This window comes from Homalodisca vitripennis, chromosome 7, assembly GCF_021130785.1.
Source record: "Homalodisca vitripennis isolate AUS2020 chromosome 7, UT_GWSS_2.1, whole genome shotgun sequence".
Lineage (NCBI taxonomy): Eukaryota > Metazoa > Arthropoda > Insecta > Hemiptera > Cicadellidae > Homalodisca > Homalodisca vitripennis.
In genome coordinates, this window is record NC_060213.1 from 27,759,015 (window position 1) to 27,903,193 (window position 144,179).

At 34.1% G+C, this 144,179-nt stretch overlaps 3 protein-coding genes across 4 annotated transcripts; 1 reads left to right on the forward strand and 2 right to left on the reverse strand.

Moving 5' to 3' along the window:
• Window positions 1-3,825: 3,825 nt before the first annotated feature.
• Window positions 3,826-17,898, reverse strand: LOC124365761 (exocyst complex component 7). Its single transcript, XM_046821764.1, has 2 exons — window positions 17,662-17,898; window positions 3,826-6,433 (listed from the first exon to the last, which is right to left on the reverse strand). Exon 2 carries the CDS (start codon window positions 6,424-6,426, stop codon window positions 4,333-4,335), a length of 2,094 nt encoding a protein of 697 aa, XP_046677720.1. The 5' UTR covers window positions 6,427-6,433; window positions 17,662-17,898; the 3' UTR covers window positions 3,826-4,332.
• Window positions 17,899-25,428: 7,530 nt separating this feature from the next.
• Window positions 25,429-55,576, forward strand: LOC124365762 (G kinase-anchoring protein 1-like). Of its 2 annotated transcripts, XM_046821765.1 has the most exons (8): window positions 25,429-25,964; window positions 29,628-29,732; window positions 32,085-32,291; window positions 40,298-40,453; window positions 44,136-44,301; window positions 47,131-47,285; window positions 51,496-51,578; window positions 54,189-55,576. In XM_046821765.1, the coding sequence occupies exons 1-7, from the start codon at window positions 25,779-25,781 to the stop codon at window positions 51,553-51,555; spliced, it is 1,035 nt and encodes a 344-aa protein (XP_046677721.1). In that variant the 5' UTR covers window positions 25,429-25,778; the 3' UTR covers window positions 51,556-51,578; window positions 54,189-55,576. The 2 variants fall into 2 exon arrangements, with proteins under 2 accessions (XP_046677721.1, XP_046677722.1); XM_046821766.1 differs by lacking the exon at window positions 51,496-51,578 and having other exon boundaries at window positions 25,430-25,964.
• A 6,269-nt stretch (window positions 55,577-61,845) lies between these two features.
• LOC124365763 (probable ATP-dependent RNA helicase DHX34) lies at window positions 61,846-110,578 on the reverse strand. The gene is made up of 20 exons (XM_046821767.1): window positions 110,394-110,578; window positions 108,016-108,373; window positions 107,588-107,855; window positions 98,226-98,344; window positions 97,967-98,133; window positions 96,576-96,779; window positions 95,742-95,874; window positions 94,708-94,856; window positions 89,991-90,195; window positions 88,765-88,979; window positions 87,361-87,555; window positions 85,069-85,257; window positions 83,539-83,784; window positions 81,310-81,426; window positions 78,757-78,923; window positions 77,079-77,189; window positions 67,230-67,351; window positions 66,195-66,426; window positions 62,335-62,456; window positions 61,846-62,088 (listed from the first exon to the last, which is right to left on the reverse strand). The coding sequence occupies exons 2-20, from the start codon at window positions 108,350-108,352 to the stop codon at window positions 61,958-61,960; spliced, it is 3,429 nt and encodes a 1,142-aa protein (XP_046677723.1). The 5' UTR covers window positions 108,353-108,373; window positions 110,394-110,578; the 3' UTR covers window positions 61,846-61,957.
• Window positions 110,579-144,179: the final 33,601 nt, after the last annotated feature.

The following is a 144,179-nucleotide window of genomic DNA, read 5'->3' on the forward strand; positions in this document are numbered from 1 at the left end:
GCTGTTCCATTCCTTGGCGAAGTTACACATACAAAGAGGAGTTTCTCCCTTTGAAGTTACTTTACGTAGATAAATTACAGGAATTTACAAAATCATAATTTTAATACTTCATACCACAGACATCATAATCCACAAAATATTTAAGCGGTACTCCCAATGCTTTGTCTGTGAAGTAACACAGCCTATAGAGTAGAAAAACCAAACAAAAACGCAGCACAGCCCACTTACACACTCGTCTCAAGGCCTATTACAAACAAATACAAAAGAAGTATTAGGAAAGCTATTAGAAATCTTTGTCAGAAAATGAAGACAATTGAAAATTTGGGTACCTGTCAATTCTTTAGTGTGCCAGGATTAACAGAGAAAATTAAAAGAGTAGGCAGAACATTAGAACTGATTGTAGACCTCAAAACGCTGCAAAAACCAAACCAAAACAAAAAGAATGGTACAATGGCCTGAAAATTTGTGTTTATTGTATAAGATTTGAATTAATAGGGGAGAAAACCAGGGATTGTTACTTGTCAATAGGAACATCAGCAGACTTACCTTGAAATTTATTTTCTAGGGTCCACTGATTGATAAAAACACATAAAAGTACACATTTTATTTAGTGTACTATCGTGTTCTTTCAATCAGTGGACCCTAGAAGATAGTTTTCAAGGTAAGTCTGCTGATATTTGTATCAACTAGTAACAATGTTTACAATATGTTCTTGTGTTAGGGAATGTATAGAGAGACAAAAAGATCACTAAATGTAAGGATTAAAGAACATAAAGACAATGTGGAAAAGTTGAAAATTGTTCGCCATTGCTACTCTTAAAATTCATTGAGAATTTCTGACCACTCTGTGATTCCAAAATGCATACAGTTTAGGAGGCAATTTGGAGATACTAATATGCACCATTAACCACATAAAGTGGGATAAAACAGATGTAACATAAAGAGAATTTTTGAAACAATCTAATTGAGACTTCTGTACTTAGAATTAGCAAATCAACCACTTAGGCTACCAATATTTAAAAAAATTAAGCCGAAAATCTAAAAAAATGATGATATTCAAAGAAATCCGAAACAATAACCTCATAATATGGTTTAACGTATTGGTACACTGTCATAAAACTGCTTTATGTGGTGTTTGACGTCCAATATAACATGTTACTCACGAGTTATATGGTTCTTCAAATTATTTTGACTAAGTTGTTTTGTTAGAGATGAAACAAGTGTTGTATTTTGTTTTGTTTTGCTGAATATTGTCAGCTTTATAAGCTTCTGTCAGCTGACTGCAGTTATGACGGGGTAAACATCACTAAGACTTGTTTCATATTTGTTGGTGTCTTACATTTGTGGAATTCATTGTACTTTAGTAAAGTTTTTGAGGCTGTGATATTTTTATTGATGAATTACTTGAGCTGAAGCTAAAATGAAGATGTGTTACCAGATGACGTGACTTACTTAATTAAATAAAAATATTGATATAACATCCTTTAAGTGATGATCAAATGTTGAGAAATTGTTATCATTTGATTTAAATGTAAATAAGTGTATTAATTTAAATTTGGTGTTACATTTCATTAAAAATATCACTTCTCAAATTGTGGGAAAAATAACTATGTGAATCGATTGATAAATTTAGATTTTCGAGTATCTAGGAATTATTTTGGATTAAAACTGAACTGGCAAACACATATTACACTGGTGTAGTGTAAGTTAAAATCATCAACAAAATAGTATGTTTATTAAAGACATTTTTGCTCATCAACCAAACCTTTTTAAGAACTTCGTGTTAATTGACTAATGCAACATGGGTTAGTTTGCTGGGGTGAAACTTTTAAATTTTTAACAAACAAAAGAGTAAGTTCATTTCCCCTCTTTTCAGAATAAAAAAACTGTTTACTTATTACAAAATACATATTGTTAGTGTGTTTACAATTTTTTAATTATTTCATGCATGCAGTGGTATAAAAGTACAATTAATCTTTTTTTATAGAACAAGAAGTATTGACCATAAACTTTCAAAGATTCTGAAAGTCAACTAATAATTTTTTAAGCATTCTTTTGTATACAATGGGCCAAAAGAAATCTATCATAAGCCACACTAGTTTTGTTGGAGATCAAAATGGGAGGGTATGAAGTGTTATAAACATGATATTATATTTTTCACAGATCATATTTTCTAGCTTGACACATTTTCAACAAACCGTTGGATATGTTCATAAAAATGTTAAATCAGCATCACTAACCAAATATAGAACCTGAAATGATGACAGCCTCTTTATCTAGTTGTCTGATGGTGATAAAATTATTATTTATGAGCAGTTTTAAGTGTATCAAGTTAGGAAAATATTGTTTCATATTTTAACCCTTTTTATACCCTCCTATTTCAACCTCCACCAAAACTAGCGAAACTGAAACAAAATCTTTGTAGGAAAAATTTCTCTTATCGATTTCAAGAAAAATCAGTCCACAATCTTAATGTAAATTGGCTCTCAGATTCTTAATTTGATGATGCCCTGCTGCTTCGGGACATATATTCCACATGAACCCTAATTGGTTATTCCAAATCTAATTTAAGGTGCTTTGCAGTGATAGGAAAAAATCCCACCGTTGCAGACTACTCTGGGTGTCTGCCCCATGACTTGTTTCAAGGCACTTCCCAAAAAAGAACATCATCTACCATTCTGAAATGAACAGCAAAATGTATGTTGACATCATTGAAGTTAGTCTTGGTCATTTGATTAACCTTGACAATCTATTTTGTCTCACTGCTTCAGAACGGGATTTTTAAAAAGTTAAATAAATTATTTAAAGTTTTTTTTAAACATTCTGTATATAATGCACCAGAGTTTTATTATATCCTACGCATCCCTTGTGATTGATTTGTAAGTATATCAGGTTTTGGAATATTTGCCATCTTATATAGTAGATTCTACACATATGCCTCACCTGAAAATATACTTTATTCTTACTAAAGAACTGATGAAAGGATGGATATTTAACTATGACAAATTCATTTTATACTGCAGTCATTTTCGGGTTCTATAGTGCGTTAACAGTGCAATTATTGCTGTACAACATTCTAATCTCTATTGTGTTGCTTTCTATTCCTATTGAATGAGAAGGTAGTTCCACTGTTTTAAAAAAGTTGATCTACTGGTTTGCTCTTTTCTTCAATACTTGGAGAGGGATTGTAGAATCACCTCCCCTTCCCAAGGAACAGAAAGGGATATAAATGAAGATTGGCATGCCTAGAACAAAAGGTGGCAGTGCCTGTAACCCTATGATCACTACCAGAAGTTGAAAACGCATTCATCGTAACTGTAATGAATAGCCATAATTTCAGTAGGCCTATTGTTTTGAGTATAAAATTATTTAGTGCAGCAAAAGAAACCAATTGCAATTTTATCAAATTTCTGTATAGAACTCCAAAAGTTGGAATACATGGTTGGTTATTTATAACATCAAAGTCTTCTGGGTAAAATATTTTGACCTCCCCATGGAGAGCCATGTTCAGTTAACATATGTTATACCGAAACTGATGTTCTGCTGAGTTCTGATGTTTCGGTTTAACGTATGTTGACTGAAGATGAATCTCCATAGCAAGGTTGAAATATTTCAAGAAGATAATTATGCAAGCAATGTTTTGACACTGTGTGGATCAGAAGACTTAAATGTTTATGACATCGGCCTTGCAAGCCTATGAACCAAGAACTAAGTTTATGTCATGGATTTCAATAAAACAAAATTTTACTTTTTTAACAATTTGTTATAATTTTATAGGTTTTAAACAAATTCTAAATTACATTTGTATTTTGAATCCTTTGAGTAATTTTAAACTTCCAGTTTTTACAACAATACATGATATATGACAAATAAAATAATACACAAAATAAATAAATAGCAAAACCGTAAATGATACATTTATTTATAGTAAAATTATACAAGTAAGATAATGGAGAAACAGAACAAGTGTTATCTTGTTTTGCACAAATCAATATTTTTCACTGTGAAATGTTGATAGTATAATAACAGAAAACTGTTCAAAAGCTAAAATAAATGAACAAAATTACAAAAAAATCATGACTCAATGGATGGCTATGGTTTCATAAATGTTACATAATTATTTTTTTTACTTATAATACTTTAAAAAACATAATTTTATAAAAAAACTCTAATATTTATAACAATAAAAGTATCTATGTACAATAAATAATTCATCATCACAGACTACATCACTAAAACAGTAACAAAGAAAATAAAAGTGTCCTATGAAACTAAAAAGGTAATAGCACTACACTAATAATAATGATAAGGTTACAAAATAATTTTAGTATTTTATGCTGCAACGTCAAAGAAATGGTCAAGAAGCGCAGCAACTTGTTCTGGAGTATATTTTACATATTTTTCTGGGTTTTTAGTAAAATATAGTGTGGAGTATTTATCATAGAAGGCACTGTACTTAGGTAAAATATATTCCTTGTTATCACGTTTTAGACCTTCCCGTAATTCAACATCAGGAATAGAATAACCACGCTGTGTTCGAGATATTTCTTCCATTTCCTTATTGAAGCCACTAAATTTTTCTTTGATCGTGTTACGGTCTTTATCTCGGAGCTTCCCCGCAGTAACAACAACGTCATCGTTGTTAGTAATATAATTGAGAACTTTATTCCAACTTTGCTTGTACGCCTTTTTATGGGTCTGTATCATGTTGACATAGGTCTGTTCACAGTCTGATTCTGATATATTGACCAATTCCAACAGAGCAGAGCGTTGTAGAGCTTTCAACACATGATGACTGTTGTTGAGTCGAAACAATGCTTTTACACCCACATCTGTGTATGTGTCACTTTTGGTAACAAGGGTGAAGTTCAGTTGAGAAAGCACTTTCTTGATGTAAATGCCCAATAGAGCTTTATTTTTGTTTATTTTACTGTTGTTTGGAATTTGCATAAAAGCATTTGTGTATGCGGGGTCCTGTCCTAAAACACCTGCAATTGTATCCATATATTCTGTTAGTTGTTCTGTGAAAACAAGGACGTTGCTGGTCAACTCGTGCACGGTGCCATCTTTAGGAAGCCCAGAACTAGTGTCGCTACGCACATTTTCTATAAAGTCTTCTAAGGCTTTCGCACCAGTCATGTGTAGAGTGTTTAAAATGTTTGTGAACTGAGAACGAACATTGAAATCACACCCCTCAACTGTGCGTTCAAATTCAGGTCTCATATTTAGGAGTTGTTTCAAAATGGGGAACACTACCAGAACAGCACCAAAGTCATGACGAGCAATGCATCGTTTGGCTCGAGTCGCAATGTTCTGACCGTCCTGCACTATGGTATCTAGAGCTTCTTGTATGATGATTTGGAATACTTGGTGGTGATGCTGAAGAGGAATGATACCGGTCATCAGAGTGCGTTCGTGTTGCATCAGTCGTTGCAAAGCCATAACACAGACCAAGTAGTTTTCCATCTCCTGTTCATCTACAACATCTTCCCTTGCCTCTACTAGATGCAACGTAGCTCTACGAGCACCCAAAGTCAACCCTGTTGAGTGTTCCAGAGTCTGCGATGCTTTCAATAACATCTTGTTCGCTTTCTTTTCGAACACTTGCTTCATCCTCTTTCCTGGTGTCTCGTGTTTGGCTCCCTGTTGCTTCGGCCTGACCAGAGGTGACGCAACTACACCCTGTACACTTCCACCACTTCCTGAACGTTGCTGTTCTCTCAATTGATTCAAAGACTTCAGTAACACTGAAGCTCTTATTCGGGCGTATACGTTCATAAACTCGTCCCGACCTTGTGTCACCAGCCAGTCGGCCATCACTGTCAGCTGACTGCTTACCGCTTCCGGGAACTGCGACAGAGAACTTACTGAGGCATCATCTGCAGTCAATTCTTCATCGGTGGCGACCAAATCTAGAAGTGTAATTGGTGGTACAGGTCGACTGTGCTTCTGAAGTAATTCTTTAAACTCCCTGTTCAAAGCATCACCACCAGCACTAAAGAGTGAAGACACATTCTCTAGTTCAACGCTTTGTGGATTGTTTTTCTCAAAATAGTGCAGGGCTGTTTGAAGGCGTTGCATGGCAGACAAAAACTCATCAAGACCTGCCACGAAAGGTCCACTGCGAACAGTAACTTCCACTTCCTGAGCCACGCTGTAATAGCCGATGACATGGTCAAGCGCTGCTAATGTACGCTCTATGTTTTGTTGACTTCTTTGTAGGTTCCCTGTTTCATTGTAAACAGGGAGAATGGTTTCTTCTAAACGAGCGAGACGTTGCTCAAACAATGATAAGATTCCAGTAATGCCTTTGGTAAGATTGCTGCTGCGCTCCACATTTTCTTTCAACTCTTCAAGTTTTGCTGTTTCATTTTCTAACTTTGATTCGATTTCATATTTTCTTTCTGTTGGGTCATATGTTTTCATTTTAGAGCTGAAAAAATAATAACACTGTTAACATTTAGAACTTAATGGCATTTATATTTAAGATACTAATACAAAAGCATTCAAAGGAATACCATAGGCTATATGTTCCTGAAATTGGATACAATTGAACTCTCTATATAATGGCAGAGATTGAAGCCAGCAATAATCAATGCACAATATTATAATGAACATTTTAAGTGAATGGAGAAATGTTACTAGGTATCAATCGAGGCATTACAATTTTAAGTTGTTTCACTTCCACATCATCTCCTTTCAGGTTTCGTCCACAATTTTTTCTTAGCTTAAGAAAATTATACAATCTGAAACCCACAATAAATGTTTCACCATTAAAAACATCATTACTTTTTGGATTTAAATTTGTTTTGCATATTTTGATTGCTACTACTACGATTTACAAGCAGTCAGGAAATTAGGATTTCAGATTTTACATGTTACAAAAGGTACAACACTATGTTTCGAGGATTGAAATCTACCTTCTTCAAGTGTAAAAACCCTAAAACATAAAAAACCAAATAAACTTAGATTTTAGTACTTGAAACACAGTGTTATACTTTTTCTAACATACAACAATGGTAAATGTCAGAAATCCTACTATCCTCTCAAATCATCCTTTGTTAGTAACAAAATTTAAACTAAGCATCAGAAAATGTTAAGTGTATGATATGGCTAAAAAAATGGGAACAGTAAAAGCTGTTAATTATGTAAGTGCCCAGAAATTAATTTAGTTTGCTTCTTAAGAATTTGGATTTCTAATATGAAAATAAATATCACACTTTTTGAGACCTATTTTTACCCTTAGTGCAGTTTATAAAAGAAATATACGTGTAAGTAATGTTACAATTAATTGTACAAAATAGTGAAGTATTAAAAAAAATAAACGTCTTGAGAAGTATTAATTATTTTTGTCACAAAAACTACAAGTTATTTAACCAAGTTCTCAATATGCATTCTTTTACTTGGGATTCATAAGACTAATGGTGTATTTAATACTAGTTGCAAAACCTCTAATGGCACGCTTTTTTTAGTAGTTGTGAATATCATTAAAAAATTTGTAAAATATAATCTTAGACATAAAGTATGCAGTCTATATTTTTGATCAGTACATTACAGCCAGCATTTATAAGTAGTTATAAAAAAAATTCATTGGCATTTTTTGCATTCAAAATAAAGAAAAGTCAAAATCAAAATTTCCAAAGTAAAGCTTCGAAAAAAATTATTTTTATATTTCAAGATATACAAAAACTAACCACTTTTGAAAGCTAGTTCAGTTTTTAAAGTGAGCCTAAATGGCAAATCAAAGTTGTTATTTCAAGTTTATATGTTTTTACGATATCAATAGTCCAAGATCCGTAACACAGTTCTCCTTAGATAAAATGGTGCTACCAAGAATATAGTAAAGAATAAAAGAATAAAGAATAAAGAATAAAGAATAAAGAATTTTATTTTCTTAAATTTCAACAGTTAACAAAATGTACACTTTTATCTCAACATTTAATAATTCTCTTGTCAGGCTGACCATTATTTTATTACTTAACTTAGTAGTTTTGCATTGAAAACAGCCTTAACTATTACAATATACAGTATGTACATATTACAGTAGGTAAATATTGACACAAGAAGGAAATTTAAGAAAATCTAGGGCCTCTAAGGCAAGCCTGTTCAGAGGTTCCTTTACAGTACTTACAAAAAAACAATAGCACTCAGAAAAAATTATTTTTTAAGAAAATTGACAAAGATGGTCTCAAAAAAACAAACATGTTGTGCCTTAGCAAAAAAATTTTATCCACAGTTAACAAAATAAACAAATGCAACTTGCAACAAGAGAAAATAACAACACCTGACTTCCTGTACCACCATCCACAAGGAAGCAGAACATAGACTACAGATACATAATAAAAACAAAAATATTGACTTCACAACTATATTAACAATAATAAAAAAAAAAACATACAAATATTAACCATACATTACTGATAAACACTGATCATCTGAATAAGTAAGCTATTGTATAATATTAAACAAAAACTCAATATCTTCCAAATGAAAGAGCCATGATTTTAGTCTATTCAAAAAAATATTTTTGTTGTATGAATATTTAATATAATCAGGTAATTTTGGTTAAAAATCTTTGGTGCGATAAAATTATATGTTTATAGTGTAAAAAGATATTGTTGGCTTAGGTATTGTAAATTTATTTGCATTTCTTAATCTCAATTTATAGGTTATTTACATTGGCTGGAATATTTCCACTTCTTCTACAGTAAAAAAGTTTTAATACTTTGAATACATATAAATATCTCAGAGGAAAAATTTTATAGGTCTAAGAACAATGGACGAGAAGGTTCATATTTAGTTTTTTATTCGAGATTATTCTTACCAAATGCTTCTGCCGTAGATATATTGTGAGTTCAAGTAAGAAATATATGTATTGCCCCAAAATACTATTCCATACTCTATTCTGCTCTGCACCATTGAAAAATAAACTGTACGCAAAACTCTCTCTCACTACACATACTTTTTAAAAAATAGAAAAGCCTTAGGATTTTATTTATTTTACTATTTAATTTACTTATATGTATCTTCCAATTCATTTCACTATCAACATATACACCTAAATACTTTATTTCACTGGTTTTACCCAAAACAGAACATTTACTTTTTTTACAATGAATTTGTTGACTAATACAATCTGCACACCTATATAAAATCGGTACTACTGAAAAAATTTTACTTCTTTTTTTAAAGAAAAATTTATGTATTTTGTTTTTTTCAATGCTCAGTTGCATATGATTCACAGTGAACCACCACTGTATCGCATCAAGGTCACGACTCATTGCTACTCGTACTGAGTCCAAATCCTTGCTGGCATAGCACAAGGCAGTATCATCCGCAAAAGATGTTAAAGTACCATGAAAGCGAGCATTACAAAAATCATTTATATATATTATGAATAAAATAGCTCCAAGAACTGATCCTTGTGGTACACCATTTTTTAATTACAACCCATGTCACTACATACAGCATTAATTTTGACACATTGTTTTCTCTTCAGCAAGTAACTCTGAAACCAATCATATACAACTCCCCCGAATGCCACACCGATAAAGCTTTTCCAAAAGAATATTATGGTCAACTGTATCAAAGGCTTTTTTGATATCTAAAAATAGGCCACTAACATTTTTTTCCGTCATTAATTCCATCATAAACATTGGTCATAAAGTTTAATAAGGCATGTTCAGTGTTTTAGTCCCGGATCTAAATCCAAACTGTTTGGTACTAAAAAAATTTGTTTTACTTAAGAACTTCATAAGCTTATGCTTCATTACCTTCTCAATGTAAAAAAAAACAATAGAGTTTTTATCTCGACAGAATGTAAAGCTGACACACTTTTTCCTTAATCCTCATACAATTTGTGTAAATGTTCAATTTTCCGTATGCTGAGGAGAAGTCTATGGCAACTCCAAGCTATTTATGACACAAAAAACCTCGATATTATCCACTAATAGCAAGAACTTTGTCTCAATGGGATCAGAAATATCATTCAGGAAGATATTGAACAAAAAGGGGCCCATGTGGGATCCCTGAGGCTTTCCAGATTTCACATTAAAAGGTTTAGGGTACAGTATTAGCAAACTTGAATGTTATCTTCCTGACAAAAACGTATCCCTAGTAGTAAAATAGTACCCTAGTTATAGCTACATTAAATGTTCAATGTATGAAAACCAAACTAAATGTTCTGTCATTATTTATTGAGGACTTAGATCCTAATGTTTTATGTGTTACCGAGCACTGGCTGCGGGAATGTGAGTGTGAGCTATACAATAGACTCTGTAATTTAACGTTGGCTAACGTGTACTGCCGTCAAGCCTGCAAACATGGAGGTTCTGCAGTGTATGTACACTCCTCAGTTAACTACAAAGAAATAAATGTTCTACAATTTTGTGAAGAATTAACCCTGGAATTGGCGGCAGTGAAGCTCTTGGATAGCTCTGTTATCGTGATGTCAGTGTACCGTTCTCCGGATGGAAATTTCAATGACTTCTTAGAACGACTGGAGGACTGTTTGAGTTATCTCTCTCTTAGAAAAAAGAAGATTGTGGTCTGCGGAGATTTCAACATACATCTGGAAACCCCATCTACCGAGGAAAGACGCTTCACAAACTTACTACTTAGCCAAGGTCTATTTGTGGGAAATAGGCTCCCTACCAGAGGTCACTCTTGTCTCGACACTATGGCTACAAATATTGACTCATGGGACTATAATGTCTCAGTTGTAACCCCTATGGTCGCTGACCATGACGCGGTTGTGATGGACTTAAACTATCCGTGCTCAGCCACATTTAAAGGTAAAACTCCTCCTTCATGGCATGAAGACTACAATTTTATTAAAAGGACAGTCAAAGATGACCAGCTACCCCCCCCCCTGTTATCTTGGCAATTAGGACAACTGGACTGGAGGAGGGAAATGCCTGAATCTACTGTCCTGGAACCGGAATCCTGTTTCAATTCATTTTTCACCTCATTCATGTTTGAATTTGACAACCTCTTTCCAGCTAAAACACTTAGTGGAGTTAAGAGTAAAAGAACTAGGCCTACTGCCAAAATTGTGGACAAAACATGGTACACACCGGAATTGCGTCACCTTAACTCTCTTGTGATTGCAGTTCATGATCGCTACAAATCTGCCAAGTCAGTGGAAGAACAAATCAAACTCTACTCGACCTATCTCAGAACAAACAGACTCTACAGGTCGAAGGTTACTGACTCAAAAAGGGCCCACAATGTACATGTTCATTGAAAATTCCCCAAACCCCTGCAAGGCTGCTTGGGAAGTGGTTAACAACTCTAGATCTAAAAAGCCTAAAGTTGTCAGTTCTTTCGAGTCCAGACTCCTTTAACAACTTTTTTGTCGACACTGTAGAGGAAATTGTGTCAAGCATACCAGCTGGAGTACAGGACCCGTTAAATTTTAGAACTATAAATGCCGAGCATGGCCAGGGCCCTTGCCTAAGCCAATGGAAAGAGGTGACCCCATCAGAGGTGGTCAAAATTGTTAAAAACTTCAAAGCATCAAGTAGCCCTGACATCTATGGAGTGTCATGCAAGGTATTAAAGGCGGTGATTGATACTGTGGCGGTTCCTCTGTGTACAGCTTTATACAGCTGCCTTAGACAGGGTGTTTTTCCTGCCAAATTGAAAGTTGCAAGTACTGTGCCTATCTTTAAAAAGGGAAATGCAGAAGACATTGCAAACTACAGGCCTATCTCTGTCCTCCCGATAATGTCTAAGGTGCTAGAAACAATTCTAAAAACTCAATTGACAAATTTCTTTGAATCTCACCTTCTATTGGGAGATCACCAACATGGCTTCAGAAGAGACCGCTCTACCACCACTGCTCTTCTGTCTTTGTCTGCTGAAATTATCAGGGCCTTTGAGGATGGGGATTCGCTGGTCTTAACACTATGCGATGTGAGTAAGGCCTTCGACTGTGTGCCTCATAGAATCCTACTTGATAAGATGAAGAAGTATGGAATAAAGGAAATTGCTCTAAAGACCCTGGAAAACTAGTTGGAAAACAGACGCCAGATAGTCTCCGTCGGTGGCGTAACATCTAGCAGCAGGGAAATTATGCACGGCGTCCCACAGGGCTCCGTACTAGGACCATTGCTGTTCATCGTCCTAGTTAACGACCTCAGACTAAACGGCCAGGCATTACTTTTTGCCGATGATACCACACTGGTCTAAAGAGGAAGGTGCACGGATGAAATTCTCAGAGATGCCGAAGATCTATTGTCTGTGGCAAAAATGTGGTTTGCAGCAAACAAGCTTAAATTAAACGAAGATAAAACCCAGCAGATCTTGTGCACTTTGAAGCGGACAAACCCGGAAGATAATGTGGAGGCTGTTAAGCTACTTGGTTTTTGGCTTGATCCTAAGCTGGATTGGAATCAGCATATAACGCAAATCTGCACAAAGCTCTCCAGGGTAGTTTTCCTTCTCTGGAAACTCAAACATGTAATTACGGAGAAATACCTTGAAATTGTGTACCATGCACTTTTTCACAGCCACCTGTCCTACGGATTGCTTCTCTGGGGACATGCCCCTATTTGTGGTGAGGTATTGTTGCTCCAGAAGAAGGCTATGCGCACCCTAACATCTGCCAAACACCTGGACCACTGTTGTCCGATCTTCAGACAACTGGGAATTTTGACAGTATATGGGCAGTACGTTTTAAACTCGTTGTTGTACGTAAAGAATAACCAGCAGAATTTTACTCAAAGACAAAACGTTCACACTAAAACACCAGAGGAGCAAAAGCGTTGAATATCCCGAAATGTAGACTGTCAAAGTCCCAAAAGTGTTTCCCCGTAGCAGAATTGAAACTCTTTAACAGCCTACCTGAAGAGAAAAAAGCGTTGAACAGTTTAAAGTTCAGAAGTGAAATCTACAACAAATTAATAGAAAGGCCTCTCTATTCACTCACTGAGCTGGATGCGACGCCACTCTTCTAGTCCCACCTTCCGGGATCAACCAAACTGACGCAATCTATCTGGAATTCCAGTCATCGATGAAGACTTCAAGTATCAAGTATGAAGAGAACCATTTGAGGAAGCATCTATTAACGCCAAAATACTGACATTTTTTAAGAAGATAATATTTGATAAAGCCTTAGGCCTTCTTGGTAGTTCTTTGCAAAAACTGAAGATATGTAGCTTTCATAAAGCATGAGGTTTGTATGGATTATTATTCCATCAATCCATACTAAACAAACCTTCATACAAAACAACAGCCAGTTACAATTAGTAATATCATTTTGACAATTTTGATACAAAAAACTGTGTCTGCTTATCTTACTTTACCTATAACCAATGAATTAATCATTAAGTTATTTAATATCTTGATGCTCAGTCATGTGCAGTGACAAACAATACTGCTATCACAGAGGAAAGAATGATAAACAAAGATCACCAACAAAGAAACAATAGCCAAAATAATGAAACACAAGAAAAAATAATAGAAAACTTAAATTACACTTTTGTAACTGTTCTCCAAATTCAAATTCTGTATCATTGGGTTAAGGGTCGGCATAGCCAATCAAAATTTCAACATTATTAATGTATTCTGCTCATCATTCTAAACACAAATATATATATGGTTTTTGGGGGTGGAAATCTCAAATAACTTTGTTTTTTAATAATTGAAATGTAAATAAATTTGTGGTTATATTTGTGTACAGTGTTCTTGTTATCTGATTTTCAGTGTTATCTAATCCCGATATCTTATTTGACTGCTCTGCACAGTTTAGTTATGCACCATCTACCGGTCCATGCAGTCTCTTCAACAATAGTGTGTACTTCCATGCTGGAAGGCGTTGCCGCACTCATCGCTGATGGCTAAAGGCACTTGTGTTAGGCTGATATTTTTTTCTCAGGTCTAAATTAATAAAAACGCCTTTTATTTTGGTAAAATTCCCCTGATTTCAACATTATTGTAATTTAACGTATCCAAATAGCTGAACAATAACGTGATAATAGCTGAATTCGAAAGCAACCAATAGGTGGTTGACTTACGATCATAACAAGACTATGTGACGCCTGTAGAACAATGAAATATTACTCTGTACGAGAAAAGTAGTTCCACTTACAACTTTCTATAACTTCATTATTTGTTATTTCCACCTATTAAAACCTTATATTGCTTTTTTCAGGATTGTAGCAATAGGTTAATAATGCAAAACTCGAATTTTTCCGGATCGGCCGTTAACTACAATTACCTCAAATTCTCTGCTCTTTTTATTTGTATACGTTTATAACCCTGTTATCCCTGGCTACAGTATAATAAGCGGCCACAAACACAATCGTATTATGATTATTGATTTTAAATATCAAATACTACATTTGATCTATAGGAATTCATAAATAATCATCGCCGCCAGCTTTTATTTTTTAGACTAGTGATGTCATTACCAGTTGTTGCTAGTGACATCATTAGCAGCTGAAGCTGATGTCATTTCGTTTATGTAGGAGAAAGCTAATGACGACAATAACAATGGCAATGAATATGCAGAAGATATTGGCTCAAAATGTTTTTAGAACTGAGCAATGTTCTAAATGTTACAAGATAAGTTAATGACCTTGCTCCTTTAAATCCAAAATGAAAACTAGAATTAAAGGTGGAAAGCAAATAGTGTTTCCCTGCAAGAAAAGTAAGAACATACACAACGTATCTAAAAACGATCTTGAGAAGACTTGTTTTGAACATTCTAAATTTGGTATTGAGAATATAATGAAAAATCATGTACTACTTTAGTTGAAATCAAACAAACTATTACTTTTCTATTAATGAATGTACTTTTGACGGCATCAGTACCTGCAGAAATACCATTTCACATTGGCTAAAGTAATCGTAAGTACTTAGCTGCTCAAACATTGTTTAAATATAGTTTAGTTATTTTATGTTATCCAAAACAAGTACATTTATTTTACATAAAAAAAGTATAGCTTCACTATAATAAGATTTTAAAAGCCTAAAACAATTCAGTTCGACATTATCACTCAAAATTAGTTAAAAGTAAAATCATGTTTGGAAATAAATTCAAAACTACAATCATGTGTTTTGTTATTGAGAGACTCTGCAATCACGTTATCTACTAGACCGCTCGACTTTGACCTCTGTCTGAGGATGGGGAGGGGTTTGCGATAAGACAATTCCTTTTTTATATTGACGAAATATTGTTCTACGCTAATCTAGTAATCAGTAGAAGCAAAATGTCAAATAACGATACATTTCTCGGTGTGGTCGGTATAAACCCAAAGTACCAAATTTATATTATTATTTGTAAATTATATTAATATCTATACTATATTATATATAATATATTGAAAACTAGCAAAACCATACAGTTCTTTGAAATATCTATTACGTTATTTGTTCCAACAATTTGCTTTCAATCTTTTGTACGATCATGAATATCGATGATTCAAATCATTCGATAATCATAATCCGATTGTGTTGGTAGCCGCTTATTATACTGCAGCCTTATCCCCTTCTCTTACATCTGTTACCTATACTTAATTTCTTTTATCTCTTACCCAGAATCCAGTTTAACCCATTGGCCTTGTATCACGGAACGGTTCCGTGACAGCTAGTCTGGGCTCAAAATTTATATTACGGAACCGTTCCGTGACAAGTACAGCGCCATCTAAATAATTTTTTTAAACTCCTTTTTCAACCAAATGTTAGTATAAATTAGACTAATATTGTTGTAACACATACGAAAAACTGCAATACTACAATTAATTGAAATGTAAATGAATAATAAGTTACTATAAGAATATTAATGTACTACAAGAGAAACAAATCAATATTCTTGGAATTTGCAGTATTTAGAAAAAACATTTATTCTGACAAACTATGCATATATATATATATATACACATATTCTAATATTGCTAGGTAGAGAAATACATTTCAAATAAAATAAAAGCAACAATGGGGTATTTTATTTTATATTATTTGAGTACAAAAAATTTTTAATTAAAAAAATTCCAAAACTTTTTTAGTTTGTACAGCATTATTATTTTTAAATTATGACCAAATATATCACTATCTATTTATTATTAAAGCCCATTTCATGTTAATCCAAAAAGATATAAAATATAACCAAATAACCTGAAAATAAATTTGTTGCAAACATATAACAAAACTCTCAAGTTTTTAACATTTTTAATAGGATAACTCCAGTTGAGCTGATAGTAAAAATCGTACCAGTAAGATTAAAGGCCGGGGTGGCAAATCACGAATTTGACGTTACCAACGTATTCTGCTCACCCTCCTGAACAAAAAATATATATAGTACTAGGGGGTGCAAATGACAAATAACATGATTTTAGGGGGTATATTGATAAGTGGTTAAGTTCCTAATGTTTTAATGTTCAGTTTGTGTGCTGTGTCTGGATAATCTGTTTACTTGAATATTATCTGCGGCCGGGACTGATAGCATATCTGTTATCTGAGTTCTCCGGGGCAAGGGTCAGTTCTACACAAGATATCGTGTTCAGTAGGTCGGATTGAGTGAGTACGTTTACAATGATGAATCAACCATCCACTAGTTCAACCAACCCTAGTGAATTGTGTGTGTCGGAGTGTTTCGTAGGGCACGTAAAGAGTTTACGTTTTAACCGAAACGAAATTATCTCTTTTTTAATTGAACATAGAATTTTTTTAAAATGAGTGTATGTGTTCGTCGTGCGGTCGAGTCGTGTTTTTAAACCGGGAGACTTTGTTGTTTCGTTGTGATAGACCACTTTTTTGTTGCTGCTGCTCAGCTATATCTGCCAACACACTAATGGTAAGTGTTCTCTGTTAATATCCATCTATATATTTGAGTTTTTCATGATTTATTTAGTTTTTTAACTTTACATAATTGCCTTTGCATTACATTTCAATTTATATTTTTGATCAGCCCCTCTAGAATTTTATATTTTACTGATAGGTACTATCTCGAGGGATGTTTTTCTTTTATTGACATCAGCGCGGGGCAGCCGAAGCTCGCGCTGATGGCCGGAGGCACTCGTAATTAATTTTTTTCTCGAAATTAAGAAAAACATTATTAATTTTGATCAAAATTCTGCTCATTTCTGTATTATTTTTCATTTACGTTTGCAAAGATGGCGGCGCAACCGATGACGTCATCACGAGGTTCAATCATTGGCTACAAAAGGTCATGTGACGCTAGACGTGGATGTAGAACATGGAGATATTACTGAAAAGTTATTTAATTTTTCATTTTCTAGAACTTTGTTATTTCTCATTTCCACCCCATCAAACCTTATACTTTTTTTTCTATAGGATGATTCCAATAAGTTAATAACACAAAACTCTTATTTTTCCGCCCCGGCCGTTAATACGATAATTACCGTATAAATATGTATAAGCCAATGGGTTAGCTAGATTTAATAAACATTTTAAATATAAACCAAATATAAAATATGTTATCAATGTTTATGCGATATATGGCTTGTCAGTGACTAAAACATTGTTGTGTAAATGAAAGTAATATTCTATGACAGACAATTAATTATTGCAAGTAGTTTAAGGTTAACCACATTGTCAATCAAACTACATGGACACTTTATGTTTATTAGGTCATTAAAACTAGATTATTAGGTGTTGTCTACATGCAACTAAAAGTATTCTGTTTTATAAACATACCAAGTTTAATATAGGCCTACTAGTCAAATATTTGAACAAATGAAAAATAGATTGAAAATGTAACATTAAGATTTATTCAGCTTCATCGCCGCACATTTAAACTTAATTTTAATTTGACGAGAACAACTATAATAACAATTTAAAAAATGTTAACAATTATAAATATAATCCAACAGCAACAGATAAGTCAACTCTAAATCCCAACCCAATGTTTTTATACACTGACAAGTGAGTCAAGTGAAGTGACGTTTGATTATTTTTTTTCAATTAGTTGAACGCAGGCTTTATTTTTAAACTGCAAAGCCACGCGTATCGTTAATTTAAATTATATCGGTAGTCACAGTTTTTATTGTTACTTTTACTCCATAAATAATTAGTAAAATAAATGGTTGCTTCAGAACATTAAAATTTATAATCCTCATAAATTGTTACTAATTTCAAATCTTTAATTTTGCGTTTGTGCGACATTTCAAGATATGTTTACTTAGACGATGATTCTTTAGAAGAAGGGTTAGTAAATATGGCCATATTGCAAAATTTGTTTTCTTAAGAATTTTACAAATATTTTCATGTTTTTAACAGACTTGATGCATAGATTAAATATACGATCAATCGATTTATTTACACCACTCTTGCAATATTTAAAGTTAGAACTATCTAATAGTTTCATATGATGTAATCGCGGTGCGTTGCAAGTGTCTAACTCTTAACTTACACATAATAATATTATTGAATACAATAGTATATATAATTAAGGGTAATAGTAATGTTTCTGTGTAATATGCCTGTGCTTTTCTGTCTACTGCATCTAGTTTAAAATTCGGTTGCACTTTTGTACCATCAGCCTTTATTAGTTTTGTAAAATGTCTGAGTTTTACCTACTATATAAGTATCTTTTGTATTTATAATAACGTATACTCTTTCTGGACATTCATATTATCACAACATTGTTTAGCAATAATGTTTTCATTAACTTAGTTGCCTTTAATTTAATATCCATGTGTCTGTGCAACACTGTGACATTATGGGTTTTATATTGGTAGGGTTGAATAATTGATGAATTATATTGAAACGGAAAGCCTCCTATCTGTTTTACTTTCCAGATTCGGTCAGTATTAATCATATTTCATGCTTTTAATCATACTCTAGGGGTAGTTTTTTTAAAAGGAACCACGGGGTGGTATAAAATTACTAATTTTTTACGACTTCCTTTACAATAAAGAACTTACATTAATCAATAGGATTGGTATAAGTTCACAACAGCCTTAACCACTATCAAATTATACTACCTGAAGAAAACTCCATATAGACTGCTATTTAAATGTTTCTATAATATGTAATATATCTAATATATGTGCGATGAAAATGTACAGTAATTGTCAAAATCACAAATATTTTAAATTGTGGCCCTTGACTACATTGCTATACACTTTGTAATGTTATGGTAATAAAATATTTCAATTCGTACAGAAGAGTCTGTGTCTTTTCAAATGCAATTATTTCTTCATCAACCATAAAAAATAATTTTATTTTAAAGCAATTTTTTATATTATAACCGTTATATAAAACTTGTACCTTTATTAAAAGTATTTTTCTACAAATTAAAACTGTTAGATAAATTTGTCTTCCATACTAGTATGTGGTAGTGCAATAAATTTTACGTCTCATTTATCAATAAAAAAGTTCGTTAAATGAATTAAATTTATTAAATGGAGAGGAGGGTTTGAAATTTATAAACCCATCGAGTACGGTAAGCGTTAAACTTTTTAGGAAAGTATTTCCTTAGATTGGGTGGTTTAATTAGTGAGTTTCGAGGACTCATATAAAATAAGAATAGATTCATGGTACAGATTTTGTCACAGCCACTGAACTTTTCAGAACGGATATCGTATTTAAACTTCTACACAAAAAGTAATGGCCACTGTATAAAGTAGACAGAAAGTGCGATCTCTTACGTTGAAGAGTTTATACACACATTGCAAAAATCCTGACTACTATTTATTCAATGTAGGAGTATGTCAGATTACAAGCCGTGTTACAGGCATCGCTAAGTAATTAGAGATGAAGGACATGCATAGTCAATATTTAACTTGTACTATTCTGTGTGGAAGTTAAGTTCTCAATTGGATATCGAAACATCTTGAGAGCAGACAGACAGAAACGTTTGTACTACAAGTTTCCAGTCTCCTGAAGGGTAGGATCCAGTGACGCTCAACCAAACGAAAACGAGATACAATTGCCATAATTGTATTTGGCCATTCCAATATATAAATAAAGTTTGACAGAGAATTTATAGTAATTTTATTCACAAGATATCTCGGTGACAGTCACGATTCAGTTAATTTAATATAACAGTGCAGATATAAAATTTCATAAAACTGTTACATATTTGTGGTATAACTAATTGGAGACGCGAATAAATAAGTAAAGTATAAATAACCTAATATTGTGTTTTATATGTACACTATGGTAATTTTTGAAGTTATAGAGTAGTACATTCTGTAGAGTGATATGTCCGAGTTGGTGGCAGAACTAGCGGTATCAGTGTTTTTGTTTTTTTGAATTGTTGTTTTCTTCTTCTGTTCTCCAGTCCGACCGAAATTCGAGAAGAGTGATGGTCGATTACGAGATATTGATCTTTCCGATCTTTCAATTTTCGATATGCTAACATTTTCGAATAAATCCATTCGTTTTTCTGGACGAGCTGCTGCGGCTGCTACAAAATTCACAAATTATTGAAAATAAGCTGTTTGGTTTCAGAATCAGACGTGCTCACCTTATTTATAATAGAATACCCACTTTAATTTTGAAAAGAGCATATTCTATTTTCAAACATTTATACAATATTAAATTCTAAATAATCAATCAATTCAATTTACCGCATTTCCTTTCCAGGAAAACCAATCTTTTCAATCAATATTTTAATTACAAAGGACAGGCGAAATGTCAAAGTTAGATCATGTGTATCTATATACAAGATGTTTGAAAAGTCTGGGTACGGCTTAATATTTTACAAACCATAGCAGATGACATCTATAAACTTTGCACAGTGTCATATGGCTATGTAAACTATTTTTCTTTGCTATTACCATGACATGCCAACCACGGGGGGACGGCCCACAGAGGAAAACATAGAAATCTTAAATTAAAGCATGGGTTGAGTGATACCTCATTTGTAAGAGCTCACTTAGTAGAGTCGAATGCCGCAAACCGCATCTCAAAAGGTTTATCCAATCAGAAATGGCGGGTTGTTTTAGTACACATTGTGAAGTACATTATGCGCTGCCATTTCTGACTGGATCGACGTATTCTGATGCGGTAGGCGATGTGCACTGACTTTTTTTAATTAGCAAATTATGTCATAAATTTATAACACAATAAATAAAACTAAAATGAATTCGTCGTCTTTATGTTTATGAATTAACATAGTTACACACTAGCAATGCTATTTTATTTACTATGTGAAAACACAATCTTAGAACAAAGTACTTAATATTATTAATAATTTGCAACTAACCTTTTATTTACAATAAATGTTCAAATTGTTCTCCCGTTGCAGTTTGACAGTGATCTAGCCGGTTGAAGTAGCCATCCATAACATTGCGTTGTATTTCAGGAGGTATTTCTGCGGCTTCATGTAATATTCTTTGTCTTAAGTCGCTTATGTCATAAGGCTTGGTTTGATAAACTTTATTTTTTATATATCCCCAAAAGAAGTAATCTAAAGGTGACAGGTCTGGTGATCTAGCAGGCCATTCTATTTTTCCTCTCCGACCTATCCACCGTTCTGGAAATGTTTGGTCCAAAAGATCACGTACGTTTACCGCATAATGAGGGGGCGCTCCATCTTGTTGGAACCAAACAGAATCAAAATATAATCCCGAATTCCGGATAGCTGGATTAATTCTGTCAACCAACAAGTTGTGGTAAGTATCCCCATTTAGATTTCCATCAATAATCAAAGGACCGATTACACTGGATCCTATCATGCCTGACCAAACATTCACGTTTTGTGGATGTTGGGTGTGAGCTTCTCTCATCCAGTGAGGGTTTGTATCTGACCAGTACCGACAGTTATGTCGGTTGAGATTTCCATTTAACAAAACACTTGCTTCGTCTGAAAAAACAATGTTGTTAACAAAATTCGGGTCTGTATCTAACTTTTGCATCATTGTATTGCAGTATTCGATACGTCTATCAAAATCGTCCTCGGATAGTTCATGTACAAGATGTACCTTGTAAGGGTGGTAATTGTTGGAATTTAAAATTGTCCATATAGAATATGTACTAATGTTATACTTAGTAGCAAGATTCCTGGTAGTCGAATGTAGCTCTTCAATGACTGTTACAAGTACGTCGGTAGCCATGTTCTCATCAGTCGCTGTTTTAGGTCTGCCACTGCGATGAAGATCTTTTACAGTTGCATTTTCTTCGAAACGGCGGACGGTGGTGACAACACCATTTTTTTGAAATAGGTGGTCTGTTCGGAAATCTTTCATGAAATAAATCTGCTACGGTTTGGTAAGAGCGCTTGAGGTCACCATAGCCCCTCATAATGAGTTGATTAATTCTGTCAATGTCTGATAATTCCATTTCTCTTTCGGTATTAACTTGAAATTCAACAATTTTAAACTAGAAACAACTAACACTGTACGCGCACTCACAAAAAATCTGAAAGAACTGAGAACTGACAACGTGATTTCCCGTAACAGGAATTAATAGATGTAGGACTTTGTCTATTGTTGATAACAACCTGAAATGATAAGGAGGGAAAAACCCATGTCATTTTGTCTAACATTAGAAAGTGACAGAATCCATGAATGGAAACTTTTACAATATTAAACATCCAAGTTCCTCTTAAAAAATTAGTTTAAACATTTAAAAATGTTTTTATTTCTTCTCTTTTAAGCCTCAGCTTTAAGCTATGCTGGCTTCGATGTACACTGGTTTATTATTACACTGATGTTTATTTGCAAAGTACTCTAATCGTGTCTATGCCTGATTGGACCTCCCCGGGATTTGAACCCGTGATCTCTCAGTTAGAGAGTCGAGACTATATCCATTAGTCTACGGAGGAGGACTTAAAAATGTTAAAGTGAATAATATCAGTACTTTAAGTTCTACCATTGTTCTTTGTTGGTGAAATAGTTAACTTAACACTTAATTTTTGAATTACATTTTTTTGTTATATTTTATAAATACTAATCAGTGAAACTATTGGTTAGTAGAGTGAAACGCCGCCTACCGCATCAGAATACGTCGATCCAGTCAGAAATGGCAGCGCATAATGTACTTCACAATTTGTACCTAAAACAACCCGCCATTTCTGATTGGATAAACCTTTTGAGATGCGGTTTGCGACATTCGACTCTACTAAGTGGTAAATGGTATCACTCGACCCATGCTTTAATTTAAGATTTCCAGGTTTTCCTCTGTGCGCCGTCCCCCCATGGTTGGCATGTCATGGTAATAGCAAGGAAAAATAGTTTACATAGCCATATGACACTGTGCAAAGTTTATAGATGTTATCTGCTATGGTTTGTAAAATATTAAGCCGTACCCAGACTTTTCAAACACCTTGTATATAAAAATGAATGTTTATGTGTTTGTCCTTTATGGAATCGTAAACTATTTGACCGATCATTACGAAAATTTGTATGTGTATGTATTTTTCCACGAAGAAGGTTTCTACGCTATGTCTATTGATTTAACTCGCCTCCAGGTGTCGTTGCCAAAGATAATAGTTTTAAAAGCGCCTGCACATTATAAACTGCAATTACGAGACAGTTACGAATATTTAATAGCCAAACATTATTTGAAGGCGCTAAGTTATGATGTATTTTTGTCTTGAAGATAAAGTTCTGGTTGAACTTGAAGCTTGAGTGTTAGACCACTTTATAATAAAACACATGTACGTGTACAATGGCTATAAACATATTATACAGATTTTCTTGATCGTGGCAACAAAGCAAACTCTATATCGGCGTTGGAAATATAATTTACTTGAGCCAGAAGTGCACATACACGGGTAACGCTTACGAAAAGCGTGCGAAGCTGTGGGAAACAGCTACTTCTGAATAATAGAAGGTTTAGTTTTGAAACTATCAGTTTCATATTCGCAGTATAACTGAACATTTTTATAACTACTGGTGTTGGTACCACGTTTTAAATAATTTTAAAATATCTTGTAAAATACTGAATGTTATTATTTTAATAATAATTATGTTATCGTTTACGTAAAAATATCCCATTATTAATTCCTGAGCTACTAGTATTTATAACGCTCTTTAATCTATAAATAACCTGTTAAGACGTAGATTTTGCTTTTAAACCGTGTAAAGATATGGATTGATGCAATACAAACAACATAACATTTTTTGAAAAAACAACACGATCGACGCTTTTTCAGTATACTTTGGGTGGTCAAAACTAGATAGGGTCTCAACTACAAGGATTTAGGTGTTACCTTTTGTCCCGATCTCTCCTTCAATGAGTCTGTTCTTAATTTATGCAGCCGTGTACACAGGATGATGTGATTCATCACAAGGTCAACTCGAGGCGTGATGTACCCTGCTGTTAAAAAAACTCTTTTCATACTTTGTACGTCAATTACTGGAGTATGCTAGTCCTGTTTGGTCCCCCTACAAACTTGGTCTAATTAATATACTTGAAACTATATAAAGGAAGTTCTTAAGACTGATGGGATTGCGCCAGGGACTGCATTTTAGGGAAGTGTCACTTAATGTACTTCAGACCGAGCTTCTCCTATTGGATCTGCAAGTTAGGCATGAAATCGCCGATTTTTTTATTTCTTGCCAAATTGAAGAACTTGTGCTTCCAATGCTCCCCTCCAACGTGGATTTCCGTACTCCATCATGATTCGACCACTTGATATATTCGGCAGGCGTCACTACCTACGTAGTTATGACTTTCATGGTCCACTTTTGAGAATAATGAGCCTCTGGAACAGTTTCTGCCATACTATTTATTCAGTAGCGTAGCTACCTCTCCACTTATCGTACACCCCCGGTGTACACCCGGTGCGGAAGTTGGTGGTGTCATCCTTTCGAACGTAAAAAGCAATACATTTTATATAATAAAGGGCATGGATATACTATTTTTTTCTTTTTATTATCCATCACTATAGAATAATACACGTCAAACTATTCACACTAACCAAACGCAACACACTCCACGAAACAAATGAGTGCAACTGTAACGTCAAAAGTCGTGAGTATGGGACGGGGAATCCCCACTACAGCGTCAGGCTCTTTTGCGGAAAATCCCCGAATTATACATGGAGCTGAGCAAGTGCTCGTGGAGGAATCTCCGAAAAAGAAATTTTTGTGCTAGCGATTTATTTTTGTTTGTTTGTACATTGTTCTTAAAGTTGAGAGACTGGGTGGGTGTCACTCCAAAAAAGGTGACACCCGGTGCGGCCCGCCCCCCTTTACTACGCCACTGAATTTATTTCTTCAATGAAAGTCCATCAATAATTTAAAGAAGTGTACTGGCTGTCTCCCAATATGCTCCTACGGAAACATTTATATAAACTTTACTGTATATTATTATTGAATTGTTACAGAGTGTTATCCATTGTTACGTATTAATTTGTAGTTTATCATTTGTTATTTATTGTTTGTGTATGTATTGGTTTTGCCGTTGGACAGAAATAAAATAAAGTGTGCATTCGTTTCAACATTTCGAATGCAAATTGCCCTTTCGATATGAGTTCGAATGGTTTTGACAATCTATACGTTTCGGTTGTACTCTCTTGCAATCGCGCATCATTTGCCAAGACTTGAGTGTAGACTTGTCTGTCTGGAATTTGCATGAGTGTGTTATATTTACTTATTATTGCAAGTCAAAATATTTTAAGTTCCTAATGCAGTGAGTGCGGTGTAATTATATTGTCTTATTGAATAATTTAGTTACGGGATAAGAAATAGATCCAGAAAAAAATACTTAGGCTACAGATAACAATTTGAATTGGAACCTAGATTTTTATGACAGATTTGTCAATTATTGTAAGCAAGTAATAGTATCAACGAATTTCAAATATTTGGAAGTCTGTATAAATTTGTAGTTTTTGAGCATTCTTCAATTGAGGTATAATCATGGTAACGCCTTTGGCCTCGAGATTTGCTGTGTTGCCTATTGATGATGATGGAGACACATCAAAAAGGATAAAAGCTAAAAATCTAAATAAAAAGAAGGAAGAGCAGCCCAAAGCCCAGACTATCAGTAGTAAGAAACCAGAAGTAAAGAAGAAAAATACTGGCACTAAGAAAAAAACTGAACAGGTATATTGAAACTGTAATTATTAAGTTACCTTTCAGAAATGCTAGTGTTCGATGAAATTTCTATAGAGAAGCATATTTACTTGACACAATTTGTATTGCAGATTACTTTGTTTAGCCGAATGCTCTACAGCAGTCCTAGCTTATTTGGCGGAAACTATGAGGTTAGGTTTAGTGAATCTGTGATTTTTATACTGTAACAAACTCCACATGCCCTTAAGTGGAGGTTTTGAAGAGGTAGATCTTTCACCCTATCAAAGTTGAAGATTCCCTACTCCCAAAAAAAATACAATTTATCTTGATAGCTTAAACAATTTAGGATTAGTCATTATTTTATAAGTTCATCGATCAATGTGGTATTCAATGTTTTATTTTGCAAGTCCTAGCCTATCACACATAAAGTGATTTGAAAATATGCTCATAGTTGTTATCTTTACAATGACCTACCTATAAGTACATTTCTATGAAGAATTAGTGTGATTCTGAGCAAAATTTTAGCCTATATGCGAATAAGATTTATACTTAATAAATACACTTAAGTAGATTTAATACTTTTGAATAATATTTTATCCCAATTACTCCAACAATCAACACAACTCGGTGGAAATTGGATAATGTAAACTTTATGCACTAAGAGGGAAACTTTTTTGCTCTACATTAGGAGTTACAAAAGAGTGCAGTTGGCCTGACCAAAATAATGGACAGGCCCACGTGATGTTACCACTCAAAACGTCAAATGCCGTCCGATAGGGTGATGGACCATTACGACGTACAAATCTCAAACTAACACTGATTTGCATTGAAATCTTACCAGTGTAAAGGTAAAAGATCTGGTACTTTGGGATTATACCGACCACACCCAGACATGGATCGTTATTTGACATTTTGCTTCTACTGATTACTAGATTAGCGTAGAACAATATTTCGTCAATATAAAACAGGAATTGTCTTATCGCAAACCCCTCCCCACCCTCAGACAGAGGTCAAAGTCGAGCGGTCTAGTAGATAACGTGATTGCAGAGTCTCGCCGCCCGTTCAGCTGGTGCGTCGCTTTGTTGTACTTCCGTGTTTTACCTCTACATTTCTCCAAACACAAAAATTCAACAAAAACAAACATTACCAAACTAAAACTAAACTCTTTATTGAAAAAACACACAAAACTTGTTTTTATTCTTGATCTCATTCCGCCACCCAAAATGCGAGTGCCTCCGGCCATCAGTGCGGGCTTTGGCAGCACCTTCGGTGCCCCGCGCTGATGTCGACGAAAGAAAAACATCCCTCGAGATAGTACCTATTAGTTAAATATCAAATTCTAGAGGGGCTGATCAGAAATATAAATTGAATTGTAATGGAAAGGCAATTATGTACCGTGCAAATCATGTGATGCCGCGCCCTGCCCTAATCAGGATTATCGAGAAAGATAAGATAACAGCAACAACAATACCGATCACAATACCTGGAAATGCTTGTAATTTTGTAATTAAACAGTTTTTTTTACGTTCTATCATGTTTGTTTTTATAAATTTATATTTTTGTGTTCTTCATACTGGTGTGGTCGGTATAATCCCAAAGTACCAAAGACCTCACAAGAAAAAGGCATTTTTAACCGTGCTGTGTTCCTGGATTCGCAGTGACACCCGAGCACCAGGTTTAGTTGCATACTAAGACCCGGCAGTGCCGAGTATTTTCCCCATTTTTAGGATTTCTTGACATAACTTGTTATTTAAAGTTTAATAAGTAGATTAAACAATTAATAATGTTTACAAACTCCTTAATTAATGTCAATTCGTAAATTGCCACTATCACACAACTATCTACGAATAAACATCGGAAATCACCTTGTAAAATATCAGTGTAACCATTACTGAACTCGTGTACAATACAAAGCAGTGGCGTCCAAGCAGTTTGAGAAATGTCCATAAGATTGCACCACCAACTGGACAGCCATCTTCTAGACATTTCTAGCAAATAAATCACCAAGTAACACAAAATAACAGTTGATAAATACAACAAAAATTAAACAGCTGATAATATGACAATGATTGTAGGCTACTCGGGCGTGGTGTTTGTTGACAAAACTACAGTTGCACGGCATATCTCTGGCGTGGTGGATGCTCACAAAACTAGAGATGAACGATATATTTTGAGTGTGGCGGTTAAAAGATTAATGCTATGACAGTTTGATATATTATATTTTTATTACTTTTATAATTTAATAATGTTATTGCATTTAATACATGAGCACAAAAAACAAATCGTCCTAATTAATCAGGAATAGTTAGTCAGTGTACTTTTTTATTTACCATAGATAAAAAAATCTTTTCAGTTAAGATTAATTTGCCTATATTATACCAATTTTTGGATGATAATTAAAAATTTTATAGGTATTTAAAACTTAAATTTGTCATGATGTGTTTCTTAAATTGTTAAAAAGTTTAATCAAGAAAGTGATTTTGTATATTAATATTTACACACAAAACAGTTTAAGTTTATTAAAATTAGAAATTGTTTAGTGAATCCATGACAATGTCAACTTGAGTGGACATCTTGATGGACGAAAATAAACAAACAATGGAAGTCACAAGCTCCCTTGGTAGAATCAACAATGTGACTGTTTTTTGGGTTCCTGGTCATGAGGGAGTTTCTGGGAATGAAAGAGCTGATACCCTGGCCAACTTGGGCTCAGTGTCCAACATGATGGAGCCTCAACTATTCTATGGTATTTCTAAATGTGAATCCTTTGGGGCTGTCTCAAAGTGGGTTCACACTGAACATGAGAGAAGGTCGAGGCTGCATTCGTGTCTGAGAATGAGTTTCTTTTGAAAAATTTTCTTTCCTTAAGTAGATCGGTGTCTTCTCGGGTTGTGGGTCTAATTATGGGACATGGTCACCTAAAGAAGCATTTTCAAAGAGGATGCATTTTCTGGGATCCGGGAGGATTCTCTGCAGAATATGTGATGAGCAGGAGAAAACTGCTGAACACTTGCTCTTCGACTTTCCTGCAAAACCAAGGGAGCGCTACGCTATCTTTGGCAGTCTGGATAACATTGGGGAATTTCCCCAGGAGGACCTGATGGTTGTTTTCGGTGCTAAAACCGTAGACTGGTTGGGCTCATAGTATACTTCTGGAGTGCACAATAGGCCTTTTAAAATAAATGTAAAATTATAAAAGACATGATTTTGATGTTTCATTAGTGATTGTGTAATATGCTAAAATTAAAAACATTAATTCTGTAATCCACATTCTTTGGGAGTTTTGGCGTTCCATAAAATTACAGGATCCGCACTCAGTTACTCTAAAAATTGAGTAATTGTTTTAAGGAGATATTTTGTATTTCAAAAGGGTTTAAACAATACTCAATCTATGTCTGCTTGTTTGAATTTCAAAGAGTTTAATTCAGTGTACCAGTTTTGTTTTTTAATTTGTTCATATTTGGATGACATATTTTTAGTTGCTTTTGTTATCGAAGATAATAACTATATTAATTGATATTTATTTATACATTTTAAAAATTGCTGAAACTGTACAGGTAGCAATGTTTCTGCTCACCACAACAATTCTGTAAACCATATGAAAATCCAAGTGCGATCACAACATATTTTCAACACTAACAATTTTCCACTAAAAATGTGCAGTAATATCACAAACCTGTTTCCCTTTTCCAGCCAGCATCTGCTAAACAGAAGCCTGCCAAACCGAAAAACGATGGAAGCAAGAAGAAGCCAACGTCACAGGAACAATGGGAACAGTGGAAACTCAAAGATGCAGAGGTATGGTGATGAAAAGTATTCAGTCAATGTGGTTTCATGAAAGAATTTGATTTGTGAAAATGAAACTTCGCTAGTAGGTTGTAAGAAACTGCTTCGGCCACTCTTCTTTTCTCAAGAGTGAGCCATGCTTACATTATGAGGAGTTGATGGAGAATCTTAAGTATAAGCAGAGGTTAATCATCTCCTGTATAAGAGGGCTCAGTTCACTTGCTAGCCAAATGTCGTCTCTCATGTAAATAGTCTGAATTGACCAGTTATGAGTGTGAATGTTGAGTTAATTAAGCTCCAGTTATATTTTTCTTAATGCAGCATCTGGAATCTTGACACTGCCACAGACTTGACTGCTGGAATTTGGAGTCATGTTCATGTGAAGAGATAATAAAATGTTGTTGACAAAGAAACTTAAAATGAACTCTTTACTACCATAAATAGTGTAATCTAGGCAAATAGCTATTCTCATTTTCTCATCAGATTTAAAATTGACACTGACTGAAAGGAAGGTAAATTGGAGCGCTAAACTCAACTTTCACATTTAATCAACCCTTTCTAACATGCCTACATTATGTGTAGTTATGAGTAATTGTGCAGTATATTTATTCCTTGACAAATGTTACACTTTAGATGTTTGTCGTGGAACTTTTTGACTTATTTCTTAACATACTGTAGAACATTGTCCTGTTTTGCTTTTTATTTTTATTTTCCCGTACTTATTTTCATTCCTGAACGTGGTTAATAGTCATTATGAGCTTAGTATTGTTTGAACATGGGAGGTTTTAAGTTGTTACGTTACATGTACACATAGTTCTAAAAGCATGTCACTTTGTATTATTAAAGTCTTAACATTAAGAATGAAATAATTACTTCACAAATAGATACATAACAATGTAAAATATTATTTAATCGATCACCTTAGTAAAACCTTTAAAATGTGTTGCGGTAAATTATTTTACGTTATTTAGTGAGGCATGTTTCCAACCTTTATGACAGTACTAAAATCAATATTACAGTATAAAAAAATGACTTTTTTATTTAGTAAAAACCTAACATGTGCATTTTTGACTAGAAATTGCTCATAAACAATGTAATGAGCATGGAGTGGAATGTGCTCGTGAGAATCTTCGTCTGCGATATAGAAGCAAGACGATTAATATTTTCACGGACAGTCAGGCAGCGCTGATGGCGCTGGATTCTTGCGTGATCAAATCCAAACTGGTTTGGGATTGCTATCAGGCCGTTTCCTCCCTTGCCAGAATCAACAATGTAACCGTTTGTTGGGTTCCTGGTCATGAGGGGATTCTTGGAAACGAAAGAGCTGATGCTCTGGCCAACCAGGGCTCAGCGACAATTATGACGGGCCCTCAACCGTTCTGCGGTGTTCCAAGGTGTGAATCCTCTAGGGTTGTCTCAAAATGGATTCGCACGGAGCATGAGAGAAGGTGGAGGTTGCATCCGGGTTTGAGAGTGAGTAGAATGGTATTACAGTCACCTTCCTCCAAGGTGGCTTCGGACCTTCTCTCATTAAACAGATCAATGTCTTCTAAGGTCATTGGTCTCATTACGGGGCATGGTCACCTGAGGAAGCATCTTCACAGAGTCGGCATCCTTCAGGAGGATCCGCTCTGTGGAAGGTGTAATGAGCAGGAGGAGACTGCTGAGCACCTGCTCTTTGATTGCCCTGCAATAGCAAGAGAGCGGTATGCCATCTTTGGTAGTTTGGACAGGGGTGGTGAATTTTCCCAGGAGGACTTGATAGGTTGTTTTCGGCGGTTTGTTGAACTGCTGAAGTTGTAGACTGGTGGGCCTCATGGTGTGTTTCCGGGGTGCGCAAAAAGCTCTTGAGACTTAAGTGCATGGCAGTAGGCCGCCCCAAGGGGGGAAAAAAAGTTAAAGAATCATTTGTTGTTCATATGTTGCAGTTCATATGCAATAAAGGTTTGTATGAATGTAGCAGAGTTTTTAGCTTGGGTACTGTAATTTCCTGTTAAAAACCTCAAGGTAATAAATAATATATTGAGTGACTTTATGATGACACTGTGTATTTGATAGCTTATCCAGTGTTCGAAAACTTGTTCTCACAATTTCTCTGCAATACTGTTCAAAGTTTATTGTATTGATTCCTTTTTCTTGTCTTATAAAAATGTTTACATTAAAGATTGTCGCACATTCCACAAAAGAGGATTGGAAGCGTCACTGATGACTTTTTTTTATAACGGCACATAAAAGAATTTCATAGGAGTTATATTAATGTGAAGAGTTTAACTTTTTTAAGTTGAACAGGTAAACCAGTACCAAGCTTAAGTAATTGGTTGTGTAGTAAAGGTTAAAACTAAAAGTGGACTTGTTTTTGCTCAGTTTGTGGATGGACACTACGAAGACGACTTGCAACAAGCCATGCTTCTCTCGAAGTTGGACTATGAAGAAAAACAAGATTACTATGACCAGATTAAAAAATCCTCTGAAGAAGAAAAGAAAGGAAACACCAAGAAAAACAAAAAGTCGAACAAAGCTCAGCCCATGTCGCTCAGTCAATTTAACCAATTAAGTGATATGGAAAATCAGGTATTTATACTAGTCACATTTAAGGGTTGTAGTCCTGACACATTTTGATTACTACATGTCGTTGTAGTTTCAGTATCTTTGACCTGATAAAAATTTATCTTAACCCTTTCAGGGCCAGGACCAATAATATGAGATGTTGCAAAATTTTTTCACATCCCATATCCACTTGTGATTAGTCAAAAGTGCCAGGCTACAATTGGCGATTTTGCAGTCTCTTAGATTAAAATTTATAATTTTTCATACAAATTAGAGAATGACCTAAAAGTTGCAACAAATTACTCGTATAGATATATACTATCAACAAAAAAATATATAGATGTAGTTTTAAGTAATTTAAAATTTAAAAAAATAATGTTTTAATAGATTACATAAAAAACTTTTATTTTTTATTTTATTTTTTGCAAATAACTAAAAAAGGAAAAATAATTTTACTGTAGGAAGCTATTTTATTATATTGTACATTTAGAAAGGAACAACCATACAAAATTTTGTGTTATTTCTCTCATAAATAGATTTATGACACATTTTGTATAAATACGAATAATTGTACTTCGCAACATTTTATAAGCGTAAAAGCAACTTACTCTTACATTGCAAGAAACTTAAAGAAATATTCACATTATGGATGTACCGGTAGACAGATGATTGTAGGATCCATAAACAGTTTCAATACAAATAAAAACATTATTTACCAAGAAATATTTACACAATTTTATTTGAAATTTATTTACACTTTTTCTATTTACAAATATGCTACTTACAATTTCACTCCCGTGAGATCGCAAATTGTCAGTCATTGTAACTACTAAACACAATAGCTGAGCACGTAACAACTAAAACTACTAATATTTACAACCACAAAATAAAATAATGAAGAAGAATCCAGCATACAATAGTACAATTAATTACACTATAGCATAAAGAATTAACAACAATAGATCGAGTCAGCTGATAATGTCACGTAAAAATTACGAAATAAAAATGCATAGACCTCCAAAATAAAAATGATATTCATATTAATTACCTACAAATATACCAGGGAATAAAAAAGCATAAAACTTTAATCATTTGACATCGTATTTATTTAAGAAAACGACGAATATCAAGGAGACTATATATTCCTGCCTGGTGCTTTTAGCGTATGTCACCGACGGCAATATTTTGCCGCCTGGCACTTTTCAGATGCGATCTATGGCGGCAATATATTGCCGCCTGGCCCGGAAAGGGTTAAACTAGGAAATAATCTGCCCAGTACTCATGCCAACCCAGACTCGTTACACTTTCATCGCTTGTTCAAAATAAATTTTTGCATTGTCAGTTTTATTTTAACCCTCTAACTGATGACCGATGGCATACAGTTTATATTCATAATATTACTCATTAAAAGCTGATATCGATCCAAATGCTGTATGACATACAGCTGACGGATTATGCAGTTGGTGACGCGCTGCTCAGTCTTGACTATCTTTATTGATACTGTTGAAAGGTTATTATGTAGGCTAATTGTTTATAATATTTTATTGTTATGTTGTGATATGGGTGATCCTCGTTCCCATGTTATATATGTGAACTATTGGATGATAAAAATATTAGTTCTGTTAATGAAAGTGACATATCGGCAAATGAAGTGCATGATGATATTTCTTTGTCAGATTTGTTGTCAGGTAGTCTGGATGATTATAAACCGGTGGAATGTGAGTTTGTTGTGAAAATTTATAGTGACAGTGAAAACAATTTATCATTATCTGATATTCCTCTTGCTCAAAGAATTTATCAAACACCAATATGGTTGTGTACTGCCAAAAAAAGTAGTACATACTTTACGTTTTTATCAACAAACTTTTTCTTGTTGTAAATAAGTTTATATATGTTATAATCCTTTTGTTCACTACAAAATTGTGTATATTTTGTACATTTACAGTATCTTTTTTTTTGTTCTCTTAGGACAAGAAGTTTATAAGTTGCACTTAGTCCTGTAAGAACCTTTGCGCTGCTTCTGGAGTGACAGGATATTCAGGATGGGTAAGGTTAGGGAGTAGGGGCCGCCTCCTATTGAGATCCATGAGGAAGAATTAGGGCACTACATCTCAAAGTCATGTCACCCCGGAAGAAGGGTAGGCCAGCTCTGAACCAGCCCCTCCAGTCAAAGTAGGCAAGGGTCGGCACACCCTTGTTGAGGCTAACAAGAACCTCTGAGGTTAGGGAACAAACCCCACCAACTCCAACAGTCATCTCCCACAGTAGACTAGACCTATCAAATTGCCCATGAACCCCAGAATCTCGACATTTGCGGTTAGTGATGTGCCTCTCCTGGACATCCATAAGGTTGCCCACATTGAAGTGACACATCGGTTTTTGCTGTGCCCAGTGGTGGCTTCAACTGGAAGCTATAAACCAGCCAGAAGTGATCCCTACTGGGTTTAAACTTAAACAAAAATCAGTGTATCATTCTGGGAGATTCTTATTATCAGTCGGAGTGTTAATCTTATATCAAACCATTCTTAGTTACACAAGGGTTGTTACGAAACTACTGCAGAGACAACTTATTGCCAAACGAGTAGGGGTTGTGGCACTATCTAAGTGGCGCTGTGTGTTCATTGCGTATCTGGCAGTGTGTGAAGGTCGTTTTTAACAAGTGTTCAAAATGACTGCCGCAGTCAACTCTGGCACTGACTGTGACGTACATAGAGTCATTATATATCTTTTGGTAAAGAAACTGGAATTATGAACGTTTGTAATGGATTGTTTTCTGTGTATGGGGAAGACATTATGAGCTACACTGCAGTTAAAATTGGTACCAATTATTTTGTGAGGAATGAACTGATGTTCGTTCACGATGATAAGCGAAGTGACCGATGGTCTTGTCAAACAAATCAATTATAAGGTTAGGGAAAATCAAAGGTTCTCAATTTCAGATCTTTGAAAGTATTTTCCATGGGTATCAAAAACTTAAGTGTGTGAAATTGTGACTGAACATCTTAAATTTAGAGCCGATGGGTATCCAAAATCTTGACTAATGAGCTCAAAACAGAGGATAGGTCCAGCTCTAAACTTTCTTATCAGGTACCATCAGGAAGGTGTATACCTTAACCATACAGTCATCGGTGATGAAACATGGGCTTCTTACATCAATGTCAGACAATAAATTGAGTGGGATCACAGCGCATCGCCATCATCCGTTATGTACATAGGCTGCAAAATCGTATTTTATAAGTATTTTAAAGTATTACCTTGATAAGATAAGTGCTTAAATACAGTTGATAACTATGTTTGGAAAGAAGTGAGTTGTTATTTTTATATATACAGAATGGTAAAAAAGTCCCGGAACGGTTTAATATATTTTTTACCAATATAGATAAAGTAATGAGACTTGGTATATCAATAATAGCCATAAATGTCTAGTTTTTTAAGGTATTAAAACTTTTTTATCCCTTATGGGGGGACGGCCCACGAGGAGTTAGACAAAATTCTTAAATAGCAGCATAGGTCGAGTTTTATATCAAATTAAAGGTCTTAGTTAGTAGAACACATTGCCGCAAACCGGACCCTCAAAAGGTTCACTCTAACTGAAATGGCGGCGTTTTAAAGTTATTCGTCATTTATCCAAATAAGTCATTCTCTTACATTAAGATAACATTAATTTAATAATTAGAATTGAAAATTTAGTACTTATAGTTATAGAAAGTGTTCAAAATGTTGTCCAAGTTTCTCTTGGCAATAGCTCAATCTGTGGTAGAAGCCTTCAATAACTTTTTGAATCATCTCAGGAGGTATTTGATGAGTTTCCTCTGTTATGCGGTGAATTAGTTCTTCTGTGTTGGCAGGCTTAGTTAAAAAAAAACCCTTTGTTTTAAATAACCCCATAAAAAGAAATCAAGAGGATTTTAGATCAGGTGATCTAGGTGGCCACTCTATTGCTCCCCTACGTCCTATCAAACGATTGCGAAACTCTCTGTCAAGCAGCGCTCGTACTTGTAAAGCATAATGAGGTGGTGCACCATCCTGTTGAAACCATACTGTGTTATAACTTTGACCCAACACAGCACGTAAAGCCGTATAATGGTTTCTCTCAACATCAATTCATATGTCACCCCATTCAAATTTCCATTGATTATGAAAGGTCCAACAATATGATTGCCAACAATCCCAGCCCACACGTTAACTTTTTCAGGTTTCTGGGTATGGCTTTCCCTCATCCAGTGAGGATTGTCGTCGCTCCAATAACGACAGTTATGCCTACTTACATCGCCATGAAGTGTAAAGGTAGCTTCGTCTGAAAATACAACTTTTGCTAAGAAATTTCGATCTTGTACATATCTATTCATCATTGTCTCACAAAAATTCCACTCTTCTGTCAAAATCGTCTTCCGAAAGCTCCTGGACCAATCTGACCTTATACGGATAATAGTGGTTTTGTTTTAAAACGTTTAACACTGAAACATGGCTTATTCCGTGATTAGTTGCTGCAGTTCTTGTTGATGTGTTTGGCTCTTCGATGAAACTTTGTAATACTTCTATGGATGTATTTTCGTCAGTAGCAGATATAAGGTCTACCACTTCTTGGACGGTCTTTAACATTGCCGGTATCTAGAAATCGTTGGACTGTTCTACAGACGGTAGACTTTGATATTGGTGGCCGGTCCGGAAATGTGTCATTAAATAAATGCACAACTTCATCATATGATCGTACACGGTCACCATACCCCCCTCATCATAAGCAGGTTTATTCTCTCAGTCTCAGTCAGAGACATCCCTATCACAAGATTCACAACTAGTCACTGTTAACAATTAAATTAAACCCAATCTACACTTTACAAATCTTAACTTAAGATCTACTTTGTAACAATTCATGAGGAAAATTAAGTTTCCTGTCTAAACGCATTCTACCCTCAGAATGATAAGATACACAGTTAATGACTCTGCAGTTGGACTTTCAACAGGAATGTCAAAAACAACATTCACTGAATAGAAAGGATGTAAACACTAATGAGTTTTCAAGACCAATACACTATCCCGGAAATCCCATTGTTGCAATGAATGTTGCCAACACAGAAGAACTAATTCATCGCATCACAGATAAATGACGAATAAACTTTAAAACGCCGCCATTTCAGTTAGAGTGAACCTTTTGAGGTCCGGTTTGCGGCAATGTGTTCTACTAACTAAGACCTTTAATTTGATATAAAACTCGACCTATGCTGCTATTTAAGAATTTTGTCTGACTCCTCGTGGGCCGTCCCCCATAAGGGATAAAAAAGTTTTTAATACCTTAAAAAACTAGACATTTATGGCTATTATTGATATACCAAGTCTCATTACTTTATCTATATTGGTAAAAAATATATTAAACCGTTCCGGGACTTTTTTACCATTCTGTATGTATATATATTTCTTGTGTGCATGTGTATGTCACTGACCTCCTCCGAAATGACTGGACCGATTTTGACAAAATTTTGTGTGTGTGTTGAAGGGGATGCAAGAATGGTTTAGATTTACAACTCTGTCCAATTTAAATTGTCTACTTAATTAATGTTTTATTTATAAATCGTTGTTGATTTTGAAATGTTTTGCCTTCGATCCGGCAGACTGCGCTATGACACGTAATACAAAGTGAACTGATACTTGACAGCTGTTAATACTATCAGCTGAAGTTCATCAAAGAGGCAGAAATATTTGTTTACATTTAAAATTTAGAAAATTATTATTGTAAAGTGCTTGATCAGTAGTGTAATGCAGATTGCATAGAAAACGTTATTGCCTAATTTTAAATTTAGATTGCACCAATGATCAATAAACTATCTAATGCAATGAAAATACTATTAAACACTGTTATAAAAACCACCTCATTGTACTATTGTACATTGAATTTTTGCACATAAGGTAATCGAATTTAGTTAGATCGAAGGTAAATGAAAAGAGCCGAAAGAAGACACTTTATGATCGAAATTGGTTTTTGTTGATACATTTTCTTGATTGAAGCATAAGGCAAACTCCACAATAATATTGGAAATATCTTAGACAGAAAATTAATTTTAACAGACCGAATTTGATTCTTTATAACCTAATTAGTTTATAAAGATTCATCCATATAAATTAATTGTACTGAATAACTTATCAACACCTAGCAAAAACCACGAAAGATAGAGGCAGGAAATATGGTATATACCTTCATAATGTGCCCAAGAGGCTCACTAAGGAATGACTATCAATTATATCAGGAATGTTTAGAATGTGATAGAGAAAGAATATGTGAATATAGTGTACTGTTTTTCAACAGGAAATTGTGTGTGAAGCCGCGGGCAACTGCTAGTTATGTATATAATTAACAAGGTGTAAAAGATCACGTAATTTTTTTATTTATGAAAGCAACTTACTTTCTGAACGACTTGTAAATTTTGAGGACAACACAGAAAATATTGTCTTGTAGAAAGCAAAATATTGTTTTTGAGAGCAATGAATCTGTTTAATATTGCACATAAAAATTTCATATTCACTGCCCTTTTTTTTACAAAGAAATTAATACAGAACATACTAAATGGTTAATATTTCATGAGAAATAAGAGTCACTGGTTAGAATATTGTTTAGAAATTTTATGGAGAAGTTTGAAAATATAAAAAGAATGCAATTGTAAAGCATATAGATTTTTAGGTACAAGAAATTGATAATATAGACATGAAATCATGCTATTGGTAAATATAAAATAATATGGTATTTCACTAATTACCTGAAGACAAACTTCCCCTGAATTAAAAGTTTGTAGCCTCTCTCTTAACCGGTCATCACATTAACCAGTCTCAGTCTTACAAAACATTAACATCCTTGTACCGGCCACTTTTTAATAAGTTATAGATTTAATCGGTTGTGAACGCCGGAAACGAACGACGGCGACGTTTCAACTAATTTCATATAACTCATACAGACATATTGCAAAGTGAATGCTTTTACTTTATTCCTGTACAGTTATGAATTCTGTAGTATTCTGAAATTTAGCGTTCGGAAAATCGTACTCTTGAGTCTTACAGCACATTGGTTCTAGAGGATTGGTAGCTAGGGGGAGGGAGGCTATTGTGTTGGGAGTTAAATTCCATAGTATTATTTGATCAAAGTAAACTTTTGGTAGGTATTTTATTGTAGTTAATAGACAATAGGCAATAGACAATAGACAAGTTTCTTTATTGACATATTCTTAAAGAATAGTAATAATAGTATTTGATGTTGTTCACTTTACATCTATTTTCATGTATAAACAAGCGTTCGATGCATCTATGCAGACATCAAGTGCTTGGCACTAAACCAGACGATTGCTGATTGGTTTATGTCATATTTTGTGGATTTGTATAAAATCCTCTAAAGTGTTAAAATTACATATTTACGATATTACTTATAAGTAATACAAATATATACTTGTAAAACTACATTGCATAATATATTCTAGAGGTTATGACTTTTAGTTCTTAAAATATAGCTATTTTCCTTAAACTGTTGAACTTAATTTAAAAAAAACTTGGTATTTTTGGCTTACTTTTTGTAAATTTTTGTAAATTTGTAAATTTGGCTTACTTTTTATAAATGGTTTCCAGAACAGAAGCAGCGGACTGGCGGTGATGTACGTACATAAATATAGAAAATACTTAAATATATTTCAAGAACTTAGAAAATACTAACTGCAAGCACAATACTATTTACAAAACTACAACAATTTGTTAATTAAAATATCGAATCTGTAGTTTTTTAAACACAGAATGTGACAAAAACGTGTTTTAGCGGGCAGTAGTTTGCATACTGCCAATCAGTCGGCAATTAATTAGTGACACAGTGAATCTGGGCAGATTCAATTGCCAAATCTCATCACATCTCTATTAGCACCAGTATATTAGTCTTCACGCCCTTAATGTCACCACCCTTAAGCTAAATTGGATATATATATATATATATATAGTCTAAGCTGCTACATTGTGAAGAATGTTGTATGCCTTGCAGCATTGAAGAATTTTTATTGTTATAGATTGAAACAATAGAGAATGGTGGTGGTTCCGGTGATGCTGCTGCAATGGTCAATGGGAAACAAGAACCTGACCCTGAATTCTTTGAAAGAATTAAGACTGAAGCTAAAAAAGCCTTCCAATCAGAACAGGCTGAAGAAAAAAGAAAAGCACGAGAGGTGAGTTACTCTTTACATCACTCGTTGGTCATCCCTTTTTAATATTCAAACTAAAAAAATATATTTGAAAGATTTTACATTTAAAAGCCAATGTTACTTTTCAATTTTCATTGTCATCTATGGCAAAATTGTCACAGTTGCTAGAAATATTATAACAAGTTTCCGTCATATATCTAATAGTGCGTCCATGGCAAAATTATCAAAGTTGCTAGAAATATTATAACAAGTTTCCGTCACATATCTAATAGTGCGTCCATGGCAAAATTATCAAAGTTGCTAGAAATATTATAACAAGTCACATATCTAATTTCTTTAGCACATCTGATGCCATACAGCCATCTATGATGAAAAAAATCACAGTCGCTAGAATATAGTTACATGTGTATTTTAACCCTTTGAATGCCACAAGGCAAAAAATTTAGTACAAAAGAAATGCACTAGCAACTATATTGCAAGTCATATGCGAAAAATGCCAGGGAATAATAAGAAGTATTACCGGGCTTCAGGAAAAAGAATATATTTTTTTATTTTTCATACTATTTTTATGAAACAGGTATCAAAATGTTTGTAATAAATTGTATTACAATAAAATGTTACAAAACAAACGAAACAGCAGAAAATAATATTAGTTTTGGCATGTCAAAACCAAAAAATGTATAAAGCAATTTTTATTTTTTAGTTTTTATTTTTTTGACAAATTAATAAGAAACAATTTTAGTATGGGAAGAATTTTTTAAATATTCTTTATAACATTGTTAATGTGAAAAAAATGGTTAACTTTTTTATATAATTACTATAGTTACATAACAATGTTTGAAATTATGTACATAATAAAAAAATCATTTTTCAGTACTGGTAACACAACACTAAAACAAAAATAATTAATGCATTACTTACATTTATCCTTTGGTTGTAAAGTCCAATATCTAATATATGGTCTTCATATTTTCCAAAAAAATATGTACAACACACACACACACACACACACACACACGCACACGCACACGCACGCACATATATATACATATATATTATAATTATTAAGATAGGTAAAAAATTTAACTTTATTCAACTGGTATATTGCATTAAAATTTCTATAAGAAAATTATTTGAATAATTATGTTATTTGGATACTGTTACTTAGAAAAAAATCATCACGATAATTAATTAGTAAAATAACTAAAAGAACTAAAGTATCACTGTCACATTGAGAGCCTATGGTCGGGGAATTACGACTCACAAATCTCGGTTGGGTGTCTTGTTCTGGTGTGTAAGTAGGGTCTTCATCAGTGTCATCAAAAATATCGGACAATGAAAAGTTTGAATCGTTATCACTACCCGACAAATCACTCAGTAGTTGTCTGTGAACTTCACTTACGGTTAAGTGATCACAATCCATTTCTGAATGTCTATTATTAATAACACATGAAAAAACAGTCACAATAACTACTAAAACTTACACAGATATCAATTTAACAAAGCATTTTAGAGATCCTAACCCTCAAAACCATGTAAACACAACCATGTGACCGAACAGACTGTTATACCTGTACGTAGCGAGTTGTTTACGCGCCAACAATGCCCCGGTTGATCACCGCCAGCTGTTGTTGCTTCTATTATTCTGTGTTTTTTTTTATCTTCACTAATATAAAGTACTATGTGAACTATTATTTATCTATTGCAGGATAGTTAACAAATAAAACAATATTGGTTGTGAAAAGAATTCATGAAAAATAAAGCGTTAAAAATTACGATAACAGACGGCGACGACGGATCTTCACCTGGCACTTTTCGCACAGTTAGTCGGCGACGATCTATCGCACGCAAAGGATTAAAGAGTATATTTTGTTCTAGGTTGAGACTAGTAATTTTATAAATCTATTAAATGTAGAATTTTCTACTGGTGAGTTTTGTTATTAGCAGTTGTTTCAAAGTTGATCACAAGTATTGGGATAATGTTTTTAAAATTGTTATGGTATTAAATATAAGAAAACGACATATTATTTAGAAATAATGTAGAAGTTTATTACTGATATTGAAAGGAGTATGAGAACAGATGGGTCATCCATACTAATTTATGAATAATCAATTAACCCTTCCCACGCTGTTGGCGGATATATTAGAATGGTAGGCTTTGACCAAAACAACAAATACAGTTATATTTGATATTGTCTCTTGGAGGTTTTTAGTTCACAAAAGGCCTTCAAAATGCTTGGTGCACGCTCCATGCTTAACACGGTTGCCAAGGAAGTATTTATAAACAACCTTCACTCTGTGGCAGGGGTAGGGGAGCGCCCTTTGTCTAACGACCACCTGCTCGTCAGTTCTGCATCTCTTACAGAGCCATAAACAAACATATCCGTTGTGTGTATTACTGCATTCTTGGTTGTCACAAGTGCGAGTCTACTACGTATCTCGTTATTATTCTTCATCGTGTGGTAGTGTTGAATTAGTTTGAAATATTTATCTAGTTTTATGGTTTAATGTAATTAAACTTTTTTCTGTTTAAATATATTTTACAATGAAATTGAAATTTATTTGAAATAAACAGTTTTGTATATAGTTCTATTTTATTTTTATCAATAAATACGCTAATTTTAAGTAAAATGACCTGTTTTATACTTTTTTTTGCTTTTACCTTTTATAATTTAGTTATAATAAAAATTAGCTTTGAACTTAAAGAAACAAAATTTTGTACTTGTCTTGGTGTTATACGGAAGTTAACCCATTGCCATTCCTCCCATATCTGTCGGTGCTGGGTCCTGTTAGGCCAACAAATATTACACAGATTTTAGTGTTTTGGATAAATAACCGTACAAATAGTAAATATTAACATATTTACATAAAACTTTCACTAAATTGTTCAGATTTACACTGACTTTTATATAGACACCTTACAAATTATTTAAGAAAAAACTTGTTTTATTTTTAATAAACAATTTTACAATTATATATTTTGAAACATAAAATTTTAAAGCAAATTTTTTTTTCTACATTGAAAATTATTTATGCCCTTTAAAGACTAATTTATTTTATAAATTAAACATACTTTTATGCAAAAATAAGGCACAAATTTTAATTTTGCTATATCAAATATTTTTTAAACATGAAATAAAAATGTTTGTGATTTTTATAATATTCAGCCTACACATTGTTTAGTATACTAAAATTTACCACTCTTATTTACATGCCCTATATATAAAACATTATTAATCTCAATATACGTTTTTGACTCATTTTGAAACTCAAAATAAAACGAACGTAAACAATAATATAACCTTGTTAGCGTGAACTGGCAACTAGAGCTACTGAATTGCGACGTAGACGGCAACACAGCTGTCCACTGCTCTCAGCTGACCTCGGCTGTTGCATTGTTTATACTTTATTGTTCTCATCAATGACGTAATTTATTTCATTTACAAAACCTTTTTTTAATAGATAAAGTAATGTAGATTAACAGACAAACATTAATTTTTATGTTTTTGTTTGTATTAATAATATATATTGGATTTTATTAACGTATTACACAACTACGAGATAACTCGTAGTTGTAGGCCAATGGGTTAATGGATTCGTTAGTGATGTGCGAACGGTTGAAACAGCACAGTGTGACTGCAGTTATTAGCATTTTTACTTTGCAATGATTTCTTTACCTCTACTGACTCAGATTTGTTTGCTACAGCCACACATAGATGAGCTGATCTCGGTTGCCCAGTACCAAGACAGACTGGAGAAGTGTTATGAGGAAATCACAAGGTTAAAAGAAGAGAATTATAGATTGCAAGGAGAGGTGAACGAAGTCAAGACTAGAAGCAAGAAACTATGCCATATCCTGTTACAAGCAGAAAGTAAGTGGAGTGGTTACAATTAATCATTTACTATTTGTTTTAGTTTAGTGTAAGTAGGACTTTGGTGTGGTGAGTAGATTCTTTAGAGATTGGATGAAGTTAATTTTTACAGTAAATTTTGCGTATTTTAAGACTTAAATATTGGGAATCAGGGCTTCTGAACATCAGGGATCATAATTTTTCTAAGGGAAAATAATATGAAATCCTGATTGAGTTTTAGGGCCAGAATCGTGAGAAGATTCTGTCCAAACCTGATGGTTTTCCAGTTAGCATAGGAGTTGGTTATATCTCCTCAAACCTTCTCCATAATTTGAGGTGGATGTGGTGCTGATTAAGATATGCTAATGTGAGGATTCACTTGTGAGAATTGTTCTGAAAAGAGAGTCGTGCAACTGTTGTGGATGAAGACCAAATTCTGAACCTGAACTGTTTCCACCCACTTCTGTCTGTACATTCCTGACTCCATCCAGGGGTTTGTCCATCTGAATCATCTTGTTGCAATCCCTTTGCAGCAATGAATCCTGTTCAACGTTTGAAATTTAGTCTTAACCCATTGCGGATCAACGACGTGAGGGTGACGCGGAGCGAGGCGTGGACCAAAAGCACAATGACGTGACCCTCACGCGGATGACGTGGTACGGATGACTCATTTGTTTTGAACGCTTATCGCTGTTATAAGCCTCGGAGATATTTATAGTCAGTTTTCCTGGACTGGCTTCCTATCTTATCTCTGATACTCGTCCACAAATACTCCCCTCGTTATCGGTCAATAACGTTATTATTTGCGACAAATTGTTTGTCTGAGGCGTACAGTCGTGGCGTTCTATTTTCCTTTGCCTCGTGTGCGTGTACGTAAATAAAATGGGTGACAATTTACGATCATCTGAATTAGATAGACTATTATTAGAAAGTGGAAGTGATGAAAGTGATATCGATAGTGTTATTGAGGATGGAGACGGTTCTATCACGCGTATTTGTCCACGTTTTCATAATTACGCGGATACTAATGTTGACAGTGACGAGCGGGCTAGTGACCATGATTCAGATGTTCAGACTATTTCAGACATTGTTCCTGGGACACCACCGGATGTGGAAACTCTATTTCAACATCATTTCAATATCAATAAAAACGCTCAAAGTAGTGCTTCCGAGGATATTTATGAATATACTTCTAGTATAATATACTTGTCTAATATGATCTGTATAATGTTTATATAACATAAATAACAACATAAACAAACAAAACATGTATAATTAGCGAGCGCGCTAAGCAGGCAGGTAGGCGTGCAAACACTGCGGGTGCTGCGTTGCAATACGGATTAATTCGTACTCTAAGGCCCGCGCGCGCGCGCCGTTTTCACGATCCGCAATGGGTTAACCAGTCTAACCTGAGGCAGATAAATGCTAATACAAGATCTCGTGTTGTAGCTATGGATATCTTTTCTATTACTTACTTGGTCCAAATTAGTTCTAAGGCAAAGCAAAGCCTGCTGAAGAAACAAAGAAAATAAGGTAAAAAATGTAAGATGTGGGAAATTTTCTCTAAGACTATGAAACTTGTCTACTGCTGCCATGATTCTGATAGCTCTCTTTTGTATAATAAAAAAAACTTCTTTTGCATGGGAAGATGACCCTCAAGTGATTAATCCATAGCTTAAATGGCAATGGAAGAGGCCATAATATGCTTGTATGAGAGAAGCCTGTTCTAATTCACCACATAAACGTTTTATTGCAAATATACTTGAACCGAGTTTACTTTTAACTGTAATTACATGTTGGTGCCAGTTTAACATTGGATCAAAAGTTAAGCCTAAAAATTTAGAATACAGTTCTGCCTTTTGGACATTAGGAGCTTCTCTAAGACTAAATAACACAGTGGCTGTCGTATCTTTTATTTAAAATTCAGTTATTTGCAGAAAGCCAGTCCTCTATTACATTCTGGTTTAACTTACAGTCTTTTCAAAGCTGTTCATAATTTGTATTCCTAGCTATCATAGTGGTGTCATAAGCATAAAGAACAATATTAGCAGGAACATTTGCACTCAAATCATTGCCGCCACTAAAAACAATAAAGGTCCCAAAACAGAACCTTATGGCACTCCACAAGTTACAGGCTTACAGCAAGATACTTCTTTTCCTAAAACTACATACTGAAACCTATTTTGCAGATAAGAGCTAAATAAGGTTAAAGCTACTCCTTTAATATTGTAATGTTCTAATTTTTTTATTAGTATTTGATGAGACACTCGATTGAAAGCCTTGCTAAGATCACAGAATGTTAAGAATCTTATCAACCGAAGAAATAATACCATGTGTTGTAGCGAAACCTTTTCGGAAACCAAACTGCTCTTTGCAAAGTAAGCCTTTCATTTCTAGAAAATGCATTAACTGTTTACCAACAATTATTTCGAACACTTTCGATAAAACCGGAATAATAGCAACAGGTCTGTAATTTCCAATTTTCTCCTTTTTTATAAATAGGAAGGACTTTTGTTGTTTTTAAGACATCAGGAAATACGCCCAAGTTTAAACAGTTATTAATTAAAAATGTTAAAGGAGAAACAAAACAAGATACTGTTTCTTTCACAAAGACATTTGTCAATCCAAAGTGATCCATACATTTTTTAAGTGCTAATTGCCTTACTATATCTATAACATCACTTTCCGTTACATATTTAAAAATAAACTCACTAATATTGTCAGATACAGGTTTATCACTTAAATAATGTTTAATGTTATAATTATTTACATTTACACTTATACTATTACTAGCTGAATCTTTGGCAATGTTTATAAAGAAGTCATTAAGTAAAAAAGTGTACGTTTCAGTGAAAGACAAGGCCACCATACTCGTGGAAGTCCACGAGCTCCAGAGGGTCAAAAATGAGCTCTCCGACGAGGTGTCAAGTCTGGTCGCTCAGCTCGAACAAGAAAAGAGCAAAGTGAGAGCTTTAACAGGAGGTGACGCAAAAGCGAAAGACAAAGTGAGTAGAATTTCTATTAACATATTGTGGGCTGGTAGTTATTGGTCAACTACTTTACTTAAACTATTTCTTACGTACTGCACCAGCTGCATGTGCTACGATGAATCAGCTGGTTCACACGATTGTTATTTTATTCTCTCAATAACATGCCGTTTCTTATTTATTGAGTATTACAAGTAAGAATAATTGTATGTTTTAGTGTTTTTGTGAACATGTGTATTTATTCGTATCACCCATCATAATTTTTTTACAAATAAAAACTTTTAATGGATTCAAAGTGAACATTACAATTTTTTTATGTTATGCAATGGTGACTACATTCAGAATACATACATATATATATATATATATATATATATATATATATATATATATATATTATTTGTAGTGAATTACTTTACAATTAAAACAAATTGTTTTTAAAACATTGGCACTATATTTCGGTGAAAACCGTCTTCAGGTGCAAAAAATGTATAAAATATAAAAATATAAAAGAAAACAGTACAAACGAAAGTAAATAAACAGTGAATAAGTAATAACAATAAATACAGATGACATGAACTAAACAATTGTTCCATATGTTGATTTCAAATTTAGACGTTTTTGGCTAAGTTATCTGATGTTGAGTCCGTGTGGAATTTTGCTCTTTAAAACCAATTGGTGTGCTTGTTCTAATGTTCTGAGGTAAATTGGGTTTGAATTTGTATGTACTTGCCGAATAGGTTTGACTGAATATGTATTTTCGAAAGTTTCATTGTGATTTATACCATGAGTCACGACAGTTTTCTTTAAATCTTGGTGTTTTATAATCAAATCGGTGTCCTGTCATTCTTGTCCTCAAGGTATTTGTTGTTGAGCCAATATAATCTGCTGGACATTTTTTACATTGAATTTGGTAAATCACATTTTTAGATTCACAAGACAAGTTGCCGATGATAGGATATGTCTTGATAGGAAATATATATATAATTATTATTTTTAAGGAAAATGTCCCTTGAACATTTCTGAATAAATTTGTTTTATAATAATATAGTATCATTGTTTTATATTGTCCATATGATGATACAATAAATATAAGACAGAGTCTGAGGTACAAAGTCCACCACTAAGAGGAATTTGACCACCAGTTTCAGGGTTAAACAAGGATAAGATTTTGTCTAGATAGCAAGTCAGTATATATATGTTTTGTAATGTTTTTAAATGTTTAGAACATGTTGGGTTTTGTCAACTAGAAATCATAGCTCTTGTATTTTGCCTACTGTAATCTCGCCTGTGCTCAACCAAGCAGCAATTGATTATTATTAGTACGTTTTACTAGGCTATGACTATCGGTATTAATTTATGTTTTTTGTACATATTTATAACTGCAGAAATTCTTGATGAATACTAGACAGATTCACAGAAATCTGATTAAAAATGTTCCTATTATCCAAATTTATTCTTAAAAAATTCTAATATTTCACTTATATAATTAAATAAGGACGATTTTGTGTATACAATTTTAACTGAATTTTCATTTAATAAAATTTACTTTGGTTCCATTAAATTTAGCGGAATGACTGATGTTTTAAGATAGCGTTCACTCACTTATTACTGACAGAATGAGCGTACACCTAGTAATAAATCATTACCAGTGGTAACAGTTAATTTTATTGTTATACACTGTGTCCCAAAAGAAACCTGAACAACTTTATTGGATTGCAAATATTTTAATGACACACATATAACAGAATTTTTTAATTTACAGTAACATACATAATCTCCACATAAAATCTTGGGTATCACCTTTATTTGTGAAGTTCAACGTGGTTTCCATTGTTAGTAAAATGATCGTTAATTCGATAATCTAACTCTGCCCATACTTGATAACACATTTCATCATCATGAGTGCCACATTAATTATTATTGTCAATTCTTGAATTTTTATCAGTTTAGACTTGAAAATCTGATCTTTTACAAATCCCCAGAAAAAATATCACATGGTGTTAAGTCTGGGGACTGTAGAGACGAGAGATGTCGTTGCGCCCAATTCACTGACAAAGGATAGTGTTTTCAAGTGATTCTCTCACAATTTATTAAGTTCCAGTGCAGAGAGGCACCATTTTGTTGAAAATAACACAAGACTTTAGGCTTCCAGTTGAGGGTATGCTTAGTTTTATAGCATGTCTAATGTTACCATTAACACATTCACTGCGGATGACAAAATTACCGGCAACAGAAAATGCGGGAATTTTTTTGTTTTATACTTACCCAAAACGGAGTCAGGATAGCTGAAAGGGTTGTCCAAGGTATCCCGGAAGCTTCGTTGGCCGGAACGGGTGACGTCATGTCCGTGCCGAGTCTGCTCGTCATCCGCACCGGGTGCCGGTCCCCGTGTTGTATGTGCTCGCAGCACACTAGGTTTCGGCACAAACACTCGTGAATTACACGAATATAGTACATGAATGACACGTAGATAGTACATCAATTACACGTATTGGGGTGGGGTGGCCCACTGGGGGTGGGAGACTGTTCGAACTCGACTCATTGTCTTCGTCAGATGAAAAATTATCGTCAATAACATTATCGTCTTCCTTCATTATGAGTACGTACACTTACACAGTCAACAGACACTATAATCCAGTCACACAATATCGCAAAGCATACACAACAAACGAAAATGGTGAACCGGCGACGAATCGCACCAACTGACTCACTGAAACAGGCACACCTCGCTATGAGTGTTACAGTCTTCCCGGGTAACTGCTCAGCTCACACTGAGGCAATATGAAAGCAGCTGCCGTATGCAGAGCTCACTCGTCCACCGCCTGGCACGCCATTTTCGCATGACGAGCATGCTCGTCACCCGCAGTGAATGTGTTAATTGATTTTTTATTAAAGAAAAATGGGACATTAAATGTTTCATATGAATTACATTCAACTTGGGCTGTCTCGAACATGTTCCTGGATTTCTTTCAGTAACTCATTTGGGGTACCTGCACGTTATTTTTATTCACTTTTCCGCATACATGGAATGTGACCATCAGAAAACAGCACTACCTTCTATAGAAAGTTTCCATCAGTAAATAAACGAATCAAGCTCAGTAACCACAGTGTTTATGTTTAAGTTTGTCATCCGGGTTAATTTTTTGCAGAGACTGCATGATATAAAGTTTCATTTTCAAAATGGTCTTTAAAATTCTTTGAACACTGGATTTTTATAAATTTAACTCACATGATGCAGTGCGAATAGATTTTAGAGGACTTTGTAGAAATGATTATTACACATTCTCAATAACTTCATTTGACAGTTTAGGCTTACCATTGCCTCTTGAATATTCAGTGCTGCCAGCTAACCTGAATGAATGAATGAATGAATGTTTATTGTCATATTACATCTTACAAGATCCAGATACGCTGGTACGACAGATGACATAGTCAGAAATTTCCCTTTCTTCGGTCTCCCATCGTTAGTAGTAATAGATTTAACAAGAACAAGATTCCAGCTAAAGGTGGTATTACACCTGGTATTACAACCTTAACATGTAATACCAGACACAATCAGAATCAGAATCAGAAACATCTTTATTCATATTAATACACATGGTGTACATAAGAATGGTGTCAATCCAATATAATACTATAATAATAACATTATTAACATTAACATCATTGTTAACAATAGTAACAGGTCACAATTCATTATATAATACAATAGTTTCATACTAAAATTATTAAAATTACAAAATAATGAAAATTTAAAAATTAAAGTTAAAGAAAAAAAATGTAATAAAACTGTTTTTATCCATGTTTTCCACCATGGATTTCAAAAAATTCAGAAAACGAATACAGGGGAAGGTTCCGAAAACAAATGCTGTTCCTTCAAGGTGAATGTTGACCACAGCGTGTTTTAAATTTTTTGTTGCACTACAATATCTGAGTCTGTTTCAATGTACCATTCAACACATTGCGCTTTCTCTTGAGCATTCATAGCGGCTGCTTTATTTTAGGTTATATTATGAGTTTATGGATTTTGAGCAAACAGCAATAGAACAGTTAATATTTACATTAAAAGGAATTTTATAAATTTTAGTATAACATAATCATGCTTAAAACGATCAAAATTTAACTGTGCAGATTTTATTAAGATTTGAAGTTATTCAGTTTTTTTTTGGGACACATTGTATTTACATATTACAATAAAAGAGTACATTTTTATCTCACTTCACAGTTTCTGCACAAGAGGAGCGTACGTTTCAATGCGGCTTCTGAAACCACAAGAAGCAAATGATATTTGGAATCAATTGTGTATTGGTAATACAATTTTTTTGTTGCTTTTTGGTGGTAGAAAATGTTGCTGATAGGTTTAATGCTGGATGCGGAGGGTGGTAGGTACTGATTTATTATGGTGGTTTGGTTAATTTCTTGGTTGTGTGTTTGTCAATATCTGAGTAATTCCTTTTTGTACTGTTTAAATTTCAGTGCAAGGTAAATAACCAGTGAATTCATACAAGGACAGTGTTGCTAGAAAAAAACAGTGAGGCTGAAAAATTCACAATTTGATGTTCCCTTTCAATATACTGTCCTCTTTGGCCGTTTCACTGTTCCATGTACATTTTCCATTGTGCGTACCGATACTACAGATAATTTTCCGTAATTTTATTCAGTACTACTGTTACTTTCTCTTTTACTGCTGCAACAGTCTCAAATCTTATTTCTTTCAAAGCTGACTTGACTTTAGTGGAAAAAAAAAAAAAATCACAGAGGACCAAGTAAGGTGAGTAGAGTGGATGGTCTAATATGGGGATGCTGTGTTTGGCTAAAATCGTTGTGACTGCCAAAATATTGTTCTGGTGTAGGATCCATGACTTGCTTTTCCACAAATAATTTCAATTTCTCCATACACGCTTCTTTACATATGGTAGACAGGACGCTAATGTAGTGATGCTGATTCACTGTTTGCCCAATTAATGTGCACAATCCCCTTGATATAAAAAAAGACAATTATAATTGAATTTTGATTTTGCTGTTATGAGAATGATGAGACTTTTCAATGCAACAATTGACTTTTTGTTTGAGGTCATAAATAAAAAACCATGATTCATAGCAAGTAATGAGGTTTTCACTTAAGGTAGGGCAATTTTCAATGTTTTCTAGGATGTTAGAACGAATTCCTTCTGCTATGAGACAATTTGAAACCATATTGAACACATTTTGTTTAAGTTGGAACTTTCATGAAGAATCTGCCTTCCCTGTTAACTAACTCATACACTGCTCTGAAAGTTAAACGGAGATCTTGTCGAACAAGAAGACCGATTTTTTCAATGTTAGCAGATGGTCTGCAGTGCGTTTGTGACTTGTGATCATCTTTAAATTGTTCAAACCTCTCAAACACTTATGTTTGTGATAAATAATCATCACCGTACACTTGCTGTAACATTCAGCAACATATTATATTAACTTGCAGATATTCCAAGTTTGAAAAGAAATTTGATGTTCACTCTGTTCTTTTTGAATACGCAACACTTTTCCCGATGCAGGAACAAAACATAAACGGCTTACAATCAGCGCTACAGGTGAAGCAAGTATGGAAGCCAGAGGAAACTCAAGCAGCGGAGAGAAGAGAAGTCATGTGACTGGTCGTACTATAATCAATTGCATTCGTTCTGTGTTTACAATACTAATCCGGTTTTTTTCTACCCAAGCATCGTAACACTGATATTGCAAGTTATTGGTATCGTAATATTCATAACTGTAAAATGATAATATGTATGGCTCAAGCTATTGAAGAATTAGTACTCATTACTCAATTGATTCGCACCGTAATGCAGTATAAGTTGTTGGTATCATAATACTGATAAGCATTTCACATAATAATACTTAACATTATCATAATAAACATAGCACTATTAATTTTATATATAATCTTAACATATGACTATGGAATACACACTGCTAAATTGGTTAACCACTGCCATTTTGTCAAAAGCGTGAATTAATTTTTGCTGTAATGTTATCTCAACTCGTATGTCCAGCTGTACTGGCCAAGATATAATTCGTCCATAGCTCGTAAGACCAGCACCACTGGCCACTAAATATAGTGTTTATTTTCTAATATTCTCTTTGTTTTATAATGAATGGTGAGTGCTGAAACCTATCGAGCAGCTTTATTTTAAAGTAATTTTAAGTAAAGCATAAAGCAGTAAATTTTAAATTAGCCTATACTTCTTCTCTAAACATTGACTGTGCAAATAAGATGAACGACGTGTAGTGGTGGGCCTATACACTGAAGTGATAGAAACCTAGAGCATTTTATTAGAAAGTTTTATTCTGTAAAAAAAAATTAAAGACAGAAAAATGTGAAATAGTTCATGTCTGAGTAAAACATAACTGTAAAAGCCTACTTTATAATATTTTATTTAAATATCTTTGTTAACAATATACATATAAGAGTTAAATTTCCCAAATGTATGTTTATCTTTGTATTAAAAAATTCATTAAGAACAATTTAAAATCATTTTTCATTTCTTCTTTAACCATTTTAAATTACTATGCAAATAACGCGGAGGATATTGAAAAAGTAATTCCGATCTGGAGAGGCAGACATCAAATATGGCCGCCGAGCTGTCAATGAAAGTAGCGCGACCATCTTTAACTGGCCATACGAGTTGCGAGGACAAACTGTGGCAAAACTAACGCGAGCTGTCTGCAACCTTGGTGTGGCCAGTGCTGCTGGCCTTTCAAGCGCAAAGGGTTAAAGGATTGATACCAATTTTAATTGTATTGCCAAATAATAATGTTTTATTTGTAATATCTCATTCATTCCAGTGTATTATGTTGCATGGGTATCAAATGTATTAAGTAGAATTGTTTACAAAGTTTATATGGCTATGTATGAAGTAATTGTGAATGTTTATTTTCCAGAACAAAAAGCGAACAGACTCAAAGTGAAATATTTAGCCAAGTTGAAACAAAAGCCGCCAGGTTGAAATGCCTCCATTGAACTATCTATTGAAAACTCGTCACTGAGACTGACAGTCACAACGCTAGTGTGATTGATTAATTCCTAATTTTTATACAAAGTGCATAATGCTTTTAAGCTCCTTAATAACGAGTGGACCCTTGAATTTATTAAAAATGTTTGGATTTGTTAAAATAGTTTTTTTGTCAAGTGTCGTTTTGTGGTAAGTTATGTTTTTAAAGTTAAAGAACACAAGGAGATGGTGTTCTCCCGATGATGGTGTGTTTGTCAATAGTTCTGTTCTATGAATTAGATGGGGTGTGGAGACAGCAAAGGGATATTAGTTTAGTTCTTAACTCTCTTAATATTTGATCTTAAGTTTGTAAAAGATTTAGATTGTCTTTTTAATATTAACGACAATCTTAGACTCTTCTTTGTTTGTTGCAATTCGAAAAGAAACAATTCTCATAGAAGTCCAGTTTGTTTGTATGTGATAAAAAAAAACTATTATGATTATTTACCGCATTTATCAAATAAATCCCTAAGCTCATACAAAATTGGATGCGATGGGAAATAAAAAGGGCACTGCAGATCTAAATCCTTTTTTTACATCAACTCTTAAGTTTTGTTCAGTTTGATAACAATCAGATTAGATGTTTATGAGTAGCAATTATAACAATTAAAAAATTCTCTTGCTGCCGACAAGTAACAGAGTACAAAGTAGTTAGTGCATCTGCAATTGCACTTATTGATTCAATAATTATTAGCTTTTTTAATAGTTTTTAAGTATACAAAATTACAAATTTGTTTTTGTTTTCCAATAGCCCCTTCCTGTGTTAGTTCCAAATGGTTTTATATTTCAGGAGATCTATAGTACAGAACAGATTCAGGCAAGTTTGTAATTTTTAAGCCATTTTCATGTTGGATTGTTTACGAGTCAACACGAAAGGACCAATATTTTTTTGTTATATTTATGCCATTGTTGTGTATTTTCGAGGCAACATATTCTGTGTGAATGTAATTTTAATTTGCAGGAGTATTAAGTATGTTGTAAACAAAACAATGTACATTTAATTTTGTTTTGGCATTCTGCCATTCCTTATTCATTTTATATAATATGTAACTAAACTACTCTTTTATTTGTGTGTTAAAAACATTCAATTCCTCTTTATATTTAAAACAGAGTTATTTCAAGTATATATTGGATTGTTGGAGCTTTTTACTTTTGTTCTGGATCTAAGATAAGAGAGATACTGCCTATAGGGCAAAGTGATTGCATTTATATGACTTGTTATTTCTTTTTGTATGTTTATGAAAAAGTTTTTGTCCAATATATTTATATTTATTAAAATTGTGTCTTATTTCAATCCTTGACATTTTTAAATTGTTAAATTAATAATAGACATATGTACAATATATGACCATACAGTTGTTTCACTATTACATCCAAATGCTTTGACCAATATCAGAAATTCAATTTTTTGATTCCCATGAGCTGGTTTTTAATGTTCTGTGACTAACCAACTAAACTAAAAAGAATCCTACACTTCTATATACAACTACTATTCTCCAAAATATAAAGATATTGTAAACTTTTTCTTATTGTGTTCACATTGACGATGTATCAATATTACATTTGATAAAGATAAAAATACTAGTCAATTCATGATGTTAACATTTTTCTTATTGATGCACAATTTTATATTTTTACTGTGATTATTTTTCCTCACATTTTAATACTTTTTTTATAAATCTTGTTCAAATAACTTAAAATCTCCTATATTTTTTATATTTTCGAAACTTGTGAAAAATAAATGATATTGTAAACTAAACTAATGTTTGTGGGTTAGTAAAAAAATTTTTCCTGCACAAATCACAATATTTATTTTTTAAATTGATTTTTATTTAATTGTTTCCTAGTTTTTGCGGGTTAAAATATTTGGAAAATCATATAAATATCTATTTGAGGGGTTAAGATTTTTTGACAATTTAACCTGTTGAGGAGTACTGACGGCTCTAACCGTCAACCTACCTAGGGTCTATTAGAGTAGGCAAAATTATCATTAATATACTTGAGGGAGTGAAGAACACTTAATAGTTGTATTCATTCAAAATGTATTGAAATATTATAAAAGACCAAAAAATTCCTTATTTTCACAATCTAGGCGTTAAAACCGTACTTTTTTTAGCAAAGCATGATAATTTTTAAACACACAAATCCACAAACAGAGCACTCATAAGCAGTTTTTCTTTTTCTTGTATGCTCACCATAAGAAATAAGGGTTTTTGCTTGCTTGTACACTCAAGACAAGATCACTTTAGTCCAGATAATCATTAACTTTACCACAGTAATCACAAAACGGTCATATTCACTCCAGTACAATAACTAAAAATAGCCTAAAAAAGAGTTGGCGCAAAAAAATTACTGGAAAATTTGGCGGCAAAGCTGAGATTATATATTCTGTCGCTAGGAGGCAGCACCTTACAGCAATAATTATATTGAACGGTTCCCAGCCAAAATAGTACGTAAGAATGCCACTAGAGAACATAAACAGCCGTAGTATTAATTATTTGAACAAGCTAGTGATGGATGGTTAAAATAGATGTTTATTGCATTAGGGGTTTTGACTCATGAAGAATAGTATAAAAAAGAATAAAATACACACAGATGCCAAGTTTTTGCAACTATGCAACAAACAATTTTACATAAGTATCACTTTAAAATATTTTTTAGTTCCGTATAAAGAAATTGCAAGGCTGTTTTTTGTACGCATTTGTATGTTCAGAACTTAGTAAAGAATAAAAAAATAACCAAATAAATGTTTGAAAAGAAAATTGAGTTTCTGATGGTTTTTGGCATGAACCCTACTTAACTCATCCAAAGGGTTTCGTGTGTATATAGATGGACACACACAAAGACCCATCACAGAAATCTGCTTTCATCGACAACTGGTGAAAACACGTGTTAAATGCTTAGTCAATTAGAAATTTTAATGGCTAGTTTTAAATATATGATATGTTTTAAGGATACAACAAAAGATTTTACAATGAATAAATTTATAGTGATATTTCATTGTAAATCTTAAGTATTCAGGTAACCACAAAGTTCCCCTGCACCTGTAAAACCATGTATATAAGTAATCTAATTACAGACTTATAATAAAAGCAGTAAAATATCAGTTATCTTTAGTGGAACCATAAGAGCTATTTTGCTTCCTTAAATTGTGAACAATGAATAAAGAAACTAATTGTAAACATTTTTTACTACTACAAAATGTTCGGTTTTACAAGTAAAAATGTGTTGAGAGAGTTACATCTTATTGCATGTTATTAAATGTATTTTATAAAAACCGTATTTAAATATCAACATTTTGTGGGGCAACAGCGCTCATTCTTGGGGTATACCACAGCAGGACCATCACATTGTATGTGAGGCCCCTTTTAGTCTAAATGTCACGTTACGTCACGTGACAGATGTCACGTGACAGACGTACAGTTCACCACACCGCCACCGACGTCTGTCAGATACTGGGACATTGTTTCTGCTCTCAGTCAGTCATTTTAGTTGAAGCAGGTAACATGGAAAGTGGTTCGTGGTGCGATAGCGCGTTTACAAAAAAATGTTGCCTTGGTTGGATGACGGCGATAGTAGTTCTAGTAGTGAAGAGGAACTCATGCTGTTGTATTCGGTTTAACAAACCGAACGCATTGGGTGCACCCTATCAACCAAAGACGGAACAGTGCGGCGAGTATCATCATCTGATGAAGGATTTGGAGCTAGATGATGACAGATTCACAAAATACTTTCGGCTATCTAAACCTGAGTATGAAGAGATATTAACATTGATATGTAACGATATTAGTAAAAAAGATACCAACTACAGGAGATGTATTTCCAGCAGAGAAAGATTGGCGATATGCCTAAGGTAAGTTTACTAATGCTCTATACAATTTACTTGTTTGAAATCTTATTGTAGATGGTTTATAATTTTGGTGAAACTTATTTTAAATATATAAACAAATATTTATTACTTTTGAAAATTATTTAGCACCCATTTATTATATTTAAAAATTATTAACATTTAGGAATCTCTACTTTAATTACGCATATTACAACTAATTTTTAACTTAATAATCGAGAAGGAATCGGACAATGAAAACTATTTATTATATTCAACTGAAATCTCTTAAATGTAGTTAAAGAGTACAAAATTTTTTCGAAGAAAATACACATTACATTATTAAAATTAGCATAATGTGGCAAAGTTACTGAGAGATTAGAGAGATTCAAAACTGTTGGTGTTATCACTCAAATAAGAGATGCAATGCATGTTCGAAGAGGTGGATGAAGAAGAGGGGCAGGATGGAGGAAATGAATAATGTGGTACACTTAATGGTTCTTGAACAGCTTGCTGTTGGTTCGAAGAGCGCCAATGCTCTTCCTCCGCTCTTTTGCGATTGACTGCATGAGTTCCAGTTTAATCCGTGTCTGCAAAAAACGAGGGAGCAAACGAGTGACTTGCAAGCACTGGCGAAAAATAAGTCTAAGTCATCAGCTTCTGGTTGCACTTCTTTTGGCTTTCTGTCTTTCTTTTCTTGAAAATAATTAATTAATTTGTCCACATTTCTGGGATGACGGTTTACGGGATTCACCTAGTGTTTGCAGCATTAGTAGAGGGCAGAAAACTAGTCTCTTCATTTTCTTCTACATCAGTAATACTTTCATCTCCTGGAGTGAAAGGACGGTCGCAGATAGGGACTGTTGCCCCCACAACACTTTGGTCCATTGGAGGGATATTAGTGTCACACCTGAAACACACAAAAACAAAGACGTAGAACTACGGTGGGATCACACGCAGAAACATATTTAATATCAATAATTAAATGGAGAGCTAAATTTCAAACATTAATGTGTATACGTTTTTAATTAATAATTACAACGTATATATTAATTTATGTCTTACAACTCGTATTTACAGGATAGTAAGAATATATACAAGACAATCGCGTTTGATCAATCCCATCGGTCATCATCAGGCCTAAGAATGGCAGAAAGAAAATGGCGTCACTGCTTAAATACTGTTGGCTACCAGATTTTTCCGGATACAAATTACGATAGTTGCCACTGGGGTCAATTTCTATTATTTTGGTATTTTTTAGTATTTAATCAATGTTGCCATATTGATTCTGCATTCATGTGCCTCATGATGACCTTTTGTGATTGGTCGAAATCGAATGCCTTTTTTTGTATGTTTACCGTCTTGTATGTAAGTGCAGTATAGATGTTAAATATATTTTAATTGCTACAAGACGTAATTTGTTGCATCCGTTGTAACTTAAACAACACTTATCATGATAATTAAAAATTATCACTTGAAAACGACAACCATAGTCTTCCCTCATCCCCATCACTTTTAGATTGAAAAAATAGCATATATACTTGAAAATGTAAAAAGGTCTTTACTTCCTATGTTTCATTGTTGTAACGAGGAACTCCATTTGTTTCTCGTATTTCCATGGCTTCAATTTTGTAGCTGATTGGCCTGACTTGGTCTTCTTCCGGAAGAGAGCTTGGCGGTGGCGTCACGTAATTTCCTCCATTCCTCTTTCAAATTCGCTTCTGTAAAATTAAACATTATTAAAGTGTTTGAAATTTTTTCAGATTCTTGTCTACAGGAGATACATTTACAACAATCAGCTTCAGCTACAGAATTGGAGTTAGTACCGTGTCAAAAATAGTTGAAGAGGTGGTGTGATGCTTTATGGAAGAACCTGCAACCCCTATACATGCCAACTCCAGACGAGAACATGTGGCGAAACATTGAAGAGGGCTTCCGTTCCAGATGGGATTTTCCCCATTGCATAGGAACCATTGATGGCAAACACGTACAAATACAAGCTCCCCCGAACTCTGGATCAAACTTTTTTAATTACAAAAAATACTACTCTACTGTTCTTTTGGGACTGGTTGATTCAGAATACAAATTCATCCGCTATAGATTGTGGTGCTTATGGAAAAGAATCTGACAGTAGTATTTTTGTTGAGAGTGAATTAGGGAAAAGACTAAGCAACTATGCTATGGCAGTACCTCCTGATGAACCATTATTTGAGGAAAATTTCAATAATCCTTATGTGATTGTGGGTGACGAAGGTTTTCCTCTTAAACGTTTCTTGCTTCGTCCCATTCCCAAAGGACCGACATCTTAACGACGAAAGAAGAATTTTCAACTATAGACTTTGTAGATGTAGAAGAGTAGTTGAAAATGCTTTTGGCATTCTTGCACAAAGATGGCGTATCTACTTCAGACCCTTAAACTGTAAGCTGCACTTAGTAAACAAGATAGTCAAAGCAACAGCCGTCCTCCACAATTATCTTTGCTCCAAGGGATCATTTTCTCCAGTAAATGACGCCTGAGGAAATTTTAGTAGCTTATGACAAAGCATGGAAACCTATTCCTCGTTATGGTGCTCAGGCATCTAAAGAAGCTACCGAGATAAGAGATCACTTTGCTAAATACTTCATGTCCGAAGAAGGAAGTGTCCCATGGCAAGTGGAACCACATTTAATGACAACCAAATCAACAATTAATTGTTCTAACAATTTGTATATATTCTGCTCTTGTGTATGATTAATATTTAAAAAATATGTTTGCTTACAGTTTGTGGCATGTAGTAGAAATGATTATTCTACTGTTTGTATATGAAACATTATTTAATATGTAATTTTCTGTTGAATCACTTTCGTATAAACATAATTCCAATTTTGATTTAACATGCATGTGTTTTTTCTTTTTGTAAGTCGTGTTTTTTTATCCTTACGAGATTTTGTTACCAAATTTAATTTGGGATGTTCATTAAAGAGTATAAATAATAAAAATGTATGCTAATATTAAAACCAGTGAAATAGATATTACCACTAAACATTTATGTTGTCAATATTATTAAACTATACTCAATTATGAAGGGTTATTTTGAAAGTTTTTAAGCTTGAACAAGTACAATTAAGAACTAAGTTACTTGCTATTTTGTTCCAGTTGCTCTGCTATTTCACCCCATGCTGTGTCCTTTAAATTACTGTCTCTATACTCCTCCAAATCTGTATTCCACAGCAGTGGATGCGTTTCTGACGGCTTCAATTAACTGTTCCATAGTAAATAACAAAAATAGCAATCCAACTTCCTGTAATGTGGAACTGAGCGACAGGTCTGGTCATGAGCGCGGCGGGGCAGCGAACCAGTGCGCATGCGCGAGGCCACAGACGTCAACAGATGTTTTAAAAGATCGCTCTCGGAGCGATTCCGCAGATTCGTCTGTCGACGTCTGTGGTGTCTGTGAGGTTCTGCGAGGTCAGTGTGATTACACCATTTACAACAATGGAAACAGATCTTTTGAAAAATCTGTCACGTGACGTAACGTGACATAGTGTGACCGCGGTGTGAAACAGCCTTAAGCGAAGTTTAATTAATGGTTCCTCAGATCCACAGGATAATTCAAAGTGTCTTAACAGTTCAGATCGATTCTGTTATTATATCACTTGTCCGAAACCACTTGCATGAATTGTCCTAGGAAATAAGGTTAACGGTATCCTTAATATTTTATATGGAAAGAAAAAATCAACATCTTTCTTAAAAAATTATATTTTATAAAATACTGACAGAGATAAATATATTTTACATATTTACAATAGTTAAAGAGTTATCACGATGAAGGTATTCAGTTTTAGAACACTTCTCAACATGAATGAGATCGTTTGTGTTTTAATATTTCAATAGATGTTAAATATAGAGTTTTACAACAATCTGGACAATCATAGGCCATGCTGTTCGGTTTAGGTGCACAAGACTCTTCTTCTTCTTTGCTCTCTGAAAGATTGAGAAATAAAAAATTAGTCGCATTTACATACACACCAGACAGTTTTACATTTTTATACGGATTACACTAAAGAAAAGATGTTATTACACTTTAAAAATCTAAATTTGTTGCAAATATTAATGATTTAAAAAATAATTTTAGCTTTTCAAAACAGAAAAAGAAATGGCTTTTGTACATAAGTAAAGCACCGAGAAATTCCTTATCAGAATTCAAAACTCTCTGTACACTCAACTAACCTTTGTTAACACTGGAAGGTTGGCAGCCTTGCAAATGCTGGTGTTTCTCCAAGAAATTCAGTGCTGCCACTAGTCCACAAGATTCACAAGTCCAAGTTTCCAGAAGGAAATCATCAATTAAACTGAAATGCAAAATATAACTATCAGGTTTTGAATTACAGTATAATTACTGACAAATGAAAGAAAAAAGGGTATTCCATTACATTGACCTGATTATATGGATAATAAAACGGAAATAGTTTAAAAAAAATAATAAATACAAATGATCCATCAAATATTTTGAAAACGTTATCAACAGAATTTACATAAACTTTTTCACAATCTACTTCCAATTAGGATATAAAATTGGATGTTTGGACCAAAAACTTATATAAGGTGTACACTTGAAACAGCTGACTTATAAATCCTTTCTGAGACTCATAGTATCACAGATAAATCCAGTTGGAACAGTAATAGTAACATGTGTTAAGCATGAACCAATAATAAAAAAGGCCCACTCCTAACCCCTTACTTTTTTTGCCGCCATCTTATTTCTGCCGTGATGATCTACAATTTGATATTGACCTCTGGTCAGTCGTAGGTGGTCGGTCGACGAACACAGACCTATTGTGACCTGTATTCTGTAGTTCAGTTTTAATAATTAGTGTTACGTTTAGTTTTTTTATTAAGTACATGTTTTAGAGTTAGTGAAGTTGACACAACATGGTGGTTGTGATTCCTGACTTAGGCGTGTCACAACGCTCTGGTATGATTTGTTTATTTTAACCTAGTTTGCAATTATGTGTTAACCTGAAGAAGAGATCTGATTTCATATCACGAAACATATTGTTACTGATGTTTTGACGGAAATCATATTGAGACGGAAAAAATACAATATTTGTTGAAGAAAAATAGTTTCATTGAATTAAATAAATAATAATAAATATTGCACTTATTTTGATAAAAAATAGTACATTACACAATATGTAGGACGGGCAATGGAGATTGATATAGTATCTCTTACCAACAAGTTAGTAATATAGTAACGGGTTAGCCAGTGAAACGGGAAGATTTAAATAAGCGACTAATTTTTTAAGAAAATTAATTTTATCATTTAATGGTTATAAATATAAAGAAAAAAGGTAGCCATTTACTGTACAATAAGTAAAAAAATTATTTTTCGAATATAACATTTGCCATATGTCCTCCATTGGAATCTATGCACTGCTGCAGCCGGGCCTGGAAATTTCTCATGACATTTTGCAGCATATTGACTGGTATTCCTTCGATTTCGTCCCGAATTCGTTGTTTTAGGGCTGGGATAGTTCTAGGTGGATCGTTCTGAAAAACTCTTGTTTTAAGTAACCCCATAGAAAAAAGTCACTGGCTGTAAAATCTAGAGAGCGAGGGAGCCAAGAGATATCCCCGTTTCGGGAAATGACACCACCTGGAAACAAAGCATTCATGGTAACTCTTGCAGTGTGGCTTGTTGCCCCATTTTCTTGGAACATTGTGTGTTCATTCACTGGAAAATGGGAGAATTGTGTAAGAAAGGTCTGGATCATTGCAACGTAACGCACAGAGTTAACAGCCACAGCACTTCCATTGACATCCTCAAAGCAAAATGAGCCTATGATTCCTCTTGCTCACCTTGTGCACCAAACCTTCACTTTTTCAGTATGAAGAGGCGTTTCATGAAGTGCGTCAGGGGTTTCCTCCGACCAGTATCTGAAGTTTTGTTTATTAACAAAACAAAACTGATGAGGTGGAAATGCGCCTCATCGCTCATCCACAAGTTGTTTACTTGGTTGACGTTTTCTTCAAGTCTTCTGGCCATTTCCTTACATAATTGTAATAGTTTCTGATGGTTAGTTGGTTTGAGAGATGCACAATCTGTATTTTGTATGAGTGAAAATTTAAATCTTGATGAAGAATCCTTCTCACCGAAGTGAGCATGTTCTTCCAAGGCGTATAGCATGTTGTTTGGCAGATCGGCGTGGACTTCTGAGCATTGTCTGTTGAACAGTAGCGATATTTTGAGGAGTTCAAATGGTTTTTGCAATCCCACCTTGTTTTTTATATGTTGATCCAGTTTATTCAAGGTTGTTTATCCACGAACAAATTGCGTTATCCGAAGGAACAGGCCTGAAATGGCGTCGAAAAGCACGTCGCGTTTTCACCAAACTCTCACCATTTGTATAATACGCTTTAACCACGTAGCCGCAATGTTCACCCGTCCAACGATCCATCTCAACTAAATGGCGGGACACGCAGGTAGAAAGGAGCCGGCCACTATTACCCCCACCACTCACGTTCCAACTGTCAAGGCCATCTCCAATCTTCCCGTTTCACTGGCTAACCCTTTATCTATCTCATTCAACAAAACTATTTTCTTATTGTTATAAACTATTAAGTGTTATGAACAATAATGTAGTAGCTTTGTACAATTTTGCTGTTTTCAACATAGTGCCCTATTCTAGTGAGGGACTTTAGGTTAGTAAATATCAGAGTACCCAAGGGTCAAATCATATTTTTATACAAAATTAACACTTTTAAATTCCATTTGTGAGTTAAAGCATTTCTGGAAAGCTAACTAGTAAATTAAGGTAAATGGTGGTTACAACTTAATCTAAACCACTTAAAAGTATAAAAATTAAAACAAGAAAAAAATTAAATCTATTAAAACAAAATATATATTTTGTTGTTATAGATGACAAACAAGTATTTCATCAAAAAAAGATCACCAGTATGGTTTTAAAATGTGTCAGATTGTATTTTATCCAAAACTACATTTTTTCCATCATTTGAACACACTGTGCTTAATAATGATCAAAATTGTTATAGAGCTATATCTTTGATTAACACATGTTACTTGTATAAAGATTCTACAAATACAAAATTTAAATAAATAAATGTAAATTATACATTTTTATGCACACATTAAATTTGGGTATAAATGTAACGTATAAACTATATTATATATATATATATATATATATATATATATATATATATATATATATATATATATGTTTTTATTTGAAATATAAAAGTCTATCCGATAAATTGGTTATAAATGTCTGAGGTTTATATGCAGATAGATAAAATTTTCATCCTAACTTCCTGGGAATTTAAAATTGAGGAAATATTCCCAGGGAATGTTGCCAGCAATATTTCTAAAATTCATAAATTCCCGGGAAATTATGATTAGTTTGGAAGAAAACTCAAAAACAGAAAATAATAGGTAAAAGCAGTAATTATATGGTTAAATAAATTTCTATAACTGAAATGAATTTAAACATACAATTATAATTAAATTAAACTGGTAATATAGAAATGGGAATATTGGTAATTATAAATAAATTGTAAAGCTATAAAACATAATGAAATAGTGAATGTATAAAAATAAGTAGTTTTTGAATATTTTAGATCTAGGATGTTTGAACATGAGTTCCAAGATGAAATTACTTCTCGAAAAATGCTAGATTTTTAAATGTTTGTTTTAAAAAATGTTTAGGAAATGAAATCCATTTAGTTCTATAAAATCCCAGGACATTGTATATACAAGGAGAATTAATGCATGTATTAAAATGTATGAATTCACTTAGTTTACCTAGTTTTAAGATTCTTTAACATTTAAAACATTCAAAATTACAAATTTTCATAAATTCCCAATTTTTGGGAATCTTACTGGTCCAAAAAAATATTCCTGGCAATATTCCCATTTCTTGTGTTCCCTCCCACTGGCAATATTTCTGGCCCACATCACTAGAGGTGAAGTTAGGATTCTACAGTCCTCTCTACCACTAAATGTAAAGAAAATCGCACAATTTACAAGAAATCGGATGGATGAAATAATCCATAATAATTATTGTACACACCAGTTGTAAGTCAAATATGGTGCTAGGTGGACACCACCCAGTTTTTCATTGACAGTAACTTCCTGGTCAGGACAGAGAGGGTTGACACCCTCGGCCATGTTGTACCCTGGACCCACGTACAGCAACTTGAGATCGGCTGCCAGTAGTCTCTTCAATGAGTACAGGATCTGGCTGTTCATCAGTTCTACCAACTGCTGGGTCAGACTCCGCTCCACAGCATCGCAGTCTCCATCTAGAACAACCGATTTATAAGGAAATACTTTTCCCAAAATTCTACATTTCCAGTTCAGTGTTTGAAACACTCATAGTATACGTGAGATGAGTCCAGGAGTAAGTGGGCATTTTGAATGCTAGAAAACAAGCTACAGAGAATAGTAGTGCTAATTTTCTTGCTGATTTGTATTTAACAGACGCTTATGAGTTACAGCCTTTTTTAGTTCAAGCTCGGTTGAGCTTCTTTTCTAAATCAGCTGCTCTGATTTAGTACAAATTTCTTGGCTACAAATTGTATGTGGACCTACCCTAAGGAATTAGTTAAAGACAATCAAAGAAATTAATAAGAAGATCTCAAAACTACTATGTCTGGTTTCAATTGAATTGGATTTTGGACTACTAAACAATTATGAACAAATTGTTCATGATACTGTGATTGGGTTAAAATAAAATTTGTAATTATTTTATTCAGTAATGGAACATCAGAAATAAAGAAAAGTGATTTGTTGTATTACAATGAATAATTAAGATTTTTATATATTGAAAATGAGAGCTTAATTATTTTCACTTAAACGGTAACAAGTCAAAAACTGAAACAAAATATAACTTTTTTATTAGTACTAAAGCAATTTTTATTAGTTACCACGCAATTCAAATTTCCTAAAATACATGTAGTAATTACCATGCACAAGATATTCTCAAAATTTCCACATACGTTTTGACATTAACAACTTTAGGTAACAAACAATGCTGGGCTTAAAATACTTGAATCACATAGTGTTTGGCGAGCCTAGACAAGAATAAACATATTGAATGGCCAACCTTCAAATCTGAGTTGCAGCAGTTTCTCCCACTGTGAGCGCGCTTGGACTACTTTACGAACAAGCGTCTGTGCCGTCTCAGCCACGGGGAACTTCAACTCCAACCACGAATCACAAACTATTCTGTAACACCATACAAACATAACGGGTCTGTATTGTAAAATAAAACACCACAACAGCAAAGTGTTTAAAAATTTAAGAAACTGTTACTTTAAAAACAGTTTTGAGAAAATATTTTCCACAGAGTTAAGTGAGGGATGACATTGTTATAATTGAAAATGAATGAACTTTATAAAGAAAATGCACCCAAATAATTCTCTTACATTAAATCTTATACATTTTTAAGCAGTGGAGAAGTCCTGTTATGCAAGCAAAATCACAATTGAAATTGGAGTTCTGTATTGGAGCCAGTTCAAGTGGTGTTTATTTTAGTGCTTAAAGAATGTTAATTTTAAAGCAGTTATACTAAATTATCAGTGATGAATTTTTACTATATTTACTGAGTGAAGTGTACTTTACCTGGAGCACAGTTAAATATAACTTATTTTACTGCAGACTACATAATATTTTGATTATTTAAACACTCATTATTTTCTCTACTATAGCACATGTTTTTCAACCACTCATAAATAGCCTTTTTTAAGTGTAAATAGCACATAACAAATCACTTTCATGATATAACAGTTATTTTATATATGTGGGATTTAAGACTTTGACAGTTTGGAATTTATAGAACAAAAGAAAAATTAATTAAAATTGTAAATAACTGGTGCATTTGTCTGACTGGAGCAGTTATTTCCTGTTCAGTACTGCCAACCCCCCACCATTTACCTGCACTACTCAGCTGTACTCTGCAAGCTGCTTGTCCACATATCAGTTGCCTAATTGATAGCAGCAGTTTGTTTACATTATCAGCTGTCAAGTCCATCTGCTGTACAACTTGTCTGCTTACAGTTGTAAACAGTTGATGGTTAAACTCCCACAACTGACATAATATCTTTTTGCATGAATTAATAATTTGTGAACAATTATACAATGACTTATTAATTGAATTTTATATTTTTTGACAATCCAATATAAATTCTAATTTTACACATACACAAAGTATTTATCTCTCATTTATTCTAGTGTAATCTTAATGTGATTTATCTTAAGAATGATTTCTCTTGAAATGGCACTGGCTTCTGAGGAAGTTGAACACTTAGCAATTGAGCTTTATGGAGAATTTAACAAGATTACAGAGGAATGCGATCCACTCATGTTCAACAATGTATTTAAATTTATTGACAAATATGCTTCAAAGCTTTGACAAAAGCGTTATTGAAAATAAATCACTTCAAGAAACACTGTCATTATTGGATTTAGAAAAGGAAGACATTCTTTCAAGTTTAAATGAAACCAGAAAAAATTGCAGCAAAAAAGATGAAAAAAATTTGGAAATTACAGGAAGAAGTTGACATATTAAGGCTGGACTCTAAAGAGAAAATTTGGAAGAACGAAATAGAACGGATATCTAAACAAAGAGCAAATGCAGAAGAACAACTTATATACAAGAAAAGAAGAAACTTGAAAATATATTAGAAGAAAATAAATTAAAAAATAAATTAAAAGAAATGAAATGCCAAAATCTTGAACACCTTTATTCAGAATTAATGCTAGATCATAGGAATCTAATTGAAGTAACCAAACTACTTGAAGAGGACTTAAAAACCCTCTCTAATACCCATAAAGAAAATCATCTGGACGAATCAGGGAAAACATTCTGTGAAGTAATCAGAAAAGGTAAACATATTATACAAAAGTCCTTTGAATGAGTGGCCAACCCTTCCAAATACTTCTATCACACTTTCAAACAAGTATGACATTTTATCAGGGCTGATAACAGATGAAACCTTTGCAAAACCAGACTGAAAATCAACACACTAAACAGTGACTACAAGAATGAAAGTAAATTAAAGCAGAAAAGGCCTATTATTAAATCTAAAACATACACAAAACAAGAAACAATTAAAAACAGTTTTATACCCAAAAAAATCCAAATTTTGCTGACAGTCATGGTTAAAAATCTGTATGACGCAGTGCAACCACTAGTACCAGATTCTGAGGTTTTTGTCAATGCCTGTCCTGGAGCCCCAATAACCCACATACTGCAGAACACTAACGCAATGTGTACAGACCTCACAGACCAGGACGTGGTTGTAATAATCGGAGGGGCTAATGATATGAGCCGTGTTACCTACAGAAACCGTCGAGCTGCACAAGTAATTCCAGGTCAAATACATCGGTTTTGTCAGCAAAATAACCATACCAACTTTATTTTTGTACCATTGTTTCAAAGACACGACCTGGAGAAAAAACATTTCATTAACAAAAGAAATTGCAATTTTAAACGGTAAACTGGAGGAAATGGAGAGCTTCAATGTTATTGATGGGACTGAAACTGAGAGGACAGCATTTTACTCGCCATGGAATGCATCTGAACAAGATGGGAAAAAAATTGCTTGGCAGGAAGATAGTTCAGGCTATTGGTAGAACTTCAGCGACATCAAAGTCTGATCCTGACCTCTGCGGAGAAATACCTACTCAAGAGCAAACCACCAGCCCATCTGTGATAGAGGTCAGCCCAAGGATAAGCTTGGAGTCAACTCTGGAGAGCAGTCCATCTCAGCAGTATTTCAACAGACATCACCAGTGAAGCTGACTACTGACCCTACCGTGACTGAGTCCCTACAGACACCACCACCTGGACCACTCCACCAGCCCTCACCTGTCGGGAGACAATGGGACTTGTCTACAGTCTCCAACTCTAGTGAAGCATAGCTCTTTTTCTATTTCTTCACCTTTTCAGGGTTTTGAAACGCCCAAAACAGACAAAAGAGTGGTGTCTCAACAATTAGTGGATGAATGTAAAAGAAATATTACAGTAGAACCCCAAGGTAGAAACAGTTATTTTTTAAGAAAAAAAAGTACAAAATGTAAAAAAAACCTTAGTTGAAAATAATGGAAAAACCCCTTGTCTGTTTCAAAATTTAACAACCTTTAACAATGAATCTAGTTCACCTCATTGAATCAAACTTGCACATCGGTCTTAACATCTTACAAATTAATATCCAATGTCTCCGTAATAAATTGTTAGAATTAGAACACTTGTCTAAACTTAAGCATATAGATATTATAAGCATTTGTGAGCACTGGTTACTAGAAGAGCAGATATCTTTGTTTACACCACAGGGCTACAAAGCTGCAATATGGTGTGTCGCAAAGCCTCAAAAAATGGGGGTGCTGGTATTTTTATAAGAGATTCGCTTGAATATAGTGAACTTGACCTAAGCAAATTTAATCTAGAGCAAAATTTAGAAATTTCAGGAATAAAATTGGCCAATTTAGAAGTAGCAATAGTTTCTCTGTATAGATCACCTTGTGGTATATGAAATTATTTTTTGATAACTTTGAACAAGCTATTAAAAAAGGTTTTGCAACATACCTCTAAGTTAGTCATTGGAGGTGACTTCAACATACCATTCCATAAAACACTGACACAGTGACAACCACCTTTGTAAACATCTTACGCTCTCTTTAACTTGGTAGCTATAAATAAGGCTCCTACAAGAAATGAATCGTGTCTCGATAACATCCTCGTAAATTTTTCAAGGGATTGTTATGAATTAAAAGTTTTGAATGACTGCATTTCCGATCATAATCCTCTTCTATTAAATCTAAAACTTGATAGAACATGTAGACCAAATGAGACAGTCACATCCTCAAAAAAAATGTATGCGTAAGCAAAAATGAGACACAAATTAAATTGTTTGCAGAAAGTTTGGAGAGTGAAAGGTGGGAAATAATTGATACCTATAAAAGAAAAGAGATTGACATTGAAACTTTATTTAACAGTTTTCTAAAAACATATAACAATATTTGGTATCTATCATCTCCATTAGTTAAAATTGGTGTTAAAAGCAAGCAGACAAAGAAACTTTTGTGGTACAATGAAGATTTAAAAAGAGGTAGAGAAATAATGCTAGGTTATTTTGATGTTTTTAAGAATCTTAGAAAAAAACTGGGTCTCAGCATATGGAAGCCGCATATAACCTTTATAAATTCTTCAAAAAAGAGTATAGAAAAAAGCTCAACCTAGCAAAAAGGGCTTGTTTTGAAAATCATATAGAGGGAGCTAGTAATAAATGTAAGGCTGCCTGGGAGGTAATTTCCTCAGAAACACAAAACAAACACAGGTGTGACACCAACAACACTTGATCCACACCTAACTAACCAGTAATTTCATACAGTCGGTGGCAGACATTCAAACTAACATTGATAACACTGACATATTGGCAACCAAACCTACTGGCTAACACTTTAACTAACTGTGTACCTCAATTTACTTGGTCATTAATCACCCCAACTGATGTAACTAAGGTAGCTGCTAAATTGTCAAACTCTAAAACTTCCGACTTTTATGGTATATCTAATTATATTGTCAAGAACACAATAAAACACATCAGTTCACCATTAGCTTTCATCTTCAATCAATGCTTATTACATGGATATTTTCCTGATCTTCTAAAAATTTCCAAGGTATTGCCAGTCTACAAAAAAGGGGACAGATCTCTGCCCCAAAAGCTATCGCCCAATTTCTATAGTCCCCATCTTATCAAAAGTTTTTGAATCTATAATGTATCATCAACTTAATCAACATTTGAGTCCAATAATATAATCAGTAATAAAACAACATGGCTTTCGTACCAATAAATCTACAACTTCTGCCGTTACAGAAATAGTCGTTAAAGCACTTCATGCTTTTGAACAAAAGGAGTCAGTTGCTTTAACACTCATTGATTTAAGTAAGGCGTTCGATTGCGTGAATCATGGCATCCTCCTCGACAAACTTAAGATCTATGGTATATCAGAAAATTCACATTAATATATTGCAGTCATATCTATCGAATAGAGTACAATATGTTTCTGTTCAAAGCTCAGCAGTCTACCACTCTTTCTGTGGCCACAGGTGTACCACAGGGTTCAGTTTTTAGGACCATTCTTATTCATCATTTTTATAAATGATCTGCCCTCTAATGTGTTGTCTAACATTGTTATTTATGCTGATGACACCACTCTTTTTTTCATCTAATAAGCAGTTGAATACTCTGAAAGAAAACATGGATGCATCTCACAGCTTGGCTTTAAATTGGTTCACTTCTAATAGACTGATATGTAATCAGGAGAAAACGCAAAATCTGCTTCTCAGCTTATCTGAAAATTATGAAGATCAATCTGTAAAATTGTTGGGTTTTCATCTTGACAGCAAGCTTAATTGGAAAATCACACATTGACCATGTATGTAGAAAAATATCTAGAGTCTTGTATTCTAATGTGGAAACTGAGGGATTTTGTTAGCTGTGAATATTTGAGAGTGGCATATTTTTGCCTTTTTTTCAATCACACATTTCCTATGGCATTGTTTTGTGGGGTCACTCCAATGCTGTGAATGATATTCTTCTCATTCAAAAAAAAGTAGTTAGAACCATCAGTAGAAGCAGCTCTCTAGAACATTGCAAACCACTTTTTATCAATCTCAAATTCATGACAGTTATTAACCTTTACATTTTTCATATACTAGTCTATACAAAATTACAAATTACAGATTTCAATACCAGACAAGATTTTCATCAACACAATACCAGGGGTAAAAACAAATTAGATCTCCTCCAGCACAGGCTAGTCAAAACCGGCAACTCTTTTAAAATTCAATTGCATAACTTTTTATAATAAGCTGCCTGCATCTGCTACAATGACTCCTTTCAATATTTTTAAACTAAAGATAAGTAACTGGCTCATATGCAATCCATTCTACTCTTTAAAAGAATTTTTAGATTCTGACATAAATATCATTTTTTGATTAGTTTGATTTGTAGATTTCTGATTTTTCTATACTGTATTAGCTATAACGTAATTAACAAACCATGTCACACTCTTCATAGATTATATTAAACCTGTTACTTGGTCATAAAATTAGTATAATTATAGCACAATATTGTAATAACTAATTTTGTTTTTGTAAATATCAGTGCTGTATATTTTGACGATGCCTATTTCATATTGTTGTGACCAATGGCTAATAAACTTCTTGATTCTTGATTCTTGATTCAAGCATTGATTTAAGGTTAAATAGTCTTAATTTCAACACATTGTGATTTAGAAAGACTTTCTTGGACTGATAACACTTGATATTATTTATATACAGGGTCTTGGGACTATGAATGGCCGTTACTCAAAATCTATTTAAGATAACTATAAACGATTTAAACGTCGCATCGAAGATGAAATAACTAAGTTTTGTTTTCCATGTAGCATGGGAGGAAACGTTGACCTCGTCATGTGTAGAACAGCTGCACAGTGGCAGTCTGCTATTGTGACTGACAGGACACCGGCATTCTTTTTTGGAGACCATGTATTGGTTTAAAATCTTGTAGACATGTTCTAAAAGAATTCTACAAATAAAAATTGTTGTATATTATCTAATGAGTTAGTTTCTACACTGGTTGATAGTTTTGGATGTTTAACATGTTCTACTGTTTCAAATGGGTTTCACTATTACATAAATCCTTGTTACTGAAATGTTTGCTGTCTGATTTCTTGATGAATACCTGACAACCCAAAAAGATCATTGTTCACATTGTATTTTACCTGAAATTCAATAATTTATAGTTTGGATGAAAACTTTTAGAGAGGTGATGTGATTTTTGTTAAGTACCTAATGGGCTATAAAAATTAAAGTGCAATAATTTTGGTTTAACCCATTCAGTGCGGCCGGCCCCAAATGAGGCCGCCTTGTCGCTCTACACACAAAACCTCGGTGTGATTCAGCCATTCGTTGTAAACTGTTGAATCTCTGCCGCATTTTTTAGGTTATGACCAACGCTTTATTGTGATTGGTTTCGTTCGCGTTTACTCGTTACGGTTCTTTTTCAATAGGAGCCCGTTGTAATCTTTGAGTGTTTAGTGTGTGGTTTTTGTGTATATCAACTGTGTAATTCTTTCTCTACATTATTTGTGTGTTTTTTATAAAAATGGATCCTGCAGTGCCAGGTGCCTCTGGTCAGACTAACTTTCACTCCAGAAATGAACAAAACTACGACAGTGATGGTTCTGTGGATTTCATACAAAGAGTTGTTGACGACTCTTCCTCAGACAATTCAGCTGCTTGTTCTGAAAGTGACGACGAGGCTACTGTTATTGAGGTTCCTACTTGGAGTATTACAACAACAGGTATGAGGCCTATTAAATTCGTCAGAACCGAATCTTTGTTAGTATCAGTACCGGGGGTTGGTTCTCCAATAGATTTTTTCACACTCCTACTTGACGATGTTTTCCTAGAAAATATTTGCAAATTTAAATGCTTATGAATTCAGTTGTGTATACAGTAAACCAACCTTGACACCGAAATCAAGAATGAATGCGTGGAAAGACATCACTGTACCCGAGCTGAAGACATTTTTAGGTGTTTTATTGCACACAGACACTATAAAAATGAATCGAATCCAAAACTATTGGAAAACAGATTATTTATTCAATTTCAAGTGTTTTACTAATTTTATGTCGAGGGACAGGTTCTTGTCCATCATGCGTAGTTTGCATATTTGCAAAACAAACGATAATGCTCTTGACCCCAGTACTGCAAACTCCATAGAAAAAATTCAGTTCGTTGTAGGTTACTTCAACGACAAAATGAGAAGTGTTTACTACCCTCAAAAAGAGTGTTATCTCTCGATGAAGCTATGGTACTGTGGAGAGGAAGATTACACTTCCATCAGTACATCAAGGGCAAAAGGTACAAGTTTGGTGTCAATTTGTACACTTTGATAGAGCATCAGGGATTTATTCTTAGATTCCTCATGTACACGGGCAAATCAGATACTACCTTAGGTGGTGTAGGGCACACAGAGAACGTTGTCCTACACTTTTTGAAGGATTATTTGGGGCAAGGCCATTCAGTGTATATCGACAATTTTTATAGCAGCTACGCCCTTGCTTAGAAATTATTGGCTGAAAAAACATATTGCACGGAGACATTACGTGTTTGTCGAAAATTTACACCCCAAGAAGTAACCAATCAATCCCAGGAAAATGGAAAGAAAAAAAAGGTCAGTCTTATACATCTTGACTGAACACGAACGAAATGGTGGATTTTGTGGACAAAAGAGGTCGTACTAAGCCTAAACCTCTCCCAATCGTAAAATTCAGTGCTCATATGAGTGGTGTTGATCGTGCCGATCAGATGATGGCATACCACCCATTTAAAAGAAAAACCATCAGGTGGTATAAAAAAATCTTTGCACATACAATACAAATGATTTTGATGAATGCAGATCAACTGCATAACATGTACAACCAAAAAATGACGCTATATGACTTTCGATTGGAAGTGATCTAAGGACTTTTACCGCCTCCCTTAAATGTTGTTGAAACTCAAGGTCAAAAAAGAATGAGGAAAGAAGCTCACAAATAAGAAAAAATTGAAGGCCAAGAGGCAAACGTCAGCCGTACCAAAAGAAAGAAGTGCAGGCAGTGCACGAAAAATGGCAAACCAAATGTGAAAACTGCTTTCCATTGTGTAACATGCCCTGAAAAGCCTGGCCTGTGCATGGGTCAGTGCTTTGAAGCTTACCATAACTCTCTGCAGTAAAAGGCTGGATAGGTGGAGGTGGTGTATATAGTGTATATAATATTTATAACTAATAAGAATAGTGATAAGGCTATAATATGTGGCAGGCCGAAATTGGGGCCAAGCTTGTAACGTCAATGGTCAAAGAAAAGCAAACGGAAATATTATTGGACAATCATCCTGGACTTTCAATGAAAGTAAGTGATATCAGCAGCAGAGCGCTCGTAACAACAACTTTCGACAGTACGGGAACAGCACAATATGCGGCCGGCCCCAGTAGGGGCCGAAACTTGTAACGTAACAGTTCCAGGAAACTCGGCCGGAAACGTCATTTAGACCTTCAATCCTGCTTTTCCACCATACAGGGTAAGTTTTTTCTACATACAAATTTTTCAGCATCTGGTAACCCTAATTATGATTTTTACCGCAGTGAATGTGTTAAAACTCAATTTTAAATAATAAATTAACTTGAGACATGTATTTACCAACTACTTTTTGGTCAACACGGTTTCAATGTTTGAATTGAAATTTGTATTTACCACTACAGTATTTACAAGTTAAAGGTTTTTTAACAGAATGATTTGAGATAAATCAAAAAACAAAATCGTACACATTGCAAAAATTTGAAAGATTTACACAAAAAACAATGAATTTAATTTACGAGTTGCTGTGGGAACTGTTTTACGTGTTAGGAAAGCGTGTGCTTCCTCTGAGCATGAGGGGACATCATTTGTAAAAAATAAATGTAAAACTCCCGAGAGAGAGAAAAAAGACAACACACAATCTCACCCACACATACCTACATTCACACTACATAACAAAAACACATACACACATAAATAACTTCCCTTGTCACAGACCTAATGAAACATACATTTTCTACAGACGTGAACAACAGATATCATTCATATAAACAAATAAATCTTTACATCACTATAAAAATACTGATATTACTACTAATACTTTATATTACATTTTTATTGCTGATGCTAACAAAAATGTAATAAAAAGCATATATTGTAATATAACACAGCACATAAATATAGACTGAAAAATTTCACAAAAAAATGTTTTGATTCTCAATGCAAGGAAAGCATTTTCTCTGCAAGCAAACACTCAATGTTTGAACAATCATAATACTATAATGACAGGATCAGAAAGACAAAAAGTACAATAGTCACCAACCTGGTGAGATCAATGTTGGTGTGAAGCTCGTGGCAGAATATTAGCAAAGTCTGGGCAGCCGGCATTCTGAGAGTGTTTACCAAGTAGGCCTTGGTTGTCTCCAGCAGAGACCTTCAACATGAATAAATGGATTGCATTACTTGTATTATTGTAAACAATAATATTACTTGTAATTCACGATTTAAGACAAAAATAGTCCTTCCTGTTCAGTCAGAAAAAGTAGGTAGATTTTGTAACAACAGAAATATTATTAATTTTATCTCATGGCATGTACATGTACTCAATATCTTGAAACCGTTTGAGGTACAAAAAAAGTTTAAGACAAAAAGTTTTAACATTGTTATAAGCATTCCAGAACACATTTTTACTTTTGCTCTAGATTCTTAAAAAATTGAGTTGTGAATATTTTTAGAGTTTCAATGTCCGGTATAACGGAATCAAGCTAGCGTATGAACTTGGTCTGATATTAAATTTATAAGATAAATTTTTGTACTAAGCTTGAGCTTCTTTCAGCATTCCTATTATCAGTTGTCATTGCAATTGCGTAAAATTTCCTACTATATTCAAAACTTGGGTATCTGTGTGTTACCCATACACACTGAATTATAGCAATGGCCAAGTTCTACAATCTTTCATTAGATAACATAATATTTATATATAATACATTATTCTTATATTTTGCTATTTTTTATTATTTGTTATATTTGTTGATTGTTAATTTTATTAACTGTTACGTTTGTTAATTGTTATATTTGTTCATTGTTATATTTTATTAATTGTTATATTTAGATTGAAACACATTTGATAAACAACAAATTATCTTACAACATCAAATTTACACTGAAGTTAAATGTCTACTATTTTATTTATGTCATTAGCTACCATTTAATTGACTTATATGATAAAGCCTATCGTAACTTATGTTATTTAACAGCAATAAACGAATTGAATTGAATTGCAACATGATATGTTTAACTTAAAACAAGGATAAACAAGGATAAAATAATAATAATAATGATGAGCGTGTGCAATCTAGAAACATAAACATTTTAATGTAGAGCGATTATAATTCTTTATATCGTGGATATATCATTCATTAAATGTTACTGTTAAATAGTTCTTATCGGGTTGGATAGGGTACAAAAATATAAAATTTGTATTGTTCAGTTATTTTTTATTTTACTTAAAATGGGACCTACTAACCATATCTATGGTGAATAAGAGCCGGCTGTACAATTGACCTTCTTGATTGTGAACATTGTGAACAATTTTAAACCTCATGCACTTTTACGACTTTATTTTTAATTGTAGACTTATGAGGATGTTTCACTTTAAAGATATAACTAATATGGATCCAAACACTTTTTAGTTTTTTTGATATTTTTGTATGTTATTCAGAAAAAACTCATGCACACTATTCTTCAGTGAAAAAAACACAAGATCTTTTCACTACAGCTGGTCCTTAAGCGCACATTCAAATTTAAGATAACATAATTAAAATTAAAAGTGCTGAAAATCCGTCCCTAACTTTTCTTCATTATATATTGGCACTGACACATAAATATTAATATAAATTCTTTAAGACAAATTTCCATGGGGAACATGCAGATCTCAATTGCTACACATATCTGGCTGTGCCAGTTTCAGTTGGAGCGTTGGAACAAGTTGTGTGACTCACATGTAACACAACAGCTGGTGCTTGTGACTCAGCGGGTGCTTCCCCGGACCAGGGACTATGTCTGCGTCATCCAGTTGTAACACTGACGAGTTGTTACCGAAGAAACTCATCGGGTGGAGAGATACAAACGGCTTCGACTCAGAATGGAACAGTTGCTCGCTAACAGTCTGTCAGCAGGAAAAGAACATTTTTTAATAAACAAATTTATTAATACGTAATGGTTCTTAATAAAGTGTAATTTTAACAAAATATTTAGAATGTGATTTTTCAATAATTAATGCATTTTTGCAGTTACTGACCAAAATTATATTCTTTGTTTGAAGTTTGTTATTGATGATGGAAGGTTTGAAAGGATAATAGGATTTCGGATATTTGCCATCGTTATAGGTTACAAAAGTTTTGTACCTTTTGTAATACATAACGATGGCAAATATCTGAAATCCTGTTATCCTTTCAAAATGATATATTTTACAAACACCATATACTTAACCCTTTTAATGCCAGACATTTTTTCAGTGACCATGCGAAAAATGCCAGCCTGTTTTCAAAAAGTACATGCGAAGAATGCCAGGGCCTTTTTCCATAATTTGACAACTATTTAAAAAAAATGTATAACTTTTTTATTTATTGAAGGAAATTATCTATTGAGGCGTTGTTTTTTTATGTAATAATTTGGAGTGTTAAAAAAATTAATATTAAAATTTTTACATATTTATATAATTTATATTTGTAAAAAACAAAAAAATAAAAAAAACTAAAACTAAAAAAAAAAATTAGTTTGAACATATAAAAGTACCTTTATTATTAGCCTTAACTAGGAAGTAGTTACTGGCAATTGTACTATATTTAATTGTTAACACACACACCAAATTTGAAGAACTTTCCTTGAAAAATAGAGAAGTTACAGCATTTTATCGAAAACCTTGTAAAGTCCACATTTTACAGTCAAATTCAGTAAGACATATTTTGGTCAGTTTCATTCAAAATCACTTTATTTACACGTGTTGTTTAGCCCAATGTATAAAATTGTTTGTTGAAATAATAAAGAGAGTAGGTTACATAAAATTAAAATTAATTATTTACAATATAGGGTACATAATTTAAATTTTTTAACACTTGTGTTTGCCGAAGCACAAAGTATGAATCCCCCTCTTTTACTCATGGTCAAATCTATTTACAATAATCACAAAACTAATAATAATATAAGCAAACTGAAATAAGCAAAAGAAAAGCATGAATAATTCCCATTAAAACATAACCTAGCAACAACGTATTACCATAGCAACGAAAGACGCTCACTGAATGATTGGACGTAAATAAGGTTGAAAACAGCTGATATACGTCATCACATGTTGAGCATAGACTAAAAAAGATTTTATTGTATCAATAGTAGTAGTGTCTAGATACAGTATGCAAAGTTTAGTGGCATTTGGTCAATAATCAAAACTACAATATAACAAAAACTGGACGAGCGCCCCCAGCGCACGTCGGCATTTTTCGTAAAACCTAGTGACACTAGTCAGCATTAAAAGGGTTAAGACAGAATTACATAAAAACTGAAAAATAAAAATTAAAGGTAACATTATTTCAAAGAACTTATTAATTTTTGTAAGTAAAGACTAAATATTTACGATTAAATACAACAAAAATACAGCAACACTGAACTGGCCTATAATTTATAGGTTTCTGCTCTCTTCTTTAGGTGAAAAACCGTAAACATAGTTTTCTTGCAACCCTTAGTTAAATGTGCAAAAAAATTTAAGAAGTAAGAAATACAGGGTTGAGATTGTAGCCAAATTAACAACAGAAAGGTGAATGTAAAAACATATGCCACCATCAAGGACAACAAAACAAACACTAAGGAAAGAAAATTCAAAGAAAAACATGGAAATCTAAATGATGATGAGACAGAAGTGATTGCTAATGGTGAACAATGAACTGGTTCAGAAAAATGACAAATGTTGTTTATGACAGTGTAAAAACTTTCAGAAAGCTCCTTACAGATTTTTGGGTCTGTAATGCAACAAGTCGTAACTTACAAGTTTTGTGTTTGGGAGTCGAAAATTGTTATTATAAGTCACAAATCAAAATGAATGAAAACTCATATGTTTCTTTTCCTTAGGATGAGTTGGAAGGAGAATGTTTAATAAACAGAATCAACATGTTGGGACTTAGTAATCGTCTGATGATTTTGTGTCAAAAGAGCAACTACTGATGTTGAGATCAAAGTAACTGTCTGATCAAACAGAGGTCTAGTGCAAAATACCCAGTATCCCCAAGTTGGATCCAGCATCCCTGTCATAGCTGGTGCTGTATTTCTTGTATCTATTGACTATCCATAGACATCATTATAGAAGCATTTGACGGCTTGAATGTTTATTTATGTATAATTAAAAATGCCTCTGGCAATAACAGTACGGGTTATTTTTGGAAATAAAACCCATAAAAGGGGTACAACACTGTCCATATTTTCAGGATTTTGTTTCACTGGTCATTAATACAATAATTGGCACTGAACTTGGCGTTTACTGTTGAATTGAATTGACAACTTACCTTACAATGGTTAAACTCGTCTGGTACAGCTAGTTGGGGATAGAGACCACTGGTCAGGATCAACTTCAGCATTGCCAGGTCCTTATAACTACACGCGCTGGATCCTGCTAAAAGATTCTGTAACAATTGAAACAACATATATGTATCATATAGGATTATATGCATTAAAACAGTTCAATTCAATAACTGGTATCATATTTTGAATGTTACTCAATTTTTCCACAAGCTATGGGATGATAGCAACTTAATATTTAACAATAATTTTCATGTTAATGTTTAAAGCAAAGTTGTGGTACATTCCAGGTAATTTCAATAAAATATTTTGCAAGCCAACCAGACTATTCCCAAAAGCACTGTAATGTTGCTAGCTATAAAAAACAATATTTGTAACCCAGTTCATTAAAGGTTTTATTAACTTCACAATATTTATGAAGGACCTAAAAAGCTTTTTTAAAACCGTGTTGTTGAATGTTTGTCCATCCAAGCAATAAATCTTGATATAGAGGACTTGAAAATTGGTACATGTAAAAGATAAACAGGCACATGTGTATAAATAAAAAAAATCATGTAATACAGAAGTTAAAATAATAAAATTTCTAACTAACGGTAAAGTCTGAGTAGTAATTAAGTTTAAAAATGGTGTGTCAGAAAATGTTCTAATTATTTAGATTTTTCAATATTTTATTTTCATAATTCTCAATAAGTTCTAGTTATTACAAGTCTTGATACTTGTCCAAAGTATGTTTTGTTGCATTCACGGTAAATTTTATATTTCTAATTTTCTTGATGTTTCTTTCTGGTTATAATATTTTAAAATAACTCTGTAGATTATTTCATGAATAATTCATAATTATAAAAGTACGGATAATAGAATTAATTTTACAAATTTCTTATGATGTTCCCTTTACATAAGAAAATAGTAGTCACTGTAGTAAAATTATTTCAATAGTTTTTTTAGTTTGTTGTAACGCTTTAAAAAAATTTGGCTCATTTAATTACTACTTTTAATTATTCATTTTTATTACATAAATCAATATCTTTTTAAATTTTTATTTTTATCATCGGCCTTTTTCATCTTTAACTTATACAAACTTTTTACGAGGGCTGACCAGAAAGTAACAGACGTTTTGCCATAGTGCGGCAATGGGCGGGTCTGTGCTGCTATCTTGGCGCCAGAGTGTTCCTACACTCAGTACGCAACCAGTCGTGGTAGATTGTGCATCGCGTCTGTCACAGTTTGTGTACAGTGGAGTGTTGAGATGAGCACTGCAACTGAAAATCCTGTCAGTTGTAAAGTGCGATTTGTGACAAGGTTTTTGTTGGCGACAAATCACAAACAAATTGAAATTTATTGCCAGATTTTGTATGTATACAATTAGGGAATAATGAGTGAAAGCAGTGGTGAATTGATTTTAAAATAGACGAGCCAGTGTTCACAATGAGCATCACAGTGGTAGGCCTAGTCTTGAGAATAATAAATTGGTGGTGAAAATCAACGAAACAATTCGTGAAAATCGTCATCTCGTGATTAAAGAATTCTGAGAACATTTCCCCCAAATTTCATGAAGTTTAGTTCATGAAATTGTGGTTGGTAAACTTAGAAACCACAAATTTTGTGCCAGGTGGATTCCAAAAATCCTAACAGAAGATCACACAAACAGACTTGCTGTGGCACTGACATTTTTGGAAGGCTACGACAAAAGTAGAAGTCATTGATGGTATCGTAACTGGCGATGAGACTTAAGTGAAGAACGTTAACTGTAAAACAAAACGGCAGTCAATGGAATGGACACACACGCATTCGCCCAAGAAACCGAGGAAGTGTCTGCAAATGCTGTCAGCAAGAAAAATCATGGCAACTGTGTTCTGGGACACTTAAAGAGTGATTCTCATTGATTTTCTTGAATGTGGTCAAACTGTCAACTAGAGAGGTATTGCTGAACACTCAGAGACTTAGGATGCGTGAGAAAACTCAGCACGAAAGTTTTGTTTTAAAATCTTGTCTCAGATTTTTTTCACAACTGGCGGGATTTTCAATTGCAGCATTTCAACATTCCACTGTATACAAAGTATGATAGGCACGATGCACAATCTACTGGGGCTGGTTGCGTACCAAGCCAGTAGAGCCAGCTCTTAAGAACCTCATTATAAAATGATGCGTAGACACTGCGGAGAGTATCCAATACCATGCCACTGAACATGAGACATGAGAGTTGTGATGAGGTTTACCTGCAGTTGTGAGCTGTCGTTACTCAGACGGAAGTCTATGTCACGTATGTCCACAGTGGACTTGTCCTCCTCATCCTCAGCCAATGTCCAGGTGTCAGGCTTCAGTGTCCTCCTCCTCCTCGGGGCTTCCTCCTGCAGCGAGCGTTTCATAGACTTGAGCAGCTTCACCTCTCCGTGTCGCAGAGATCGCTCGGCACTGCTCAGACTGGCACTTGGTCGCTCACTGGCTTTTAGCAAGCCACAGTCCTACAGTGCAAACGTTGCACAAAAAGGGTGTTAGTTAATTCTTTATTTAGATGAGTGAAAATGGATTTATCTTTACTATACATGAACAACATTTTTTTAAACGTGCTGCAGACACTGTTACTGAAACCAAAATTTGATTTTTTCCATCATAACAGTTTATTTCACATATTAAAAAAAAACTACAGAAGGGCAACTCACCACCACAAAATGGCCAATCCTCAGATTGTAATCAGAGAGGTATTGCTCTTTGGTGTTTTAAAAATTTTACTTTGGGAGGGGGCAAGGTCTGATACACTGGGTGATTTAAGAGTTATAAAATACCCACCAAAAATAGGGCATCGGGAATCTTCCCCGAAGAAATTGTTGAGGTTTACGACATAATAAAGGTGTTGTAGCTTAAAACAAATTACTGGATGAAATTTCAATTTTTGTCTTTTGGGAAGGGCTTGATACAGAACAGACTTTCCAATAATGCAACTGTCATTTATTCAGATCATGATATTTGATTTTAATTTAATATTATTTCAAGTGCAGTGATTTGCCTAAATAATGGAACTTGGATAATTCAAAGCTCAAGGGGACCATCAAGAAAATTCAAACTATCCAAGATTTTTAATTTTAAAAGTTTTTTATTATCTAGGTTTGCCAGAGAGTACATAATATATAAAAAAATTCATTGTAAAACTAAAAATTAGAACTTTGACTTTCAAGCAGCACTGTTTCTTCACATTGTGAGCAACTTACTACAGTAAGAAGTGGGAGTGAAGGTGTTGATTATATTTGTTTAATAGTTAATTTATAACTCAAATTAGCTTTATCCATTTGAAGTTCGGTTAAGGAATCAAGTTAAGTGTTGATTAAATCCCACTAAAATTTAATAACTTTGGCTTAAAATGATTAATTTTGTATCAACCATGCTGATGTAAAATTTTGTGTAAAGTTGGTCACAGAAAACAATATAAATAAAATCCTTGTATGAGGGATAGGTTAATATCATACGTGTATTGGTTAATCAAGTAATTCTAAATTACAAAATCATTGGAGGCATTCCACTATATATCACTTATGGAAAACTCTCTATAATGTTAAAAAAAACTTTGAAAAGAAAATTTAGTAAGAGTAGTTAATTTAAAATATGTGTGGTTAAAAAGTTACCTAACTTAAATTTAATTATTTTTTCTCTCCGGACAGAAAGATTTTGAAAGACACACAATATTGACCATACATTGCATTTTCAGAACATTACCACTTTTTAATGCTAGTAAAAGTTTGAGAAAGAATCACCTGAAGCAGCTCCTTGAACTGGGCCCTCAGTTTTGTCATTTCGTAGAACCGCTGCTCCTCCAGGCCTCGCCGCCGACACCACTGCCGCGAGGCTCCCCGCTCCCCCCGCTTTGCCTCCAACCACTCTCGGAACGCATTGAGCAGTGTAATTGGATCACCATGGTCGGACTCCAGCTGCTTGCGAGCTGCCTGTCACAGACAACCTGTTATTGTGATTGTCTGATGGGGAAATATGACATACATTGTGTATTTGACTTGGACAGCCTCAGAGATGCAGATGTCATGGAAACTATGTAGACAATAGACAAGAATCTTTATTTGTAGTTTCTTCAAGAAATACAATGGCGTCAACAGAAATGAAATGATATTTTATGTCTCTTGCTTTACAATATTGTAGAATTCGTTGATAGTGTAGACTGGTCGTTCCACTAGCCAGTCCTGGAGACGTCTCTTCAGTTCATTTCCTCTGAGGTTTTTGAGGTTTTGTGGAAGTGAGTTAGGGTTAAACTTAACCCTTTCGCTGCTACATGATTTGCTCATAGCCTTTTCCAAAATTTGCCATGCCTTTCACCAGAGGCAGGTCTTAAAACTGCCTGCCCTGTTCTAGACATTTTGCAGTGTTTTACATAAAAATTCATATAATTGTTATTACATACCATATAAGGCTAGCGTTTCTTTTGTTGTTTTTCTAAAGAATCTTAATATTAGAATCTAGTAGTTAGTATTAAAATCTTCTATATTATAACCAAAAAATATTAAAAAACTGTTCTTTTCACTTATATTTGGAGTTTTTAATTATATTTTTAGTTTGAATTCGAATCAGATATTGGGAGATTTAACTCAATATATTTCTGAATAAAAACTTAAATTGTGGAGATACTAAAAACACACAATTATTGTGGTGCATTTATTTTTGCTGTTGTTATAAATAACATTTTTGCAGCAGTTTTTTAACATTGCAAATAATTTTATGTTTAATATATCACGTTTTAATAATAAATTATTGTATTTTAATTTATAATTCATAAGCATCAAGTTCTTGTTTAGGAACTGATTTGAATAATTTAAAGTTTTTAAACATGTGATTGGATTTCAATTTCTTGTTTGGCAATAGCTGATTTTTGAGTTTTTCTGTATTAAAAATATATATTCTTTGAATCTTTTAAAAAATAGTTCTTCTAGTTTGTCCAATATGAATTGAGTCATCATTTTTAAAGTAAATGTTTTGGTTCCACTTTTATTTCCATCTGAAACTTATCAATAAATTACTTATCTTATTCATTATGGAAAAAGTTATGTTCATGTGAACACTTTTTCTACATGCTTTTTTATTTCTTTATAAAATGGACTGTAACTCATGTTATTATAATTTATTATACTTTATTAGTACAATAATTTATTAAGTTTTATTCAGCTGATAACTGTTTTTAAATTGTAAAAATATTTATAATATTTCAAATTGTTGAATTCACACCTGACGATGGAATCTATGATGTCAAATGACCTCTTGCAATAAATTTAAAATTATATGACAATTAATTGTGAGTTTCATTTAGTACAATAAAACTGGTAGGACTCTCAGCCCAATGTAAAAACTCATTGTAAGAATATTTACACTTGTATCATTGACACTTGGAGCTGAAAATGTTCCATAATATAAATGCTATGTCAATTTTATCATCCGGGCTTAAGAGTAATGTTTCATAATTTATGGAATAACTATCACAATAAGTTGTTTTAATGAACCAATTAGAAAAATATCAATGAAGTAGTCAATAGTCATGATAATTTTACATTGCTTTATTACATTAGTTAATTATAGGCCAGCATGATCTAACCAGAAATAGATCATACTTCAGAAGTTAGTTGCTAGTAATTGAAGAACTAGTTTGTGATCATAGAGTACAATGTGTTAAAAGGAAAAAACAAATCAAGCGTTGAAAAGTAAAATTCAGAACCTCCTTCCCCTTTATCTTTACTAGTTATATTCATATTGCAATTATTTTATTACAATAAATCAACATGGCATCAGAAGTACGCAAAGTGGTAAAACTTCTTTGTATATTAAACTGAAATATTTGTCAACTCAGACCAACTGTCCTATCAAACCTCATCTTTGAGAAGAATCAGATGAAAATTCAAATTGCAAAGTTACTAAAATAATAATTCTTAAAACAGTTGGGATTTAAAGAATTCAAGATGGTACCCATTTACAAAATTTACTTTTCTCCTGACTACTGCTGTTGATTAGATTATCAGATTTGTCAAGGACATGAATGCAGTAACAAATACCTGACAGTCGGCGTCCCGGTACGCCCGGTTGGTGAAGGGTGTCTGCACGGACAATGCTGCAGCGAGGGACAATACCGGCTCCACCTGATGGAACAGTGAACCCATGATAAGCATCTTGCCCAATGGTAGATCTACCGGGAGTCGGGATAACATCCGGCCCACCGTGGTCAGCCTCTCGTCTCCCGTCAGGGCTCCCTGGTACAACAGAGAGTACACAAATATGATAAAATTAGCAAAGTTGAAATTTCGTGTCATCAAAGTATGTCAGGAATCATACGAACAAGTGTTGTATTATTACCATATTATTAAACGTTTTGAAGGTTATTTAATCTTTTCAAGATATTACCATAACAATTTGTTTGTTTACAAGGTTCTAAAACTCTTTTATAACACAAGTGACAACTTTCCCCTGTAGAATAATCCTTACAAGAATAAGTTAAGAAAAGTTGAACAAACTGTTGTTCCTAAACCTAATACCTTATTTACAAAATCATTCATTTCTTAGTGTATCGAATTTACAATAAACTGCCTGATTACATCAAATTCACTAAAAATTTTCCATAAACATTTTTTTAAATGCTAAAAAATTGGCTTTTACAAGTTCAAGATTTGAAACAATATGTTGCCATTAAGTCCTAGACTGATATTTACTAGCTTTTGTTCAAGCAGAGTATCTTATATAATATTGCATTTTTCTTTTTTGATGCACACTTCACATTTTTAAGTTAAATATTATTTGATTAATCCTATTACATTATCATATAAGGGATAACACCTTTTGTTAGGTAGGACTGTTAAAGTAGTGTATTAATTATCAACTTTGTATAATAACTTCCATTTTTAAAGCTGATATTTTTTTTAAACCTAATGTTTATATACCGGAACCTCAAATCAGGCTTGAGTCTTAGAGGCCCTAAATTTTCTCATCTAACTGTAAAAATATGTGAAATATAGTGGTCTTTTAGTTTTATTATATGTTGTATTCTTCAATTTTAAAGAAATATTTATGTTAATTCTTTATAAATAGACGGTTTAGTCTAGTCATTGTTAAAGTAATATACAATAACCCGATGTGTGATATATTAAGACTCTTATCTTTGTATTGTGTTGGAGTGAGAAAATAAATTCTTTCTTTCTTTGTACCAGTTCAGTTAAATTTCATCTTTTCTCTTGAAACGCTTAAGGAATTGTTTTCTTTTTCTATAATAAAATAAGTATGTATGATGGAAAGAACTAAAACGTATCTAATGTTTATCTTAATTGTAACTGATGTGTGCTAAATATAAATTTATGAAAGCATGAAATACTTTAAAACTCACCACATTGGATTACATGATACTCAGGTTTTATAAGATTTATTTTACTAAGTTAATTTACTATAAATCTAAATAAAAAATGTATTACATGCTGTTTCAGTGCAAGTATGGCAGTCTCTATTGTGTCGGCCGGTGGGGGCTCGATGAATGGGAATTTTCGGGCATCCGGCAGCCCCATGGAGATCATCTGCAGTAGCAAGCTGTCCAGGGGGACTCGCTGTATCTCCGGAGTTGTGTACGGGGACATAGCAGAGTATTCCTCCTCTGAGTACAGACGATAGCAGACTCCCGGCCCTGTTCTTCCTGATAAATAGTGTTGTATTTTAAATAATGCAAAACATAATAGGTTAACCCATTGTACAGCAAACATTACACTTGAAATGAAAGCATAAATATCAAACATATAAATGATTATAACATATTTTTATTCAGAGACAAAGTAGGATTAGGTAATTTTCTACTATAACAGATAGACCCACGGTGCTCGGCAGCATGTTTCTGCATGCGCAACTGCTTTACATCCCCCACTACCAGATACGGTACAGTCTGAGCTGGGAAGCCATCACTCAACTCAGACAGTTTGTGATTTTAGAATTTCATTCGCTAGAGTGCTTTGTTGATAGCGAATCACATGGATTTACTTATCAGGCAGAACTGACAGAACAGCAGTTTTCTGTGTAGTCTTCACTGTATCAATGTTCTTAAAAAACTTCTGAAACTTGAATTTTTAATTCCTCTCCTTTAAAACTTTCAATTCTTGATGAGTGACCGTTGCTGGTGTTACTTCTTTGGTGAGTGGCTGTTGTAATTTAGGTTTCATCTCAACAACAGTTTGCGATATTTTCATTGAATCTAACTTATTAAGATCAATTGGAGATTTGTTGTCTTTACTTTAATTGTTTTTGGAAAACATATCCTCTTCTGAATCTAGGTCATTAATTATTATTTTTTTATCTCTGCTCCTATTTCCATCATCACTTTTATCTACTTATATAACATCTCTGTAGTCTTTTTTGCCTAGTTTATTTTCATCCATTAAAGTAATATCTATGTTAAAAATCTGTTGTGCTTGTTTTGAAACTGAAGATCCAGTATCACTATAATTTTCATTTTAGAATTACTATAATTTGATTTTCACTCATTTGGCAGCGCGATGGTAAGATGTACAACAAGTGATGAATGCTTTCCTGATTTATTAGTGCAAATGTCTACTATCAGATCTAGATGTGTTGGTATCTGTATCTTTATTATTATCACATCTGAATAACAAACATTAGTAGAAAAATAATCATCAAGACTGCACTAAAGCCGTACCTGCTCTTCCTTTTCGTTGCTCTGCACTGGCCCGACTAATCCAGAATTCTTTCAGCCGTTGCATCTTGCAGACTGGATCGTAACTCATCTCCTTCACCTTGCCCGAGTCCACGACAAACCTGATCCCGTCGATGGTTACTGATGTCTCTGCGATGTTGGTGGACACGATACACTTCCGTACTCCCTCCGGCGGGTAGTCGAACACCTGAACCATGTAAAGAGTTAGTACAGAGTCACCTAAGCAATACTTCTCCAATCCTTTGACTGATTAGAAATTATGTATGCCCACTGCAGCAATCTGGAATTTATGGTACACATCAAATTTCGTCCATACATCATACATTCACTTTATATGCCATAAATGTAGACTAATAAAATATGTTTTTGTGCAGTTATCTGATGTGCACTCTGAATTGTATTCAAGATAACCCATGAAATAATGCCAAAAAGTTAAAACTATTCTTGGGATTTTCTGCTTTGTATTCTTGGTGGAAGTGTGTAGGTTTTAATGGAAAAGACATTTTTTCTACTTCCACATAAAATTTATTTGGAATAAATAAATTTTATTTATTTAATATAATATTTATTATAATAAATTTTATGTGGAAGTAGAAAAAATGTCTTTTCCATTAAAATATTCTTGGGATAATAAACTGTTTTTATATAATAGGCATTTACATAAATTCCTATTGATAAGGTGATAAGTTCATGATGATGTATTCCCATTGGATGCATGAAATCTTTGCCATAGTATAACTTATCATGTACTTATTACCCCTGTTGAGCACTGAAAATGGAACTTTGAGATATGAAAAACATAAAATTGTACAAGTCACTAATCATTGTGACCTGTTTTGCTTTCTTCCTTTATGCTCAGTTTGGTCTATGACTTTTGTTGCAAAGAAGACACCGCTTTCTTCAATCATAGACCAATCCACAAAATAGGCAACAGGTGTAACATATTTAATATTAAAATATAGAGAAATAATGAGTTTTGCCTAAATTGTACAGCCAATCCTATAGACTCTTTTCAACGTGCTTAAGGCTCCTTTCAAATGCGCCAGTTTCGGAGAGATGGACAAAACCGGGACGTTAAATTACCCATTTTAAAGCAATCCTTTCACACATAAAGATTTTTTCAGTTTTTGTCATTGGTATCCACTGTTACATTAATCAGTGATTAGGAGCTGTTACATTACTTATACTTTTTTGGTCTTCTAGTAACATTTGTGCCAAAATAGGAAGTAACTGAAATAACTAAAACTGTGTTTTGTCTAATGGTTACAACAGTTAGACCTGATGCCTAATTTCACAGTAAATAGTTTTATAATTAGGAACCCCTTAGGTTAGTTTCTTGATAAAGATATTTATAAATTGAAATTTGTACAAAATGTTACTGATGTAGAGGAAATAATTGATAGTACTAAGAGTGTGTGTTTAGTAAGAAAGTTTACCCTCGCCCTATAAGTGGAATCAATTGAAGTCATTCGGTTACCTAGAACTTATGTTAAACTTCAGATTTAATGTTTAGTACTGTTTACCTTAAAAACAGTCCGTTACAAAATATATTCTCAGCCTAGTTTCAGCAATTTAACTATATTTTATTAATGAATAAGTTTCTTATACTTAAACATGGAATCCTTTACAAATTCAATGTATTAATATTTCACTCATCTTATATTCAAATTTTAGAAATTCGATATTGATAGTATATTATTTCATAAAGGATTCAATTAACCCTTGTGTCACAATCACAATAGGCCTTACATTTAGAAAAAAATATTGCTGTTTCTTAATTAAAATAAATTATATACAAACAATTATATCCCTGTTTTTAATTCATAAAATTCAAATTACTTTCCTTAAATCTGTCACATGCAGCATTGCAAACAATGTCCAGAACTGTTCTACTATTCTATTCACTCCACTGTGCGTCCATTCAGCTAAAATGAAAGTGTGCATTTATTCCCATAGAAATAGATGGACACGTGGTGTGTATAGATAGACACGGCACGGAACCAGTGACAGTGGCCAGATGCCACCTAAAGGCACTGTGCTGTGTGTGTTGTTTGTGAAGGGTCCAATACAATTATTTGTGCCACTAAGAGAATGTGGACATCCAGATGTTTTCTATCCTTCCAAAACCGGCATATGTGAAAGAAGCCTAAACGTTTCATGCATAAGAAATTACTATAAAATGTTTTCAAAATTTTTATTATATTAAAATAAAACGGAAAATGAAACAGTCTAAATATTTCCTGTTACAGTGGACACAGGATATTACTAAATTTAAAAAAATTTGGAACATTAACCTTTCCAGCGTTATTGACGCGGATCCGCGGAGGGCCACTACAAGCTCAAAACGTTATTGCTGTGGATTCGCGTTTTTGCATTCTTTATTTTCTTACTGCTATGTTAGTTGAATACTTTGCTGCTAGATAGTTTTAGTAGTCACGCGACATACAGACGGGTTGCCCTGCCACGAATTCTGTTACAATGGGAGTGGCAGTTGCTTCTAATTGGCCAAACACTGTCTAGCGGGCGTGGCCCCGCGCCTTTCACAAAGTCATTGACGGGAGCTCCCGTCAAGGCATCTAGCCAGTTAGTTAGTGAGAACCGTCCGATACACGCATATGTATTTCGGTTATCGCTAATTTTCTGTTGTGTTATATTCTTTTTAAAGTAAATTATTCATATTATATACAGCAGTTTCCAGTATTTATTTAGTGTTTTTTTACCATTATTCGTGTGAATGGCGAACCCAGACGATTCGGAATTTGAAGATTTGGTAATTCTGAGCAATTACTTGGTCAACCCCAAACTTTTTAATTTTACTACGGTCATAAGGATGTTATCAGAAAGCAAGAAACATAATTCAAGCCCCGCAAGGCTGTCCTACAGGTTGCCGAGCGATAAGAAGGTTCAAAGTCCACGCAATAACAGTGGCTTGCGGGAGACGCGCGGAATGTCAGTTGTGACAGCCCGCCACCAAATAAACACTCTTTGTCTACATTTGTATTTTTCTAATTTTATTGGTTTGTAATATAGTATATGTTTATCTACAGGGTGCGGCAAAACAAACAGTGCAGTTGTGATGGGCTTCTACATCCACTGTGGTGGGGGTAGGAGCCGAGGAGGGGGCTCACTGCATTCGGTCACTCACCCCGTTTTCAGTCGTAGCAATGGTTTGGAGCGGAGAGCATAACGGCTTTGCCGTTCGCACGTTTTTTGAAAGTGGCCGTTCTTACATCACGACTCAACGAGCGTTCCGAGTGCACTTTAACATTCCACGTAATGATCCCGTTCCACATCGCAATGTTATTGCAAGTTGGGTTCGTGCGTTGGAAGAAACTGGTTCAACACAAAGGCCTAAAGGTATGGGAAGACCGAAAACAGCGAGAACTCCCGAGAACGTCGCAGTAGTGAGGGCAGCTGTTGAACAATCACCAACACGCTCTGCCCGGAAACACACAACTGCGTTAAACATGTCTGATCGCTCTGTTAGGAGGATTTTACACAAAGATTTATTCTTCCACCCCTATAAAATTATGTTGGTTCAGAAGTTAATGCCTCCAGACTTTCAACACCGCGTGAATTGCGCTCAAGAAATTTTAGAACGTATCCCACCAAGGTCAACCTTCTTCAGTAGTGATGAAGCCCATTTCCACCTGTCAGGTTCAGTTAATAAACAGAATTTCCGTTATTGGTCAGACAGAAACCCACAATAAGTTAATGAGCGACCTCTCCATTCCCCGAAAGTGACTGTATGGTGTGCGATTTCCAAATTTGGTGTTATTGGACCCTACTTCTTTGAGGAGGATGGGCTTACAACAACCGTGACCGCTCAGCGTTACGTTTCGATGCTGCAAGATTTTTTTGACCAGAATTGAATCAGTTGGTTGAAGAACAACATCTTGAGGATATTTGGTTCCAACAAGATGGGGCTACGGCCCACACAGCACATGTTTCAAGGACGAAATTGCGGCAGATGTTTCCTGCGCGTCTCGTGTCTCTGAGGGGTGACCTGTGGTGGCCTGCAAGATCACCTGATTTGAGCATTTGCGATTTTTTCCTGTGGAGTTATCTCAAGGACAAGGTTTTTCGGCATCGTCCTCACAACTTGGAAGAACTCAAGATCCGTATTAGAGAGGAAATCACCGCCATTCCAATCAATATGTGCCAAAATGCAGTGGAAAACTTCAGAAATCGCCTACATCAGTGCATTGCTTCTGGAGGACGCCATCTTTCTGATGTGATCTTCAAATCTTAACAGAAAAAATGGGGGTAATGTACTTATTCAAGCAAAATAAACCACATTTTCATAACTCGTACCGATTTTCTTTAATACCACTTCAAAACTGCACTGTTTGTTTTGCCGCACCCTGTATAAAACTGTGTTTCATTCCCCTACTTACTGAATAAATGATAAAAATATTAGTGACAACTACACTGCTATTCTACGATATTCTCAAAAGTTAAAAATTAGCCTAGGAAATCCAAAAAGGAGTAAACAAATTTTATTTACCGTTAAATAACTCTATTTTGACATACAGAAACGAAAATAAATTTAACTTTACACATTGGAAATTTTAAAAAATTGTAACTTTATCAAAGATCAGGTCCAATTTTTCATGACGCTTAAAGGGTTAATTGCTTTGGTTGTTTCTGTGTGAAAGCCATAACAAACAATGCGATTACTGAACATTGGATGGCCCACCTTGTCCTGGTCCGCGATGGAGAGGGTGCTGTGTAGTGGTAGGATGATCCAGCCTTGGGTCTTCTCATTGTACTGCTTTGCTGCATCTACGACAGCTGTGATCTCACTCATTCCAGACAAGAAGATCAAAAGGTCACCTCGCTCATCCTCTGCGATTCAAAACATTGTAATGTTACTTTATTTTAATTTAAAACCTATCTTCCATTTATTGCAGCTAGCACTTTAAAAAAGTATGTAATATTATTTTGCACTAATCCTAAATGGCTACATTCGTGTTGAATAAAAGATAATATACCAGTGATGTATAAATGTGCTATATATATCGCAAAATTAACCTAAAGGAATTAAATATAAAGTACAGCTTGGTAAAACATTCATGTTAAAATTACTAATTCTTAATCTCCTCAAGAAGTAGGAAAACTTTATATGCATTAAGTTATACATGATCTTCAGAACTGACAAATGAATAAGAAAGTAAAAGAATAATTCAAATTTCATCATACATAATCCTAAAGTTCTGGCATTTCAATGTTTGATGTTTTGTGCTAAAAGACAAACATTCTTATAATTTACCCAAAATAAACCCGTAAATTTAATTTGGAAAAATAAAAGAACAACAATTTATGACCACTTAAGTTGCGAACAAAACATTATTAACAAAGAGAACAATTGTTCAAACAATGATGAAAAATGAATAAAAGAGGTCTCTGTGAAACGTAATATAATAAAATATATTATTTTAGCTCATATAATTCTGCTTTAAGATCTTTAGTGCTTTTTCAAAACCTGAAAAAGAAAATACTACTTAAATTTACATATCCACCACTTTTGTTAAAGTTGCTAAAATTTCAGTTTTTTATTTTTGTTGTTTTTGTCTTGTACTGTAAGTATTAGAATAATGCACAAGTTGTGTTTAGTTTCCATTTACGAATCTCAGTGGCTCCTTAAGTGCCAAAATATGTCCAAGAAGAGAGCAATATACTTTGTTTATAAAAAAGACTTTTTCTTAATTTGCTAGCTTACAGCGTACTCACTTGGATATTTCTCATCAATGAGGTGCATAATCTGGACGTATGGCGCAGGGTTCAGCCTCTCGCTCTTTGAAGCTCGTTCCTCCACAACGATTGGCCGATAGTGTAACTTGATAGGGTGAAGTCTTCCTGGCACCTTTAACACCATCATTTGTATTAACACTTAACCTTATTGTGATCTACGGCTTGGCGAACCTTTAAGAAGGTAAATACAAAAGTAAGACGGGATAATTCATGAGGAATTCAAGGTTCAACAGTAAACGAAAGGTTGGTAGTAAGGATTGTGGAGTCAAGACTCAATAAATCACGTTGATCTAAAATTGAAGAAGTTGTTCAAATAAAAATTGCAATGAGGTGATTTTGGCGAGTAAGTAGGTAAATAATTATCATGAACATTATGCTATATTTCAATATTGAAGATAAACCAATACACTAAAAATACATTGTATTCAAAGTATGTTAATAAAATCAAATTTTCAGATTGCTAAAATTGATAAGCTAAAATAATTATTGAACACTTTTGATCCGTTGATATTCCTTTTACTATTCTCTTCAATCTGATGTGATTATTGCTAGCATATTTACTGTGATCTCCTGTTTAATTTAATTTGATAAAGTTCATAAAATTCTCATGATAGGTATCTATAGGTATTCTCAAGTAACTTAAATTATTGGTTGTTTTCAGCGGTGAAAAAGCGATAACCAGAAATAATTTATTCAAAGTTAACGCCATTTTGAAACAGAGAGAAGGCTTTGCAGATTTATGATGGAATGCAGGAGGAGAGTAAAATTCAGCAAAACTGATGTGATTTATTGAGAATCCAAATTAGAACAAACCTGAATGACACAAGTGTCACTGCCAAAGTACTCGCTGAACAGTTGGATGTTGATGGTGGCAGACATGAGGATGACCTTGACGTCCGTTCTCTGATGGAGTAAACACTTTACGACCCCCAACAGGAAGTCACCGTGGAGGTGGCGTTCGTGAACCTCATCTAGTACGATCACATCGTAGTCTGCTAGCTGCCCCTCACCTGCTGCCTGTATACATAATCATGGGCTTTGAGAAAATGTTGGATGTCTGCCAAAAGGCATCATCTGTGTTCTGTGCTCTAAAAAGCATGGGTTGATTGCTTTTGTTGGAATTCCAGGATATAACACAGTTTAATATTGGGCTGAATGTAAATGCAATGTCAATTTTTACTATCAAGAACCAAACCTGTAAATTCATGTAACAGTCAAAAGTTTTTTTAAAGGAGAAGCCAATCCCCTTTTAAGCCCTATTCTGCCCGTCCTCATGGGCCACTGGCCTGTGCGAGAATCTTATCAAACGGAATAAGGAGGAGAATTGATACAGTACAAGATCGATGGTACTGATAAAAAGTGCAAGGGTCACAGACAGGATTTGAAGCTGCGCTATCTCTAACTCAGACTCACAGTCTAACGTCTTACACTTCTCGGCCATCAGCACTCCCATCGAATCACAAAACCCATAGTAGGTGTGATCAATACTATTGTCCTATAATTTGTAAGGTACTTTTTTATTTTCTATAAAAGATTTTACGTAACTACCCTCAGTTTATGGTCTGAAGAACATTTTTGTAATTTCCTTACAAAAAATGATTTTTACTCTTCTCGCACGTACCACAACTAAAGTAATAGAATTTTAAGAAAGTCTACATTTTTTTTATTAGATGAAATTAATTGGATTAACAGTACAGTTCAGAATATGTTTAAAATAGTAGGCCAAAGGGTTAAGACATTATTAACATGTAACGAGTAACAAAACCACTGACAATATACTACTTAGTTGTTACTCTCAGCTGACTGACAGAGAGCAGCAAAGCGAATTACTATATCATGATGGTTGTATGTTCTATTACTAGTAATGTACTGTATGAGTACTTAATACGTCACAATCAAAGCAGAACTAGGTAATCCCTGAGATTTAATTGCTATGATGGAGGTGACACAGATTACAATTTATATTTTATCAAATCTTCATATCAATTATAAGCATAATTATGAGATGGCATTGAGATTTTATGCCAATGATTTTTATATTTATATCTTGTGTGTGTGTGTGTGTGTGTGTGTGTGTGTGTGTGTGTGTGTGTGTGTGTGTGTGTGTGTGTGTGTGTGTGTGTGTGTGTGTGTGTGTGTGTGAATGTATATATTATCTGATGTTGGAATTGAAATGAATGAAGTGTCTTAAACCTATAACCTACCTGTCTGAGAAGTAAACCTTCCGTTATGAAAACAATTTTTGTCTGCTGATTTCTGTTCTTTTCAAAACGTATTTGGTAGCCAACTTCGTTCTTGTACTCGCTGAGCGTTTCAAAGGCAACTCGTTTTGACAGTGAAATACAGGCAATTCTTCGTGGTTGTGTGCATGCTGCAACAGTAAGTAAAACATACCAAATTAAGATCTATTTATAACAAAAACTTGTAATATAGAAAATATTATATATGTTTTTATTTACTTACCGATGCGGTTGTACCCAGCTTTCATGAGGTACTGAGGAACTTGTGTTGACTTGCCACACCCTGTGTCTCCAGCAATAATGATAACATTCTCTCTCTTCACAGCCTCCAATATCTCGTCCCTTCAACATCATTATTTATATTACATACATTATTAGTTGAAAACTTCACAATTTTATCTTCAACAGAATGCAGTTAGTAAGAATTCACATGGATCTACATAAATTCAGTAAAATACAGGTGGTGCAGAGAAACGGGATATTTTGAAATAATCATAATAAACCAATTAATTGTACAAACAACATTTTAATGCTTAAAATGCGTTAGGCAAGAGTGGAAATTACATGAGAAATGTTGGAAGTAACAATAAAGTTAAAGTCACTTATTTAAAATAACATCAGTTAAAATTGCGCCTAACACAACATTCACTCAATCGATTTCGAAAACTTATCATTGTGCGACGCAATGTGTTCTCTGAGATGTTGGCGCCGTGTTTTTCAATCTGCGTCTTGAGCTCAAGAAGATTTCTTGGCCTAGTCTGGTACACAACGCTCTTTAGATGTCCCCAAAGAAAGAAGTCGCATACTGAGAAGTCTGGAGATTGTGGAGGCCAAGTGACGTTAGCGTTCCTTGAAATTATGCGCTCCCCAAATAAACGCCTCAGTGCTGCCATTGACAGATTGGCAGTGTGTGAGGTGGCTCAATCCTGTTTAAACCAGGTTTGTTGAATGTCAATATCTGGAAAAGCATGAAGCCGTGGAGCAAAAAATGTCTCCAGCATATGAATGTAACGTTCAGATGTGACAGTTACAGTGAAACTATTACCATCCTTAAAGAAGTAAGGTCCAATTATCCCTCGGCAAGACACTGCACACCATAAAGTAACTTTAAGGCTGTGTAAACGACATTGATGAAGTTCACCGGGATTTCTGCCAGCCCAGTAACGCATGTTCTGCTTATTGACATGCCCATTTAAATGAAAGTGGGCCTCATCAGACATCCAAAGATTTTCAAGGAAATTTGCGTCCTCATTGATTTTAGTCAGTAGCTGTTCACAAAATTGTAAGCATAACTCACCGTCATTCGGTTTTAGAGCTTGAACAATCTAAAACTTGTAAGGATGAAACTGCAGGCCGTGCAATATTCTTTGCACACTCCGACGCTCAAGTTGCAATGATGAGGCGATTTTTTGTACAGAACAAGGCGGACTCCTTTCCACTGCAACTCGTACTGCATCAACATTTTCTGGGGTTCGAACAGTCACACCCAGGAGGTTTTTTCTTTAAGGCCGAACCAGTCTCTTCAAAATTCCGAACCCATGATGGTATGGCATGTGAAGAAGGAACTTGACCACGGGGAGGAATATCATAATAATAATAATAATAATAATAATAATAATAATTTTATTTGTCATGAAAATGTATTACATCATTGACAAAGTCATAGTATATTGGCTTATTGTTAACCAAGTCAATACAATAGTCAATAAAGTCTTACAAGTAAATTAAATAAAATAAAATAAAAAATCACAAAAATGACAGTACAAATTTCAGTAACAGTAACAAACACATTAAAAATCAATACTTTTGGTGTTGAAGAATTCATCTAGACTGTAAAACGGATTCTCCAACAACCAGGAATATAACTTATTCTTAAAGATATCAAAGGGATATGAGCAATATTTTTTCTCCAGAAAGTTATAAAATTTTCAAAGATACTACAACATGACTGGTGAGGGTTTTGCTTAATCGAAAATGTCCAATTTCAGCATTGTTTCGATTACGCGTGTTGTGGTCATGAATTTTATGTTTAAAATTTAACAAATTTGGATTTTTATGGATGTAAACCACCGAGTCATATATATACAAATTTAGAACCGTCTGAAAACGAAAAATTTATGAAATGGGGTTTGCAATGCTCTCTGGTATCACACTTTTTTAGAGCCCTAATTGCCTTTTTTTTGTAATACTAGTATTTCGGAAATTCTGGTGCAATTACCATATAGGACTAATCCATATCTAAAAAACAGATTGGAAAAAGGCAAAGTATGCGGCTCTTATAGAATTTAGTGGTACAATATCATTCAGTCCTACTCAGAAGAAAAATGACTCGTGAGAGTCTTTTATTTAGATAATCAATATGTGTTGCCCATGTCAAATTTCTATCAAGGTTGATACCCAAGAATTTAACTGAGTCTGAATAGCTTTCGTCCAATGACCCAGCAATATGCCTAAGAGTAAAAAACATTTTTGTTGTTTTGTCTTTATTTAGCAAAAACCCATTAGCATGAAACCAGTTTGATGCATTTTTTAATGTATCATTTGCCAACAGCTCCAGATCATGTACACTTTGACTGACATTAAAAAGTGTAGTATCATCTGCATATAATATGGTTTTCGAGTTAAGAGATAATGGTAAATCATTTATATAGATTAAAAAGAGTGGGGGACCTAGGAACGGAGCCCTGTGGAACTCCCCACTCCACGAGGGCTTCTTTAGACCACTTACCATTATATTAAAGACCAGTTGCTTGCGATTGTTAATATATGATTCAAAAAAAATTTAGATTAGGGCCCAGAAAAATCCGTAATGTTTTTAGTTTAGATATAAGAATTTTACTATCAACACAATCAAAGGCCCTGCTCAAGTCACAAAAAGTAGCCCGAGCAAAGCCCTTGCTCTCGAAAGCTGAGTGAATTTGTCTAACTAATTGATCTAGAGCATTAAAAGTTGATTTATCCTTTCTAAACCCAAATTGTGAAGGTTCCAGAAGGTTATTACTTTCCCAGAAAGTAGTAATTTGCTTACAAACCAATGATTCCAATTAGCTTACCCAATACAGGAATTACAGAAATTGGGCGGTAGCTTTGAGGTTGGTCCTTAGGACCACCTTTTAAAAATTGGACATACTCGTGAAATCTTGAGTTGCTCAGGGAAAATACCGTCATGAAGCAGATGATTAATAGACACTGCCAGAGGTTCAGCCACACTACCAATAATACTTTTTAACAAATTGTTAGACATACTATATGTCTTGACTATCAGAATTGCTCATTCCCCTGACAGCATCCAAAACATCATTTGAAGTAACAATTTTCCATTTAAAATGTACTAAGCTATCATTAGAGATTGATTCCATAAGTTCAACAAATGTAAAAACTGGAATTAACAACCTTATTTTTAATTTCTTTTACAGATTCGAGAAAAAAAATCATTAAACACATCAGGCTCAATATTACAAATATTTTGTTTTGCTGTTTGCTGTATTATATTTAATTACATCCCAGGCAGCTTTACATTTATTTTACTATTTTGAATGTACTCAACATTTTTAGCATGTTTTGCCTCATTTATAGAACACCTGTATTTACACTTCAACTCATAAAACCCCATATTTAGATGTATATTATCCCTGTTACATTTTCTTAATCTGTCCCCAAGAACAGTAGCCTTTCCTTCAATGATAGCTAATTCAGTTGTATACCAATCCTGTTTTGTATTTGTTTTTTATGCTCATGTTTCTTTTTCTATTCACCCTTTTAACAACTTTGTAATGATTAATACTATTCAGTATAACATCAAAAATTTTAGTAAATAGTGTTGCAGAACTTTGCTTAGTATATTCACTTAACAAGGACGGGCCAATCATAAGACTCCAGAAGTAAAGAGAAGAGGTTTAATATTCTTTTTTAGGTAGTACCATGCTTTGAATACTATTTATATGTTGAGAGGTACCCCTGAGTCAACAAATCCGTCTTTTTGACATGCATTAACAAGTATCCCATCATGATCTGAGTAAGGAAAACGATAAGGTAGTTACAGAGGAGACATAATAAATTGTGATTAAAGATAAAAACATTATCTAGGCAATTTTTACCCCCTGGTTGCATTTTTATTCAAGGGGAAAAAGTTGAACTGTCCTTAAAATGTTTAAAAATTCATTTGCAGTTTTGGTATGTTTTGTAATATCAAACTTACTATTAAAATCACCCCCAATTATAATAGTGTAAAATTTCCAATTCATAATAAAATTTAAAAATTTCTCCATTACTAGCAAAAATTCCTATGTGGATTGCCATTGGGAGAGTGATATACTGAAACTACACAACAGTTTACAATCATCTAGTATTGCAGCTGCTGCCTCAAAATTTAGTTCGTCACAAAAACCTTGTTACATCACATTCCCCTAGGCTTTAGTCTATCACTAACAAATATACAGGTTCCTCCTCTTATTTGTTTTGATCTACAAAAAATCTGCAGCACAAGAAAACCCAGTGGGAATAAGGAACTAATAATTTCATCTTTTGACATCCAGTGTTCTGTTAAGCAAACCACTGAAATATTTAAATCAAGCAAGAAACTCTCCAAAACAGAAACCTTATTCTTTAAACCTTGAATATTTAAGAAGATTATATTAAGGCTGATTGATTTTTTGTATTGTGCATCAGGCAGTGCTGTACATACAGGTAGGCTAAATACATTGTCCTGATCTATCAGGTGACAGAGATAAATTAATTTGACTTATATTAGTACTATTTACAGTTTGTGTTTTAAAATATCTTGAACGACACACCCTTACCGATCTCAACAAGCACAGCACTAGACACTTTAGAACCTATATTTTCAACCGCACTACAATTTTCACTTTCATTTTGAAATGCTGAATGTGTGAAAGGCGGCTGAGCTGCAGAGTGGTCATGGTCAAAGGTGTTTGCTCTCGGTACGAGTCTTCAACACGGCTGTCTGCTGACTTCTGCAGTTGATGGTATTGCAGAGAGATTGACTGTTTTAACTTTTTGATAAACTCAAGATGAGACATACGTTTTGTAATTCTCCAGATCCTTCATCAAAAGATACAACTTTGATAATTGCTCCAGTGCGATGTTGAAAATCTACAAGTTTTTTAGCAAAAATATTGTATTGGAACATTATCCCGTACACAGCCCATTGAGAGAGCAAATAAGCTGTTTAAATTTTTTTTAATTTGAAATCCTGTAGAAACTGTTCAACAGCTTGCATCATAGTCAATCAAATTAGGCTTTTGGTAATGTCTAGTTTTCGTCACAAGACCATAAATAGTTGCTCCTTCAGTTTTTTGACATGTCAGATGATTATTAATAAAGTCATTAGGTTGTGGTCTATTAAATTTTCCTCTGAAAACCACTGCCACGCCCTGAGTCATTTTAAACGTCAGCTGAAATACAGTGAGAGAAAGCCGTGTCAGCAGAGTTTTTTAAATTCTTCTATGACATCAAACATATTACTTTTCAACTAAATTAATTGGTAAGGTTGTATCCATTCTCTTCTCTTTATCCTGCTGAAAGATTGAACTTATAGTGTCTGAAATTGAATACGCCAATTTAGTTTTTCCCCTGTTGTTCAAATGCAACCCGTGGTGTGTAAAGTGGAAACGTTTGAGTACTAGATCCAGATCAATAAGGTGAACGGAGTCAAGACGACTAACTAACTCTCTTATATAGTTTGTTAGCTTTGAGAATATGATTATGGTAACTATCAGTAACATGTAGATCACACCTCGCTGGGATTGTCGTTAAAAGTACAGGTGTCTTTTTGCTTAACTGAACCAGTTCTTGTTCCAAGGTTGAGTAAATTGGACGAAAGTCCTTACATAGAGTGTCATTAGTTCCTCCCATCACAAAGATGACATCATCCTTAGTATGTGAAGCAGTCTCAGCTACTTGGAGGAGGCAGGCATTTGGCATAACTGAGCCTACTACTTTAAGGTTGTTTGGATTAATCCACTCAATTTTCTGTGCCAGTCCTCTACCCTGACTATCTGAGTACAATGAGAGTCCTCAGTTTTCCCTCCCATATCATTTCCTAAACTGGACAGCTTCTTTTTGGTGGAATTTTGTTTTTCACGAGGTTTTTGCAAATTTGTCTTGTTAATATTTAGTGTTTTGTTTCGAGGTATTTCTTCTGTCTTATTCGTCTTGATGTAAAATATCAGCTGCTTTAGTGTATTTGTACTGAAATTTAGATACTGATGTTTATGGACCAAGAATGCAAGCTGTGCCCTCTTTGTTATAATATCAGCTTCTGATAGAGGTAGAAGAATTTCTTCAAAGAGGCTTGGTTGACAAAGAAATGCACCCCTCAGACAGTTTTTGAAATAATAATATCAGTTGTCAAGAGCATATGGATACCGCAATCATCGTTATTGGTTTGTTTTGGAGTCTGAATACTTGCTACTGAAACTTTTTTAGACATGTTAAAATATGTATTAATTTTAAAAGCAATCTTCTCTGCATGTAGTAAGTTATAATCACCTTTAGAGTCAAAATGGTAAAATTGGCTACCCACTTTATCCCATAATAATAAGCTCCAGTGGATCCAGAGCCTCCAATGTTTTGGATTTCAGATGAGTCATTAACTGGGAAAAAAATAAATTTTTTATTATGCAGCTGCAGAGGTTTGATAAGACTGTCATAGTCAATCCAAATATTTTTACAGCCAGTGTAATTACTGGGTTGAGAAAATGAACATCTCCTTGTACAATGTTATTATTCAAAATGTTGAAGTAGGCATCTACTGTATCATCAGTGACCCATTTTGCTTCTATAAGTGATATTGGTATGTTTTCTTTCATTTCGATCTCTGGATTTGGAGAGCTAGCTTTGTCCGATGTATTTTTGTTCCCAAGTGATGCAGAGTACAGATCTTTTGTTTCCAGAGGAAGGGTACCGTCCTCAGATATGAGGCTTTTAGGGGTCGAGCTAGAATGAAGGCTTTGTCGTCTGTATTTTGTTTGCCATTTCTGCCATAGAGAGACGCCTGTTTAGATCAATTGAGTAATCTATATGTAGAGGGTTTTTCAACAGTTTTATGGAGCTGTTATCATTTATTTTGGGAGTTGATGTTTTGTTTGAGGTGTCTGCAACACTGATGGTTAAATTAGTTAAATCTGCTGTTTGCAAACCTTTTGTAAAAAGAAGTTGGGGTTTTACAATTAACTTTAAGCTTGGAGGCCCTTTTAGGAGTAGACTTCTCACTTACTTTAATAGCATTTTCCATTTCTTCTAATGCCAAGTTGAACCTCTCATATTTTTTTCCCTGGGATTTCCAAATTTACTTTTAAATTCTTTATATGGGTATATATTAGACTGCCTACATTTGGAAGTTTCGTTTAGTTCCATAAAAAATTACATGAAAATATTTAGTTTTTATTTTTGGGTTTCAATGTCAGTCACCACAGCAGGCCAAGAGGGGTGTCCTCGAACAGAGGCAAACACATATTCCCCTATTTCAGGAACTGCTTTAATTGTTTTTGACCATTTTCAATTAATTAAATAATTTATTAATTGATTGAAATTATTCAGTTCAGTTTAATTATTATATTTTTATTTGGTTTTATTTATTGTTTACTACTATTGATCATTCAATAATATTTAATTCAGTAATAAATACCATTACTTTAATAATACCACTATTTACTATCATATTATTAAGTTTTCCCAATAAATATTGTTATGTGGAATTCATGATATAATCTTATCAGCTGCAAGCAGTAGCAAGGTGTAGTACTGTTTACATTGGTCTATCAATGAGACTCAGTCCCAATGTCAAACCAGCTGTGCAGATACAGGTTTAATCCCCAACACCAGACGCGCAGTAATATTCAAAGTCCACTTTTCAATATGCTCTAAAATAGTACACTTGTGTTTCCCCCAAAACATCAGTCTCTACTGCTACTATTGTGACTATTAAAGAAAAACTTTATAATAATTTAATGAAAAAGAGTTCAGTTAAACGTGTGAGTGAAATATACCTTCAATCCAAGAATAGCTCAAAAATGTGCTCAATATGCAAACATCTGTGAGTACTTTTTCACTTTAAATTTTAACTGTTAAAAAGTAGATAAAAAAAAAACAAATCTATGATTAAGGTTTGTCACAGCATGATAAATGTTTGTATTTTACTCACTTAAACACATTTCAAAAAAACATTTATCACTTTTTAATGCATTTTTTAAGAAACACTTGCCACTAAACACCTGCTACACCACCATAAAGAATCTCAACTCATCAGAACATAACATAATGGCGTCAGAACACTCGTGCAGCTGTTACGCTGTCGCCATTTATGTAATACGCTCTCATGGCAACGGCACCCTCCACACCACTCCACTGCTCCATCTCAACTAAATGACCGTTACTACTTGGTGTCATGACTTCTGTCCCCCACTCCTACGAGACTTACAGGTGTACCAACAAAAACTTCAAAATTTCCCGTTTCTCTGTGCCACCCTGTATAAGTAAAAACACCAGTAGGAGACTTTTTTAACCCTCTCCCGTGCATTTGGCTTCAATCACCTTGCCGAGTAGCCTGTTGCTAAAGTCCAATTGCCTCTGATCACCACCAACTGCTTTATCATTGCTCTCTGCATTGTCCTGCTATCATACGGCTACTTTTGGAACTGCTATGGAAATATCTATTAACAGTACTGTTATCCTTATTCATTGCATGTTTTTGTCTAGTGATGCTATCTAGGAGTAATATATGATACATTTTATCAATCAATTCATTGACTGTGATTTAGCCGTTATTCATCAAAATTCTTACCAACTTGTTTTGCTATCTTATCTATTAACACCTATTTATAACATCCTTCAACTACTCTTTTACTAACATATTGTTCTTTGAACAAGACATAATAGTCTTGCTTTAATATAACAATATAAAACAGACATTTCTTGTGTGTTTGGATTTAGTTTATCTCATAGAGTAAATAATTTTTTGAATTCCATCTTATTGTACTGTGATGTATTATACGCAACAGTTTTGGGTACTGTACTTTGGTATTTTTCGGAGGCCAATATTTTTTAGAAGTTTTTCTTACTGGGGACGTAAAACAACTGCATTATTAAAAAGAACACATTATTTGATTTACTGAGAAAATTACATGACATTATGACCATCGGTTCTTGTTTTCTGCCTCTAAAAAGGAAACGATTTTGGCATGAAGGAGGCCACTCTATTCCTATCTACTGTCGTTATTGAGCTATATAAGTAGTTAAATACATATGGACATATTATAAATATAAAAAGTTAGTTAACATTTACGAGCGCTCATGTGATCTGAGTTTGAATTTAGGTACTATCTCGAAGGATGTTTTTCTTTTTTCGTCAAAAGTGTGGGGTCTCGCCAAATGTACTTTCTCAACCTCAGATCACATGCTAGATTGTTCAATGTGATGTGACATCAGAAAAGTTGGCTAAATCACATCGTTTGATGCCAAATGCAGACTTTATGTTCTGAAACAATTTATAAATTTAAACCTATCAATAATGGCCAGAACATATTATGAAGTTTTAATCCATAATATTTACACAATTAAACTCACCTATGGTTTGAGACAGGAAGGTTAGCTTGAGCCTCTCTTAACTTCCTGAGTTTAATAAATTTTTCCTTCTGCTTGAAGTCGAGGTAGGCAAGAAGAATTGATCGAAATTCCAAAAGGTCTGTTCTTGTCAGTGGTGCATCATCATAATCCTCATCATGAGGGGGTAGCCTACCTTCCAATTCTTCCACTTTGGTTGTTAATGTTAAATTAATCAATAGAGTTTTATCAAAGATTTCATTACTGCTGTGGCCATTACTCGACGATTGGTCTGAAATAATAAACATACTTTTTCAGGACATCATTCACAAAATTAGTAAATCCTTATACTACAGTGAATTAAATCATTCAGAGGCTAAAAGTAGTGTACTAAATATACAACTTAGAGATTTATAAGAATACAAAATTCCTAATCTTAAGAGTTTACCTACCTGGTCGTCTAACAAGTGATTTTGTCCTCATGTTTTCATATTTCTTCACAAACATCCACAAGTCGTCTACATCTTGTATCAAGTCTGAGTCGCGACAGAACACTCTGTTCAACTCGTATTTGTACTTTTCAAAAGAAAAGTCCTTAGATCTCTGAACATTCTTTGATGGCTGAAATGAAGTAGGCTCCTTCGAAGAAGAATGATGATGTGACTTTTTTCTTTTAGAATGTTCACGTCTCCGTTTGCTCGGCCTACTGCTTTCATCAGAAGAGCAGCTGGATGATCTACTTCTCCGAATTCTCTCAATGTAATCTCTTCGTAGTTTTGATTTCTTCATTGTCTTGCTATTTTACAGAATCTGGAAAAATAGGTTAGGTTGTTTAATATTTGTATAAACTTTGAATTGAAATTTGTATTATAATTCACCCACCGAGAAGCAAAGTGTTCAATATTGCATGTTTTAGAATGCCCTGTTATGGTAAACCCCGGGCCTGGTATTGAAATTGTTACTTCTCCAGACATGACAAAACATATGAAACTATAATTTGTATACACAATTTCAAATGTACAAATTACAGGATAAAATTCCAATGTTGATGTGTTTTCTATAAGTGGATGAAAAGATGCTTCAAACCAACATTCATAACACTACTTCATTTTTGAAGCATATATTAGTTATTAGGAATTATTATCCAATAAAATGTACTCACACCATATTAAACGGTGAAACATCCACGGTATAAAATTTTTAACCTGTATAAGCTCAGATGATAAAGTGCTAAATGAACACTGGCAAGCAATTCGCTTATCTTTGTTTACATTCGGATACACTATGCAGTTACAGGTTAAACAATTGATATACTAGCTAGTTTAAACATTATTTCTAATGATTAGATGATTCCATGGCATATTTTCATTTAGCTATATACTCTTTAGAAATATTATACTACAGCCTTATAAATGTAAAAAGTCAAAAAGCGCTCAAGTGATCTGAGCTTGAAGTTAGGTAATATCTGGAAAAACAAAATTCAGTAGGTAGGCGTAAATTAAAGGCCCGAGATTTTAGATTGGTACTTTCTCGAACTCAGATCACGTGTCAGATTGTCCAACGTGATCTGACGTCAGAAAAGTTGGACGATCTGGCGAATAAAAGTTTATGATAACCTAATCTAAACTTTGTTATATTGCGTAATAACATGTAGTAGATAGGGACAGAGTGGCCTTCTCGCCAACATCACTTCCGTTTGTGAAGCAGAAGAAAGGAACCTATCGTAATAATGACATGTAATTCACAGTAAGTGAAATAAAATCTGTTCTTTCTGATAATGTACCCTAATTTTTTTTTAGGTCTCTTGGATAGGGTAAGCGGACCTGGTTTTTTATATCGAAGAATGTTATCATCGATACCTAATATTCCCATCTCAAATCCTAGACTATCAATCGATATAAAGTATCTTTAGTCCTCAATAACAATCATATGTTTTAAATTAAAATATGAATTTAATATTTACAAAGATCAAACAAATTATTACAACCAAAATTAGGAAAACTGAAGACGACTATATTTGCTCCTCTCACAGTTACAGTTGTTTCTCTCCCACAAATTTCACATAATGGGTTTTTCTGTACGAATCCAACATGTTGAAGCCACAAAAAACATGTCTTATTTCAAAGCAACGTCATGTAGTTTTCTAAACTTGACTGCCATTTTTCATTTTACAAAATGTTGCTTATGTAAAATTGAAATATTACCTTACGTGTATTGTTTGAAAGTGGTTACAGCTGTTGGTATAGATTATTTAAATTAATTTATTCAAAATAATTAATCAGTATCGATTGATTATATCAACGGTTATGATTAAGTAATATTGTTTGCAAATTTCGATATAAAAAAACCGGGTCTTCTTATCGTACCCTACCCGGTCTCTGTTAGGCCCAAAAATAGAGGCCTCCGGATAACATCAAAGTACCTTAAATTTCTTTTGAAAAAAAAAATTAGCCTACTATGAAGTGGCTGATCAGTAAACCTTGACCTAATTATGGATTTAAATAAATTAAAGTAATTTTACGAACCATTATTTATTTATTTATTTATTTATTTACATACGGTATACACCATTTCACATGCCATTATTATGAAGAGGCTTAGGACTATTATACTGATGTTACTAAAGTTTGTAATTACTCTCAAGTACAGTGCTGAAAAACACTTTTACTTCAAAAGTTTGGCAACATATTGTCATTAATTTAAAATTTGATACAGTTTAGCTAGACTATCTATAGTGGTCAAAGAGCAAGTTTTAAGTATTCACTGATTCAAACAATTCTACCCAGATTCACTGAACATTCATGGCTAAAACGAGTTTGAAACCACTTACCTTAATCATTTATCTGAAAAATATACATACAATCTATGTATACTTTGTAAGGATTGTGGTAACTACATGAATAAAAATACTATAATTAAAACGAAAATAGGCTAGCCCTATAATAAACCTATTTATAAACCAACTTTCATAACTTGGTCTTGAAGTTTAAAAATGTTAGGTTAGAAATTCAGTGATCGGATGTAAACAAACGGATAGCCTGATACATGTCAGGTATTTTTTTTGTTTTAAGCAAAGACTGGCATGGGAAATTATTCATAAAGCTATCTTCTTAAATTAGTTATAATATTTATCATTTCTGGTTATAATGTTGGTTATAGTCGTATTCAGATGCAAATTAAATTTTGAGAATTTCCTAATTTTAGTTATTAACATTATCCACGGTGAACACTCTAGTGAATATTACTTTAGAATGCCACTTAAATAACTGAAACTGTGTTAAATAAGACTGTGTTGTTACCCAAAATTTTGTGCAAAGTTCATGTACAGGTTACTTAGATTCCATGAGCATTTCTAAAGTTAATGTTCAGTATCAGGATGGAAATTGAATTTACTAAACAAATCATATAGAGGCCAACATGAAGAGTCCTTATTATTTGTTTGTCTTATATCTGGACTATTCATATAAACATGCATTTTTGTCTGGTTATTGTTTCCTTCAGAGCAGAGTAACTGAACTTTGTTGTCTTTAAATTAAAAATGTAAGTGGCCGAAGCTCTCGACTACAATTTACCTTTTGGATAATTCACGTTACCAGTACACGAAAGCTGACTGAAGTGAATGTTCTTAGCCGAGCGTTAGTGAAACCTATCACAAAAAAAAAAAAAAAAAAAAAAAAAAAATGTTCTGTCTGTGACGATATCTCGAAAAATAATTTATAATATTATATGGATTTGAAATTTTGCGAAACCTTCATTTCTACATAGGTGAGATTGAGTTCGTTTATGGTTCACGCCCCTCCATGGAGTATAGCCCAGTGTTAGTGAAACCTATCACTCAGGGGCATATATAAAACAGGAATTGAGCAGAAATATGTATATTTATTTTGATAAATTAAGATACTAATATTTCTGAAAATATGATCAACTGAGAACTTCTTTATCCTCCTGAGTCCTGAGTGAATTTGGTAGCTAAGACCGAAGTGCCTTGTACAAGTACATGTATGCATTAGCCTTTGAGACCTGAACAGTTTTGTCCTCCTATAGTAGTCAAGACCGGAGTGCCTTGTACAAGTCACGAAAACAAAAAAAACCTTGTCACTCTAATAGTTCATTAACTCAACACAAGATAGCAGCACTGGATAGATTGTTTTTCAAACTACCCCAATAGTTTGCTAAAGTTGCGATAGATGGCACTACTTGTTTCTTGTCCATGCAGTCTCAAAGATGGACACCTCTCCAGAAAAAAACTGCTCGTGTTACACGCTCAGGTAAGACAGTGTTCATAATTATTTAATTGACATTTCGGTAATTATCATATTAACGGCCGGGGCGGAAAAATACGAGTTTTGCGTTAAAAACTTATTGGAATCGTCATATAGAACAAAAAAGTATAAGGTTTGATGGGGTGGAAATGAGAAATAACGAAGTTCTAGAAAATGAAAAATTAAATAACTTTTCAGTAATATCTCCATGTTCTACATCCACGTCTAGCTTCACGTGACCTTTTGTGGCCAATGATTGAACCTCGTGATGACGTCACCGGTTGCGCCGCCATCTTTGCAAACGTAAATGAAAAATAATACAGAAATGAGCAGAATTTTTATAAAAATAAATGTTTTTCTTAATTTCGAGAAAAAAATTAATTACGAGTGCCTCCGGCCATCAGCGCGGGCTTCGGCAGCACCTTCGGTGCTGCCGAAGCCCGCGCTGATGTCAATAAAAGAAAAACATCCCTCGAGATAGTACCTATCAGTAAAATATAAAATACTAGAGGGGCTGATAAAAAATATAAATTGAAATGTAATGCAAAGGCAATTATGTAAAGTTAAAAAACTAAATAAATCATGAAAAACTCAAATATATAGATGGATCAGAGAACACATACCATTAGTGTGTTGGCGGATACAGCTGAGCAGCAGCAACAAAAAAGTCGTCTATCACAACGAAACGACAAAGTCTCCCGGTTTTAAAAACACCACTCGACCGCACGACGAACACATACACTCATTTTAAAAAATTCCATGTTCAATTAAAAAAAGAGATAATTTCGTTTTGGTTAAAACGTAAACTCTTTACGTGCCCTACGAAACACTCCGACACACACAATTCACTAGGGTTGGTTGAACTAGTGGATGGTTGATTCATCATTGTAAACGCACTCACTCAATCCGACCTACTGAACACGATATCTTGTGTAGAACTGACCCATGCCCCGGAGAACTCAGATAACAGGTACGTTATCAGGCTGCTATCAGTCCCGGCCGCAGATAATATTCAAGTAAACAGATTATCCAGACACAGCACACAAACTGAACATTAAAACATTAGGAACTTAACCACTTATCAATATACCCCCTAAAATCATGTTATTTGTCATTTGCACCCCATAGTACTATATATATTTTTTGTTCAGGAGGGTGAGCAGAATACGTTGGTAACGTCAAATTCGTGATTTGCCGCCCCGGCGTTTAATCTTACTGGTACGGACATTTCTTCACAAATTACGTGTTTAAGGACTAATCTATCTATTAAAGTTATTATAATGGTGTTAGCTTTATGTTTCACATGGCTAGAGTGAGGCATTCTTAGAGTACCTTGACTGAGGCACTTAGGTCTACAAACTAAAATCACAATTTTCTTCAGTTGCTTGACCAAGCTACTTGGGTCTTATTTACTTCTGTCAATAACTACAACTGTTGCATACTTGGAGCAAGAAATTTGATATTTTGATTTATTTTTAGACAAATAAAATAAAAATTTGACCTTATATTTAAGAAAATAATCAAGTACAAATATCTATCTATCCCAATTACAGCACAAATTTTATATTTTGCTTTTTCCAGTGAAGAGAAAGAGGTTTGAAGACTTCAACCTAGATGATTCTGATATAGATGACTATCTAAGAGACGATGATGGGGAAGAATCACTGTTAAATCCAGAGTCCGACTACTACAATTTTGATGATCTGTTTGGCGATGACTCAGACGTAGATCCGCCCTACGTACCATCCGAAGGAAGTGATGACGACTACGACGAGCATGAGCTGTTAGCTGTTCCCTCAACCTCAACAACAAGGGAAGTGGTAGGTATATTTTGTACACTTAATTGTCTGAATCAGTTTAGTAAAACCAGTGTTATTTAAAATAGACTTACTGTAAAAATTAATGAAAACTGTCAAACAAGAAATAAAGGGCAGATATGTTATTGATGCTTCATAGCTTATTTACTGCATAAAACGATTGAAAATTAAATAGAATCAAAATATATAAAAAACTCCTAAATGTTTTTATTGGGTAATTAATATGCTAATGTGATTTTTTTAGGCAAAGAAGAAATCTAAAACCGGCTTACGTAAGAAGATACTGCCAAAGAAACAGAAGAAAGATGTTCAGCCAGGTTTACCTTGGGCAATGCAAGTGTTCGCTCCTGAAACATCCACGCTTGTCCAGCCTGCGTACTTACCCATAGATTCTACAGATTGGGATGCAGAGAAGTATGTACAACAATACTATGATGATGAAATACTGTCCATCATTGTTGAGAAAAGTAACCAAAACTGCTTTTTAAAAACAGGTAAAGAATTGAAATTGAAACTTTCAGAGCTTAAAGTATGGTTAGGGATTAATTTTGTGATGCCAGCTCTCCAGTTGCCTAAGATTAGAATGTATTGGGGAAAAATGCGGAGAGTGCCTCTAGTTGCTGATGCCATGACCAGAGACAGATTTTTTAAAAATTCGATGCTCATTAAAAGTGGATTTTGACAATGATATTTCAGAGGAACAAAAAAAAGGTGACAGGCTCTGGAAGGTGAGACCTTTCCTTGATGGAATTCTTGAAGGATGTATGAAACAAAAAAGGGAACGAGAAGTTTGTGTTGGTGAAATGATGGTACCTTTTACAGGTTTTCGCCTTTCAAAGTAATACGTACCAAACAAGCCAAACCCTGTTGGTCTAAAAGTATATGTTTTAGCAAATCCTAATGGAATTGTATGTGACTTTACAATATATGCAGGGCCTAAGACATGAATCATTGAACGAATTTTGGCAGTGTGAACATGCAGTGCTACACCTGACTAGATCACTCGTTCCAGGACATGTGGTGTACATTGATAGACTTTTACTACAGTCAGACTGGCTGATGAACTTTACAAATGTGGCATTAGGTGCTCAGGAACAATACGAAAAGACAGGATTCCCCCAACCACAGATCTCCCTGATGATAAATCTTTTAAGAAGAACAATTCTAGAAGTGAAAGCGTAGTGACTGTGAGACAAGACGGAATCATAGCTATAACTAAATGGTTGGATAACAATACTGTAACAATGCTGTCCACTGAAGAGGCCAAAGATCCAATTTTTGAAGTACGGAGATGGTCTAAAAGCCAAAAGCAGTTTATAAATATTGATCAGCCCAAGGTTATACATTTATACAATTGGAATATGGGGGAGTCGATCTAGCTGACCGTATGATGGCATACTGCCCCTCTCGAGCTAGGACCAAAAAGTGGACAGTCCGATGTATTTTACATTTTTGTGATTTATCAATGTCTAATGCTTGGTTTCAAATGCGTCAAACGAAACAGATGCTCAATACTCCTACTAGGTTAATTCCACAGTACCGAACTTTTAAACTTGAATTCGGACAGACACTGATTGAAAATAACGATGGTACTTGTACTAAGGCTGGAGTTCAAATCGAAAACCATGGAGAGCATGGAGAAAGCCATCTCATAACTTTCAGTCATTTAACTGATCGTAGAACCGTTAGAGATCCATCTCTTCGGCGTCGAACTCAAGGAGCTGATCATCTCCCAAAGGTAGCAAGTGTACAGAAACGATGTGCTCAGAAACACTGCAAAATGAAGTCACGTGTGTACTGTATTCAGTGCAATGTTTTCTTATGCCTCATTGAGGGTAGAAATTGTTTTAGAAAATATCATTCTGCTTAGTAATTTTAGAACTAAGATTTCAAAAACTATTGTGTTCTGCTCTATTAATACTGTATTCTTACATCTAACGTATCTAATTTATATAAATTAAAAGAAAGATTTCTTTTGTGGAGTCTTAATTATTGACATTTACCTGAGTAGAGACCGAAGTGCCTTGTACAAAGACATCTAGAAATGGGTTAAAACAGGTGTCAATATTTTTTAAACTATTCTTTGTGTTAACCATTGGTATTTAGAACACTCATTACAAGTTCAAAAATTCTAAATTAGCACTTTTTTTCTCAGGACTCAAGGGTGGTCAACATGATGTGCATTGTACAAGGCATTTAGGTCTTACCTGCAACTTGTGACAAATATTCTCAGGACTCAATGAGTACAAAATAGTAAAAAAAATAGTAAATGTACTAGTACAAGGTACTTAGGACTCAGGAGGATAAGTATCAAAACTTTCAACTGAATTTTCGTAAAAGTGGTTGTTTTTAGGGTAAGTAATAGCTTTTTAATGAGGACCCCTATGAAGTGACACCTTATTTTGAAGGTATTAAAAAACACATTTTACGTGGTGGTTAATTGAAGTTGGAGTATTTCCTTCAAGGTGCATCATAAACTGCTTCCTTGATAGTTGCAGGAATCTAAGTAGCAAAGACCAAATAAACTTACCTGGTCATCAGGGGTCTCGCCAGGTGAACTTTGTCAATCAATCAATCATATTTTTATTGCTTTTAAACAATTTTACATTGCATTTGAAAACGTCAATAAATAAAGTTAAAAATCCTGTAGTTTGCTATTCTAAGATTCATTCATTGCACGCATACCTACATACATTAAATTACATTTTCCCTCTCAGTTATACATGGCTTCAGAATCTGTACTGAGTTACTAAAATTAGTGGTCTCAGCGGCGTAACATGAACTCATCTACGGAGTAAAACACTTACACACTAAAAGGTCCTGTAACCGAGATTTAAACAGGGTTGGGCTGTCCCCACCTCTAGTATCATACCTGTGGACGTCTCTGCCCCGCACTAACTCACATCGGAATCGGCAGTACAGAGCTACATCCAAGATATAGAGGCAGGGTAAAGTCCGAACATTTTTTGAAGCCTGAAAACTCTGATGAATCCGATCCTGGCACATCCACCCCAAAGGCGTATGCCGTAGGTAAAATGGTAATATAAAATGCCAAAACAGGCCTTCATTAGAGCGTCAAAAGAGCACACCTGTGCCAAATCTCTCATGGCAAAAACGCCTGATGCAACCCTTGCACATACGACATGCTCAACATGATCGGTCCAAGTCTGTGTTTTGTCGATAGTTTGGCGTACGGAGTCTCAAAATAAAGCAAATTTAAAACTCTACAGCAGGTATTAATATACAGCAATCTGGGTATTGTACGTCCCTAAGTGTTCATGACACAATCACTACTGGCGACGAAGTGGTAGTAAATTATGTCCATGTAAGTTAGTCCATGGGAAAAACAAAAACAAGGCAGTAACTTAAAGTATGTGATTTGATAAAAATTCAAGATTTGTTACTATTACACTTCATACTCGTTTTGTACAATAACTACAAAGTAAATTTCTATCCATCGTGAGTGAAGACTGTATTTGATTTACTTGCAAGTTAACTGACGCACGCCAGACCTCAGGTCAGCGTGGGAGACTTTGCTTTCACCCCACAGTGGGCAACATCCAGGCCTAGAGGGTAACCCCAATAGACCGACATTTACCATTTTAAATAGAGTGATAGAGAGAAATGATAGAGTGGACTTTCAAATTGAATTATTTCTAACCTATAAAATAACTAATTTGATAGGTACCTTATCTACAGCCTATACAATGACCAAAAACTGCTTTCGCCATCATGGCTCAGATATAATTTGCTAAATGCTAGGCAAATTAAGCTTTGTAATGGCTAGTTCTTAGTATATTCGTACGTTTCAAGGCCCAACCGTAGATTTTACAATGAAAAATCTAAAAAAAAACAATGTATATATAAATATATATATCATATTCGTTTTACTTTTACACGCATCAAAACAGCAACATATTTTTAGAAGTTAAATAGCGAGTGAAAGTACTTTATTAGAAAAAGAATAAGAATGAGGACGACGACAGAAGTCTTACATTAATTCAGTTCTTAGCTGGCTGAACACTAAGGATATTTATAATAGCAATCTTATTCTGCAAAACAATTGCCAAGTTGTTCCCGCTCAGAGGTCATGAATAACCAATGAAGTGTTCAAATCGTAATGCATTTTAAATTTAAATGAAACTGCTTGGACTGGAAGTTTTCTTTGGAGAAATAATCTTGTTCTGAAAATTTCTTGCTGCAAAATTAAAGTTTGAACGGATTAACTGTGGGCTCATTTTATATAAATACTAGCGGTTACCCGCGGCTTCAGACGCAATTTTCTGCTGGACAGTTGGAACTTCGTATGTATATTATTTTTTAATTACATATCACACACTCCAATAGTAATTAATGGCCACTGGAATATATTCCAATTTACTAATCCATATTACAGTAATTGGACTTATTAAAATTTAAAGAATAGTATTTTGAGTTTGACCCCCTGAAGTTGGAGAGTGAAACGATTTTTATTTATTAATACTAATTCAATACATTGTATTTATCTGAAATATTCCATTACATTTGATAGAATAGCTCCAATAATTTCATTAACACTTGAAATATTTTAGGACAGATTGAAGAAGTTATTAAGTCGAAGTCCGCTGTCATTTTAGTGAAAGCACTTGTAATATGATGATGCGGAGCTGTATGATGATTTTAGAACGGAAATAGGAATATACAAAATAAATACTATTTCAGTATTCATGGTTAAGACGATCAGATATTAGGAAAGATTATGACTGGCTAATACCACGTTTCAGACTATAAACAATATCCCTTATTGTCTATAATGTGTGTATAATGCAATTACAATAATACGCCTTGAAAATACTTAATTTACTCGTACATTGAATTACCTTTTAATAACATATCACGTGATGATATTGTACAAAATAAGTTGTGTGGTATCTCATTTTCAACATAGAAGAAGGAATGTTTCATATCTAAATCGTTTATCAAGTCTAACCGAACTTGTATAAGTGGTCCAAAACTATATTTAACTATTAAAAAGACAAATTTTCTGGAATGAATGTTTCAAATTATTACTAAATAGACATGTTTGTTTAATTTTGTATGTTATACTCTTCTAAAAGCTTGCATAAGTTCAATTGAACGCCTATTGTTTGTACTGATTTGCAACGAGTTTTACGTACCGTGAGCACATTCTTTGAACATTTGTTTACAACAGTGTTAATTTAATACACAAACTGTTTTCGGGTACAAACTCAAGTAATAGGATAAGAGTAAGTTCTAACCGAGATAAAAAAGTAGTTTCAAAACCAAATTTAAGTACAATTGAGTTCATATTTTGTAACTGTGCTCTGATACTTCATCAAGAGCTTAAACATACTAGCAATCCAACCAATCTGTATAATAAACTCAATCACAATTCGCAGAACAAGGTAGAATACGGATTATACCTTTTTAATAAGTTAACCCTTTTTGATACTTACGTTTATCACTGCATATTTTAGCATCAAACCTAAGTCTAGTTTTAAATTCGTTTAGATCTTATTAATATAGTCCTAAATGTTTCAATTTGATTTTGGACTCGCGAAAGTGCAACTCATTTCCATAACCATTTGATAAACTGTTTGCAACCAGAATTGATCTCTTATTTTTCATGAACATCTTTTGAACTTATTATTTACAAATTTTACAACCATTATTGCACTGTCAAAAATATGAATTTAATAGCAATTGCTAAAAATAAACACACAACATTTAGTAATATGCAAGGATTTAATCAAATTAAAGATTAGTTTTATCAGTTCACAACGCTTACTTGAATTTCAAAGAATGTCCACGAGGTGTATACTGCGAGCTATTTCTCTCTCTCCCTTGTCTCATTTGCTGTGGAATTTTCTTCGAATTTTGATAACTAACTTTTGAACGGTTTGAAGAGGTGGATGGAGGCCTGATAAGTTTCTCGGCCTTTGCCCTGGAGCGGGTCTGGTACCTAAACTCCTGTTTTCTGTGGTGGACTTTCTACGCATTTCTCATCTTCACTGGAGTCAAGAAGTATAATGTCTTTGGTCGGGTCAAAATGTGAACAGCTGGGCTGCTGAAAAATATCCTCATAGTCCATTTCCACCCCTTCATCGCTCGCTTTCTCGCTGTTCTTTTTCCGGGTAGTGCTGTCCAACTCGGATGAACTGGATTTGGCCGCTTGGCTTTTTTCAGACGTTTTAGCATCATCCGTGTTTTGTGAAGTGGACGATTTAGACTCTCCACTTGACTTTGATTCTTCTACCTTATTTGACTCGTTAGCATCCATCAAGACTTGAACATTTTTTGCGCCTCCATCTGTATCGGCTTTGTCCATAGTCTTTTTGATCATATTCTTTATTTCCTCATCAGCCGTACCAGAGCTTTTATTCTCGTCTTTCTGCTGTTCTGCACTGATCTGGGACTCGGTCGGGACTCGAGTTGTGCTCGGGCGCTCCACTTTGACAGCCTTTTTCGGCAAGGGATACCGGTACCTCCCCCTTGATTGTCTTCTAGCCCAAGTCCTCCTCAGCATCCCCACAGAACTGCGGCTGGACACCTCCGTAGTGATACGACTGTCTTCGGAGGTACTTGTGTCGCACTTACATGTAGTGATGCTCCGCATATGCCTTGGTCTGTACGACTCTCCCGTTGTGTATGTCCTGGTGGACATCGACCTGGCATATCTTGTCCTCCGGGGTGCGTGATTTACCCTGGACGTATACGATCGATCGGAGTCAGTAAGGAAGGCATAGCTCGATTCCATTCTCACACTTGGTAACCTGGGGACAGGAGGTGCTTTAGCAATGGCGATTTTGTAGCGCCTGTTCTTACAGCTGAGAAGACCCTCAATGACGGCTGACCGGAGCGCCTTTTGGACTATTTGTCTTTTCACTCGCCCGTGGACGTTCTCCAGGACGAAGTAGATGTCGGTGGCGGTCGAGCCTCTTCTCTCTCCCATCATGCCAACAGCACTGATCACTTCTCTAACTGCCGCCTCGTGGCAACGAAATAAATCCTTCATATTGGAATTTATCGAAGAAGAATATTTATAATACCAAAAGATTTTTATGGGCCACTCAAACAATTTTTAGGGAAACACTGACTTATTTAACGTATCCATAGTAACAATAGTTAAATTTACATGTTTCTCCATGTTAAATCGTAATTGATCTACGATTTAAAATACTGAACTAGATTCCATTATGTGCACATTGAATCATTTCACTCCAACATACATGAATGGTGTGGGGCTCACAGAAGCTAATCGAATATGTACAACAGTTACCAGTTGTGTTTGAACAAAGGCGAGGAGCAGTTGAATGTTTCAAAGAGACCACATACAAAACAAATCACAAGTGGTCGAAACTATTGAAACCAACTGAGGCCACATGTAACTTTGGAGTCACATTGGAATTTAATTAATCACATTTGGTCTGGGACACGCAGACAGATATCGGTTTGGACCTTACCATTGGAAAACATGTTTAATTTAAACGGAAGTTGTCAAAGGAGACATTCGGATCGATCGCTTAGCATTTTTAATTGGACGCTTTCAGATTTTTACAACATTTCTTCAACCGCAATATGGAAGAATTTATTTCTAAGAATAGGAAAACTATTTATTTTGTACTACTCAACCTATTACGAAGCTTACTTAGTTTTAAAGCCACAGAATTAATCTAATGTATGTCATTGAAGTAATAGATAATAAAAATTGAATACGTGCAACTAAATTTTAAGTGGTTTTAAAATATCTAAATTTTGGTTTCTATTCAAACAATATGTAGTACTAGCAAAACTGTAACTGGTATATTTCTATGTTTTTTACACCTTTTGAGAAAAACAACTCAATTAATTATCTATTACGCTGGATGTTTGGATGCTGATGGTGAAATACACATTTATTTTGTGTCGAATGAAAGAAATACTGCATAAACTATGTTATTTATCCTAAGAATTTAATAGTTAGACACATTAATAAGATTACAGGTATATTTTCATTAATCTATCATTATCTAGACAAAATCGAACTCATCATATCTGGCAAGCCTTTACCAAAACGAAATTTATTTTGAAGAAGAAGGGCTTCCATTTGGGGAGGTCATACGCAAAGGTGGAAAATGACTACCTGAGATATAGGTGCTGCAGTGCTAGGAATTCGTCTATCAACCCCCCACGTAAGATTTACGTAAATTGAAAAACAATCCAACATTGTGGATGAGAGTATTCTTCCTATATGTATCTCCTACAAATTTACTTTGTTGTCAATGAAATATAGAAAATTGTAGGTTTCTTGGATTTTTAATCCTAGAACTATAGTTTGCACAAGGCACCCCTTCTTCTACAATGCAAACAATGAAACTATCAATACACCACTTTGAATTCTTCGATTGTATTGAAAGAGACCTCCTGCATTTTGCTCTGACTTGGACAATACATGGCAAATCAAAGTGAGCTGGCACATACTACTTTTCCACTGAAACTAATAAATTCAAATTTAGACTAATTCATACCATCAAACATATTTACTTAGATTTCAGAGATTTTTTCTAAGGGTTTTGTTACGAATGTTAGAACTATAAAAAGGTGAAGTAGAGCCAAAAGTAGATAGATACTTTTCTTTTTCGATACGGCAGCGAAGGCTCCCATGAAATGTCAATTACGCTTTAAAATTTTGATTTCCCTCTTATTCCAATTCTGATCACTTATCCTTCCAAGTTTTGTGCTTTGGTCAAATAAATTGGAAAAGTTGGGATTCATCAAAGACAAAGAACTTTTAACAGAACAAGAATTGCTGTACAGAATTGTCTCTAAACGGATATATACTAGTGGCCAATTCACTACTTCTTGTAGGAATCGGACAAAATATACAAGAGACAGCGTAATAGCTTAATGATAACACTGCGTAACGTATCATTCCCTCTCTAACTGCTTTTAGCCTTTCCCCTCTCGTTCGTTATATTCCTGGCATACAATCACCAGGGTTCCGAGCTAATTTAGCGTTTATAAATCTTACAGGTACTCTTAGGCTATTTGGTCCTTTTGTTTTCTAAGGGATACTTCAATGTTTTCCTAGGGAATCGTTTAACTATGAACATTTTATTTAATCATTTGAGTTTATTTTAATACCTTTCAAAACCCCTCAAACGATTCTTGCTCTACTTTCAGAACTCACTACACCCAGCCCCTGGTCAGAAGTTATCGAGCTTCACTCAACGTGTTTTTGCATTTTTCATCATTTCAAATTTAGCTATCCCAGAAATTAGGATGTCGTTTGAAAAACATATTTTGACTGGTTCTGTATAGCGTTAGCGTCTGAGACGTATTATTTTGTTTTTTATTTGTTAGTATTGACAACTTATACTGAAAACGTGGGTTGCCACCACACCTTAACTCGTAGAAATTATATTATGATTTAATGTTTTTGGAATGGTTCATTAAAGATCCAAGTATTTTTTGTTTTGAAACTTACGAAACTTAACTTAGTGAGCGTATAAGTTATTCACTGTTCAAGTTTGATTAAATTTGTAACTTGTTTCATACTTTTTCCTTGGCTATGTACTAACCCAATGATAACAGTTTCAAAGATAATTTACCCTAGAGCCAAAAAACGCTTCGATAAAATATAAAGGAGTTATGAAGAAGTTCAGAAACAAATTCAAAGCAGGACGGTCACCAAATTACAACCACACCGAGACCTCTAAAGGATGGAGGGGATGATTTAAATATAGTAGGTTTGTGGAAAGGAAATCCTGGAAAGACTGTAAACGAGCTGTTTAATCAGACTGTGATAAGTGTGGAGGCTGTAGCTCCTGTAAGACAGCAGGATATATGTTAACTGTGCGAGAGACCGTTAAGGGTGGGTTGTGTTAACCTTCACTGCGCTCAAGGGATGGGCGGAACCTTTATCATTGGCTGCTGCTTATCCTGCAAAATATCGACGCTTATGGCCGCCTTTAACGGCTTAGGTTACTACGTGTAAATCAGGATTACATGTAAAACGTTTCGCGGCTTTGCCTGTTACAACGCCATTGGGAACTTTATAGTGGCACGGAAATAATGAATGGTTGCCATATAATTATTCGAGAAATATGAGTGTAACAACTTCCGGTTCATCTTTGATAGGTCAAACATATATTTTATCAATTCAATGTGAACCATTAAACTTATTCGTGATAGAAATAACTTATTGTACAATGACTATTACAAACATTTGGATGTTATTGAAATTACTTTGCCTTATATAAAACACAGCTATTGTATTGTATATTTCCGTATTATTTTTAAATAGAGTTTATTTAGGGGTTCACAATATAAATGAATGAATCTCAAATCGGACTTTATTAAATAATTTCAATATTTTAAAGGAAAAATCTACATGAACTTTGCGGCACAATAATCTGCTTTTTCTAGGAACGTAATATTAACACAATGTGTTACGAATATCTGTAATAAACTCAAATAGTACATGAATGAATTAAAAGCAATGATGTATAGTGACGTCATTGCTTTTAATTAATGAAGGAAATTACAGTTTTATACTTAATTTAAAATCATTTACGAAATTTATTAATTTTATATTCTTGTAGTTTTATCCCAATTATAGGACCTTGAAAAGAATGTAATAAGTTAAGAATTCTGATAGTGTGGTTTTCTTACTTCGTTACTAGGTCTCGGCACCCATAGTATAAAAAATACCGTAAAAAAGATACGATCAAAGTATAATTGCAATACAATAATATTGGCTAATGCTTTGAACTTCAATCTCCTTGTATCAGATATTTAAAAATAACAATTGTTTACTACTTTTTAAATATGTAACGAACTTTACAGTTTCACAATACATCGAGATAGGTGTCACCTAATCTAAATTACTTACTGTAATTAATTACAGTACTCATATAAATGCGCAACCCTTGTTTTAAAAAACATAGGCCGAAGTATTAATATAGGAAAGAGTTATAATAGTAATTTATAATGGCACAAATAAGTTTTAAGTTAAATTGTTTGTTCGGAATCATAAGGATAAAATACGCTTTAAGTTTTTTAACGGAACACATTTTATTTTGCATTGCATTTAGTAAGTCATTATCTTACAACACGTAAGAATCTTAGCATTGCAATTCACGGCTAGAAATGCGTAATTAGCTGTTAGGCAATGGTACTGCAGCTTTATAAATTGCTTTTTGCACAGCGCATGTGGTATTGTGTTAAAATACGTTACTTAGGCCATGTTAATAATACATTATGGCAGTTTTAAAAGAAATCCAAACAATTTCACAATAGGGGGACATTAGGTACCTCGGGCCCCTAAACTCTAGTTACGACCCTGACCATATCAAAATAAGCGTCTAAGGTAGTGAGATTAGTTTTATGGACAGGCTATAAAAAATTAATCACAACTTTAAGATACTATCCTTGTAATATGTGAAACTAAAACAATATTTCTTACTACACCACAAGTAATTATAATCCTTAATAAATAATACGTAGCCAAATCCACGTACAATTAAGTACCTCGACCTCAAACTTTCGCATGATTTGTGTGTTAGGAGATCTCACATGAAGAATATGCTTGCCCAAAGTATGCCGCTCTCGAGCCCAAACAGCGTTACCAGATTTTAAAAAGCTCAAAGCGTTGCATTTCATGCTTTGGCAATCACACATTACAAGAATGAAAATCACGTGCTTATGATTGAAGTGCATTAAACGTTATCCTAATTTTGAAGACACCCAAAGGAATAAACCTAAGCTCTCAAGTTCAAAACATCCTCAATATTGGGATAACAATTCCTCCAGAAATCTCTACTCGAAGAGGAAAGTTCGTTATCTTGCTTTTCTCAGCAAGTCTCTATCTGCACACCTGGGACAACTGCTGTACTTCTGAGCAATACTCTTGTAAAGCTGACGACTGAGAATAGTGTATCTCACGTCTTCAGGAGCATCCTCAATATTGGGATAACAATTCCTCCAGAAATCTCTACTCGAGGAGGAAAGTTCGTTATCTTGCTTTTCTCAGCAAGTCTCTATCTGCACACCTGGGACAACTGCTGTACTTCTGAGCAATACTCTTGTAAAACTGACGACTGAGAATTGTGTATCTCACGTCTTCAGGAACATCCTCAATATTGGGATAACAATTCCTCCAGAAATCTCTACTCGAGGAGGAAAGTTCGTTATCTTGCTTTTCTCAGCAAGTCTCTATCTGCACACCTGGGACAACTGCTGTACTTCTGAGCAATACTCTTGTAAAACTGACGACTGAGAATAGTGTATCTCACGTCTTCAGGAGCATCCTCAATATTGGGATAACAATTCCTCCAGAAATCTCTACTCGAGGAGGAAAGTTCGTTATCTTGCTTTTCTCAGCAAGTCTCTATCTGCACACCTGGGACAACTGCTGTACTTCTGAGCAATACTCTTGTAAAACTGACGACTGAGAATTGTGTATCTCACGTCTTCAGGAACATCCTCAATATTGGGATAACAATTCCTCCAGAAATCTCGTACTCGAAGAGGAAAGTTCGTTATCTTGCTTTTCTCAGCAAGTCTCTATCTGCACACCTGGGAAAACTGCTGTACTTCTGAGCAATACTCTTGTAAAGCCTGACGACTGAGAATAGTGTATCTCACGTCTTCAGGAGCATCCTCAATATTGGGATAACAATTCCTCCAGAAATCTCGACTCGAAGAGGAAAGTTCGTTATCTTGCTTTTCTCAGCAAGTCTCTATCTGCACACCTGGGACAACTGCTGTACTTCTGAGCAATACTCTTGTAAAGCCTGACGACTGAGAATAGTGTATCTCACGTCTTCAGGAGCATCCTCAATATTGGGATAACAATTCCTCCAGAAATCTCTACTCGAGGAGGAAAGTTCGTTATCTTGCTTTTCTCAGCAAGTCTCTATCTGCACACCTGGGACAACTGCTGTACTTCTGAGCAATACTCTTGTAAAGCCGACGACTGAGAATAGTGTATCTCACGTCTTCAGGAGCATCCTCAATGACGGCTAGATTTCTGATTTTATCACTCATTTATGTGTGTAACGATTGGTTTTATGATCTAAGAAAAAATATCATTCCATATTTTTTACCCTCTACAATTTTGAATTCCACTAAAACTAATTCGGCTGAGCATTGATTTCTTTTGGAAATCGATTTAAGAAAAAAAAAAAAAAAAAAAAAAAAAAACGGATTGTGTGCTAAACAAAGCAATTTGGCTCTCTGTTCCTTACAATATTTTATCTCATGTATCACCAACACGAACTATATTTACAATTTAAACATTATTTATGGATCGTTATATCCCCTCTAATGGCAGTCGGTTACAAGCTGAGTTATATTACAGGCTAAAGGGTTGTAAAGGTGGAGGTTAACTCTGTACCTCCGAGGCCAGTAAAGGTTAAACACAATCCTCCCTTAATGGCCTCACTTCCTGCTGTCGTTTATCCTGCCCCACACACGGTCCTGAAAACACCTGCAACCTGCTTCTACATTATCTCCATTGACAGTGTTCAGTACGAGTATTTTCATTCCCGATTACAATCCCTTAATAATATTCAACTTTTGACAAATAGGTTTACCTTTACTTTTATTGTTTTTCACTATCCCTAAATAATTAAATGTAAATATTGAGAAATAATTATATTTTATGTTTACACCAGTTACATAGGTTTTTTTTTTAGAAAATGTATAATGAAAAGTATGAATAGTAAATTACGTAATCAATTACTCCATTACTCAACGTTGTACTTCCGATCATTTTAAATCGAATTTTCATTTACTTATTTATTCATTACGAATTTCGGGATATCCTTCCTTATTTCAATACAAAAAGTTATGATTTAATCTGATTTTTTGTTTATTATTTGTTTTTGGAGTGTTTAAGCAATATAAAGAATCTTACAAAGTTAGCACACTTATTTCCCAAACGTTAATCAGTTTATTAGTCTGCATCTAGTGTTTATTAAAATACAATATTAGTTATAGTGAAAACGTTAGTATCTGCAAACGTGTACAACTTCTCAAATAATACTATAGCGCGTGCTGTAATACTAGGATCTCACATAAATCTGTGCGTCTTTCTCTTAGATTACAATAAGGTGTAGGCATACTATTTTGAAATCCCGAACATGTCAGAATACCCAAAGATGTTGTTTATTTTTATCTATATATCAGTCGTGTATAAACGTTCACTTTATAAATTATGGAACTGCAGTGCGATTATGACATGTGTTATTTTCTGTAAATAAGTAGAATGTTGACTGAAATATTTATACAAAATGTTAATTTTCATTATGTCGGTGTATGATGTTTAGAAATAACTTATTACGATAGATCATCCAGAATTAGAGGGAAATAAAAAAAAACTAATTTTGGGTGAACCCAAAATCACCCTTTTACGCGACTCACTACCAGCTTTTAAAAGACTACATAAACGCAAAATATACTTTGCTTTGGGGCATTGTAAACTCTGAAACAATCAATTTGGTTGATAAGAGCTCGATGATCCTTGGATAGATGTGACCATCTGGGCCAATACTGAGGGCAAGCTCTAAGTCAAATTTGAGCTGAGTCAATGGGCGTCGAGAAGTTTGAAAGCTGTTTCGGAGCTAAATTTAACGGAGCCTAACTCAGTTAAGAACTTTGGAATTCCATTGCGGGTTTTGTGTTAACGTAGAGTTGCCAAGTTTGTAGTAGGGAAATCCGGAAAGAATAAGTAACCGGATTGTGTGATAGTACACGGGAAGATAAAAGTGATTTTTTTTTGTAACAGAGGGCCAGGTTTCCTAGGCCTGGTAGTTGCCTCTCAGCCATCCGGCTTATTGTGCACCCTCTCCCAGGTTTAAGCTGTATCAAATCCCAAGCCTTTACAAAACCATGAGATCTTCTGAACAATGCTTTCCTGTTCCAATCCCTCTTCCGTATGCATAAGAACACCTAGGGATCTTGAGCGTTTGCTCTGTAATGCCGGACATTCAAATATGACGTGCTTGGCTGTTTCGTCAGCCTCGCTACATTTCCTGCACAGTGTTTCCTGAACTGGAATACCTATTCTGTTTAGGTGGCTTCGGAATATCCAATGACCTGTAATAAAACCAGTCACCTTTCGGATCTCCGTTCTACTCATTCTAAGGGCATCTGCTGCAATGTTCCTTGATGGTCCCTTGAGCATCCGCTTTGCTTGTACATTCCCCTCAGTATTTCTCCAATGTTGTAGGTGTTTGTTAAACATCCACTTGGTAACTGATTTACGTGCTAAGTTATATGAGACCCCACAACGTTGGTTCAGGACCGGTAAGAGGACAGTTGGCTCCCAAGTTAGCGCAACTGTCTGCCCCTTCATTACCTGTGATTCCTCTATGTCCAGGCACCCAAGTTAGAATAACTTTATTGGTTTTCGCCAGCAATTTCATGACCTTATGGCATTCCCAGACTGTGATGGTGAGAGAAGCAGAGTAGCGCATGGAGAACCCAAGACAGAGGAAAACTGTGGGTTCGAGGTAGATTGAGAATGTGGAGAAATGTAAGAAAGCCATTCTTTTTGAGATCTGCGTCCAGTGCATCGGTTATTTTCCGGTTGTGTTTAGGAAATGAGCGACTATAGAGTCTATGATCACTCCTTAAAGGGCGTGTGAGGACAATGTAGAATAAACAATTGAGAGATTTCGAAGGAGCAAAAGTAAGGGATGATGTAAAAGAAAACTGGTTGTCAGTCCCTGCTATCTAGAAGGAAAGAGCTCTTAAATGGTATGAGAATAAAGGGATTACTGGAAGGCAGTACAATATAGAAATTGGAATGAAGTAAAACAAGAAGAAAGAAGGTTTTTCAGTCAGTCGGATGGGATGGATGAGAAATGTAAATACCAATAGTACTATGTGTCTAAAGAAACAAAATAAAATCTGTTATGAGAGGGTCTAAATACTTCTTTTCAGAATACGTTCCGGTATTGAATAAGAATAAACTAGTTTGAAAATATCTGTAGAGTAACAGATTGCTGGTTTCATGTTTGGGTAATGGGTAGACCAGACAAAGAGATGATAGTCTATTAGAGGGGGTAAAGAAAATGGGCGAGAAGTACAATGGAAGAAGTAAAAATAATCAAAACTCTGCCCTTTAGAGAATAATACGGATTAATGTAAATAATCTATCATCAAGTTTAAGATCAGGGCCATTCTTTGTTTAAGGTTTTGTTTTGTGGAAGGTTTGTGAAGGAGACAGGTCTTTTCCGGAAATTTTCCAATAAAAAACCTATATAAATTTTAATGAACAGTTTTGATTCTAAACAAATACTAATTGAACAAAAAACTATGACGAATGTGATTTGAATTGGATTTTGGAAGGTACACTTTAGTCAACTCAACAGAATTCATGATTTGGGAGTTATGATTAATTTAAAATATAAATTACAACGCCCCTAACGTGGCACAGCCCTGAGCTGCATGAAACTACATTTCATTACACCGTGATATTTATCAAACTTCAATTTTGAAGTTGGATTCCTCCTCACCAATCACGCGTGGTTCGTCTGACACTACGACATCTGCATTCAGCTTCGGAGTCAAGGACCCAGCGCGAGCGTAAAACGCATCGCTCCCTCGTTGTTGTAACTGCTGCTCAAATAACACTCTGATGCATAGGTGAAAAAGTCATCATGATGGTGAAATATAATTCGTGAAATATAACGGAAAAACTGAAACTTCTTATTCCACCTCAGAAGGATTTCCAGTACAAGACAATACAATTTCAAGCACAATGCCATTTCACGATCGATCTTGTATAGAAATGGTTCAATTATTACTATCATAAATATGTTTAAGTTTAATAACAGTTTTTAAATAATATTAAGTAATGGGCAATCATGATTATTTTCTCATGGTTGTATATGTGTGCAACTAGTTAGTTTAAATAGTAATACATGCTAATATAACAATAATTTTACACTAAAATTTAAGTACTATTTAAAAATTTTTTCTAATTGCTCTTCAACAAACTAGTTAGTTTATCGTTTTGTACATAAATTAGTTAGGGAAATGTCACTTATAGTTACTTATTTACATAAAAAAATGTATTTAAATTATCTTAAATAATAATGGTTTGAATTATTTTCCCATATGTATATTAATCATGTAGTTGGATTGTTTTTCCATATAGTTTATATTAAAGTATATATTAAACGAATCTAGTAAACTTTTGTTATATTATAAAATAGTACAATTAATTTTAATAAAGTTAAAAAAAAACAATATCTTGAATGGAATGATGAACTCCCAACATATTCTATTTTCTATTTAAGATAATGTTTTTTAATAGATCGATGTGACCTTGAACTAAAATCAAGAATAATATATCTAATCTAATACATTTTACCATTGTCCAATAATTAAGAGATTAGGAAATTATAAAACTTTATATATATATCTAACTTCCTTCAGATAACCCTTCCGTCAGCAAAATTACTTTCGCTGATTCAACAGTTCCAGTTCCTGTAAAAAACCACTACTAGTGTTGCTCACACGAAGAAAGTATCATATCATTGATTTCGATCATAGTGTTCCTGATTTTGTTGAATCACTGAAAGATGGAAAAATGTCTCGAAACACCCTGCCTCCTTCACAGAAGGATGATATTTGTGACTTCAGAACTGTTCCTCAGTCTTTACTCGTACTTATGAAGACGATAGTCAAGGGTGCCCTGATAACAAAGAGCTAGAGTTCGAGGTCGAGGAAGTCAGATAAGTTTTATTAGAAGAGACTTTTTGTCGAGTAGTATGCTGCACATGTAGCCGAGAGCACTATGCGGTATCACCGATCAGAGAAACGGGGCCAAGGAGGAACATTAGAAGAGGTTGTGTTCCACACAGAGAAACTCCAAAAATGTAGCCAAGGATTGGTTATAAATCCACACAGCTACCTGGTGTCAGACACGTGGCAGGCGCAAATTATTCACAGGAACAACTCATTACAGTTTCCTTACGGAAAATTAATTCAAGGGCTGGTTGTTGCATCGTTACTCAGAGCAAAGTTTGCCAAACGATTCACAGCAGCCACGAGTAAACTTGTGCTCTGTTCCGCTGAAAGTGACGTCACTACTTTGTGCACTACTTATCGTGTTTCAAATCATCGTGTTGTGATACTGATAGTAATGATATATTAAATGCAAAGTAGTTTTCTACATTACTAACCACGTGGTATTCAGATATAGTACCAATACATGTTTTGCATATTAGAGTAGTGTAATTAAATCGCCGTTTACCTCATAATATTGTCCTTTGGCTGAAAGTAGTAGCAGAATGGAGGCTGAGTGAATTAACATAACCTAAAAAGCTGTCCATGGATGTTTTCCCTTGTTGGCCATAAATATTATTTAATATGTCAATGTCTTTAATCAGTTTAAATAAAATATTTTTGTACATCTTGTCCCATAATAATTTAAGGTAATGTTTCAAGTTAGATTTGTAATGCAATAATGATATATTATTTAACAACTGTTAATTTATTTAAAAAATAACGTTTCGAGTTTGTATGTAACAAGTAAAATTTTGTTAAATTAATTTTATTTAACACATGTCGTTATTAATATGTTGGTTGTTTTCAAATAGAATAAAATAAAGGATTTTAGTTTATTAAAAATTACAAATATTTCTTGTAAATGCTATAGAGTACTCACTCCAGTTACAAGATTTTGATTATGAGAAAATGAATTGAGTAATAATTGATTTGTTTCCAATTACTTGATTTACTAATTAATTTAACATAAACATTAGCCTACACAATCGTGCACCCAACGGGGTACACGATAGTCTAAGGTATTTATTTAAGCGTGGGAACAAATTTAACAAACCACGAAGAAATGCAAGCAATAAAAACGCAATAATAAAATGCATAGCAACGTGTACCTCATCGGGCGCACGACACACTTTTCGAAAGCCCGGTGTGTACCCGATTGGGTGCACGACGGAAGTCGTGAAAGATCGCGTGTACCCCATAGAGTGTACACGTCGTCGAAAACTTGTTAAATATAATCAACTGTTTTTTGCAAAGATTATTTTATGTTAGCACAGCCATATGTTTAATAAATTTAACTACTATTTTCTATGTTTTTACATTTATAGCCAAGAAAGCATAGAGTAACAGCAGTTCTTATTTAAACCTTTCTGCCACTTATGAGCACAGAGTAATAAAATATGTAGATAAAATTAAAATTATAGTAAAAACATACTTTTAACTGTATACTTGAGGAAATATCAAGTAGGCCTAGGCAGTGATTAGTCTATACTGTGATGCAGATACCAATGACAGATTTACTATCTAAATTATAGTAAATTTCTCAGACCTGTATATATTCTTAATTTGAGAAACAAGGCAAAATTAGCTATGGTACAAAAATACTAAGGTCGAGTATATGAAAATGGCCATAAATATACAGTTTTTGACATATTTTCTTGATCGTGACAACTAGACGAACTCAAAATTGAAATCGGAAATGTAATTCACTCGAACCAGAAGTGTTCATACACGTGCAAAGCCTACGAAATGTCTTGCAAAGCCGCGGGCAACTGCTAGTTAACTCTTTCTGTTATAAATGACCAATTTAATGAACAACCTAAACGTATCACACAAATAGACTGTATTGATAATTATTGTTGTGGAATAATATTGTGTAAGTATAAATACAGGGTGACAATTAAGTCTGGAACCTCTTTTTTAATTTTTGAACCACAATAGAAAGAAATACCAAAGTTCACACGTGCTTACTGGTGATAGTAATGCACACATATGCCCAATTACCGACCGGATAATCCCTTTGGGGGACGGTCCACAAGGAGTCAGACAAAATTCTTAAATAGCAGCATAGGTCAAGTTATCAAATAAAAGGTCTTACTTAGCAGAGTACAATGCCGCAAACCGGACTTCAAAAGGTGGATTCATTCAGTAGTTATAGCTATTTGAATTTTAAAACAATTGAACAATGTAAATTATTAAGTATTACAAAGTAAACACCAATTTTTAAGTACCTGTGATCAAAGTAAGTGTTTAAAATGTTCCCCTCCCATCATCTGACAATGTAGTAATCGAAGCCAGGAATCAGTAATTATTACCAATAACACAACTACTGTTAGAATGTGAAAGTGGCAGATTGAGTCATACACAGCATCCACAGAAACTTAACGTTTGGGCAGGTATTATAGGAAATCAAATTATGGGCCCATTATTTATCAATGGTAATTTAAATGGTGACTCGTATCTAGCAATGCTCCAAAATGAGATAATTCCTGCACTACAAGCTGCTCTTGGTCGACAATTTCAAAGAATTTATTTCCAACAAGATGGCGCGCAACCACACTTTGCTCTCCTTGTTAGAGAATACTTGGATACAATATTCCTTCACAGATGGATTGGAAGACGTGGTGCAGTAGCGTGGCCTGCTCGTTCCCCTGATTTATCTCCGCTGGATTTTTTTCTTTGGGGATAAATCAAAGATAAAGTTTATCGTACTAAGCCTCGAGATTTCGCGCGCCTAAGAAATCTCATAGTCCAAGAAGCTCAAGATATTCCTCGTGACTACCTTAAAAATGCAGTGGATGGCAGTGGAACGGTTTGCGGCATTGTACTCTGCTAAGTAAGACCTTTTATTTGATACCAAACTTGACCTATGCTGCTATTTAAGAATTTTGTCTGACTCCTTGTGGACCGTCCCCCAAAGGGATTATCCGGTCGGTAATTGGGCAGATGTGTGTGTTACTATCACCAGTAAGCACGTGTGAACTTTGGTATTTCTTTCTATTGTGGTTCGAAAAATAAAAAATAGGTTCCAGACTTAATTGTCACCCTATATAGTATGTCTAGAAAAGGATTTAGTTTGTCATTAGAATTGAAAAAAAAACATTGTTTAGTAAATAGTAACAAAGGCCATTAAACAGTTTAGGGAACCTCTGGATTAATATGAACATGAATATAAGAAGTTTAATCATTGGTATACTAAGGGGAAAGTAAAGCCTAAAAAAATAAATTTGTTACAAATATAGGGGGAAACTGTTTGAATTTTCCTATTAGTGCAATAACAAGTATTGTAAAAAGTTCAACAGGGTTTCTCGGTCTTAATCAAATTTTTGTATTAAGTTGTAAGACAAGAACGTAGCCAGAAAAAAGGGAGAGGGTCCAGACAACTGATATTTTCCCAAAGTGAACAAATACTAAGGCCCCATTTTCTACATTTAAAATTTCTTGACCTGTTTCTTTGTTGAGAACGATCTTTCAGCAGTACGTATTAGTAATACTGAATTATTAAAATAATAATAATCGTTTACTAAAAAAGTAATTGAAAATTTTGAAAATGTGGGGGGGGATCCGGACCCCTTGGACCCCCTCGCTGGCTACGTCCTTGATATAAGACTCCATCGCATCAAAAAAAAAGCTACTTTCGGTAATATTGTATTAGATGCACTATTGAAAATGTGGGGGGGGGATCCGGACCCCTTGGACCCCCTCGCTGGCTACGTCCTTGATATAAGACTCCATCGCATCAAGAAAAAAGCTACTTTCGGTAATATTGTATTAGATGCACTATTGAAAGTACAATCACTTCATAAAGTATTCAGGATCTACCAGATAACCTATAATTAAACCTACAAAGCTGAAAATTAAGCTTAAACTATAAATGTACGTAATATTGTAAATCATTAAAAATGTTCTATTTAGTCTTAATTTGCACGTATATTCTCATCATAGGAGCTCCACATTGGTACCCGTCCAAATAAATAATAGAGGATGCTACCAGATAGTATGTTTAAGACTGAAATAATTATCCAGTGTTAATTGGTAACATAAATTAGGCTATACTGAATCAATAAGTTAGTATTTTATTGATTATTAAATCAATTACTCAACGCTATGTTAATTTAACACTGACATAGTTTAAACGAGGTTTAAATTTAGTTTAGTTTTATTACTAAATTGTTTTTTTATTGTTAAATTTAAACAAATGATCGCGAAATAAACAAATTAAACAACAAGCATCAGTTATATAAACGCAACAGCGCTCTCGAAGCGAGAGTGAATGGGTGAGTATTGAATGGTTTGGGAAACATTTTAGACGCCATTACGTTTTGTAGCAGAACGTTAGCATGTAAATTTGGCCCCTCGTGGGCGAGCATTTGTCGAATAGGCGCTTTCAACAGATACACACATCCGCAACTGTCGCTATTCAAACAACATTAATGACTACATTTATGGGAAATACGTTATAATACGTAATTTCTGCTTTTTATCCAATCCAGCGTTTTATGCATTTACAATTTTGATTATTACGTATCTCAATTTTTCGGCAGAAAATAAATGCTTTAGGATTCTGATTTTATATTTAAAATGTTACATTTTGAACTATTTACGGTTAATGGAAAATCTCTTAAGGAGTGATAAAAGGATGATAGGATTTCGGACAGTTACCATCGTTATATTAAAAAAATGTATAACACAACGTTTTGAGGATTGAAATCCAACCTCTTCATCAGGTAAAAGATAGTAAACTAAAAACAGAGATATGTTTTTTCTTCTCTTTTTAATGTACTATTTTTCTACCTGATGAAGAGGATAGATTTCAATTCTCGAAACGTTGGGTTATATATTTTACGACATATAACGATGGAAAATGTACAACATCCTATTTTCTTTCCAAAATTCCATCGTCAATGACAATCTTTGAACAAAGGAGTGATGAAAATTATGTTTTATATACTCTAAACTATACTAATTGTAAATATTTTCAATGACACATCCTAATGATCTTGTAAACTGCCACCTAGTATGTATTGATAATCATATATGTTCTAGAAAACATGACAATCGGTTATTTCACAAGGCGAAACAATTGAAATCAATGTACATTCAGTGTTAAACACAATGGTTACTATTTAAAAATTGTATAGAGTAACTTTGCAACTAGGAATAACAAACACAATGTATGCAATTAGTTTAAATTCGGAACCAGTATTTTATACCATGGAAAATGCAATATTAGTTTCTTCAAGTTTGAGTAGCTCGTTTAAAACTAAGCAGTTTTGAGTTGATATTAAAATCAGAGGCAAACCTGGCGTTTGGTGATCGTCAGCTTCTCATATTAACATGTGAAAATAATATGTTGTGTCATGTTAACTAAATTATACTCACGTAATTAAATCAACTTACCTACTCTTTCAAAACAATCCCTTAAATTTACTTTATAAATTGATAAAACATGCAAATATCACAGTTATTACGTTTATAAAAAATTTGGTTACTTTAAATCATTGTACCATCATTTGTTGTATCATTGTAAATCATTCTTCAAGCCAGATCGTCATAAATGAAACAAACATTGATTTAGTACACTGAATGCAATTACATAAATTAGTAAGTACATAAATATGGTACAGGGGCATAGCTCAAACTTACGTACCAGTGATTGAACGACGAACATTGTGTAGCCTCAGACATATTATGCTGTAACAGCGTAGCTCATTATGTAGCTTTCTCGAGATATAAATGGGACAGAACAGCTGATGATAAAGTGCAGCTGATATCAGCAACAATCGCGATTGCAAGCAATCATGGCCGCCATCATCAGCTGTTCAACAATGCGTGAAACTCATCTGTTGTGTAAGCAGAATCTGCAAGCCGTCCTTCCCTGAGTGGTTTCCATCAGTCTTTAACTGCTTGGCATTGTAATACAAGAGTTGCGTTACGGTTTCCCTCAAACGAGTTTTAGAAATAGTGGGTTAAAATATCAAATAAAATAATTAATAAACAATGTTTATTTGAAAACTGTATACCACTATTTAAATACTAAAAGCTTACTAGCTTACCAAGTGCGTATTTTTAGATCAATAACTTTTATTTAAAGAAATAAAAATAAAAAATTATTTTTTTACAGAACATTAAAAAAACACTAGAAGACATAGTAAAGCTTTCTAAACCACAATACTTCTTTCCTTTTGAACATCTGAAAACTCACCATCTTTCTACGCATAACGTAGCGATGGTAGGTTGATTCGACGTGAATGTTGAGTTTAGCTCCAGTTCATCTTTCTCTTAGTGCAGCGTCTGGAATGTGACGCTGTCACAGAATTGACTCCTGGAATCTGGAGACATGTTCATCTGAAGAGATAAAAGAAAATCGGCGACGAAACGATGTCGAAACCATGTAAAAGAGTTCATTTTGAGCTTCAGAGGAACATGACTCAAAATTCCAAGAGTTAAGTCTGTGACAGCGTCAGATTCATAGATGTAGCAAAGGTGAACTGGAGCTAAACTCAACAATCACATTCACCATTTCATTTGGCTTGTAAAATTATAAATAGAATGTTAAAAGTAAATTTGATATTTAAATTTGAAAAATCATTCATTAACAAAATAAGAGTTAGTCATGAACAATGTCTATTACACAATAACAGAGTTCTTTGAGAACTCTTAATTCCAATGTTGCCAATTTGAAAAAAACATCTAAAGGACGTCGAGAGTAGAGGTTCGAATTAAGGAAGTAGGCAAGTTTGGGTTAAATTTATTTATTAGTAATCAAATTTTATTGATAATTTTATATTATCAAGTACATGGTTTAATGTTAATATGGTACAATAAGCATTTTCATTTAATTCATTGTGCATGGTAACTGAATGAAATGTATTATACTATATTAGGTATGTTGACTTTTGAAATTATTGTTTGTATGAAAGTTCTTGAAGTGATTTAACATGTGCCAAATAAAAAACAAAGCTCTTATTCCAATTCTGATTAAAATAGTTCCAAATGCAGTGCTCGTTTGACTTTACTTGAAAAGGTCAATTATAGTTAATGTTACATATGAAACCTTTAAATCCCCAGTTTACTGCTGAACATAAAAAATATTTACTTTACCCTTTACTTTATACGAGAGAAGTTTATGAGTGTGAAATTATACACCTGAATCCACTGATCACTGGACGTACAATCTTTACACAGTCAATATGACTTCTATGAGATCTACGTTATGAATAATTTGTGATCATAAATCATGCAGCCTTACATATAATACTAGCTGGGGCTCTATTTTTATTTTTATGCTATATGTAGTATTTTCTTAACAAGATTTTCTGCAGTTGCTATTCTTAACTGATCACTCAGAGTAAGGATATCTTCATATTTGTGGGAATCAGGAATTTTAATATCCAACCATTTAATGTTTCCCACAATTTTTCATTTCCAGCTATGTGTTTGTTTCGTATTTACTATCTAGAGTCCATATTCGATCACGTGACCTCCGGTATATATTTTAGTTTGCATATTTACGATTTATATTACTAATCAATTCGGTTGAATTTCACTCGGTTCAGTCTCCATATATTAGTTACTCACGCTGACACCTGTTAGTCAGAAATGTCTTAACCAATTTTAGTTACTTATATGAGAAGTTTATTTTTATCCACACGTGGGATATCCTTACGTTATCCATCCTTTACGTTTTCCACATGCATGATTGTCTTACATGTATAAGGGGTTCCCTTAATTGTTACCACCATCTTCGCCTGAAATAACTTTATTCACCTACTATAAAACAACACGTACAATCTCATCTTACTCTTCCTAGAAGACTCCGTAGGAAACCATTCCTCTGATCATGCACTTTCTATACTCATTAGATATCTTCGACCTTGAACTATACATTTGTGCATATTTTTTTTTAGGTCCAAGACCTTGAGTCATGGTTGAGTTTTGATTAGGACCAAAACACAGTGATGGAAGCGGCTTGTCCAGTGGCGTAGCGAAGGGGGGGGTCCACGGGGGTCCGGACCCCCTCCGAAATTTTAAGACCTTTAAAAATGAAGCATGGAGCACGAGAAACAAAGGAGAGTTATCATTACTCTTGTCTACACACATTAAATTGATTGATTTAATTGATTAAAGTGACCGTTGTTAAAAATATAATTGTCCTTTCGTTTAAATCATAAAAGTATCAAACGATACTTTTCGGCTCGGCCTTTCGGATAGTGTAGTGTAATCACGATATTTCTATAGGGGCGGTCACGTGACGTCGCAAAGTAACCTGAACCGTAACACGGCAAACAGTTAAAATTAGCGACCATTTCGTTCAAATTCGTCTTGGGGACGTGAAATGACCGCTTATAATTAAGTTACGACGTTGATTTTAGGTGTCATTAAACTGTAGACGTGTATATAATTATCTAAAAATAAAAACAAAATCACTTTTGGGTGGAAAATACACTTGAAAAACTCTACTAATTTGAACTTCAACTAATTTGGACTTCAGTGATTGAGGTAAACGTGGTGTTTTCGGTTGAGTTAGGACGACGATTTTTGTTATCATTAAACTGTACACTGTACCTATATAATTATCGAGAAAAAAAAATCACTTCCGGTCGGTAAATACCGAAAAAAAGCTCTCTACAGATTCAAGTTTTGACGATTTTGGATTTCACTGGTTGAGTGATTGAGGTAAAAGTGGTACTTAGAATTATGTTAGGACGTTGATTTTAGGTATTAATTCAACGCCGACTAATACATATATATATCGAGAAAGAAGCCAATAAAATCATTTCTGGTTGGAAAATACCGAGGAAAACATAATTCTAAGTACCACTTTTACCTCAATTACTCAACCAGTGAAATCCAAAATCGTCAAAACTGGAATCTGTAGAGAGCTTTTCTTCGGTATTTACCGACTGGAAGTGGGTTTTTTTTTTCGATAATTATATAGTTAGTCGAGTACAGTTTGATGATAACAAAAAATCGTCGCCCTAACTCAATCAAAAATACCACGTTTACCTCAATAACTGAAGTCTGAAGTAGTTGAAGTTCTAATCATTAGAGTTTTTCAGGTGTATTTTATTTCCGACCGAAAGTGATTTTTTTTTATTTTTTCCGATAATTATGTACTCGTCTACAGTGTAATAATACAAAAAAATCGTCATTATAAATCATTCATAAATACCTCAATCAGTAAAATCCAAAGCAGCCGAACTTCTAATCAGTAGAGTTTTTTCCTGTGCATTTTCCGACCGTTAGTTTGATCTGTACCCGAGCAACACTAGAAAATTGCCCTCCTTTTCTAAAGGGTTTTCGGCCGTCAGTGGCCCAATGTCGCTGAAGGGGTATTTCATTTTCTCCACAGAATATAGTTGTGTCAATTATACGTTTGAGTGAAGCTCTGTTTTGTTCTTCTTCTTTCCTATCCAGTGAATGCAACATCACATTGGTGCCTTCTACTCGCCAGAATCGAACTTCGTAAAGTTTCTGTAGCTATACAAGAAAATTTGTGGTGCTAGAGTTGCTGTGAGAGTTGAATTTGGCTATTACATCTTTCCACTTTCTATAAGGCGTAGTTACTAAAGCTCCATATTTTTGGTATATACCTTTTATCAGTGAATTCATTGGCAAATAACACACAAAACGTCCCCCGGATCCCCGTTTTCGGACCCCCCCCCCGAACGAAATTTCTGGCTACGCTACAGGGCTTGTCTTTACTCTTTCCTTTTCCTGACCACCTCCTTCCTGTCCCATTGTTTCAAATGACACGACGCGGTGCCGAAGAAAGAGCCGAAATAGATTTTCATGTTGGTGTCCCACTTTCGCTTGTGGTGGTGTGATGTGTGATTGTAATCAACTTGATCATTGACTTCTCGTGATCGAGACTTGTGATAGTGACTTACACCCTGTGCAGTGACTGGTTTCCAAACAGCTCTGGCATGATTTGTTTATTTTAATATACGAGTAGATTGTAGTTAGTTATTCACCCGAGGAAGATATCGGATTGCAGATTTCGAAACGTTGTGTTATAAATTTAATAATATATAACGATGGTAAATGTCTGAAATCCTATTAGTTTGTAATAACTACATTACTACAATATAGTATTATTGAATGTTAGTAACAATAATACAAGGTAAGGTGTGCGATACTACATTTAAAATCTCATGATTGTACTCAGTCTGTTAAAATTAAAATTGATTTATTATGGTGTTTTCTCGTTGCCCTCATAGTTACACATAAGACAAACAGAAAAGTAGATAACTAATTGTAAGTCGAAACTTATTATATTGACATGATAATCACATACATTTTGTTGAGGTTCACTTGTCTGGCATAATTTTCAACAAGATATTCGCTAACGCTCAGCCAAATCCCATGGAGTCATATGCATCACTATCATAAAACTCAGTGTTACTTATAACAAAATGAAAATTTCTATTTGTCAAAAGTCTTTTCTTTTGGTTTTTCGAGATATCGTGCGGCCTAATAGACATTCAGAAATGAAATATTTCCAGCCCCTCGAGCTAATGCTCAGCCAATTAACTAGGTTATTTTTTCGTGTATCTAAAGTGTAAAGAAACAAATTATTTCAACTTTATTATGTTTTAAAACTTATTAGTTAGTTAGTTACTTTATGTAACTCTAAAACTGTAGAACAAATTTTAACACTCATCTCGTATCCAGAGATTTCCCCGAGTGTTGTTGTTTGTCAGGGAGGCCACACAAACAGATCTTGATTACACCCCCCTCCCTTCTGCTCTGTTCACATTCTTATAACAGTTATGAGAGTCGCTTATTGTTCCTGGAATTTTAATATACTGGGTGGCTGAAAAGTAAGTACCAACCTCCCTACTTTTCAGCCCGAATTATTTAACGACTGTAATTATACAGGGTGTCCCGTAACTCTCTGGAGAAAGATATACGACGTTATTGCTCAGGCCAAGACAAACATATTTAACCATATGAATATGTGTCTTCGATGCTTAGTTTCCCATCTGTCTGTATGTGTTTTTTTATAAAACAATTAATATCTTGAATAATTATAAATTAGATTATACTGAATTTGACCCAAATGTTTATGGTAACAAGGCCATAACAAGGCCAGTTACTGAAAAGAATATCATGAAATGATCTTTAGTATTTTCAAAATGGCGGCCATTAAAAATTTTTAAACTTTGAATATCCTGAAACCAGCATTTTTTCTCAAGAATTGCAAGAATAAAAGTTTAGAAGGCTTTATCAAACATCTAATGGCACTAAAATGGTTTAAATCGAATATAAAATCATTGATTTAGAGCAGATTTACTGTGACAAGGCATGGCCCACATTGAGAGTTGCCGTTTATTCAGTTTTTGTATTGTTGACTATTCACTGATAACTTCAATACTTTATTTGCTTTATATTACATTCAAATTAAATATCTCGCATGAAAGAGCTAATTTATAATACGAAAATATAAATGTTTCTTGCGGATGAGGCGCGCGAGGTGTTGCTTGACAGCAATATGTTCAGCTACAAAGTTCAAGAGCCGACATTATTACGCGTGCCAACTAGGTTATTAATCCACCAAGAATTTAGTTCCAAGAACATCAGATCAAACTTGTGTTAACCAGAAACGAGTGACAGGGTTGCAATAAATATGTATTTTATTAAATGAATCTAAATAACGGTACATATATTTTATTATCTAAAAGATTTGAAAATGGCCTTTAAAAGAATTATTTGTAAGGCAGACATTTTATTTAGAAGATATTGAACAATGTTGTGTCACTAGAGATTAGGGATAAGGTAAAAACTCATTGTAAATGTATTGAGAAGATGAGACCAATACACCTAATTTTATCGACTCTGAAAAGAGCATTTATTTGTTTAAAGAAATTTAAAATCAGATGTAAACAAAGTATACAATTATGTGATTTGAAATGGAATTAAGTAAATAATTTTGTTATTCCTCTACGACACATTATAAAAGAAAAGCCACTGGTCTAATCCAAGTTGTAATTAAATCGTTAGGGATTTTTAATGAGATGCCTTTATGTAAAAATCCGAATAGAAAGCGTTACGTACGTTAACTTTTAGTTGCCGTTTGAAGGATTCTGTTCTCAGTTGAGACTTTCGAGCGTAGGTATTCAAGATCTACGTATAAAAGAATGGACTGAAATAACGTGAAAGCAGCGTATAAAAGTTAATGTGTCACAGGAAAAACATGGCCAAAATTATTTTATAAATAAGTTACCAAAGGAAGAAATGGTTATTATAAAGCTGTATAAGAGAGCAGAAATCAGAAGATGTCCGCGAGGTGATAAGCTTTGATTGCTGACATCTCCCCAGAGAGCTCTTAAAGCCGTTACCTTTCCACTGTTTGACGACTTCAATATACGTGATAATACTCTATTCTAAGAAATTTCAATACTTTTCCAATAATGGAACTTCGATTTATACAAAGAACTACAAAAATTATGAAAAGCAAGGTTTAAAATATCATAATTTGTAATGACTCATTTCATACACCCATCTCACATTTATTTCAATATTTAATTTAATTTAGAAATTTATTAGTAATAATAATTAAATAATTAAAGAATAATTATTTATAAATTGTCTCAAATTTTAATACAAACAATAATAAATACAAAATCAAAATTCACCTAATTACATGTAAAACTCAAAAGTTATAAAGTGAACTAAAGTCAGTGATACAGTGTGCAGGGATGATTGTTGAAGAGTGAAGAGAGCAGAGTTTTAAAAAGTTTAGAGGAGAGA

What these genes read in the sequence shown, in the direction of transcription:
- LOC124365761 (XM_046821764.1), bottom strand. Translation starts at nt 6,426, where the DNA reads ATGAAAACATATGACCCAACAGAAAGAAAATATGAAATCGAATCAAAG.
- LOC124365762 (XM_046821765.1), top strand. Translation starts at nt 25,779, where the DNA reads ATGGTAACGCCTTTGGCCTCGAGATTTGCTGTGTTGCCTATTGATGAT. An exon ending in TAAGTGATATGGAAAATCAG is followed by an intron (nt 32,292 to 40,297) that starts GTATTTATACTA and finishes TTATTGTTATAG; the next exon opens with ATTGAAACAATAGAGAATGG. An exon ending in AAAAAAGAAAAGCACGAGAG is followed by an intron (nt 40,454 to 44,135) that starts GTGAGTTACTCT and finishes TGTTTGCTACAG; the next exon opens with CCACACATAGATGAGCTGAT.
- LOC124365763 (XM_046821767.1), bottom strand. Translation starts at nt 108,352, where the DNA reads ATGAAGAAATCAAAACTACGAAGAGATTACATTGAGAGAATTCGGAGA. An exon ending in AAGGTTTACTTCTCAGACAG is followed by an intron (nt 96,780 to 97,966) that starts GTAGGTTATAGG and finishes TTATGTATACAG; the next exon opens with GCAGCAGGTGAGGGGCAGCT. An exon ending in ACCTTCCAGTGTTAACAAAG is followed by an intron (nt 62,089 to 62,334) that starts GTTAGTTGAGTG and finishes TCAATCTTTCAG; the next exon opens with AGAGCAAAGAAGAAGAAGAG.